The sequence below is a fragment of the Cryptomeria japonica genome, chromosome 10 (genome assembly GCF_030272615.1).
Source record: "Cryptomeria japonica chromosome 10, Sugi_1.0, whole genome shotgun sequence".
NCBI lineage: Eukaryota > Viridiplantae > Streptophyta > Pinopsida > Cupressales > Cupressaceae > Cryptomeria > Cryptomeria japonica.
Window position 1 is genome coordinate 396,673,714 of NC_081414.1, and position 144,179 is coordinate 396,817,892.

Genomic DNA, 144,179 nt, shown 5'->3' on the forward strand with positions numbered 1-144,179 from the left:
AGGGACTCTCAAAGAGGAATGTATAGAGGATCCTTTAGAAGGAGAAGTAATTTTAAGGGCGGGTTTGGAAGCTTAGGGAGAGAAAATATAGTCTTCACCAGTAGGTGTTACCACTACAACCAAGTTGGAGACACCATGAGCAGGTGCCCGGGAAAAGCCTCAAGTTCAACAAGCTCATACATGGGTGAAAGAAGGACTTAGTTAGTGCAAGAGGAGGATACTAAAAGTGTGACCTCTCCAATTAGTAAGGCAGGGCCAATGACAGATGGAGAAAAAATTTTGATGAGAAGAACAATGTTAAAGATACCCCAAGCCCCAAAGCCACCACTGGGGAAAAGTCTATTTAGGACCACTTGTAAGTCACATGGCAAAACTTGTAAGGTGATTGTGGATTTAGGTTCCACAGAGAATATTGTCTCAGTTGAAATGGTGGATAAGCTGAAACTGAAAAAGATTGCCCCATCTCACCCCCTATAAGGTATCATGGCTCAACCAGGGTCAACATGTCTTAGTTGATGAACAAGCATGGGTGGAATTTTAAATTGGTGAATACAAAGACAAACTTCTATGTGACATATTGCCTATGGATGCTTGTCATCTGCTTTTGGGTCATCCATGGAAATATGATGTGAAAGCCTATCATGATGGAGAAAGGAATAGTTACCTCATCACCAAGAATGGTAAGAAGTATCAAATGGATCCATTACCTAATCTAAAGGAGGAAAAAAAATTAGGTTCAAGCATTGTGTTGTTGAGTGGCAAAGAGTTCCTTTAAGTGTTAAAACAAGAAGGTAACCAGGGTCAAGTTATAGTGCTAAAGCCTAAAGATGAAGCCAAGGCAGATCCAATGAGCGAAGTACCTCAAGAAGGGCAAGGTTTATTAAAACAATATGTAGAGGTTATAGGAGATGATATTCCTAATACTTTGCCTCCAATGAGGGATGTAAATCATCAAATAGACTTGATACCAAGGGCAAATCTTCCTAACAAAGTTGCTTATAAAATGACACCTAGCCAAAATGAAGAGATCGCCAAACAAGTGCAAGAACTCTTAGACAAAGGGTTTATTAAAAAGAGTTTGAGTCCTTGTGTTGTTCTCACTGTTCTAGAGCCTAAAAAGGGATGAAAGTGGAGGATGTGCACTGACTCGAGCAATTAATAAGATCACTATAAGATACCAATTTCCCATGCCAAGGATAGAGGACCTATTGAACAATCTAGGTGGAGCAAGCTACTTCACAAAGGTGGACTTGAAGTCTAGTTATCATCACATAAGAATCAGACCTAGTGATGAATGGAAGACAGCATTTAGAACTAATGCAGGCCTATATGAGTGGTTGGTGATGCATTTTGGCCTCACCAATGCACCTGGTACCTTTCAAAGGCTCATGAATGAAGTCTTAGTTGAGTTTATTAGCAAGTGTGTTATTGTGTATCTTGATGACATTTTGGTCTTCAGCAGGTCCAAGGAGGAACACCTTAAGCATGTAGAGATGGTCTTGAATAATTTGAAGGAGGTTCAACTCAAAATCAACCTTGAAAAATATGAGTTATTGAAAACAGAGTTAGTTTACCTTGGTTTTGTCATTTCACAAGGTTGTTTAAAGATGGATCCAAGTAAAGTAGATGCAATACTTGATTGGCCTATACCTAGGAGCATAAGTGATGTTAGAAGTTTTCATGGGATGGAATCTTTTTATAGGAAGTTTGTGAGAAACTTTAGCCATGTTTGTGCTCCTATCCTTAACACCATTAAAGGAGGGATTAAATGTAAATTTAAGTGGACAAAGGAAGCCAACAAGGGATTTGAATTGTTGAAAGCTAAGATAGCAAAGTTGCCAACCTTTATATTGTCTGATTTCAGTCAGTTGTTTATAGTAGAGTATGATGCTAGCCAAAGAGCAATAGGGTTCGTTTTGAGTCAAGAAGGTCATCCTATAGCATTATTTTCAGAGAAATTGAATGAATCCAAGCAAAGATACTCCACATATGATTTGGGGTTGTATGCCATGGTGTAAGCATTGAAGAAGTGGCATCATTACTTACTGCCCAAAGAGTTTGTCAATTATACTGACAACCATGCCCTTAGTTTCCTTAATGGGCAAGAGAAATTGAGTCAAAGGCACCTAAAAAGGGTTGATTACTTATAATCCTACACCTTCACTATCAAGCACAAAAAGGGCACTGCAAACAAGGTAGCTGATGCATTAAGTAGGAGAGTCATGACTATGCAAGAGATACAATTGAAAAGTATGGGATTGACTGATTTAAAAGATCTCTACAAGGATGATAACGACTTTGCCGAGATATATGTTGTTTGTTCTCATTTTTCTAACACCTCACATGTCTCTTATTCAGAGTATATGATAAAAGAGGGTTTGTTGTTCAAAGGACACCTTCTTTTCATTCCCCAATCTTCTATGAGACAAAACATTATTCAAGAAAAGCATCAAGGAGGTCTAGGAGGTCATTTTGGCATAGATAAAACTATGGAGCAGGTTAGTAGGTTTTACCATTGGCCCAAGTTGCAATCAGAAGTGAGAAGGTTTGTAGAATAATGTGCAATTTGCCAAAGAGAAAAAGGTTAATCAAGTAATGTAGGTATGTACCAACCTTTGGTTATACCTTAGAGGCCTTGGGAATGTTTAAGCATGGATTTTGTGTTAGGCATACCAAGAACTCCAAGGGGATTTGATAGTGTGTATGTAGTGGTTGATAGGTTCAGCAAAATGGCACATTTTATACCTTGCAAAAGCACCAATGATGCCACCTATATTATAGGACTCTTCTTCAAAGAGATAGTTAGAATTCATGGCCTTCCAATCAGCATAGTCAGTGATAGGGATGTAAAGTTCTTAAGCCACTTTTGGAGAACACTTTGGAGAAAGTTGGCCACAAAATTATCTTTTTCATCTACCTATCATCCTGAATCAAATGGTCAGACAGAAGTAGTAAACAAATCCTTGGGTAATCTATTAAGATGCCTCACTAAGAAGCATGGGCAGACTTGGGATTTGGTAATCGGCTAGGAAGAATATGCATACAATGACTTAGTTAACTGAAGTACAGGTAAAAGTCCCTTTGAAATAGTGTATGGTTTTCATCCAAAAGGCATACTAGAGCTCAAGGATCTCAGTTCTATGACACCTAACAGTGCACAAGGTGAGAATTTTGTAGAAGGAATCAAACAATTGCATGATAAGGTAAGACAGACCTTACAACAAAAGTCTGAATAGTATAAGATGAATGTTGATAAAACAAGAAGGAATGTGCAATTTAAGAATGAAGATTTGGTCCTAGCATGCCTAAGGAAAGAGAGACTTCCAAAAGGGCAACCTACAAAGCTCTTAATGAAGAAGATTGGGGCTCTCAAGGTGGTGCATAAATATGGTCAGAATGCATATGATGCTAAACTCCCTTCCACCTTAGGTATTTCTCCTATCTTTAATGTATGTGATCTCTATCCATACAAGGGAGAATCATAAACACATCAGTTGGACACATCATCATAGGATACTGAAGATTGGGTGAGAGATCTGCCACCAAGCCAACCAGTCAAGTTGGAAAGTATCTTGGACACCAAGGTATTAAAGAAGACAAGGAAAGGGTTATACAAACATTATCTTGTAAAGTGGGCAGGGTTACCTAAATAAAATGCTATGTGGATGTCAGAATCAGATATACTTCAGCATGGTGTGGAAATTGTAGACCTCTTAACTCAAGGGACTTGAGTTCTTTGTCCCAGGGGAGTATGGTGCAGAGCACCTATCACCCCATGCAATGTTTTTGGTTTTTTCTTAAGTCTTTAATGTTGTATTTTATGTTGTAATAAGTGGACCAACCATTTTGGACTCCATGAAGTCATGGTTGAGTTGTCCAAGCTTTTGTTGTGTTCAGGATGTTGATATCCTAGAAAGTTGTAATGGTGATATTGTTCATAGGTGCACTATTCTAGAATAGGGTCATTATGTAATAGGGTGAAATGTATTGTTTTTAGGTCTCCTAGAGTGCATAGAGGGCCTTTGGAGCCTACTACACTTGAGTGCAAAGTTGCATCCTCGGGATGAAAAAGATGAGAAGTTGCTAAGCAACATTTGCAATTTTGCAAAAAGTTGCATTTTTGTTGATTGGCGATGAAGAAGTTGGTTCTAACCAACTAAATCATGTTGTTTAAATCCAAAAAACATCATCATTGTACAAGTTGGAAGATCATGGAATGCAAAGCAAGTTTTGGTTGTAAGCAAAAATCTTGTTTGACACCGTTTTTTACTATTTTCTTTACTTTTGTTGTGTTGTACAGTCTAGTACAGACTTGTCAAAAAAATCTAATTATAGGGCATGAGAGATTCATGAGTCAACTTTCCAACAAGGTAGACTAGCAAGTTTTATTGTGTCTGGTTGCAAAGATCTAATCCATTCTCTGTGACGAGGTGCAAAACCCTTGTAAGCTAGGGTTTAAGTAAGAAATGGCTCTAACCTGAGCATCCATTGATGGCACTGGTTGAAATCATGTGAAATTATAGGTTAGGGTCTTTAAATATATTTAGTGTAGGTTTTTTGGTTTTGCAGACCTTTGTGGCGATTTTATAATGATACCCTAGGCTCATAGCTAGGAGTTGGTGAGACTAGGATAGCAGAAGATGTGCATTTTTTAGAGCACTCATGGATTGGTAGATCCAAAGTTGACACATGGTTGGAGACCCTTTTTAATTCCCTTAAATAATCCTTGATGTTTTTTTTCATAGGTTTTGACTAGTGAAGCTTTCCAAATCAATGTTTGCAAGTCACCCGGTTAGGCTTAAAACCCTTGAAAATAGGACAATTTTAGAAACCCCATAAGTATGGAAAACCCAAATGTCATTTTCTAGTATTGTCTATAACTAGATAAAGGGTACTCAAATATGTAATTTATTTGTGGCCTTGTGTGGAAATATTGGAAACTAAGCCCTAAAAACCGTAATAGGAGGGCTAATTTAATTAGGCATGTTTGGAGCCAGTATAGCCAAGGTGAGCTTGGGAAGGCTTGATGAAGGGTTTAAAGGTGACCAAACCACTAAAAGACACCTAAGACACTATGTTAAATCATTTTACCCTCATAGAACAAGTCAGAGAATGAAGATCCTTGCAGAGGTTGTTGGAGCATTAGGAAGTTGTATTAGAGATTGAGGTGGAATCCTCAAAAGGAAGTGTTGATTGTTAAAGATTAGTGGCTATACCTTGGAGGAAAGTGAAAGAGGATTAGGCCTTAGAGGTCTATCTAGAAGAACCCTTACCAAAACCATTAGATGGGCTTGAGGAGTTAGAGGGTTGGTGAGAGTAACAAAGACAACTAGGTGATTTAGATCTACTCCCAAAATCTTTGCATCACCTTAGTTCTCGAATATTCCGACCTGGGAGGAATAGTGTGGGAAGAATAAGAGAGCTTTCCAAAAAAATCTACCCACAATCCTCCCTGAGCAACACCTGAGGAAGTAGCTTTTGCTTCCATTTTCTGTAAGAGAACTTTTCTCTATCGACCTTTCAAAAGTTTTGGGCACTTAGGTTTCAAAAAGAGAAATAAGATGAATATTTGGCGACCTCGATACCTTTAATGCACTACATGTCTATATTTTCACGAAAGGAGATGCTTAATGATGAGTGTCTATTTGCACGTATGTCAATTCATTTTGCAGTCACAATTAACCTTGAATAGGACGAGCGTCACCATCTACAATTTCCAGGAGAGAACTTATTCAGCCCACATTTAATCGAAGCCACTTGAGATGATTTACTTGTCTGGATGGATCCTCTCCTTAATGAAGAATATCAGCAGCCAGCAGGGTTCGCACAAGTTAAGACAATCTTGTGTGAATTATGGTTTATAATGTGATGTACTTACACATACGCATGGTGTTTGTTTGCATCACCTCTTTCTTCGAGGTATCGAGTAGGACATTTGCCAACTCTAAATCAGACCTCGCCTACTTATGTGAATTGATGAGAAGTGACAGGAGCATTGGAATTTGGGAGCACTGGTGTCTTTACCACTTGTCACCTTGAGCTAAGAATTCATTATAAATATATATTTTCAGACCTTTCTTTACATAGTATCAGCTTCAACAACAGAGCTTCTTTAGGAAATGGATACTCATGTTAGACTCATCAGCAGTAAGGCTTAGGTCGCTTTCCTCAGAAATATTTATGACTGGAGGCTGCATTTGATGACAAGGCAGAAGAATCCCTTGATTATTGCTTCTATCAAATGGGTTCTTGGTGAGGATTTTATAAATAATGTGGACCAATACTATGTAAACACGAACATTTGTTCATGTTTTGTGGCTTCACTATTGGATTCTGGAATGGATGGGCTATTGACCTCAGAGCTCACCATATCTAGAAGGGTTGGAAGATGTTGTGGTGTACCATGTCCCTTTCAGAGGCCTTCCTTGTGCATCGGATTTGAGGCACTTCATTAATTCTGGTGAGGAGGTGACCTGGCACTCACTTATCAGCAATCTAAGAATAATAACGTTGTCATCCCATCATTTTTGAGTGGAGCGTGCTATGGAGTTTCTCCTCTGATTTCATCTAATAGTTCATGTTTTGGATGCTACCAAATGGTACACCGACTTTAGGGATTACATATTTCCACGGGTTTTGATGTTGCACATTCAACCGAATCTGGTTGTTATTTCCATAGCCGAGGCACCTGGTGGCATTTCTGACCATGAGTGATCAGAGGGAGAGGATACTGCAAATGACAGTGGAAACCCTGATTTCCAAATGGAGGACGATGAAGATGGAGAAGATCCTTGAGGAAATGGCAGCCGGTCTTCGAGGGCTTCATCTTGCTTCTTTTTGTAAAATTAGGCTGGAGGCCTGCCCATGAATTGTAAAAACTACCCATAATATAATTATTTTCTTTTTGCTTAATTATGGCATATCTTGTGATTTCACTTTTTCTGATTGAGAACGTGACTGGAAATAATTAAATAAATAAGGGACACAAAATCACTATTTACATTATATACATTTAGAGAAAACCTGCTAATGAAAAGGCTTAAGGTGGAACCCATTGACCGGGATCCTGAGAGAGTCCCCTTGCATATATTTGAGGTCAAACAAATTGAAACCTTTGCAACCTACGATGCGGAAGGGTCCCTCCCATAGCCCATCTAACTTGGCATGCTAACTAGTCTTGGCTGATCTTTCATTGTACTTCAAAACAAGGTCACCTTGTATGAATTTTGGGTCGGAACTCTTTTTAATATCGAACCACCTCTTGATGGTTTGTTGACAGTTCTAGAGAGATGTGAATGATGCTTCCCTCACCTCTTCTAATTCCATAATCTCTGCCAACCTTACGTCCATCGGACCATTCTCTGCTACTTCGATAGACTTAAGTAACTGCAAGGTTGGGATCTCCAAAGAAATGGGAAACAGTGTGTCTTTACCATAGACCAGCTTATATGGGGAGTTCTTTAGGACCTGCTTGGGTGTTATCCATTTAGCCCATAATGTGCTCCTCGAGTGGCAATGCCACTCCCTCTTGTACTCTGAGCCTATCCTTTTAATGAGTTTGATGAGATTCTTATTAGTGGACTCGGCGAGCCCATTTCCTTGCGAATAGTAGTTTGAGGAGGTTTTTAGGTAAATACCTTTGCTAAGGGAAAATTGGGTGATTCACGAACCTACGAATGCGCGTGCATTATCTGATATTATGGTCTTTGGTGGACCATATCGGTACACTAGGTCCTCCAAGAACGTCAACACCTTGGTCTCTGACGAATTCTTTAGGGGAACAGCTTCGGACCATCTGGTGAAGTAGTCGGTAGTGGTTAAGATCCACTTATGTCCAGCCGAGCTAGGGGGATTGATCATCCCTATGAAATCGAGCCCCCATTGAGCAAAGGGCTCCTCCACCATTATAGGCCTGAGCGGCATCGCCGCTTTTCTACACCTACCACTATAATACTGGTATTCTTTGCACTCCTCACCAAGGTGTGCACGTCTTTGAACATAGAGGGCCAGAAGTATCTGACACAAGTGATTTTGATGATGGTTGTTTGTGTCGAAAAGTGACCTCCTGATGAACCATAGTGAAATTCATGTAAAATCCTGCCAGCCTAGCATTAGCTCACACAGCGGAGTAGGATTCTATCAAAATTTCTTTTGAAAAGTACGCCATCTACCAAGAGGAAACCGTTGTTCTAGAGTCTATAGAATCTCTTCTTTTTAGGGGGGAGACCTTCAGAAAAACTTCTCATCTTCATGAAATGCTTCTGGGCCTCCATCCAGCATGTCTCTAATGATTTGAAGGTAACCATCATGACTTCTTCTATGGCCATCTCAGTTTCTCAGGGTTCAAACTCTTGGGCTATGTATTTGCACAAGCCTTTGCCGTGGATTATTTTGGTGGGCCTAACATCAATGTCATACTCTAGATTTTGGTAATCCGATTTTCCCTCTTCTCTGTGATGTCGCCTTCCATGATGTATTCTCTGACTGAAGGATGACCAACATACACGATAGTCTTATTGCAGGCGATGAAGTGCCTAAATTTTTTCAAGCCCTTGACTACGGCCAAAGCTTTCTTTTCAACAAAATTATACTTAGCCTCGTATTCCTTTAGATTTTTTGAATGGAAAGCTATAGGGTGTTCACTCCCTTTTTCTATGTCTTTCTGGGTCAGAATCACAGTAATGCTATAGTGGCTAGAGAAAACATACATTATGAATTCCTTAGACATATCCTGGTTGGATAACACAAGGGCTGAGCAAATAGCATCTTTGATTTTCTTGAAAGCTTCTTTAGCTTTGAGAGTCCATTTAAAATGTGTTTCCTTCTTGAGCATCAGAGTGATAGGCATTACCATTCCTGCAAAATCAGAAATAAAGCAGCTAACGAAGTTAACCTTACCTAGGAAAGACTGGACCCCCTTTTTATTGACAGGATGGGGAAGCTCTTTTATTGCCTTAACTTGATCAGGGTCGATAGAGACTCCTTCCTTTGACACTACATTCCCTAGTAATTTTCCTTGAGGTACTCCAAAGATATATTTTTTGGGGTTCAAAGAGATCCCAAATTCTAGACACTTTTGGAACACAAGCTTGAGATGATCGAAATGATCTTCTCTATGATTTGAAAACACCATTAAGTCATCCAAATATATAAGGATGATTTTCTTCATAAGCTCCTTGAAGGACAGGTCCATAGCCCTTTGAAAAGTCACGCCGACAATTGACAACCCAAAAGGCATTTTTTGATAGGCGAATGTTCTACATTTAGTTGTGAAAATTGTCTTATGTTGATCCTCTAGCTTCACCAAGACTTTATTATAACTCGAGAAACCGTCTAGCATTGAGAATATTTCTGACCCTACCACTGTGCTTACCAACTGTTCCATTGGTGGCAAAGGGTAGTGGTCTTTTAGAGATGCTTGGTTTAAGTCTCTGAAGTCCACGCAAAGTTGGATGTCTCCGATCTTTTTCCTAACTGGCACCAAGTTGGATACCCATGTATTATGCTTGATGGGGTAGATGATTCTGGATTCTATCAGCTTTTTCAACTCCTAGGCCATAAGGGACTCAATCTTTGGATTGACTGGTCTCTGCTTCTGTCAGACCAACTCGGCTCCGTCAGTAAGCTCGATGGTGTGCTAAATGATGTTGGGATTGTAACCTTTCAAATCTTCATAGGACCATGCCAGTACACCCACATATTCATCACAATATCGGGCCAATCTCTTTCAGTCCTCTGAAGGAACCTCCTTTCCGACTTTGAGTACTCTCCCAACTCCTATCGATATTTTGGTATAATCTCATTTATCGGTTGTAAGCTTTTGCTTATCATTTTTGGCGTCATCATGGTCGAACAAATTTTCCAAGGTGATCAACCCGTTAGGAAGCTTGTTGGATTTCAACTAGATGATTTGGTCCCCATAAGCCTCTTTCATTATAGGTTTCAATTCATCTACAAACTCCCCTGAGTTTTGAATGAACAGAGTGATGTGCTCATCACTTTCAAAGACTTGCCAGAGGGTGTCATTTTTGGGAATAGTTGGCTGAACAACCACATAGACCGTCTGGGAGTTGGCGAGCAGGTCCACAGTAGGGTCAAATTGCGATCCAATTGTAGCCATTTGATCAGCAGTAGCATTTGTTTTTTGTGCAACTCTCTGGATATTGAAATCATCGAAGCTTTCGATGAGATCCCATGTTCTGTGATGATAGGATCTCATACAAACATGTTTGGCACTAGAGACTCCTCGAACCTAGTGCACCACCAGCTCAGAATCACCCAGAACTTTAAATTGCTTAATACCCATCCTCTCTGCCAAGCTCAAACCCTGGATCAGTCCTTCATACTCTTCTTTATTGTTCGAGCATGCAAATTGTAGATGAAAAGACTTTAGGATCCGTTCACCCGAAGGTGAAGTGAGGCAAATCCCGGCCCCTAAACCTACTTTGCATCTTGCACCATCAAAGTGTAGGGTCCAAAGTGCAGAAGACAACTCTTCTTCATAAAATGGTTCCTTGGTAAGTTTTCGAATGACCTGGTTTTCCTCAAAAATGCAGTAAGTACCTAGACCAGTGGCATAGTAGTTGGAGTATGGATCAGAGTCTATGAATTCATTTAGGAAAATCTCTTGATCGGGTGGAATATCCCCGATCACTTCTTCATCCTCCAGGATCTCTACGGTTTTCCTTTCTTCATTTGAGATGGAAGTATGAGTGGGTTCAAAATTGAGCATGGCCTGATCTTCTACGTGTTCAGTGTGAAGAGGCTCTAAAAGGATTTTGAGTTTCGCACCGCACTAAGTGCAGAGGATAAGGTGGGACCAGTCTAAGGACAAGTAACCTCCTATTTTGGTAGTAAAATCTTGGGAAAGGTAGAGCCCAAAAACAAGCGGGATGTCAATGACTACCACTTCTTGGGGCACAGTAACACTAGGATATGCGAACAATGTCAGCAGAAGGTTCTTGATATTCAAAACCTTAGTGATTTGCTTAGGCATGACGATAGTCTTAGCACCGAAATCTATCATAGAATTATGCAAAAGTTTATCCCCGATTATGAAGGTTAGATAGAATGGATTTGGTTTATGCTTACCTTTTGTTTGAGACTTAGGAGGCGTGGCTTCATTAGTTAACACGGTTGGAGAGTATGATCTGTCCGTAGAGGGCTAAAACCTTTCTTCACCGATCTGTGGAGCTTTGGTGGCATTTCCGCTTGCATTTTTCCCAATCTCAGACAGGGCCTCTTTCAGTCGATTATTTTGCTTTGGGATACTAAGGAGATCCCACAAAGAGACATTGTTTGGAGTTTTCTTTAGTTGTTCCACCATGTCTAGTGTTGTCAGCACCAACACCTTTGGCTCTCTTGGTTCATAGGGGATAAACTCCTTTCTTGGGTATGTGGAAGCAACTCTGGTTTGTTCAGGATCTTTATCTGCGGCCATTCTCCCTGTTGTGTTTATATTCTCCCCAGTGAAGCGCCTTTTTGAGTGGAGGTTGTAATATGATTACACGAGGGGGGGACCCTCCTTTGAGGTAGTTGCACCAGTGGTGAGCACAGCATCTTCGTCCTCCATCCAAGAGAATAGTGTGTGGTTTGGAGCTATCTCAACTTCTTGGTGTATCGACATAACCTGCATTTGGGAAATGATAGATGCATTATCCATGCCAGGAGATGCATAAACCGACTCGTCTAGTATCACACCTAGGCTTCGTTGCTCTACAATTTTTTGCTGCAAATTACCTCTCGAACAATTTCTTGGAGTATGAGCATTATTGCATGGAAAACACCAAGAATTAGCATCATATGCTAGATTATTTTGCCACACTATCAACTCCTTATCGATGCTGGGGTAAACGGTCTGCAAAGGATTGGGACTGGGACTATTTGACCATTTGGCCTGGTCGATTTATCAGCTCGGTTGTTTGCATAGTGGTTTTGCTAGTATGTGGGTCTATTCCCTCGGAAATTTTGTTGAAAAGGGGCTCTAGCTGGTGGGATTTAGGCCCTTTTTAGATTGGTGATCTCATTTGAGAAGGTTCTCAACAAATTCTTCATGTCGTTGACCTTTGCAGCCAAAGACAATTGTGGAGGGGCATATGCTTGCTAGGGACCAGGGTACATATACATGGATTGAGGAGCAGATGTGTTGGGCACGGCCTCTTCAGAGGCTTTGTTAGATAGCTCAGGAAAGACTGGCATGAGGGGGCGTGGCACAAGCTTTCCTACATCGATCAGATTATTTTTTGCTTGGACCATTATTTTGAATGCTTGCAAGAGGGTATTGCCTCCTAGAGATTGGATCATTACTAATATGTCAAAATTGAAAGCTTTCAAATAAAAGAAGAATGCCATATCCACAGGAGGGCGAGCAGAAAGAGGTAATCTTTGCCAAGTCCTCTGGAATCTTAAGTTGAATTTCGTCAGTGCTTCCTAAGGGGCCCTCTTTATCATAATCAACTGGTGCATCAAAGATGATATGTCCGCCTTGTTAGAGAATCTCTGAAAGAAGTGGCCACCCAACTGATCCCAATCCGCTATAGTATTCAGACCTAGGGATCTGTACAAATTTAGAGCTCTTCCTTTGAAAGAGACCACGAGCAATCTCAAGGCTACATGTTGCTCAGTGATACCATGGATGGTGCAGACGTTGGCTATATCTTGTAGATGTTCCCCGAGGGTCTTGTGACATTCTCTGGTAAATTTAGGGATGGCTTTTAGCATGGCAGAGAGAATTGGCACCCATACTATAGGTGGAGTGGAGGGAATGAGAGGGCTTCTGTTATTCCATGTCACAAAATTTCTAGGAGTAACCTGCACCATTGTTGTAAGGGTGACTGCAGAAAAGATAGGTAAGCTCTGGGAAGAAGAGGTTGCATTTGAATAGACATTTACCAGGGTTGGAAGGAGTAAACTGGGAATCAAGGCTAATTGACTCCTAGTAATGGGCCTGTGACTCATAAACTAGCTTAGGCTTATTCAAAATTATGGTCCCACCAAGCGTGCTAGAAAAAGAACTATTGACTCTAAATTCTACCTTGAAAGCGAACAGCCTTATGGGAAATTCAATGATGGGGGATCTATTGCGCAAAAACTCACTAAATGACCTCCGGATTTAAGAAGTCGACTCTTCCTTGTGATTGGGGGAAAAGGGGAAGAATAAACTTAAAGGAAAATGATCTAAACTATTTAGGCAATGAGCCAGAAAATTTTGGAAAATCATTAACAGCATATAAACCTAGAAACATCTGGTTTTAAATCCCATTAAACAATCTATATATCTGAAGTGAACCACCATCAAGATACAACCAAGATTCCTTTTAACATAAAGAAACATACATCATGCATCCACCTGATAACAAGTGCAAAACATAGTTTAATCGATAGAGTATTAGGCATATATCTCCAAAGTTATATAAGAATTACAAAAATGCACTAAAAACTATAATAGCATATTGAAAAACAGACATCACAGAGGCCATAGGCACAATTTGATTATCCTTTCTTCAAAAAACAAATAACAACTAAAAGGCTTAATTCCTATCTAGAATACTTGGTTGTCTCTTTTTCATAAAAGTTCTAAACCCCTAAAACAGGGAAAACCAAAGCATAAATAGAGACCTCGGCTCAACTAACAGTTCACAGCATCAGTAACCTTCCAGCAACCGCTTCTGACCAGAAAACCTATCGTGGCATCCTGGAGGAACATACCCAGCAAAACCACCTCCGAGATTGTTACTTTCACCTTATCGTGGCGATCTCCATACCTTCCCAAACAAAAAAAATTGATGTGAATAGCAGCCTGAATCACAAACCACCATGGAAGACACGCGGCAGCTCCGCGAACATCCAAAAAAGAACGCAGAAATAGAAATTGAGACTTTTGGAGATATCTTTAAAAGTAAAGATCAAATTAAGACTGATTTAAAACATGTTCAAGAGAAAATCCAAGACGAAGGGCTTTTTGAGGATTTGAGAAATGTTGAAAATGGGTTGTTGTCTAAATACCATGAAATTGTCTCTAATGAAGAAACCTTTTGGAGACAAAGATCAAGAGTGTTGTATCTAAAGGAAGGTGACAAAAACACCAGGTTTTCCACTTCACTGCTCTTAAGCATAGGGCGGCTAATAGAATTTCCAGATTGTATTGCAATAGAGGGATTTTATTGGATGAAAATGAAATAAGAAAGGAAGCTATGGATTTTTTTAGCAATTTGTTGGGAGGGGTGGATGCATTGGATATCAGTAATCAAGACCTTCTTGTTCAAGCTATCCCTCCTATTTTAAAGGAGGATGATAACAAAAATCTATCTCGGATCCCTTCAAATCAGGAAATCAAAAAGGCAATGTTTTCTTTTAATGGAGATAAGTCTCCTGGTTTGGATGGATTCCCAATGTTTTTTTTCCAGAACTTTTGGCATATTGTGGAGACTGATATCTGTAATGGAGTTAAAGAATTCTTTGGTTCAAGGAGGATTTTAAAAGAACTCAATTTTACCTTTATTGTTCTTATTCCTAAGATCTTTGGAGCTTATTCTCTTAATAAGTTTAGACCTATCAGCCTTTGTAATTTTGTTTACAAGATTATATCTAAGGTTCTTACTTCTAGAATGTTGGATATCCTTCCCCGCATTATTTCGGCTCAACAGAATGGTTTTGTCCCTGGAAGACAGATTCTGGATTCTATTATTTTTGTTCATGAGAATATTCATTCTTTAACTGCTGCTAAAAAATAGGGCTTCTTTATTAAGCTGGATATTTCTAAGGCTTATGATAGAGTAAATTGGCAATTCCTTTTTAGAATTATGAAACCTTTTAGGTTTGGGGATAAGGTGATTAAGTTTTGTTCTTAGTTGACCAGTACTTCTACCTCTGCAGTTATTATTAATGGATCCCCTTCCAGTTTCTTTAAAATTTCTAGAGGCCTAAGACAGGGGGACCCCATCTCTCCAATGTTGTTTACTATTTTAGCTGAAAGTTTGGGTAGATTTATTATGAGAAATGTGGAAGAAGGTAAACTCAAAGGCCTTAAACCTTCATCTTCCACTATAACTCGTACTCATGAACAGTTTGTTGATGATTCAATCACAATGGGAGAAGCTACCATTAGGGAAGCAAGAAACATAAAGAGTTTTATGGATTTCTATGAAACTGCATCAGGTCAAAAAATAAATTGGGATAAGAGTTCTTTGTTCTTTATCAATACCCCTGAGGATAGACAAAGAAGGATTGAAAGAATCCTTGGTTGCAAAATTGTTGAGTTCCCTTCAACCTATTTGGCTCTCCCTCTATGTTTGAAGCCTTACAGAGAATTTCTGGATGAAGTTGGTTGATAGATTCAATACCAAGTTGGTTGGGTGGAAAGGAGCCCTCCTTAGCCAAGCGAGTAAGGTGATGTTGCTTAAAGATACCCTTCAAAATTTGCCTATCTATGCCCTCAGTTTGTTTAAAATCCCCAAAAATTTTGCGGAGACAATTGAAAGAATTCAAAAAAAATTCTTATGGTCGGGAGTGGAAGATAAAAATAGAATCCCCCTTATTGCATGGGATAATATTTGTACTCCTGAGAAGTATGGAGGCTTGAGATTAAGAAATGTTACTTTTATGAATAATGCTTTGTTAGCTAAACAAATCTGGAGAGTGAAAGGGGAAGAAAGAGAATGGAATTTAATCTGGAAAAAGAAATATCTTTACATGCAACCTTCTGAGGAAGAATTTATGGAAAATACTTTTTTGGTTGAAGGTTCTGCTATTTGGAATGCAGTTCAAACGGCTAAAGATTGGGCAGCAACTAGAAGAATGTGGAAATTGGGGAATGGGAGAATTATTAGATTTTGGGAGGACAGATGGCTTATGGATAAACCGCTGGAGGAAATTCCTATCTTTGAGTAGAAATATTGGTTCAAAAGTAGGTATGGAGGCTTTGTTAGAAACTACTGGATAAATGGGAAATGGATTGAGTTCAGCCAGCATTGTCCGGGATTAAAATGTCTAGAGATTTTGCTTTCTTCTAAAAAAATTAGGGACAACGTTGAGGATTATATGATTTGGAAAGAAACTTCGGATGGGAAATATTTTGTGTCTTCAGCAATGTCTATCCACAACAAAGTGTCAGACGTGATCCCTTTGTGTGCTAAAGTATGGATAAAGAAGTTGATGCCCAAAATTAATATCTTCTTTTGGATTTTTATCCAAAATAAGGTGTTAACTCTTGATAATCTCCACAAATGTGGATTTGTTTTTCCTAATAGGTGTTCTCTTTGTTGCATGGAGAAGGAGTATGCCTGTCATATCCTCTACCAGTGTAATTTCAGTCAGGAAAACTGGAATATGATTTTCAGTAGGTGAAAGTTGTGTTGGGTTTTCCCGAATTCCTTGGAAGAGTTTTGGCAGTAATGGTTTTGTCCTACTTCCAATTTTAAGAATGTTGAGCTTTGGAAACTTACTCTCCCTAATGTTATATGGAACATTTGGAAGGATCATAACAATGGGATTTTTAGGGACAAAAGTGCTAACCCTCAAGTGGTGGTGGATAAAATCTATAGAGGGATTTTTGAATGTTTAAATGGAACTGATCATGGTTTAGCTGCTAAAGAAAACTTTAATGAAAGATGGAATTTATCCACTAACAGAATCAGCGTGGATAAGGGTCGGGATGGTCTTGCATGGTGCTTTCCTTCTCAAGGATGGATTAAGGCCAACTTTGGTGGGGCGTCTAAGGGGAATCTCGGGAAATCTGGTTATGGGGGAATTGTCAGGAATTTTGCTGGAAGTTGCATTGTGGCAGTTGATAGCCCCTTGGGTAATCAGACTAGTCATTATGCTGAAGTTGTTGCGGCGTTGAACACTTTGATTATTGCAAAAGATCTTAATCATGATAATCTATGGTTGGAAGGAGATTCTCAACATAATTAAATGTCTTAAGGGAGAAATTGAGCCTTCATGGACTATAGAAAATATTATTTTTAGAGCTAGAGAAATAATTGCTAGCTTTAAATATATTATTATAGAGCATGCCTCTAGAGAAAAAAATGGGGTTGCGGATGGGTTAGCAAACCTAGGCATTATGTCTGAAGCCCAATGTATATGGAATGGGGAAGTTAATATGGATTTTAATATTAAAGATCTTATCAGAAAGGACAAATTTATGGGGAAAGAGGGATCGCATGATTAATCATGAATGTTGTAATGAGTAATATTCAAATGTTTAGAAAGGCAATGATGACATGTCAGAACGGCAGAGTCCTAATCAAAAATATTAATTTACCGCACACTTTGTGGGTATGCATTTTCAAAATTTCGAGTGTCATTGGGAAGAAAGCTTTGAAGTTGCAGAAGAGAAGAAACTGTAAATCGAATTCTATAATGGAAGGGGATCTAAGAAGAGAGGAACTTGATAATATTTCGACATGGAAGGAGATGCCTAAGGTTTAAGCTAAGCTGGAGAAAGGATTCATGACGAATTTCATGGAAAGGTTGGTCGCCTATGATAAAGGAAGAGTTAACCTAGCGGTCACCAAAGTCACTGAAAATTGGATTAACGGATCCTTCAAAATGCATGGTGTTAGGTTCAAGTTGGATGTGGATCTCATAGCGATGGTTATAGGTATGCCTCACTCTGGTCTCAACTTCTTTAGAGACCTGAAAGTGTCTAATAACGTTGTTAAACTTTTTCCGTGAAAAGAGAAGGAGAGAGCAAAAATAGGAAAAGCTACGGGGGGGTTTTATGATGCTTCCAATATTAAGAAAATCTGGGGTTGTGTGCTCAATGCCATCATGGAATATATTACTGTGGAGGGTCATTTTACCAGGAACCACACATACCATTTTGTGCTTTTAAATCATTTCAGACATGAGAAGAGGATATCTCTGCCTTATTACCTCTTTAGCTCTTTGTCGCGGTCTCTGAATAAACATAGCAAGAACCCTGCCTCGCCTGTGATTCATAGTGGCCTTATTTTGCTCATTTATGAGAATTGCAAGATCCTGGCTATCCAGGAAAATAAGAGATTGTTGGCATCTCTGGAGAAAGGTAAGAGGAAGATGGACGAAGGCGGGCCTAGCAAGGAAGAGGGTACACAGATCATAAAAGGTAAAAAAGCTACTTTGGAGAAAATTCAAGAGGATAAGGGTAATCAGAAGAACACGGAGATTGAATCTGAGGACATTGGTAAAGATGGAAGTGAGATGCAGACCAATGAGTCTGATGGAGAGGAGAGATGGAAGGAAGAGGAAGTGGGAGAAGAGGAAGGAGGGGGTGAGGAAGTTTCTGATCAAAATAGTCTGACCCACAGTATGAGCATAAGAATTGTTAACAGTCAGCCACTGGAAGAGCAGGACAAGGTTAATGAGGAAAAGGAAATGGAAATTGAGCAGGAAAAGGACAAGGAAATTGAGCAAAAGAAGGACAAGGAGAATTTGAGTGGGTGTCGGGATACAGATGGAGAGGGGATTATTCTGGACAAACTCAAAAACCGGTTTGAGGCTCGCATGGGTTTTGACAGGTGGGTTTATGAAGGAATCAAGAAGATGGAAAGAACTAAGAAACAGAAGGAAGAAAAAGGGAAGAAAGCCGAAATAAACTAGAAACAATGGAAAAAAGGAATGGACGAAAAATTGGAGAAGCTGGAAGCTCAGATTGGTAATCTTGAGGAAGGAAAAATAGCTATGAAAAACTTTTTGATGATGATTCTGGATATCCTTACCTCTGTTACTAAGAATTTAGAGGATATTTCCAAGTTCCTTGATGGTTCTAGCACCCCCAAACCTGTAGTAGATCTTGATATTGATGAGGATGCTATTGAGGCAAGAACAGTGGAAAGTGCTCTTGGTGGTGCAACGAAAAGAACAAGGGCAAGCATGAAAAAAGTTGTTGCGGCCTCTTCCAAGGATATCCCTAATCTTAGGGATAATATCAAATATTTGTAAGGGATTAGCAGAAATTTGGCTAATGCTCTAAAAAACATGAAGTAATTTGTTTTCTATCTCATTTATGTTTTATTGGACTTGGCTGGTTTTGTTAGGCTTTTTTGTTGATTTATGCCCATGACTGTGCTGGTTTTTTGGTAGTTTATCTTTTCTTGTTGCGTAATGCTTTGATCTCTTAAGGATATTTTGTAAAGGGTTTCGGGATCCCTTCAAAACCTGCTTTTCCCGTAATCAAAACTATAGTGAAATGGTGATTTTTAAATGGTGTATTTCGAACCTTAGAAGAATTAGAAAACCTTGGTCAATTTGCATTTTAAACGAAATGGAAAAATAATGTCATTCTAGATTAGCAAAGATGATTCATTTAATTGACTGTATTCGCATTTATTTTTGAAACTGCAAGTCCTTGGTTAAATGTATTAGTTGTTGTCATGTGGTTGTTTTTGTGGTTGTTCATGTTGCTTGTCAAAGATTTGTCAATTAGTTAACATTGTGCAAGGGCTTGTTTGGCCAAGTGGTTTTCCATTGTTTTGAACTTTGTGAGCAAGTTCATGTTTATACCTTGGTTTTGGAGTTCGTTGGTATATTTTTGGTTTAGTGTCATAAGGGAGAGTGGCTTTCAAGTGGGGGTAGCGCCCAAAGTGGTTAGCAGGGTAACCCATCGAAAGTTTGTTTAAGTAAGTGATAATTTAATAATATATTAGGGGGTTTGGTAGATGAAATATTAAGTAAGATAATTATACCTCGCTCATGGTTGAGGGCTAGTACAGACTCAAGTTGTAGTGAGAAGGCTTTGAATGGAAAACCAACAACCTTGTCCTCACGAAAGGATTGTTTGGGTCCACATGAGACTTGGATGGGGCTGGGGGTTCGGGAGAGGTTACCAGGATGACCCAGGATGGGGGTTGCGACCTATGGAGGCCTGCCAGGGTAACCATACCAAGCTATGTGATGACACTCTTCCCTTATGGTCACTAGTGTGTAGTCTTGTTGGTATCACCTTAGTTTTATTGTGGAGTCATGTTCTGCGATTTTATGCTTCATGTGAGTATTTCCAATGTTGTGTTTTCGACCATGTGTGTGCATACCTTATAGGTTGCTAGTGGGTCTTATTTCTATCTCCTAGCACGATGGGGTGGTTCTTCTTGAGCCACATGGTCGGGTGGTAGTGCCACTTTCCATTGGGTGTGTTTGTTCCTTCTTGCAAAAGTTGGCTTCACAGGTGTTCCAATTCCGCTTGTATTTTAGCGTCTTATTATCCAATTGGATTCCATTTGTTATTATGGATCATTCTTTGTATATCATGGACCTTATATAGTCAGTTGTAATTATTTGATATGTATGCCTTCATGGCAAGATGTAAATTGTAATGTAAACATTATCTGATTTTTAAAACTTAGTGATTTAATGGAATGCAGTGTAATTTTTATCTTATGATGCAAACGATGTATGAATGGACATTAAATGCTAATGCATGTGTTTCATTTGAATATTAGATGGAATGTAATGGATAGATTCCTAATGAATTAACGTAAACATGTTATTGATATTTTATTACTATTAGATGAATTAACTATTGGATAAATGTATTTATGTTTTTTAAGTTTAATCAACGTAATTGGATTAATTAATGTTAAGCAATGTTAGTTGTAAATCATGTTAACCAAGTTGGGTAACCCTTTAGGTGTTAAGTTAAGTCTTCCGTTGTGTAATCTTAACATAATGTTAACTCATTGTATCATTTAACTTATTTAAGTTTTTTTTTTTAATTATTTGCATACTTTTCTAGTATTTTATTTTAATCCCTTCGAGGTTTCCTAGCGGGGCGTTACATATTGTTTGACAAACCAATTTGTTTTTCCTTGGGAATTAGTCATGATAGTTTTCTTGAGTTATAGGAAAATAGCTTGGAGTACCAAAAGCCTTCGTTAGGTTAGATTATTTGTGAAGTATAACCTTGTTTCCATAAATGATAACTACATTGACAACATGGTATCGACATAATCATAATGTTGCTAGGGAAGAATATTATTTGGTTATAAATCCTCTTTCATTTATGATATCTTGACTGTTGAATGCACCAACATAATTTATGACCAATAAATTTGATAACCTTTCTTGAAGAACTCATAAATCAAGTTGCAAACTTGCATTTAGTTTTATCTTATCATAGTGGCTATTTGGGTACAATGGTAACCAAGTTAAAAACTTAAGAATGTGGTTTTTGTTTACAACATGTCATGCTTATTTTATCAACATAGTAGCCTTTATTTTATTTTTGGTTGTTTTTATTAAGTGTAGTTATAGTGATTCCATAGTTGGCATGGCCATAAAATGTGTTTCCTTTGTCTTGTGATAAGTTGTATTTACTTCCACATATATTAGAAAACAAAGATAAAATATAATTTGGTTCTTATTTGGCATTTTACTCATGTTTTGGTGTTGCTAGCAATTACTACCTGAGAGAGAATATAGTTCATCTCAATGCATTCCTTGTTCGAATGCTAGTGCATTATGAAGATCATATGTTCTCATTTGCTTTCTCTAGGATCTTTTTCCAATATCTTCCCATGATTAAGTTGTGATTTTCACATCTACAAGTATGTGCATGTCCACTATGTTGTTTGCATCACTACCTATTAAGCTTTGAGATATCATCAAGTTGTTTCCTAGTTTCCCTCAATGTTATTTATGTAATTTTCTTGGCTCTATTAAGATTTGGGTAGTGTTTGCCATAGCTATAAGTTTGAGTCCAAATTTATTTGACTCTTTTGAACATCTATCAGTATGGTTGCTTTGAGACATTAGACCTGATGTTTAAGGGAATTTAACTCATAATACTATCCTTCTTAAAGAGTAGTCTTTGTTGAGGTTACATCCAAGTATTTTGATTTTTTATGATTTTATTTTGTACTTTAAAAGTGGTGAATCTATGGTTTGAATCTAGGTTTAAGACCTACTTATAGGAGGTTACGTATTTTATTTGACAAGACTTAATTTCTTTTGTACATTGGGACCTATTGTTAAGGTTGTCACATAGAATATAGAAGTTCGGTTGTGTATATTATCCTATGTACTATCTTGTAAAAAAAATCATATTTGGATGAGAAACTAGTGGCATTTGTGGTGCTTGCATTTTTGTTAGTTTTTAATCTATGATTTGTATTGATCCATTGGTATAATTTTAAGTTTTAGTATATCTATTTAATTATTATAATAGATATGCATTTGGATATTGGGTGGGCATGTGATGTTGGGATTCCTATAGAAAGTAATTCTAGTATCATTCAATATTTTGTGAGCCAAATTATCTAGAAGATATTCACTTTGTGTAGCTACTCTTTAGTGGTTACAAAGCTATTAAAATATACTTCTTGGAACATGTGTTTCCCTTGAATAATATGGATGGCGACTAGATGAAATTGTCAATGCATGAGAAACATTTGAAGTGTCATTTCTTGTTTTTTTATTAGCTCCTGCCAAGGTAAGATACTATTGCATTCATTCAATCTTATTATTTAATTAGTCTAACCAATCAAAACAAAGAATTAAAAATTTTGGATAAAAAAATCTATAATTCATATTTAATTTTTATTTTATATAATTAATTTTTATCAATTTTCTTTATTTCTATTGGTTTGAACAAGTGAAAAATTCAATTTGTCTAAAAAATATTATCAAATTCAGGCCTATTCATGGGCCTAAACAAGATGATTTGTCTTTGTTGTCAGCAAGTGTACAGATTAAAGATCAATGGGAACCACCAAAGGAAGGGTAGATTAAGGAAAATTTTGACGGTGCATCAAAAGGTAATCTGGGTGATTCAGGTGCAAGAGTGATGTTTAGGGATTGGCATAGAAACGTTTTAGCACTAGGAGCTCAAAGACTGGAGAAGGGCACAAACAATGAAACAAAGGTTCAAGCAGCTCTTTTGGCGATTGAATGGGGTTTGAAATTGGGATTTAAAAAATTTTATTTGGAAGGGGATTCACTGATAATTATAAATGCAATTATAAAAGGAGAAACGCAGGCATGGTTCTTAAATATATGTTAAAAGAAAATAAAAAATGATTTAAATTCTTTTACAGACTTCAAAGTATCTCATGTGCGAAGGTCTGGGAATGAGGTTGCTAATGTGTTGTGTAAATGGGCCACATCATTCAATGTGTTGCAAGAATATCACCTTGAAGATTTATGTAATCTACAAACAGATGATGTGGTGGCAAAGTATGATTTTATGGTAAATCCTAAATTTGAGCATGTCCAAAGAGGTGGAAGTTGGCCAATCTATTTGGCTCAGTATGGTGGTGGAGTTATTGCCGCATTGATCAACAAGGAATGTTTGTACAATTAGGACAATGCATTTATGATAATGCATTGATGAAAATGGAAATTGTCGGCGGTGAAGGACGTTGGAGTTGGGTATGGTAGTGCTGATTTGATGATTAAATTGTAGGCTATTAACAGTCCATGTGTAAAGTCTTTGTTCAGTTTCCTTATGTCTTCTCCAGAGGCTGGATTGAAGAGCGAACAAGGTAAGGTTGTGAAGGCGGTGTTACTGTAGTGCTCAGAGCAATGGAGGTGAGCTTTACACTGAAAACAAAGAATAAGTTAGTCCCCTTTGTGGGTAGGGTCATAGACAGACGGTTGCAGGGACTTTTTTGTTCAAGGATGAAAGATTGGTGGAGACGATGAAGTTAATCATGGGGGAGGCGATTGAACATATAGGCCATAGATACAGGACAAACATGGAGATATATTCCCTAATTGAAACATGGGGTCTAGAGTTTGAGGATTCGGTGGACAAGGTGAAAAAGATTTTGAGAGCTCTCATTTCAAAAGAGTATCTATTGGGCATGGACTCTATCTTCGAATGGGCAATTCTTGGAGTGGGTATTGATGTCTCTGAAGGAGTGGAGGCACTAGTGAATTACATACCCTTTGTTCTATGGCAAGAGGATAAAATGAAGGCGAGATTCAGGGCTCTTACAAAACGGGGCTAGGAGGCTTTGAAGACTTTTGTTGAATTGATGAGAGTGGAAGTTGTGTTAAGGGCGGCAAACGAGGTGACCAAGGTGGAGGTGGGTCGTGAGCTAAGACCGAGGAAGAGAACAATGGACGCGGTGCTTGAATTGTCCAGGTTCCAGGATGGCTCTAAGCCAAATCTTTAATTGCAATGTTTCTTTTAGTGTTTCTTTAGCCTACTGGTAGTCTATATTTAGGGTTGTGAATCTATCAATCATTTAATGTTTGAACTTCGACTATTCTCGAAAAGTTAATATGCTCATTTTGATGGTTCTTGGGATGAATTTTTGGGGGATGTATTTTGTGATATTTCGAGACATTGTTCGAATGTATGGTCTATTTTTTGAATGGCCAAAGTGGATGCATATTACTTATTGTAATCTTTTTCTCATAATATTAATAAAATCTATATATGACCGACAAAAAATTGATTACCGAATTCTATGATCAAAAATATTTATTGGTTGCTTTAATTAGTGTAAATGCTCTGACAATCTAGTACATATACCATGGACAGTTTTTGCAAGACTGTACCGACTGATTACGTCACACCCCACCGGAAAGCAAATGCGGCAGCACAACACGGAAATAACAGGGCATAAAGCAAGCCATGCGTATCAGTATCTTTTTTCAATTCATATAGACAAAAGAGGTTATTCACACATATGTATGTGACATTTCTTCGGATAAAGTTAAAAAGAAATATATAAATAATGAGAAGAAAAAAAGCTTAATCGTATTGTATATTTTTTAGCAAATGGTTCTAATCACTTATTTAAAATTACTTTTGTTTTTTATTTTAAAATTATAAATATTTTAGTAAATTTTAAAAATAATATTGTTTTGAGGATACAATTAGAGGAAAAAGTAGTTAATTAATAAAATTTTATTAAGTGGTAATAAGATTGTATTTAAATAATTTTATTATACAATATAATTAAAATATTAAATTTTTTTCAATTTTTTATAAAATTAAGTATATAAATAATTAACTATTAAATGAAAAATTTATTTCTTGGTTCTGTAATTACTTAGAGAAAATTTATCTATATTTAATTTTTTTTTTTTTAAAGAATCTTTATAGATTAATTTATTTTATATTCATTTTGCTCATTTAAAATTGGGTGGTAGGTAAGTGGGTGAGAGTAACATAACGACCAAAGCAATCTACCTTTTAAACTTACATTTATTATACTCACATAATGGATGCTTGAGTATAATGGACATTTATTATACTCGCATAATGGATGCAAAAGCATCGCATAAAAAACTTTATTTTTAATTTATTTTCTCCTTTCAACTACTACTTACTTTGTTTAACTCATCCATCAGGTCTATCTATTCCATAATACAATTAGTTACCTTCATAATTATCTCAATCTAATATAATGATATGATATTATAATAATAATATTAAATAATAATAATGTATTCTTAATATCCTAGATCTTCAATTTGATTGTGTAACTTTTTTGGCATCAATATTTCTAATCACACTCTTATCCTTTAGCATGTCTCTCTCTTTCTATATATATATATATATATATATATATATATATATATATATATATATATATCTTTCATTCTCTATCACCATCTCCATCTACATATCTCTACCTTTCTCTCTAACTATTGAGAGGAACATCATGCATTGCATCTCTTGTTAGGTTGTGGGATCCGTGTATACTAGATCTTATTTCTCTTTTGTGTCTCTATGTTTCTGCTTGGTACAATTTATTTTGGGTTCGCCTTGGTGTATCATAAATTATAATAAATTTTATTCCCTACTTGTTTCCCCTTGTTTGTCCCTTTTCATTTATGTACTATTGAATTCCTAATTCATTGGGAATGTAGCGGTTAGATTTGGTGATTCAGCCGAGATGCACCTACAACAAAGATTAAGTAGATTTAGTTATTTTGCTGTTTTATTACACCCATTATGTATTATTATGGAATTATTCTGAAACCAATTATGGATGAGTAGTTCAGCTTATAATGTGATGAATTAATTTGTGGCATAAAATCTAAAACGACAATATCCTATGTTCAGTTAAACTTATGTAACTTAAAAAAGTATTAGTATATTCTCTGCTAAAATCCCCGTACCCCAAGAGTGGGTTCTTACAATCTCATAATATTATGTTGTTTTGCTGTTTTATTACACCCATTATGTATTATTATGGAATTATTCTGAAACCAATTATGGATGAGTAGTTCAGCTTATAATGTGATGAATTAATTTGTGGCATAAAATCTAAAACGACAATATCCTATGTTCAGTTAAACTTATGTAACTTAAAAAAGTATTAGTATATTCTCTGCTAAAATCCCCGTACCCCAAGAGTGGGTTCTTACAATCTCATAATATTATGTTGTAATAGCCATATAAATATACAAGAAATGCAATTTCCATGTATAAGAGAGATTTGTAGAAAATAAAACTGGTCCTTTTGGTACTAAGACACATACACACACTTCATTGCATGCAACTCTACCATTATCGGATACAAGTCACATCATGTCCCAAATACAATTTGCGGAGGAGCAAATTCATCAAAACCTCCTCGAGGAGAAATAGGATTGCAGTGATTGTTCGAACTTGATTCCCAAATTTTCTAGCACTGTTAAACCATTTTTCTTCCATGAAATTTATAATTCAAACAAAAACATAAGATCGGGCTCTGCCACATGGAAATATCACTGACAAGATCTCGAAGTTGGTCTATAAGAACTTTCAAATGATGATTCTTTTTCGTAACCTCCTGCAAAGAACAAGAATAGCATCATTAAAATATTGCCAATGAAAAAAGCACCTTGACTAATGTAGTCCACAAAAGATAAAATAAGGACTCAATTCTTGTCAAGTCACAAATCCTTGATTTATTAGAAGCAGCATTTCACCATATAGCCACTTCAATGTCAGCCATAAAACTAAAAGACCGCCAATATTTCATGTGCAGGTGGCTCTGTTACAGTATTCCAAAGTCTTACAGTAGCCACAAATAATTTCAGTAGACTTTATGCCAAATAGAAAGGGGAGAAAGTTCCACTTGAGGAGGACATGGAAGAGAGAACAATTTAGAAAATTATTTATTACTCTCAAAGGGCAGTAATGGAGAGTGGTGACTCAAGTCTTACTAAAGGTGGTGACCCTTTCACCAATGAAGTATAAAAGAGAAATCATTTTAATTATCCAAGGATCACTTATCAATCATCACCCATGAATCCACAAAAGAAATCATCAATTATCAAATCAAGCAAACAATCAATCAGCAAACCACTCTATCAAATCAGCATTCATTCAGTCACCATTCACCAATACATCAAACCAGCATTCATTACATCATCACTCATCAATCATCACTCACCAATACCTCAAATCATACAATCAAAGGAATTCATTCAATAGATCAATCATTCATACAAATATCAATCATTCAACAACAATCAATCATCAAGTGAAATCTGAAAACAAAAAGGAAATCAAATGATCAAGTCTGATTTGAATAGAACTCATATAAAGTACAGCAATCTAAAATAGTAAGGAAAGTGATTGGTATGCAATATTATTGTATTTGCTAATTATTATTTATAAATCTGTTAGGAAGATGCAGCAATGCTGGTCTTCCCTCTTCAAGCATGCCACCCCGAATTGGATGGACTGAAGGTCCTGCCATCCTTGTTGGCCAAGGAACCAAATGACTTGGAGGTCCAATCCATTCCCTTGGGCTTAGTTGAGGAATATAGACTCCTAGCATCCTAACAAGAAATAAAAGATTAGTAATTAGTAATCTGATTCCCAACAAGCAATCATATCTGGAATCAATGTGAAACATGTGATAGGGAGATGCAGCAGCACTGGTTCCCTCATCAAGTATGCCAACCCCAAGATGGATGTGACATGCTTGTGGGCCAAGGGACCGAATGACTAGGAGGCTCATTCCATGCCCTTGGCCTTGATTGAGGACAGGCTCCCGGCATCCTATCATGCTTTCCCATCAAATTTCTAATATAATTGGCTGTTGGAAATAAGCTATGAAATGATCCAAATGCATTTAGGGATATTGTGTTTTCAATAGGGATTATCTATGATCATAATACTTGATGTTAATTAATTACAATTTCCTCTAAGTTTGATTGCAATTGTGTAATTAATTTATAGAATACTCTTTGTAAATAAATTGTATTGTTGGAATTGCTATTTCTGAGCAAAAATCAATATATGAATTAACCATACCTATACCCAAATCAAATTCTATAGGGTGAGATGATGAAAGAGTTGAAGCTAGAAAAGCTTTAACAGACTTAAAATTAAACAAATCTAGAATTTAATCCTCGGTATTGTCTTCAGACTCTGAAATAGATCTCCCCATCCATTGTTGGGATAACATAACTGAAATTATAAAAAACTCCCTGTGCTTAGATACCTTCAGATGCACGTGGATATTAGTGTCTGAAATTACATGCAAAAGTTTGCCTACAGACAAATATCAGCTTGTTCTGGACTTTCCAAATTCAACCAGCATTTTTGGGACAGAACTAAGCCCACCAGGCATACACTTCAGTTGTGCTGCAAAACTTATGATGCTCTGTTTTGGGAAAAATTATTGTATACCTAATTCATATATGAATTTCATGAAAATATGTATTTGGATGCAACCATAATTAGGATGTTAACCATACCCTACATCAAGATTGGATCCTATTTGAGATCTAGAAAAACTTGAAGCCAGAAATGAAAACAAAACCAGAAATACTGAGAGTGGGGGCTGAATCAGTATTTCAAGAACTTTTAGCTGATTTATCCAGATAAATAAAAACAGAACAAACAACCACAAAAATGACAGAGTGTATCTCGTGGAAAACCCTCTCAGGTAAAAAACCATGGCACAAAATAGCTATCATAAACAAAATGGGCACCAACCTAGTTACAATCAAGAGCTACAACTCTTCTGTTGATTTTAGGTAATCAGATGTTAATCTAGTTACTTAAGTTGTAAACAGATTGAGAATAAACAGAAATAATAATAAAAACACACAACACAAGACACAAGTACCCTGGGAAAACCTCCCTCTTGGAGGAAAAACCCAGCATGAAAGATTCAGATCCGATTCTTAATTATAAGCAGATTACATGAATCTGATTACTTATCTGATTTGGTTGCCAATCTAGGGCAGACTGAACCTAGCATATGCAATTGTAGTGAGTCTTCAAAGAGAGCGAAATATCGACATCAATTGAAGAGGGAGATCACTGAAGTATAGCGCACCACCTTGCCCAGCAAATTGTCCAATGGATTCGCTCTCTAACATGCCAGATTCGCTGACTGTTCTTGCATAAGGCTGATCGCACTTGATAAGGATGTTTGTTGTGTAGAATGAATCTTGTTTATATACAAGATTCATGTTCAAGTCTTCTAAGTCGGCCTTAACCAATTTTCTTTATTTTACATATTCACTTTGCACTTTGGCGCCCAATTTGGGGCCTACATAACTTGCAACTTGTGACACGTTTCCTATTTGGGGCCCAACCCTATGAAATGCTTAACCACACGTTACATTTGGGCCCAGCCCTATAAACATAAATTGCTTAACCCATACGTTACATTTGGGCCCAGCCCTATAAACATAAATCGCTTAACCTTATTACAATAAGATAATATTTTAATTGCCACAAGGCAACATTAAAATATGATCCGAACTAGCTAACCATTTCAACATCTTCTAGAGCACCAACCTCAGCTATGATCTCCAACCCAATTTAGCAATTACAAAATATTAAAAGTCATTGAGACATTTAATTCCTCTGTATTTTCATCAGCACTATGTGTTACAGTCTACAAACTGTACAATACATCAACTCGACTACCTCCTTGCACCAAAGATTGACCTTAAAAGTTCTTTCATCCGTAACCCTTCATCACATAACATACATATGTTCAACAAATCTCAATTTGTTTCAGGTAATTTCTGAAGAAATATAGCTTCACTGAAAGTTTATATAGAGACAAAATACTTGATTTCTTTTTAGAAAACCTTGACCATATTCAAAAAGAATTCCTACATGTTGTTCATCACACTTCATCAAACAGTCTTTTCATAAACACAGCTCATTTTATGAAAAACGAGTGAAGTCGCTTCATACACTCAGCTCAATTTTAAAAAAAAAAAAAACAGTGCAGTCACTTCATACGCACAGCAAATTCAAAGAAAACATCAAATACGAAGCTCAGAATCACAAATTCTTCCACAACCACAAGACACCTACGAACCATTTTTTAGCTTGAAAAGATCATCAAATACAGAAAAAATTATCTGCACGCATAATCTGAAAGAAAACGCACAGCCTAATTTAAAACGCATAATCAAAATGGAGACAACCAGAAAATAAATGCTACATTCCAGCCCTTCACATATTACAACTCATTGCATGCCATTTAAAAAATAAGGTCTTCTTACATAAATGCCTCGACTCCTTAACTCCACACAACCAACCTCTTTGAATTCCTTTTTCAAAGAAAAACAATTTGCATCACATGATCAGAATAATTATCACAACAACCGACCTCTCCTAATTCTGACAAAAACAAGTCTAAAGTCGTTCTGAAACAAAGAAGAACGATATACTGAAACCTTTGTTTTTAATTCTACCACGCATTGCACTGATAGAAGTCGCAGACACACTTGCAAACATAAACATCATCATTATAAATTCCTAGCTGAGAAACAAGAAACGCAAAGTCCAAAAAAACTAGAATACACGCTAAGTGTAAGCAAGGAAACAACTTCTGGTTTTGAAGAACACCTGAACTCAATTCGTACAGTTTAGATGAAAATGTGGCACACATGCAAACACCACCAAGAAACTCAAACGTAGGCACTTAAACAACAAAAAACACTCCCCGAGTCCAATCTGTAAATCAATGAGGAAGTGAAATCACTCCCAGCTTTTGACTCAAAAACTCAAAAGTCTCCTTTGGTAGAGGCTTCGTAAACACATCTGCAATCCGCTCTTTGTAGGACACATATTCCAACTTAACTTGTTGATTAGTAACTTCTTCTCTCAAAAAATGATACTTAATGGGAATATGTTTGGTCCTAAAGTGCATAACAAGATTTTTAGAAATATTTATGGCACTCATATTATCACAAAAAATAGAGATAGGATGATCATACTCTACCTTAATATCCAACAGTGTTTGCTTCATCCAAAGAACTTGCGTACAACATGACACTACTGCAATGTATTTCGCTTCAACTGTAGACGAGGAAATGGAAGGCTTGTTTTTACTCAACCAAGAAACAAGATAGCTTCCAAAAAAGAAAGCACCACCACTTGTGATTTTTTTGTCATCAACTGAACCTCCCCAATCTGCATCAATGAAAGTTGTGAGTGTAAATTCTTTACCTCTAGGATACCATAAATCAAAATCCATTGTACCCTTCAGATATTTGAAGATTCTCTTTATAGCCTAAACATGAGTGTCTTTTGGTGTAGCCCGGAACCTAGCCACATAACCAATTGCCTGCATAATGTTGGACCTAGTAGCTATAACATATAACAAGTTGCCTACCATAGACCTGTAATAAGTCTGATTAACATTAGGAGACTCATCATCTTTATTGAGTTCACATCATGTTACCATACGTGTACTCATAGGATTGCAGTCTTCCATTCTGAATCTCTTTAACATCTCTCTGATATACTTGGTTTGAGAAAGAAAGATACTTTTTTTAGATTGTAGAATTTGTAGGCTCAGAAAGAAAGATAATTCACCCAACACAGACATTTAGAATTCTTTTTTCATGTTAGCAGCAAAATCTTTGCACATATCTACACAATCACTTCCAAAAATCAAATCATCTACATAAACCGCTACAACCAAAATCTGTTTACCTTCTTCTTTCACATAAAGATTGTTGTCTGCCATTCCTCTTTTAAAGCCTTGTTGTTGTAGATACTTATCTAGCCTGTCATACCAAGCACATGGGGCTTGTTTAAGCCCATAAAGTGCCTTTTTGAGCTTACATACATAGTCATGATTCTGTGACAAAACAAATCCATCAGGTTGCACTTCTTCATTTAGAGTTCCATTAATAAAAACAGATTTTACATCTATTTGAAAAATTTGAAACCTTCGAAAAAAGCAAAAACTAAAAAAATTCTAATTGCCTCTAGACGTACAATAGGAGCAAAGGTCTCATCAAAATCAATACCTTCCACTTGTGCATACCCTTTACAAACAAGCCTTGCTTTTTTTCTTACTACTTGACCTTCTTCATTTAATTTGTTTCTAAAAACCCATTTTGTGCCTATTACGTTCTTATCCTTGGGTCTAGGCACAAGCTCCCATGTTTCACTTTTATGTATTTGGTCAAGCTCTTCTTCCATTGCTGCTACCCAAAATTTATCTTTAGCTGCTTCTTCAAAACATTTGGGTTCAAACATGGAAAGCAAAGAAATATCATCATAATAATAATTTGCATTTCTTCTAGTTGCTCTAGTTCTATTCTTAGGTAAGATTTGATCAACGGGAATGATTCCTTTGCACAAATTTACGAGTCTTAAAAATAGTCTTACCATGATCAACTTTAGATTCATTTTCAGAAAAAGTATCTAATGTCCCAATCTGAATACTTGAAGAAGAAGTGTTTATTACCTCCGGTTGAACATTTTCTAAAGTATTATTTGCATTACCACTTGTTGTTCCAGTATGAGAAGAAGATGGTTGAACAACACCTTCTATTTCATCTTTTTGAGCACTATTATCACCATTTTCATGTTTGACACAAGTGTTAGTAATCTCATGAATTTTTACATTAACACTTTCCACAATCTTGTGTAACCTTTTATTGAAGCATTTATAAGTCTTACTTTTAGAAGAATAACCCAAGAAGATACCATCATCTGCCCTAGCATCAAATTTACCTATGTTGTCCTCTTCTCTTTTGATGTAGCAAGGACTACCAAAAACTCTACAGTACTTTACAATAGCAAGCTTACCTTTCCATAGCTTATATGGTGTTTTATTGTGTTTTGCTCTCATCATTCCTCTATTTTGAATGTAGACAGCAATATGAACTGCTTCTCTCCAAAAAGTGTCTCTAACCTTTAACTCATTATGTTGGCAACAACAATGAAGGAAAACTGAGAGATGGGGGGGGGCGGTGAATCAGTTTTCACCAGATATCCAAGCTTAACCACAAAAACAAATCTGATAAACTGCAGCAACAACAAAGATAAGCAAACAAATAGCACAACACACAACACCAAGATTTTTACGTGGAAAACCCGGTTAAGGGAAAAACCACAGTGAGAACCTACCCACAATAAAATGATACTCTACAGTAATATGTGAAAATATTACAATGGGGAATGCACATGCATTCAAGCACACTACCTAGAGCTCACTACTCAAAAGATAATGACCCGGAAGGCTACAACCCTTAGGGAAGTCTCACTGACTTACAACAAAATTCAAACTACAATCCAGAAGGAATGAACTAAAAGAATAGCATCTCCAAATGCCTAATCAGAGTTTCGGTTAAGCACAATGTCTTCTCTACAACACCAATCTCTGCTCAATCACAAATGCCGAAAGATGAATCCTTGTTTGCACATACACCACTCTCTGATAATGCAAACACAACCTTTTATACCTAAATTAAATGACAATATCACCTATTTATACAATTCATCAACCTTGACAACAAGGTCGGCCAAACCCTCAACTCACAATTACAAAATTACATCACACGATACAAAGATCGACCACCAAACCAATATAATGATGTACATGACATAACATGGTCCTAAATCAAATTCCCAAACGCTCATCACCACCGATAATCATGCCAAGATCAACCGCAACATGCTACACCACCTGGAAAACCGCATAACACGAAGAACATCACCAGTTCAGCAAAATCACCAAGAACTCACACAACGATCAATGCCGATCATCAAAACAAATAGGACATAATTAGGAAACACCAGCAAGCATGTTAGAATCATTAGCAACAGCTACACCAACACCACTTATCAAATCTTCATCAATCAACATCTGAACCTCAAGAACACACAAACAATAGCAACTGTTACGAAGAAAAGATAACTTGCAGAGCACCAAAACACAAACCATCTGAAATGAAAATACATAAGACCATCCCAAACAATCTCCCAAAATTTCCAATCACACCGGAATATACCGGAGGAAATACTTAACTATGCAAAGCACTAATCAAATAAACAAACTGCATAACCGGATCATCTAATATGATCAATTAAGCTTCTCGGATCACTAAGACCAATACAGAAAAATATAATGATACTAGAAATACTCCATACACCAAACCATGATCCCAATGAACCAATCTGCAATCACCGAAGCAGGAATATGTTGACATCAATGACAACAACATATCCCAGCAACAACAATGTTCAACAATCTCCCCCTTTGGCATTGATGGCAACATATGAATGTAAAAAACAATCAATGCAAAGAAAGAAAACATCTCCAACAAACTCCTCCTAAGATCAAGCAGATAAAACAGTTTTTCACATGCTTCTCTCCTCCTTTGACGGCAATGCCAAAGATCTCAAAACAAAAAAGCAAACTCTCTCCCCCTTTTAGAATATAAAACATGAATCTCTCCCCCTAAAACACATAACCAGACTACTCCACCAAAGGAGCAGCACCAACTCATCAATCCGGATAAAGAGATAAGACTGTGAAGTCCACCGGATTGATGTAACTCAATGCATCTAGTTCTCATCAAGAGGGGTGGATAGCCCTAACTTGTCTCTCAAATAGACAAATGTATTTGCAAGCAAAGGCTTAGTGAAAATATCAGCAATTTGTTCCTTTGTAGATACATACTCCAACATAACTTCCTCTTCACTGAATTTTTCTCTTAAGTAATGTATTTGATTGACACATGTTTATTCTTTAAATGTTGCACCGGATTCTTTGACATATTAATAGCACTGGAATTATCACAGTATATGACAGTAGGCTCATCATAGATAACTCTGATATCCTTCAACATTTGCTTCATCCAAACTACCTGAGTGCAGTTACTAGCAGCAGCAATGTACTCAGCCTCAGCAGTAGATAAGGACACTGAGTCTTATTTCTTACTAGCCCATGAAACCACTTTATTACCTAAAAAGAATGCTCCACCAGTGGTGCTCTTCCGGTCATCAACATCACTAGTCCAATCAGCATCAATGTAAGCACATAACATGAAATCATCATTCTTTGGATACCACAAACCATAATCCACAGTTCCCTTCAAGTATCTGAATATCCTCTTAACAGCAGTGACATGACTCTCTTTTGGATCAGCTTGATATCTAGTAGCCATGCACGCAGCATGCATAATGTCAGGCCTAGTCTGAGTAAGATATAACAGTCCACCAACCATAGATCTGTACAAACTCTGATTAGCTTTAGAAGATTCATCATTCTTAGATAATTTGCACACAGTCACCATAGGAGTTCCAACCGGTTTGGAGTCATCCAACCCAAACTTCTTCAACAATTCCTTCACATATTTAGTTTAAGATATAAAGATACATTTTTCAGTCTGTGAAATCTGCAAACCTAAGAAAAATTTCATCTCTCCTATCGTAGATATCTCAAATTCTTTTTGCATATCACCGACAAACTTCATGCTCAAGTTATCATCTCCTCCAAAGATAATATCATCAACAAAGACTTTAACAATCAAGATGTTATCATTCTCAATCTTAAATTACAGATTACTATCAGCAATACCTTTATTAAATCCTAACTTCAGCAAGTACTTATCCAATCTAGCATACCAAGCTCTAGGGGCTTGTTTCAATCCATAACAAGCTTTCTTTAGTTTGCACACCATGTCTCCATCTGCTAATAAAAATCCATTAGGTTGCTCAATGTAGACTTCTTCTTCAAGATCATCATTCAAAAAGGCAGATTTGACATCCATCTGATATACCTTGAAATCTTTATAGGCAACATATGCAAGCAACAATCTAAAAACTTCAAGTCTGGCCACCGGAGCAAAAGTCTCCTCGTAATCAATCCCTTCTTTCTATGAATATCCTTTACATACCAGTCTTGCTTTATTTCTAACAACTTCACCAGCTTCATTCAATTTATTCCTAAATACCCATTTAGTACCAATAACATTCTTATCTTTAGGTCTAGGCACAAGCTCCCATGTGTTATTCTTTTCAATTTAATCTAATTTTTCTTCCATAGCTCTCATCCAATTTTCATCTTTACAAGCCTCAACAACATCTTTAGGTTCAATTTTAAAAATCAAACATACCTCTTCAGCAGCTAGCCTTCTTCTTGTCATCACACCTTTATTTTTATCACCAATAATCTAATTTTCTAAATGATTCAATCTTACATACTTCGGAGTTTTCAGATTGTTCTGATTTTCAAGTTCCTGCACCTCTCCACTGGCAGCAGCAACATTTGGATTAACTGTCTCTACCGGATCAGTCTGCTTCAATTTTTCAATCTGAATAGGCATTATAACATGTTGACCATCATTATATCCACATGCTCTAATCTCTTTTCCAAGGTTCTTATCAACCTTCACATTTGCACTTTCCACTATCTTTCTCAGTCTCTTATTGTAAAACCGGTAAGCTTTTGTCTTTGTAGAATATCCCAAGAAAATTCCTTCATCACTTCTTGCATCAAACTTTCATGTCCTCATCTCTCTTGATATAACACTTGCTACCAAATATTCTGAAATATCTCACTATAGGAACATGACCAAACCATAACTCATAAGGAGTCTTACCGGTTTCACCTTTAATATTAACTCGGTTGAATGGGTAAACAGCAGTGCTAATAGCTTCTCTCCAATAAATCTTCGGAACATTCCTTTCAATCAGCATAGTCCTTACAGCATCCAAGACACTTATGTTCTTCCTTTCAACAACTCCATTCTGTTGTGGGCTTCTAGGAGCAAATAATTGTCTTCTAATACGATGCTTCTCATAGAATGAATCAAACTCACCAGAACAGAATTCTTCTCCTCTATCAAATCTCAGAAATTTCACCTTCAATCCTAACTCAGTCTCAAATTTTGCTTTGAATATCTTGAACTTGTCTAATGCTTCATATTTTTCTTTGAAAAAGACAACCCACATCATCCTAGAATAATCATCAAATAGCAACATAAACTATCTATCGCCTTGCACACTTCTAACATCTGTAGGTCGACATAGGTCAGTATGCACAAGATCTAGCAATCCATTAGATGTATATTGTTTGCTCTTGAAAGAAATCCTTGTTTGCTTACCCAATTGACATTCCTTACATACCGGATTAGCAAGCTTAACAATTAGGCAGATCTCTAACAGTTTGCATAGAACTAATCTTGATCATTGAATCAAGATTAACATGACACATTCTCCTATGCCACAACCAACTTTCATCAATCTGAGCAATCACACAACTTTTCTCACCAACATTCAAATGAAAAATATTACCTTCAGTCTTAGTTCCAAATGCAATCTCTATACCAGAGGCATTAAGGATCTTGCATTTACCATTCTTGAATTGCAAATCATAAGCTTTGTCAACCATCTGTCCAACACTTAAAGATTATGCTTCAAACCTTCAACATACAAGACATCATCAGTATTATTCTTACCATCAAAAAAAATAGAACCTCTACCACGGATTACACAGGCTTTGTCATCTCCAAATCTCACTATTCCACCATCATACCTTTCCATACTCACAAATTTTCTTTTATCACCGGTCATATGATGTGAACAACCGTTGTCAATTACCCATTCATCTTTCTCTTCAACTTTAGCAACTAAAGCTTTCTCCTCAATTATACAGCTAGTGGAATCAACAGACACCGATCCATCTTCTTTGATAGCAATAAATACAACTTCATCTCCTTCTGATTCTTCATCTGTAACACATTCATCAGGAGCATAGTAGCAGTTCTTCTGATGCTTATACTTCTGGTTAGACTTGTAAGGCTTATCATACTTCTCATGCTTCTCATATCTATCATTCCTATCATGCTTATCAAATTCATCATGCCTATCATACTTAGCCATTCTCTCTGGGCACCTAGAAGCAAAATGGCCTACCTTATTGCAAGAGAAACATTTCAAAGACAATTTTCCATCATACTTACTAGCTCCCTTAGGCAATCTCTGGGCAATCAATGCTTCAAGCTCATCTAGTTCTCTTTCTTGCTCTTCCATCTCTCTCCTTTCTCTTTCATATCTGGATATTCTACATTCTTCAGAATCATATTTCTGCTTTCCGGATACGGAATCTCTAAAGGTTGTCTCAGACTTTCCATGTGATTCACCAAATTCGCACTGCTTAAATGCAACAATCTTTCCAACCAACATATCTCTTGTTACAGTAGTCACACTCCGGATCTCATCAATAGCAGCTACTTTATGTTTGTAAGCAAGAGGCAAAGATCTCAGCACCTTAGCAACAATTCCACCTTCTTCAAGGGTTCCACCGACACATTTGATACCTAAGAAAAGATCATTCACCTTAGCCATAAAAGTATTTATGTTCTCATCTTCTCACATCTTCAGCATCTCATATTTTCCTTTCAAGCTTTGCAACTTAGCAACTTTCACTTGTTTATCTCCTTCATACAAGGTTTCAAGCTTCTCCCAGATCTCATGTGCGGTCTGAAGTCCCATTACATTTGTCATCTCTGAATCAGTCAAGGCACTCAGTAATGCTTCCTTCGCTCTAATGTTATTTTCAACTTCCTTGATCTCATCAGCAGTAACCGGTCCATTCTAGGGAACAGCATAGACACTCTTTGTAATCTTCTAGTAATCTCCTCCAAGACACCTTAAGTGCACCTCCATCCGCTTCTTCCATATAGCATAATTACTACCATCAAATATCAGACTCTCCTTCTTAAAGATAACACTTCCGCTTCTAGATGCCATCCCGGATCTCCTCAAGCAGTTAAGCTTCTTCCAAAGGATCTAGCTCTGATACCAATTGTTGGCAACAACAATGAAGGAAAACTGAGGGTGGGGGGGGGGGGGGGTGAATCAGTTTTCATCGAATTTCCAAACTTAACAAAAACAAATCCGATAAACTGCAGCAACAACAAAGATAAGCAAACAAATAGCACAACACACAACACCAAGATTTTGACGTGAAAAACTCAGTTAAGGGAAAAACCATAGTGGGAACCTACCCACAATAAGATGATACTCTACAGTAGTATGTGAAAATATTACAATGGGGAATGCTCATGCATTCAGACACACTGCCTAGAGCTCACTACTCAAAAGATAGTGACCCGGAAGACTACAAACCTTAGGGAAGTCTCACTGACTTACAACAAGATTCAGATTACAATCCGGAAGGACTGAACTGAAAGAATAGCATCTCCAAATGCCTAATCACAGTTCCGGTTAAGCATAATGTCTGCTCTGCAACACCAATCTCTGCTCAATCACAAATGTCAAAAGATGAATCCTTGTTCGCACATACACCACTCTCTGATAATGCAGACACAACCTTTTATACCTAAATTACATGACAATATCACCTATTTATACAATTCATCAACCTTGACAACAAGGTCGGCTAAACCCTCAACTCACAATTACAAAAATACATCACACGATACAAAGATCGACCACTGGACCAATATAATGATGTACATGACATAACATGGTCCTAAATCAAATTCCCAAATGCTCATCACCATTGGTAATCACGCCAAGATCAACCGCAACACACTACACCACCGGGAAAACGCATAACACGAAGAACATCACCAATTCAGCAAAATCACCAAGAACTCGCACAATGATCAATGCAGGTCATCAAAACAAATAGGACAAAATTAGGAAACACCAACAACCACGTTAGAATCATCAGCAACAGCTGCACCAACACCACTTATCAAATCTTCATCGATCAACATCTGAACCTCAAGAACACACAAACAGCAGCAACTGTTACGAAGAAAAGATAACTTGCAGAGAACCAAAACACGAACCATCTAAAATGAAGATACACAAGACCATCTCAAACAATCTCCCAAAATCTTAGATCAAGATTTGATTACACCAGAATATACCGGAGGAAATACTGAACTCTGCAAAGCACTGATCAGATAAACAAACTGCATAACCGGATCATCTAATATGATCAATTAAGCTTCCCGGATCACCAAGACCAATACAGAAAAATATAATGATACTAGAAATACTCCATAGACCAAACCTTGATCCCAATGAACCAATCTGCAATCACCGGAGCAAGAATATGTTGACATCAATGACAACAACATATCCTAGCAGCAGCAATGTCCAACACATTCATCATACTTCGAGCCATTTTTTGGACTGGTCCATTTTTTCTCTTAACACCATTTTGTTGAGGTGTTGTAGCTGCTGAAAAAAATATTTTAATACCATTTTTCTCACAAAAATTGATAAACTTGTTGAAAGTAATTCACCTCCATTGTCAGAACGTAAACATTTTATTTTCAGATCCATTTCATTTTCAACCAAAGCTTTAAAAGCTTTAAACTCCTCTAATGCTTCTGATTTCTCTTTTAAAATTGTTACCCATGCATGCGTGAATAGTCATCCATTAAAAGCATGAAGTATTTTTCACCTCGCAGACTTGCAGTCCTTGTAGGACCACACAAATCTGTGTACAAGCTCTAGAGGTCTTAAACTGGATAACTCTTTTGATTTGAAACTAGTTCTAGTTTGTTTGCCCATCCGACAGTCTTTGCAAACAATATCTGAAGGTTTGACAAGCTGAGGCATGTCTCTTATAGCTTCCTTCTTGCTGATTTGAATCAGATTGTCGAAGTTCATATGCCCAAATCTTCTATGCCACAACCAAGCTTCGTCAAGTTGACTTAAACAACACTTTTCACCATTAGTATCATCAAGAATATACAGATTATTAGCAGCTCTACTTGCATCAGCAACATGCTTTCCATTTTCACTAATAACACAACAATCTAAATTAAAACCAAGTTATATCCTTGATCACAAACTAGCTAACACTCAAAAGATTATGTTTTAGCCCTTTAACATACAAAACATTTTTAACCTTGGTTTCACCATCATTTAAAATAAGTGTACCTTTACCCGCAACTCTTGCAAAAGAATTACTACCAAATCTAATTTTACCTCCATTCATCATTTTAAGAGTAAAAAAATTGCTCTTATCTCCAATTATATCTCTGGAACAACCACTATCAACATATCAGATGTCTTTTTCATTCTGAGCAAGAAAAACATTTTGCACAACTAAGGACATTTTTGTACCTTGCTTTTCCTTTTTCCTCCACACTTTGGTACACTCCTTTACTTTTTCTTTTGCATCATCCTTCTTAGAGAGATCTGCCATGCCACTTTTACACACTTTTGCAGTATGACCAAAGTTATGGCATTTATAACAAATAACATTATAGTTCTTCAAAGGAGTAAATGAGTTTTTGTTTACAAAACTAAAATCTCTCCTAGCAAACACTTTACAATTTATGGCTTTGTGAACAAAATAATTACATGAAAAGCAATAACTATAGAAGTAAGAGTGATTAAACCTACTCATATAAGTGTGTCCAGCAGTAGGAAACCTTTTAAAGGTACTATTTCTGATTTTAAAGTTTGGATATCTCATGTTATCAGCATCAAGCTTTTGTTGTTTTGCTTTAGTAGATTTTGAGCATTTACCTTCTTCATGGCCAACTCCACTTTTATCAAGAGATTGTTTCTGAGAATTTAGCAAGCCATCCAAAGACATAGTACACTCTTGATAAATGTTTTCTTGATTCAACAACTTTGTAGATTTATCCAACTTTCTTAAAGAAACAACTTCAACTCCAAGCTTTACAAAGTTTTGTTCTTTATCTCTAAGTTGTCGGTTCAAATTCAGGCACCGGTTCAGATTCGAAGAACTGGTACGCTAGTACGGCAAAATTTTGAAAATGGGTTTGGCTTCATTTGGGTTCTTTAGTACAAAAACATGTAAATTTCATTATATATATATATATATATATATATATGCAGCCTATGAGCATGAATTAAGATTAGCATGTCACATAGCATCATATAAACAACAAAACCAACATAAACTTGTAATCATAGCATCATGATCATACCATAATAGCATCATATACATCAAGTTTAATATCAAAATGACAATATTCAAGTATCATTGTTTCAACTTTCAACAATTTAAAGTTTAATCATCAAATGGATTCTCTAATTCATCATCCTTATTCTCCTCCGCCTCCTCATCCTCCTCATCATTGACTTGACATTAGATGAATCAATGCCAATGCCACTTTGCACTATAAATTTGCTCGCTATCCAAGTCATCAAATGCAACAAGCTGAGAAGCGAAAGCATCCAAATCAGTATGCTCTTGCTCTATATCCCACATCTTTGTTTCCCCTTGCTTGTAGTCATGTTGCTTGTGTGAAATGAGCCAAGTTAATGTTTTAAAACTCACTTTTAGAGTTATATTTTATTTTTTTATGTGGTGGATTTCAAAAAAAAAAACCATTTTTTAGCCGTCAAACCCTCGAATTCAACCTGGTCTGAACTAGGCCTATGAATCACGGACCTTGTCCGAACGATAGGTGGACCGGAGCGGACGAGTACCAAGGGTCTAGGGGGCCGAACGCTGCAACTTAGCTTTATCTTTAAGTTGTCTTCTAAGATCTTCTTCAATTTTCTTTGCTTCAACAATTTGAACATTCAAATCAGCAATCATCTTTTCAGCAGCCTCTAATGCAATAGATTTTTCAGTAGTTTTGTTACTCTCTTCTTGTAGTAGTAACTTTAAATTCTGATTTTTCTTTCTCACTTTTTTATCTCATTAAGAGCACTGATAAGTTCTTGCTCAAGATCAACTTCAACCTCTTCTTCATCAAAACAGTCTTCTTCTTCTTGATTTTCAATTAAAGTCTCTTCCAAAGCCATAAATAGGATTTTGTCATTCAGGGACTCTTCTCCACTTTCAACCGATGAACTGTTTTCCTCCTTAGAATAGAAGCTTCTTTTGAAATTGTGAGACTTCTTTCCTTTCCTTACAAACTTCTTATTTTTATTATATTTAGACTCCTCACTACTGCTGTCCTCTTCATTCTCATACGGATATTTTGATGCAAGGTTTCCATCTTCCCACAGTTAAAACATTTTAAGGGTAACTTACCCTTATATTTACCAGAGCCTCTTTTTAATTTTCTTACAAAATGGGCTACTTCACAATCTGATTGTTCTTCTGAGCTTTAACTAGATACATGTACCTTATCTTTGCTTTTCTTTGAAGCTTTGAATGCAATTTCTTTCCTTGAAGAAGATTCTACATTTGTTCTCATTTCATAAGTTGTCAAGATACCATGCAGCTCGTCCACTGTCATCTTATCCAGGTCAGCCATTTCTTCAATAGCTGAAACTTTAGCATCAAATCTTAAAGGAAGTGATCTTAAAATCTTTGGAACAACGGTCTTATCGTCAATCTTCTCTCCGAAGCCCTTTAGAGACTTTACGATTTCATCAACTCTCAAGAAATAAGCCGCAATACTTTCTTCTTCACGCATTTTGCGACTTTCAAACAACATTTTGTGAGTTTGAAGTTTTGCATTCTTAACTTTCTCATCTCCTTCATATGCATTCTGAAGTTTCTCCCGCGTAGCTTGTGCTAATTCACACTGTATGACTTTTACAAACTCGGATTCAAATAAGCCACATAATATTGCATTCATAGCTTTAGCATTATTTTTGAAAGCCTTCTTTCCATTAGCATCTGTAGGAGGATTAGAAGGACATGTGTAACCATTAATAATACTCATCCAAATATCAAACCCAAGAGACATTATGTAAATTTCCATACGGACACTCCAAAAAGCATAGTTAGACCCATCGAATAGAGGAGCTCTGTTGGTTGCTAGACCTTTAAATGCATTCATCTTAGACTACCAGGAACTGACCTTCAAGCTTTTAAACTTAAAAAGAAGGTATCTTGCTCTGATACCAATTGAAAACGAAACCAGAAACACTGAGAGGGGGGGTGAATCAGTATTTCAAGAACTTTTAGTTGATTTATCCAAATGAATAAAAACAAAACAAACAACCACAAAAATGACAGAGTATATCTCATGGAAAACCCTCTCAAGTAAAAAACCACGGCACAAAATAGCTATCATAAACCCAATGGGCACCAACCCAGTTACAATCAAGAACTACAACTCTTCTAGAGCACCAACTCCAAACTGCAGAGGCACCAACCTTAGCTATGATCTCCAACCCAATTTAGCAATTACAAAATATTAAAAGTCATTGAGACAAATTTAATTCCTCTGTATTTTCATTAGCACTATGTATTACAGTCTGCAAATTGTACAATACATCAACTCGACTACATCCTTGCACCAAAGATTGACCATAAAAGTTCTTTCATTCTTAATCCTTCATCACATAGCATACATATGTTCAACAAATCTCAGTTTGTTTCAAGTAATTTCTGAAGAAATATAGCTTCACTAAAAGTTTATATAGATTCACTAAAAGTTTATATAGAAACATAATACTCGATTTCTTTTTAGATAACCTTGACCATATTCAAAAAGAATTCTTACATGTCGTTCATCGCACTTCATCACATAGTCTTTTCATATGCATAGCTCATTTTATGAAAAACCAGTGAAGTCGCTTCATATACTTAGCTCTTTTATGAAAACCAATGAAGTCACCTCATACCATAGAAACGGGACTCGCCCAAACTCGGCGAGTCCGAGTACGAGTCATGCCCGGCGAGTCCCAGGGACTCGAACTCGGACTCGTCTGAGTCTGGCAAGTAAAATCGCCAGACTCGCCGAGTTGGCGAGTTTGGCTCAAACTCGCCAAACTCGGCGAGTCCCAAGCCCCAAACTTGACCGACGTCAAGCCAACTAAAAAACGAAAAATAAAATTAGTTTGCAAGGTTTTTTCAACTCCGTTTTTTTTTTGTTAATTATCTCTTATCCCTAAAAGTGACCTTCATTTCATTCACTTGCAAAAAAAGGAGTAAAGTGAGTTGGGAAGAAAAACAAGGGTGCATAGAAGAAAAATCAGCAAGTAGGAAGCTCAAGTTTTCTTCAATTTGTCACATTGGAGCTGCATTGTGTTTGGATTTGGTGCATCAAGAGTTGGATAGGAAGACTTTGCAGCTCATTTCAAGCTTATTGTAAGAGGTAAGATTGTTTTTTTGAAGATTAGTTTGTTTCTTGTATGCAAAAATTCCATTTTCTATTCATTTATTTTGAAAGTTTTACATTTTCTTTCAAAATCTTTTGTATGTTTGTATGTAGCATGTAGTATGTAGTTGTAGTGTTGTACTATGTAGGGTTTGTAAATTTCTTTTTTTTAAAAGTAGGGTTTGTCAAACCCTACTTTAGTTTTTTTGAATGTATGTAATATGTATTAATTTTAATTTGTATTTGTAATGTTTTATTGCAGCAAACTTCACTTTATTATTTGCCTCAACTTCAAGTTTCACAAAACTATCCTAAAATGTCTACTTCAGCTTCTAGACCCCCCATTAGAAAGGACTCTGCTTGGAAATATCATGAGGATTTTCCAGGGCAAGGAAAGGGGCAAACAAAATGTATGTTTTGCAAAACAATATTCCATGGAGGTATATATAGGCTGAAATACCATATTGTTGGTGTGCGTGGACATGATGCCGAACCATGCCTAAAAGCAGTCCCTGAGGCCGTACGTGAATGTTATATAATGGTTGAGGAAATTGAAAGGAAAAAGAAACAAAAGGAGGATCGAGCAGCCATTGGGAGAGAGACATTTTTAGGAAGAGGGACATAGTTAGGTTGTGTTGGAGGCTCTTCTTCCTTACCTCCATATCGTCCCACTTAGTTTGTTACTGCTGGTGCTTCCGCTTCTGCTTCTGCTACTATAAGTGGCAGTGCCACCGCCACTTCTCATGCTCCTAGCACTAGTAGTTGTAGTGGGAGTGTTAGCATTGGACCTAGGATTCGTAAATCTAGGTTGGATTCCTTCTTTGTGCCTCGCACTACTCCTGGGTCCCAACCGTCGCTTGAGGGCATGGGTTGGAACAAGGAGGTCCATGTTGCTGCTAAAATGGCAGTTGGCAGGTTTTGGAGCTACAGCTGTATTCCATTCTTTGTAGCCAGGTGAATGTTTTACTACCTTTTATGTTTGATAACTTTGATTGTTTTAATTTTTATACTTATCTCATTGAATTTTTATACTTAACTTATCTCATTGAGTTTCTTTGCGACAGGTCTCCTTATTGGCAAGAAATGGTTGATGCCATTACCATATGCGGGGCGGGGTTCAAAGCCCCTAGTGAGAGTGATTTGAGGGGACCCATTTTGTCTCAAATGGTGGATGATGTGAAGAAGGATTTAGATGAACAACGCCAAATATGGAGCACTAAAGGTTGCACCATCATGACTGATGGTTGGACGGATAGGAGAAATAGATATCCTTAATTTTCTTGTTTCTTCCGCAGGTGATTGATTAGTTTTAGTTTCATATAGTCTTTAATTTTTTATTTAATGGTTTATTGAATGATCATTGACCTAGCTTTATTTTTTTATTTCAGGGGGCACCGTTTTCATCAAGTCCATTGATGCCTCCGCCCATTGCAAGAATGCCACCTACCTATGTGAGCTGATAGAGGAGGTGATTGAAGATGTGGGTGAGGAGAACGCGGTACAGGTGGTGACCGACAATGCAGCAAATTATGTTGCTCCAAGTAGACTATTGATGGAGAGGCACCCATCTATAGTTTGGACTCCATGTGCAGCTCATTGCATTGACCTCATGTTGGAGGATATTGGAAAAATACCATGGGTCAAGAGATGTGTAGAAAGGGCAAGAAATGTCCGCGAATTTGTATATAATCATTCATGGGTGTTGGCTCTTATGAGACAATACACAGAGCAGAAGGAGTTAACTCGTCCAAGAATCACAAGATTTGCCACAAACTTCCTCACATTGCAGTCCATGCTTAGGTCTAAGTCTGCCTTGAGACGTATGATTGTTGGTGAGGAGTGGTCTTCCTCATCTTATGCTACCACCCCTGCAGGGAAAGATATGGCAGACTGCATTTTTGATGAGCAAGGCTTTTGGGTCCCTTGTGATGAGATAGTGAAAGTAATTTTTTTATAAATTCTACAATTTAACTTCATGTTTTATAATTTATTATATGTAATATGTATTCTCTTATTTGCTCATTTTTCTAAATTACACAATATTTCCAATTTTGCAGTTTGTTAAGCCCTTGGTGGTTTTGTTGCGAGTTGCGGATGGAGATAAGCCCGCAATGGGCTATATATATGAGGGTATGGATAGGGCGAAGGAGGCCATCAAATTCGTCTATGGAGGAGATGAGATCAAGTATGATCCCATTTGGGAGATCATTGATAGGAGATGGCATCATCAGCTTCATAGGCCCATCCATGCGGCAGCCTAGTATCTGAATCCGGCATTCCGTTTTATCCCTTCTTTCAAGGCTGATGTGGAGGTCCTTAATGGGCTATACGCAATCATGGAGAAGATGGGACCTGCTGGTACTTCTCAGATAGACCCTTTTTGAGAGCTACAGTTGTTCTCAGGTGCACAAGGGGAGACCACCTCTCGTCCTGTCACCAAAGACAGCAGGACAACTATGATGTTAGGTAAAAATAAATTGTAAGGCTTAATTTTAGTTTTATTCAATACTATATTGTAACTTGTTAAATGAGTTCGTGAGTGAGACTGATTTTATTTATTTTTCTCATTTCAAACTCAGATCATTGGTGGAGCTTTTTTGGCCCAGAGACACCAAATATTCAGAAGTTGGCCATTTGCATCTTGAGCCAACCATGCAGCGCATTAGGTTGTGAGCGCAATTGGAGTATGTTTGAGCACATACACTCCAAGAGGCGCAATAGATTATCTGTGGAGAAGATGAATGATCTCGTCTTTGTTCACTACAACCTCCGCCTGAGAATGAGAAAGAATGCATTAGTTGACATCTCTCCTATCATTCTAGATGAGGTTGATCTTGAAGCAGAGTGGGCCAATGAGAATCAGACAGCTCTTGGGACTCCTGCAACTATCTTTAGTGATGATGACATTGATTGGATCGACCAGGTAGATATAGAGGCTGAGGTTGTAGCCATGGCAAAGGAGGAGCAGAGATAGGAAATACTGAGACTCAGAGTGACACATCTGTTCCTGATGTTGGTAAGCATGACACAGTTGTTCCTGATGTTGGTGAGCATGGCATGGTGTCATGGGGAGCGACTATGGCTGCTGAATCATTCAGGACCTACTTTAAACGCCTTCGCAGGGGGCCAGGGCGAGAGGGTGCACGGCCCTCTGAGCCATAGGCTTGTACACTTGTAGTTGTATTTAGTATTTGGTATTTGTAAGAAAAATTTGATGATGATCATATGATGACATGGATTTTTTATTCCATGAGTTTTGTAATATTGTATACATTTGACAATATTTATATATGTTTGTTATTTTCTTCAGCTACAATTTGCGTTTATGCTTATGTGATTGATGTATACTTGTGTATGTAATCAAATGAGCCGAGTTTGATAATGTTTTTGTGTCTTTAAGGCGTATTCAATAAAGTGTCTGAAACAAGTTTTAAATCTTTAAAAATCTCTAAATTTCTTGTGTTTTTCACTTTCTTGAGTCCAGCCGAGTCTGGAGCCGAGTCTGACACCGAGTCCCGACTTCGAGTCCGAGCCGAGTCCGAGTCCCGTTTCTTTGCTTCATACACTCGGCTCTTTTATGAAAATCAATGAAGTCGCTTCATACACTCAGCTCAAATTTTTTTTTAAACCAGTGCAGTCACTTCATACGCACAGCAACTTCAAAAAAAACATTAAATGCAAAACTCAGAATCACAAATTCTTCCACAACCACAAGATGCCTACCAGCCATCTTTTTAGCTCAAAAAAGATCATCAAATACAGGAAAAATTCTCTGCATGCATATTCTGAAAGAAAACGCATAGCCTGATTTGAAACACATTATCAAAATGGAGACACCAGAAAATAAATGCCATGTTCCAGCCCTTCACATATTACAACTCATCGCATGCCATTTAAAAAGAAATGGCTTCTTACATAAACGCTTCGACTCCTTAACTCCACACAACCAACCTCTTCGAATTCCTTTTTCAGAGAAAAACAATCTGCATCGCATGATCAGATTAATCATCACAAACAACCGACCTCTCCTAATTCTGACAAAAACAGCTCTAAAGTCATTGAACAGGTCAAAAACAAAGAAGAACGATATACTGAAACCATAGTTTTTAATTCTGCCATGCATTGCTCTGACAGAAGTCGCAGACACACTTGTAGACATACACATCATCATTATAAATTCCCAACTGAGAAACAAGAAACATCAAGTCCAGAAAAACTAGAATACAAGCCAAAGTGTAAGCAAGGAAACAGCTGGTTTTGAAGAACACCTGAACTCAATTCGTACAAGCCAAATGAAAATGTGGCACACAGGCAGACACCACCAAGAAACTCAAACGTAGGCACTTAAACAACAAAGACATCAATGACAAAAATACTCTACAAGAAAAGCTTTAATAGATGCAGATCTAAAGTTTAATCCTCAGTGTTCTGTACTTTAAGTCTGCAGTAGATCTCCCCATCCATTATAGAGAGAATGTAACTGTAACTATAGAAACTCCTTGTGCTTCCATACCTCAGATGCAAATGGATATTGTCTAATAAAGTCTATTTTGCGAGATCAATTGCATGCAACAGTTTGGCTATAGACATGTGTCCGGTTGTTCTGAAGTTTTCCAACTCAATCAGTATTTCTGGGGAAGAATAAGTTTGTCAAGTACACCTTTTGGTTGTGCTGCAAAGATCTAAATGACCTGCTTTGGGCAAGATACCTATATAGCCATCTTGACATATGCCAGAAGAATCCTATATAATTATTTGTGAAAGAAATGTTTTGCAGTAGTTTTTTGCAGCCTTCAATATTGTATAGATTTTATTCTGCTGATAAGATTTCACAACTTACCAATTCACCTATGTAAATACCATGTCAAATGATAAACTTAGTACTGGATCTGACCAACCTTCTGCTGCTTACAGAAGTACACTGGGTTGTCATAGTAATTAGTATATCTAGGTGAAAACAACAAACCATCATGTAAACTGCACAAGCATGAGAACCGCTGGGCACACCAGCCCATGAGAACAGCAAGAGAAACGGATTAGGGGTGGCATTGTTTAGCTTTTTATTTTAATACTATTTAAATTTCAATTTAAGAAATGAAGTCCACTTATATTCATTTGAGAATCTGCCCACTATGAACCTGTTTTCAGCAACAAAATAGAATGAAAGTGTGTTTTCCAACAGTACCCATTATTTCCAATGCTTGGTAAGCAAATCCCCCAAGGACCAGGATCCATTTCAGCATCAGAAATCATTGTTACCATATTTGAATTTTCTTACCAAGTGCAACAATGAGATTGTTACAAATGTTCGGCTCAGTTTGAAAATATAAATGTTTATATTAAAATTATATTTTTATATTCTAAAAATAGTAATGATTTATTTGGAGCTGAGATGGTGATGGGTGGTAGGAAGCCTAATTCAAGCAGGCACCTTTTGACTTTATGCGACTTGATTTTCAAAGAGGTCCTACTAGTCAAACATATACACTAAGAATATCTAATGGTTCACATTTTCAAGAGGATGCCAGATTTGATGCATTTTCAAATCAGTCTGGGTGAGAAGTGGTTCATCCCAGCCTTGAATCTTCTTTTGACCTTGGTGATAGGTGGTAGGAAGCCTAGTTCAAACAGGCACCACTTTGTCTTCACACAACGTGATTTTCAAAGAGGTCCTACTAATCAGTCAGCTACACTAAGAATATCTAATTGTTCACATTTTCAAGATGATGCCAGATTTGATGGATTTTCAAATCAGCCTGCACGTGAAGTGGTTCATCCCAGCCTTGAATCTTCTTTTGACCCTGGGGGAACCCATCTCTCTTCCCCATCCTAGTTTGGGTGGATGTAACCAGCAGCATGGGAAATGGGGGTATTGGAAGCCTAAAAATGTTGGCTTTCTGGTTTTCCCAAACATGGTTTCCATTTAGTTAGTTTCAAATGCATATGTTCTTCTTTCTAGGGCAGTCACTGGATCTTGCAATAACGGATGGCTATCCCAAGACAGTTTTGCTTTGGACCAAGATGAAATGGGAAAGAAGGTTTTGGTCTTCTCCCTTCCTAAGGGATTCTTCATCATTTTGTTCAGTTCTTCAAACACCCAAGAGGAAGCAATTCAGGGATCTTGCTAGACCTTCAATAATTTGGAAATCAAGGTGCAACCCAAGAGAGTAAGTGTTTCTAGTCCCAATTGCTTGACATCTTCTTAGATTTGTGTCTATTTCTATGGTCTTTCACTTGATTTTTTGAGCTGCTCATGTCTAGAGAATATCAGAAATTGAATGTTTTGAAATCTCATATTATGTATGATACTGTTAGGGTGAAAATGGTGATATGGACTTTCCCCTTCCAAAGCAAACCTGTCTTTCAAGTGTCAGGGAGATCCATGCCTTATGAGAAGGTTTGGTATAATTGCTACTCTATTCGTAGGATTGGGCACATAGAGGACTGTAGATCCTGAGTGCTGCATCTGGGATTCTGTTTTATGATCAAGACAAAATAGTCTCTTGGGTGCTGAAAAATGTTTAGATCTAAGGAAAGCCTTTTTTTAAAGCTAGACATCATGACTCATTCTACTCTAAAAGTAAAATCCCTACCTCCTGAATTGGCCCTCTTTTAGATGGGTATGTTGTAGGGAGGTGCAGAAGCCAAGGAATGGCAGTGGGCATCGTGGTCAACCTTGAAGGCATTCATTAGACCCCAATGGCCCATAAGCACAAGATGTCTGTTCTGTCTCTTGTCTAAAGGTGGCCTCAAATAAAAGTTCTCATTCTTCTCCAGCAGAGCAAGATCATAAAGTTCAATTGACAAGGGGCAAAGTGGATTTGTTGCTAGATGCTTTGGCTGGAATGAAGAGTGCCAATCTAGATGTTGAAAAATTAGGGCTTGTTACCAATCCAAAATTGGCGCCTTTATCTCTCCAGAGGAGGGCCTCTTACCCTTTGATGGAGAGATGAAGATCTTCCCTTTGAACGTTTGGGGCTCAAACGCCCCTAACAAGAATATTTATCAGATATTAATTTGATTCAAGAATGAAATGCCCTGAAGCAGCCCTGCTGGAGCTGGCATCCAAAAGGTGTAAACACTGAAATTATTTGGCCTTCAAGAGTCTTTGTATTTCTTCTATGCTCCCCAAGTAGGAAATGTCTCCACACAATTGCCTTTTTAACAAAATTTTGGAAGAATCCTAGGGATGTCAAAAAATTTGCAGGTTGAACCTGGGGACGTTAGGGGACAACTGAGGGACTTCCAAATGTCCTCCATCTCTCCCCAGAACAGGTAAACATTCCCAAGACCTAAGTCACAAGGTTCAAATTCAAGTTTGTGTTCAGCAATAGTAAAATTTGGATGAAGTCCAGTGAAGAGGAGAAATTTGAAAAAAATTTAACATTGAATTTGCCTCAAATTGATATAAATATTATTTTTTTTAAATATAGATAGCATATCTACAAAATTATAAAAAATAGTTTAACAAAAATAGGAAATTAAATTATATTTAAAAAACATATTAAGTAAAATTAAACTAAATTTAATTTTTTTTATTAAAGAATTAATATAAATAAAATAATATTTTTTATTAACATTAATATTAAAATATAAAATGCATGTTCAAATTTTTATTAAATATAGAAAAACCTAAAAAAGAACCTGTTGTGACATTTTCACACATCGTCCCATTGCAAATGGGGACCCCCACTTTTTCGCTTTTTAGGGTAGATGCTTTGCTTAGGTTGTCTTAGTTTAGCAATAATTTCCTAGTGTTTGCCTTTGCTTATGAGAGGGTGTCATGTCAAAATGCAAAAATATGTCAAAATGTTGAAATGATCCTAAACGCCAATTTATTTTTCATAAGTGCTGAAGTTGCAACTTGCCTTAAAATGTGAGCAAAAAAGGATAAAATGTTGCAAACTGATGTGAATTTTGTGCTAAAGTGTTAAAAGTCCTTATAGGAGTCGCTTTTCCACTCCTAGGAGGTGAAATAAGTCAAAAATGCTAAAAGTCCCAATGGAATTCAATTTTCCACCTTTGAAAACTTGGGAAAATTCATAAAGTCCCAATGGAAATAGAAAATGATGAAATTGGGTTAGTCTAGGCTTTTAAAGTGTGAAAATCAACTTAGTCCTGATGGAAAACGTTTTCCCATTGAGCAATTAAGTCATAAAATGCAAAATCCCGATGGTAGGCATTTTTCCACTCGGTTGTGGAGATGAAAATGATGAAAGTCCCAATGGAGCATGATTTTCCACTCCATTTTGAGCACAAAGGTATCAATTTAATGTTAAGAATGTCAAAAGTCCTGATTGTAATTTAACGTGTCATCACTGTCAATTTAAGAATGTTAAAGGTATCAATTTAACATGTATGACTGTCATACATATTGCAGTCGATATTAATATTACTACTAAATTCTGCATAACATCATTATCAGGCTTCATATATTAAGCAAACATATTCAGCACATCCCCATGCATACCACCAATAACAAAGATGCTACTGCCTGTAACTTAATAACAGTTCTGATCTGATCCAATCCGTAATGATGTTGCTGGATGCTTTGATTCCTTTCCTTTATATCTCTCAACGTGAGGGAGAGGTCACACCTCTTCATCATGCATGCCCTTTGCCAAGAGAGACACCCTTTCACCATTAGCACCTTTTGAAAGAGTGCAACTCTTCATTATTTCTGCCCTTTGACAGGGACATAACCTTTCATAATCAGGTCTGCACTTCTTATTTAAATCAGATGTGCACTTCCCATTTCCAAATCGTCCCCCTCTCAAATGAGGTTCTCTTCTCCCTTTTATATCTCATTGTTGAGGGAGTCACAACTTTTCCTTCCATGTCTTTTGACCATTCATTAACTTAATTAAATTTTAATTAATTATATTTAATTATATTCTTTTATATTTTAATTTAATTTTTAATATTTAAATTTTATTATTATTATTTAATATTAAATTCTATTTTAGAGTGGGGACATTACACAAATGGAGGTCGAATTTCCACTCCAGGACTGAGTTTACAAATGATTTTGTGGAAAGTCTCGATGACTCAGGAATTTCCACTCAAGACAAAGGAAGTGTCCCAATGGAGGTTGTTTTTCCACTAGGCCTACAAGAGCAAAAATGCATAAGGAAAAGTGAGTCCCGATGACCCACGTTTTTCCACTTAGGGGTAAAATGACCAAGTTGAAGTGCAATTTGTGTGTCCTAATGAGGTTCGAATCTCCACTTGAGGAGAAAATGATAAAAATGAGCGAAGTGAAGATAAATTCGAGTGTCCTGATGGAGGTCGATTCTCCACTTGGGACAAAATTGCAAGGATTTGATTAAGTTTAAGAGTCCTGATGGACATCGATTTTACACCAGAGGGATATTTGACTAAGTTTTGTGAAGATTTTTCAGTCTTGATGCAAGGTGAATTTCCACTTGGAAAGCATGTGTAAAGGGAAAACAAATTAATGATGAAAATGATGTCCAGATGACCATTCATTAACTTAATTACATTTTAATTATATTATAATATATTTTATTGTTTTATGATTTAATTTATTATTAAATCCTAATTCAAAATGAGAACATTGCATTCACATAGAGCTTTGGTTATCCCTGGTTTTAGCTTTATTGTGTTTGCTTGTGTTTTGGGTCGTGCTCCGATAAATTTATCGAAAAAAATAATATTTAATTTAATTCAATATTGATTACAATCATAGTTCCACAAATTTTATTGACGGGAAAATGGGGGGACGGGTCTTGGGGATGGGGAGACCAAAGGTCTAAGTTTGGGGACAATGAGGGGACCATGTAGCAAGAGCAATGAGGAGGTGGCGCAAATACATACACTCTCAAAAAAAATAGTTATAAAAAGATGTGTAAGGAATAAGTTAAGAATTACAAATGAAACTTTGACATATTATGTAAAGTTTAAACCAATAAGCATTAAAAAAATGGCAATGATTGCATTAAACATCATTCAAGACGAAGTATAAGAAGTGTAAATGCAACTTTGGCACACTAAGTGAATTTTAAAATAATAAACATTAAAAACATGCTAATGATTGCACTGAACAATAACAATGGTGGGTGGAGGTTTGGGGTCAAGAGGCACTACCCCTTGTAGGGGTTTGGGGGCAAAACCCCCAAAGGGGTCAAAGGGCAGCACCCCTTGCAAAGTCTAGGAGAAAAGCCCCCAACAAGGTCAAAGGGTAACGCCTCTCTTGGGGTTTGGAGGAAATGGGGTCGAGGGGCAGTGCCCCCCACCAACAAGCACTAATAAGTCCTCCAAAACCTCACAAACCTTCATGACGAATGTCATTTTCACAATTTATCACCTTTTTTTGTTTTCACTTGGATGTTTTGACTAGAGGTCGTGGGATATGCCTAGGCGCATCCCCCAAAACAGTCAAAGGACTCTTAGGAGTTCATTTTCGATGGAGGTGTTGATGCGGTGAGGGAGCATTTCCCCCAAGTCCCCACGTCCTAAAAACATGTGATGTACTTGATTAAGGATAGTTGAGTTGACCTTCTTTGCTAATATTTTAATTAAATAAATAAATATTGAATAAATAATAAATTAATATTATATATAAATAATAAATATTGTTAATTGTAATAAAATTGCCTTAGGGCCGACTTGTGGCAATATTACTAATTTCTATAATTTTTCAATGGGCCTACCTTGTCTCTTTCAAGCGGTTACATCTTGGGCCGATCTTGTGGTGGTTGGGTGAATTTGTATATATATATGTGTTGCTTGTTGAGGGAAAAGGGCATGCTGATTCTTGTTTTGTTGCACTGAGCAAACGAGGTTGTCTAGGACGAAAACCCTAGAGAGTGACTGTAGGTAGGACAACCATCCACTTGTAATTTCTTCTTTTCTACTGCTTTTCCATTAATTAAAATCCACTTAGGGCTATGCACAACTACAAAGGCACAAAAGATTTAAGGGTGAATTGATATCAGTAAGGAGGTCAAACACATAGCAGAACTAAGGGGAAATTCCAAGGTGATAGTCATTACCTTCTTTGTTGTTGTCTATTGACATAGCAATAGTAGGAGGTTTCAAGTGATCAAAGTGCGAAGGAATCTAGTGTAAAGCGACAACATTTAGAAAGAGGTGTGAGTTGTGTAGCATCTAAGCAACTTGCTGGAATTGCGGACTAAAGGTGGTTCGCTGATTATAATGGTTACTATTGTAAGAGCATGTCCCTAGTTATTGTATTGAAACTATTGCTAATAATAACTTTTGTTTTGTGCTTTGGAGTGTGAGGTTTTTCTCCCAAAAGGGTTTTCCCCACATACATCACTATGTTGTGGTTGTATTGTTTTTTTGGTATTTTTCCTCATAACTGTAAAATTGAATATATTCTACACATTATTCCTCTCATAGATTAGTATAGTAAGTGTTTTTGCACCTTTGCTTCCTTTCATTAGGTATTAGACACTAATCAGCTCAAGCCCTAGGTGTTAGGGACGAGGTTTTCTAATCTAATGTTGGTCTAAATAGGAGCTTTCAGAAAAAAGAGATCTTGCAAGAAAATGGCTCTCTTGGAAATCCATACAAGACAAAAGATTATGTGTTGAGGGCTAATAATGATGGTGAATTTTGTTCTCCAAAGTTTGTCGAGTTCTATAAGGAGAATGGCATCGAGAGACAAACTCCATAAACCCTTCAACAATAGAAAACTGCAAAGTATATGAATATAATGTCGATGGAGAAGGCTAAAAATGCGCCTAATAAGGCCGACTCGGAGCAAAAGTTCTAGGCAAAAGCAATTGTTATAGCATGTGGTCTCCTACACCAATGCTTGTGGATAAGACTCACGTAGAGGTCTAGACAAGCAAAAAGCCTTCAGTTCCTATTCTTCATGCTTTTGGTTGCAAAGCATATGCTCATGTTCCTAGGAAGAAGTAATCTAGGTTGGTTAACAAGTCAATTGTTCAACTACCACCCAAGGTTGGGAAAGCTAAACCAAAAGTTCATGGACATGAAGAAGAGAGCTCAAAAACTTTGGAAGAGGAAGCAGAACCTCCACCTCAACTTTAAGGAGGTCTACTTGGCAAAGAAGCAAACCAAAAAGGTACAACTAGCTTGATTTTAGACGCATTATTTGTTTGATTACTAATATTTATGAACCTAGAATTGTCGAGAAGGTAATTGAAATGAATGGATGGGAGGTGACCATACTTAGGAACAAGGACACATGGAACTTGGTATCATTGCTAATGGATGAAAGCATATTGGATACAAATGGGTCTCTCAAAAGATCTATTCATATGACGGTGTTGAGAAGGCAAAAAGGTTATAAAAGGATATTCCCAAGTTAAGGGGATAGATATTGGTCAATTTTTTCCTCAATTGGTAGGTTAACATATCAAGTTTTAGTTATTAGCTGTAGCAACTTTTGATTTAGAGATAAAACAAATAGATGTGAAGACAACATTCCTACATAGTGACTTGGAGAAGATCTAGATGACACAACATTAATACTATGTTGAAAAGGTAAGGAGCCATCAATTTGCGAATAGAAAACATTTTTGTATGGTCTCAAACAATCTCCCAAAATGTACCAAAAGTTTTATTCTTTTATATTAGGACTAAGATTTCTAAAATCCAAATCAGATCATTGTGTTTATTACAAATAGGTTGGTGATCATTTCCTTGTTATCACTCTGTACATAGCTGTTTTTGTAACAATGACTTGGAGGCAACCAAGTATATCTTAGGAATGGAGATCAGATGAAATAGAGCAAATAGAAAACTGTAATTTCCCCTTCCTAATTGCCCTAGAGTTTGCCTAGAATCACCATTGCAACAAGTTAGGGTTAGGGTTAGCTTCCTTATCAAGTAAAATACCTTCTTTAAACAATAAGGGCCTAGAATTAGATCCTACAACCATGACCAAGGATTCACATACACATATATCCCTCCCATTATTAGGCTTAGATAATAACATATAATAATCTTTAAATCAACACATACAATATCTATTTTACTTCTAAAGATGGCGTTGCGGAGTTGTTTGAAATCTTCACGAGCTAGGGCTAGGGTTTCGCTTCCCCTGCCTGGTAACAAGGTCAAGTTTGTCATTCTCCCTTCTCGCCATGATCGTTTTGGCCCATCATGGAACCAAGGTTTCAAATGTACCTCAAAAAACAGCGCTGGCCTTGCCTTTCTGAGTGGTGATCATCTGGAATCACAGATGCAGCAAAGGCATTTTCATGGTTTTGAGGAACGTGAGTCCTCCCATTGTACTAATGGTCCACAACATGAAGGACAGTCGAGGAGGACTGAGGATGCTATAGCATATCAGGGATGTGGCTCAAATCTCCCCCCGCATAATGCCAAGCAGACACAAGGTTCTCCTCACCAACATAATGGTGTGTTAGGGGTTTCTTTACCACTTTCGTCTAAGTCGATTTTTGTGGCTTTGGATGCGGAGGCTAAGGAGGAAGTTGCTCATATTGTTTCATCTTTTTCTAAGCTGGGGTTGATTGGATGTTTTAGGGGCCTATGGCCGAGCTTGCACGACTTGCATATTAGGATATCTGAAAACTGGGAGCCTATTCTAGACGGGTGCGTCCAGATTTACCTCACAACGGGGTTTTTTATTGTTTTTTTTTAAAAGACTCAAGATAGAAACAAGGTTTTGTGTGAACATCTTTGGAGTTGGGAGAACATGTTTTCCCTAATGTTGAAGCCCCGGCATCCAACTTTTTGTCCAAGAACCGAAGTTTTTGACAAGATCCCGCTCTGGGTGAAGCTTCCTAATCTCCTCTTACAGTTTTGGTTTGATTCTTGTTTTGAGGCGGTAGGAAACTTGTTAGGGAGTTTCTTGATGGTCAATGAAGGTTCTTCTAATCTCTATCACTCTACCTTTGCTCGTATTTTGGTGGAATGGATGTATCTGAGCACCCTCCTGTAAAAATGTCGATTAAAACCTCAAAAGGTTGTTGGATGCAGCCCTTGGACTATGAAGGGGTACACTTCAGTGTGGAAGATGATTTCAAACAGGGCATATGGCTACGCAGTGTGCCAAAGATAGGATGCATAAGACGGCTTCTTGTTGGAAAGATGTTACTCAATAGCTTTATACGGTGGATAGGAAGCAAAAGAGTTTTTCTCAAGTTGTTTCTAGGGAAATGATTCATAAGCATACAGACCCTTTGCCTCAAGATGTGCAAGCAATAAAGAACAGTGCTGAAACTAGTTTGGTTGGGTGTGATAGGGAGTTGTAACCCCGAAGGGAAGGGAGAAATGCAGGCCATTGGGGTCCCAAGATAAGGAGGAGGCTTCATTGTTAGTGGATGGTCAGCTCCAGTGTTAAGGGTAAAATAACGTATGAATTATATTTATAAGTGTGTTATGTTATGTTTATGTTTGTCGCCGAGAGGTTCCCGCCAGGTAGTTGGGAGTTGGTGGCAGGTGGCAACTTGACCAACAGTCAGGTCTTTATATTGTTTGGTTGGAACATCGGCAGGGGGATTATGTATGGACAATTCTGGACATTAGAATAAAGATATAACTTTCCGGTCTAATTATTACCATTCGTCAGTTATGTTATGATGTACAATTGTTCTGTTTCATGAATACTTGGTACGTGCAGGAATTACTGTGTTATCTGGTTATTCACCAACTATACATTTAGGACTAAACATTTTGGCGCCGTCGCCTGAACAAACCTGGAGATAACTATGGCGGCAGGCGGAAGCAATTAATGGGCCAATCATTTAACCAGTAATTAATTTTCGTAGACAGCGACACGCACGAAAAGAGTACCGCGGAAGAGGAACGAGAGGATCAGTTGACGGCGGATTTGGTGGAGTTGTGGGACGTGTCGGTCACGCAGTACGTGCGGCGAGAGGCTCAGGAGAGAGTTGTCTCGGAAGGCACGGTACGTGGTGAACTCACCGTCAGCACCCCTGTCTTTGACCTACTCAGGAGCATTCCAAGGTTACTCGCCAGAAATTTGATTGCATTCCAAGACCAAAGGAAGGAAATGGCAAAGGAACTTCGGCAGCAACAAGTTCTCCGACGGTACGAGGAACGGAGTCGTAGGGAGGAAGAGGAGAGGGAGGCTAGTCGGCGTTGTACCTCTAACACTTAATGCCCCTACGGCCGAACAAAGACAGACGTACCACTACTACCGAAGGAATAAACGAGAGAACTGTATGGAGATCTCTCCGCATAAAAGAACAAGCCAACAGGAGACAGCGACTAAGGGAGGTTGCCCACTCGAGGAGTCCAGAGAAACACAGCAGAAGTTGGAGTGTGAGTCGGAGTCGTAGTCGGGAGAGGCAAAAAACGTGTACGTGGAAGGAGTTGGCTAAGGTTGCCAGGAACCTGCCACTTCCAGACGTACTGGAGGAAGATCTCACCGACCAGGCCCCACACTCGACATCAAGTGAAGAAGACTCCAGAGCCGAATCACAAAGCACCCAATTGGAATTTTCCGAACAAGGAGAGGAGGCGGTACGAGACCTGCACGAGGAAATCGCCACAATTTTTGAAGCAACGTTGTCTGGCATTAAAAATTTGTCCCTGTCAGAGGGCATCAAAATAGGAAGGTCAGATCCGGAAACCCCGAGAAGGAGGGACTATAGAAGCGAAGGTGACCAAAGCCCAGTTGGCAGGGGCCTGACCAGACCAAGAGTGTACGATACCTCCCAAACACATAGTACCTTCCCGGCATATAGCCATTTCCAAGCACTGCATAAAACTGTACAGAAGAGAACGATGGCACACACTTCGGAGAAGCAGAAACTCCCAAAATTCATGGGCGACAGGTCAGAGGACCCCGTACGGCATTGCAAGACATGCGTCACCATCTGGGAAGCAAATGGCCAGGACGACCGGGACTTCTGGGTGAAGGCATTTCCAGCCACTCTGCGAGGAATAGCTATTGATTGGTACACAAACCTCGATGCTCAGCACAAAACGCCTTGGAGTAATTTGAAGAAGGCCTTCGAGGAAGAATTCAAACTCCTACGGGATGACAGCGAAATTGTGGCAGAAATTTACAACACCAAACAAGGAAAAAACGAAAGTGTGCGTGCATATAACAGAAGGTTGAGGGAACTACTTAACAAAATGGAGAACTAGTCGACAGATGGCCTCAAGAAGCGATGGTTCGTGGAAGGATTGGTACCATCCCTGAGAAGGACGATGAAAGTGGTCCCTCCGCCATCGTACGATGAAGCATACAACCGCACCATGGATATTGAAAGTGAAAACAAAACATCCCGGGGGAAGCGACGGGCCAGCGATGGTGACAGCACGGACGAAGACAGCGATGGGGGATCCAAAACCATGCAAGCACTTCAGAAGGATATGATGAGGATGATGGAGTTAAAAGGTGACAAGGAAAGTGGTAGGGAAGGAAAAGAACTATGGTGTACTGACTACAAGACTGAAGGACACGCTAAAGGAAGTTGTCCCCGCAAAGTTTTCTGTGACATCTACCAAGTAATGGGACATTCCACTAAGGAATGCCCATACAACTTGAAAGCATGGAGCACACAAGTGTTCTACGCCCAACCCGACCAAGCCACACTACCGGCGACACCGCCGAAGCCAACAGCAAACTCCAACGCCTCGCCTGGAGGGTACAGAAACAATCGGCGGGGTAACAATAGATCCAATAATAACACACCAAGGAGCAGAATTCAATATGACGGGAAGGGGCGACCCATGATTCAATGCAGAAAGTGCAACGAATGGGGTCACTTTGCCCGAGAATGCCAAAATGGTGTTGATGCAGGAAGTTTGTTGTGTAGATGGTGCGATCCAGGAAATCACGAGGACATAGATTGTCCAAAGCAAAAAGGGGTGAACATGCTCGACGTGGAGGGATCAGGAGAAGACGTACTGGCAATCACAAGGTTGCAAAACAAGAAAGCCATGTACCCTGACCCTCGCACAGAAAAAGAAAGGCTCTAGGAGGCAAGGGCGGATATCGAGCAGGCGATGGCTGGAGAGCGGAGGGCCTTGTACCTAGCTGCCGATGCACCAGTCCGGTCGGAACCAGAGAAAACTATCATCAAGCAAATGTTACAAACCACAATACCCGTACAGGTGTCTGACCTTCTGCAGACCATGCCACAGTTGAGGATGGCTCTGACAAATGTAACCGGGGACACTACCCTTGGTCAGGAACACCAAACAATGGAAAAATCTGGCACGGACCCGGTGAAGGAATCTGGTATGGATGCCATGAACCCTATGCTACTCACGGTAGGCGTCGGAGGGAAACCCGCAATAGTAGAGATGGATATAATGGGACAAAACTTACAAACACCATTGTTGATGGTGGGTCCAAAGTCAACGTACTATCGGAGGGAACTTGGCGAAGCCTCGGCAAGCCGACACTCTGGCAAGCAACCTTCCACCTGGTCGGTGCGGATCAACATGGTATCAAACCCTCGGTACCCTCATGGCACAAAAGGTGATAATTGGGATGCAGCAATTCCTTTTGGATTTTGTAGTCATTCCACTGGAAAGGAAAGCGTATGATGCCCTCCTAGGAAGGGGGTGGCGATCATGGCCAAAGCTAATCACAACTGGAAAAGGAGTACGCTCTCAATCGAGAGTGACGATCATAAGTATGTAGTTGATCTAAGGAACCAGTCCGTTAGCGAAGAGCTTGCGTCATCGAACTTCGACTGAGAAGATTCAAATCGATGGGAGTGGGGTTCTAAAGGAGACAGAGGAGGGAAAGAGCTCGACGAGGAAGGAGTGTTGGAACTGGATGGGTGTTCCGAGGATGGAACCAATTCACTGGCAGGACTTTTTCATTGGCAAATGGAGGACTATGAGGTCTTCCACCCGAAGTATCACATGCTACAAATATGTGAGATAGGAGAATCAAGCAGCGGGATGGAAGAACAATCCTTTCCCCCGGAGTACGGTAGATATCAAGAGGGAATGGCAAGAATGGACGACACGCCAGCTTACCAGTTTGAACGGGATAAAACCATCAAGTACGAGGAACGGGGTGTGGAGAAGGTTAATCTGGGCAATGAGGCAGAACCACAGGTGATACTAGTAGGAGATGACTGGAACGCCGTGCTGAAGGCAGCAGCCTTCAAGATATTTCTGGAATATAAAAATGTCTTTGCCTAGACCTACAAGGACTTGAAGGGAGTACCACCGGAGCTATGCGTGCATCGCATAACCCTCGTCCCAAGAGCCCAACCAGTACGAAGGAGGCCGTACAGGATGAACAAAAATTACGCAGCCAAAGTTAATGAGGAGATCAATAAATTGTTAGAAGCAGGGATTATATTCAAAGTGGAAACTAGTGACTAGGTTTCTCCAATAGTCATCTCCTAAAAAAGAGGCTAATCAGATAAGGATATGCGTGGATTCCACGTATCTAAATGCAGTAACCATCAAGGACCCATTCCCCATTCCATTCACAGACAGCATTCTCGAAGAAGTCGTCGGGCACGAAATATACACATTTCTGGATGGATTCTCCAAGTACAATCAAATAAGTATTGCGGAAGAAGATAAGTTGAAGACCACATTTGTGGTGGAGGAAGGAGTGTATGCCTATTAATCACATGCCCTTCGGGCTATGCAATGCGCCCGCGACCTTCCAAAGAATAATTCTGCACATTTTTGACAAGATGTCAGTAGGGAATTTTAGAGCATTTCTGGATGACTGGTCAATGTTTAGTGATCTGGACACCCATTTGAAGGCTTTGGGGGAATGCGTGGAAAGATGTCGAAAGGCTAGGTCAGCCCTGAATCCAAAGAAGTGCAGGTTTATGGTACCACAAGGGAAACTTCTGGGCCACATCGTCTGTAAGGAAGGATTGAAGACAGACCCAGACAAGATAGGAGTAATCGTCAACAAGACTACTACCGGAGCCCAACGAACGTAACAGGGGTGAAATCATTCCTCGGCCATGTCGGCTACTACCAGAGATTCATCAAAGGCTTTGCGCAGGTGTCCTGGCCCTTAGATAAGTTGACAAGGAAGGGAGAGTCATTCGTGTGGGGTACAGAGCAAGAAGAAGCCTTCAAAGAATTGAAAGACCGGCTGGTGAGTGCACCGATATTGGTATACCCAAACGGGAGCAAAGAATTTCATGTACATGTCGATGCCTCCAACTTTGCAATTGGTGCTACCCTCACCCAGGTAGGGGCGCAAGGACTACACCATTCCGTCTTCTTTGCAAGCCGACTTCTGTCAAAGGCCGAACAAAAGTATAGCACAATAGAGCGAGAGGCACTAGGGATGGTGTACGCAGTACAGAAGTTCCGGCACCACTTGTTGGCTACACCATTCACATTTTATGTGGACCATCAAGCACTAATGTACCTAGTGAATAAACCAATCATCCAAGGGAGGGTAAGTCGGTGCCTACTACTCTTACAGGAATTCACCTTCACCATTGTCATATGACCAGGGAAGTCCCATGTAATAGCCGACCAACTATCAAGGATCAGATCAGGGGAACTAGCCGAGGGAGTAAACGAAGACTTTCCAGATGCAGACTTGTTCCAAATAGCAATACTACCAACCTGGTATGAAAAGATAGGCCAATACCTATATACCTCCACATTTCCAAGCGAGATGTCTTCAGGGGAACAGAGGAAGTTGGCATTGAAGAGCAAAACCTTCCAACTAATTAATGGGCTTTTATATAAGATGGGTCTCAACCAAATCTTGAGGAGGTGTGTCATGGAGGAGGAAATTCGTGGTGTACTAAAGGAGGCACAAGACAGATTAGCAGGCGAACATATGGGACCAGATGCAACCGCCAGGAAAGTGCTTCTGGCACCTCTATGGTGGCCAACTCTACACACCGACGCCCGAGAGTGGGTGATCGTATGCGACACTTGCCAAAGAGCGGGAAAACCCCTGAAGAGGGACTTCATGCCTCTCTTTCCTTCGCAGCCGCAGGAACTATTCGAACGATGGGGGTTGGACTTTGTGGGACCTTTGAAGCCAAGTAACCTACACCGGTGAAAATATATTGTAGTTGCCATGGAATATCTCACCAAGTGGGGAGAAGCTAGGGCCTTGCCGGATAACACGGCTCTAAGTAAGGCACGGTTCTTGTACGAACAGATTGTCACCAGGTTCGGGATACCGCTCCAAATCACCAGTGACAGGGGAGTGCACTTGTCAATCAAGTAATCCGTACCATGACCGTGGAATTTAAAATATTCCATAACCTATCCAGTTCGTACTATCCATGCGCTAATGGATAGGCAGAAGCAACCAACATGGTGTTGGTATCAATAATCTACAAATCGTGTGGGGTAGAACAAGAAAATTGGGAGGAAAGACTACCAGCCGTGCTATGGGCCTACCGTACAACATACAAAGTCACTATCGGGCATACCCCATTTCAGCTCATGTACGGGCAGGAGGCAGTGGTACCAGCCGAGTACACCATGTCGAGCCTTCGGGTGGCAGTGGAAAATAGACTCGGGGACCCAGAAAGCTTGAATGCAAGGCTTGATGGTTTGATAAAGATGGATGAACGAAGACTGATGGCACAATGGGCAACAGAGGTGGCACAACACCGGCGAAAGCATTGGCACGACCAGCATCTGCGGAAGGCCAACTTTCGGTCGGGGCAGTTAGTTTTGAAGTATAACGGTCGGAACAAACTTCGACCAAGGAAGTTCAAGGTCCGTTGGCTCGGACCCTATAAAATCAGAGAGGTCGGTAGGAACGGAGCAGTAAAGCTCGCGACTCTGGATAACAATCCAATCAGAGACCCGGTGAACGGTTCCAAGTTGAAGATCTACAGGGAAAGAAATAAACCTGTGATTGGGATTAACATGCTAGGATACGCCACGAGAGGGCATTGGACCATTGGTCGAAGCAAGGAGGTCAAAGAGGACCCGGTGGTAAAAGGAGAACCCTATCGGAGGGATGACGACTGGGCGAAGCTTTTGGCGGCCATGGAAGAACAACTTGTACCAAAAAGGGTGGAAGGTGTGGCGATTCCCAGGATCCACAAACACCTCACGAATGCGTATTTCGGGGACCCAGCTATGTGGGTGCGAGTTTCAGGGTATTGGAAAAAGCGGGCTCCATACGAAGGAGCTCGGGAGGGATACGTAGCATATGACATTGATGAAGCAGCAAAAGCCCGGAGGAGAGCCGAGAACATAAGTAGAGAAGAGGAGCCGGTGGACCTGGAGGAAGAGCTCGACCTGGAAGAATATGGGGCAACCCTACGCCCATGTTTAAAAATGGTACTGAAAACAAAGGACCTATTTGTCATCGCTTCCGAAGCGGGCGAGGTAGAAGTTGGACCTAACTCATTGTACTGGGTGATCCCTAACCTGGCTGGGCCACCAGAGATTGACGAAGAGAGAGTAAAATGGTACCACCAGTACGGGGATCGGTACATTGACGGCCGCTACAAGGGTGTGGGACCCGCCACATTGGTGGACAAGATATGGGACCTGGAATACGTAGGGACGTGTTGTGCACAAGAATGCTACAAAAGACTACCACATGTATGTACGTGGTTACACGACTCAGAAATAAGAATGAAGACACCCAACAATGCCTCAAGGGTGAAAAGGAAGAACAACGGGGATGAAGACTCCGAACAGAAACCAAACAAGAAATGGAAGGAAGACAAGGCAAGGAACAAAGAAACGAAGAAGAAATTGAGAAAAAAGCAAGGTAGGGGGCCAACAAGAAGAAAATAAAAGAGACAGGGAAACTCTTCAGCCGCAAGAACGAACACAATAAACTGGCCAGGGGCTCACAGAAGACCAACTAGAAGGCACAATCAGGCCAGGGGGTACCGAGGTAAATTAAAGGCAAGGAAGCTAATATTGAAAAAGCCGTGTCAGATAAAGGAAGTAAGACGACTGCAAAACAAGGGGTCTTAAAGGGTGAGGTGGAGAAATACAGGAAAAAAGCAAATAAGTCCAAGTCGGCAGGTATTAAAAAATTAGAATATCAGGCAAGTACAAGCAAAAGCAGTAGGGAAAAGTTAAGACTGCTGAAAAGACAATTATTTTATGTTAAGCTAATAAAATATTTTTACCTAACCCTAACCCTGGCAAAGGAAAGTGCTAATAAAAACCCCCATGAGACCCCATTAAGCATAGCGCAGGGAAGACAGAACGATGAACCCAGCGGCCAGGCGAAACTGAGCGAACGGAAGCAAGTAACATACCGTACGGATCAGCTACACGTGCCAATTGTACAGAAGAAATACACCGTACGGAACGATTGTACAGACGCAAAGGTAAACCAGGAGGTGATAAATCCGTACGGTGCACGGATTGCACAGACAGGAAAACACGAGGGCCATGAAGTCTCCCCATACGACGTACGGATTGCAGAGAGACACCAACAGGAGATATCGTACGACCTGCCAAGAAGCCTCGTCGTACAACGTACGGATTACCAAAAGGATTCACCGTACGGCATACAGATTGTAGCAAACGAGTCGCATATGGATTGCAGAGAAAGACGTACGGAGCAAGAAGGTTGTGCATAAAATTTTGTCGTACGTGTACGGCGTACAGATTGTGGAGGAGAGTCGACGGAAGTCACCGTACGGCATAGAGTCTTACCATACGAGCACATTCAGGTGAAGGACCAAAGGAGGTATTGCCATACGGACACGTTCGGGCACGTGCAAGAAAATCCTAAGGAAGAATCCGTACGGCGTACGGTATCAAGAGGTCAGGCAGAGAGGGGTACGACGTACGGCGGCAACATCCTATCCGTATGGTGGGTACTTGACAGACCAAGTAAGGAGGCAACATGCAGGTATAAGAGGCAAGGGAATTGTCTGGCAAAACACGAGAAAGAATCTGTACAACAAGGAAACTGTGCGTGATACAATGGGCTGTACAAACTGGCGAGACAATCTTTCCGACAGTTATAATAACGATTCAAGAAGGGGCATGGGAAGAAGAACGGAAAAAGGCAATTGCAATGCAGCCATGACTACCACAGAGCCCACCAGCAGCAAGAAAACCAAGAGCAGACCAAAGACACCAAAGGACTCAGAAGGACTCACAGCGGCCAATGAAGCATTTGAGAGTGTGACCGGCAGTGAATGTCATACCTGGTGGTAAGAAAACCCTCCAGACCATGTGACGAAGGAATCTCTTAGGAGGGCACAGATCGATCACGTCATCCAAATGCCCACATTCAACATTAAAGAGTTCGGGCCAGTCCTGGGAACCATGGTATCAGGCTATAATCCATAGGAACGAGCTTCAGTCATTCAGTTCCAAGGGTGCACAGTGCGAGTTTCGTTCAAACCTAAGGATTTCAGGCGGGCATTTGGCATACCGGAGAAAGGAGCATCTGCGGCCAAACCAACCAAAAAACTCACCAGAGAAAAGAAGTGGTTGATGGATTTGGTGTGCAGAGACGACCTCACGGAGGAGCAGTGGAAAAGTGCCTAGGCCGACAGCAAAGGAATGAAGCGTGCGTTTATCGCACCTGGCAAATGGAGGATGCTAATGGACCTGGTCAAAAGCCACCTTACGGGAGCCAGCCGCGCATCTGACATAGCTATATGGATGATAGGATTAATGAATGATATCAGATGCGGGAAGGTGTACAGTTGGGGGCAACTCCTGGCAGAACGAATACACGACTTCCTGAGACTGGAACACAAAACGTTCTACATGTGCCATCATGCTATCAGCTTGTTCCTGGATGTCGTACGCTTGCAGGTACCACCTGAAGTATGGGGGACATTTGAACCACGCGGAAGGGTAGAACCAAATAAACCCACCATGTACTACTATATCCACCTGGACACCCTAGGCGACACAATGCAGCCGATAAGGAAAAGGAGGAAACTGGACACATCCGTGGAGATTGAAGAGGTTAGCAGCGCAGAGGATTTGGAGGAGGTGGAAGAAACGGAAGAGCAGGAAAGTGGTGATGAGGGGTTCCATCTGTCAGGACACCCAGCTGTAGAGGAGGAAGAGGAAACAGAGTCATGGCAGCAGGAAGAAGAGGAAGAGGATGAACAACAGTGAGGATTGCGGGCTCAATGGAAAAGTACTAGGGTAAAATTCACACCCTCGAAACTATCCTTGGCACACCTGGTACCTCAGGAGGCGCTTGCAGTAGCCAGCCCAGTGGGAGATGCACAACCAGTTGGGGTACTGTTCCAGAAAATTGGAGAAGGGGAACCGTCGGCACAGTGACGGGTATCCCTGTCGCAGATCAGCTTGGTCGTTCTTGCAGCAGAAACTGGTACGGTGCTAGCAGGAACCGGTACGATACCAGCAGAAACTGGTATGGGTGACTTGGAGGTAGCGGCAGCTTTGGATACTCTGACAGATGAAGATATAGACGCCTCGCTGGATGGATGGCTAGGGCAATTCGCACTCGCGCCACGCCTTCCCCCCTCCCCTGCATCGCATAACATGGCCATTGGGTCAGGCATGATCATAGATAGAGATATCACTATTCCAGACCTGGAAAGAGGAAGATCCGCTGATCAAGAACAATAGGGAGGGGACAAGCAAAGCAATGGACCGGAGGGAGCTCTCGCAGGGCTCCACATCACACCACCCGATCCGAATGACCCAGCAGGCTCACTCAGACAATTCCTAGAGGAGCTACAGGGGCTCTTGGATGTTGCACGCAGCATGGCTCAGCTTACGGGACAGATGGAGGCAAGCAATTCAGCCGACGCTACACAGTTGTGTCACTTCATGACCGAGGGGTGCAAGGAGGAGTTCACGCACCACTTTGAACAGCAGGGATGGTCGGACCACAGTACGCCTGAGATGCTTCAGACCTGGACCAACAGGCACCTGGTAGGGGGCACAGGCACCTTGGGATCCACCTTCTGCAGCATGGAGAGGGCTTTCTGTCATGATCCCACATTTTTGTAATAAAACATTCCCACTTTCCATTATTATTGTAACCTAATTGGTGATGACTCCTTATTTTTTTTAATATATATTGATCATATTTTTAATTAATTAATGTTAACTGTTAAATGAGCTTTATCATAATATATTAACACCTAATATAATATAATAATCATACAACGCAATACAAAATAAATTATCATATTAATACATAATATAACATTATATTTATCATATAATAGATTATTAAACAAACATAAAACTATGATATTAAATATAAATCATCCAAGAAATACTTTATAAGTATTATGGAATAATACCCTAAAGCACCATACGATGTAAATAGAATTCTACCGCACATAATATAAAGTATTTACAAGTTTATGTTTAAAAACTTATACCTAAAAAGGGGCATTTTACCTTAAAGAAAACGCATCTTGTGAAACGGCGGTGTCTATTAACAAAGGCGCCAAGAGGGTCGCGGCTGGAACAGGGAGCAGTCACCACCACTCACCGCAGCGGTCACGTCCCTTGGAGGTATCCACTCCAAGCGCTTCCCCACGGGTATAAGGGTGCAAGCCGAAAGGAAGGAAGGGCACGGAGAGAATACGACGGGTTAGCGTGAGGCAACAGCAAAGGACTAGGTAAGAACTCTTACCCGCTAATATTCATTCTGTAGTAGAATTTAAATAAATAAAAGGAAACTTATGCATAGAAAGATAGATAATTAGATACTAAAGGAATGCATGAATACATATAGATATTAAATCAAACATTTGCATATATATAGATGTAGTTAGATTACAATCATATATAAATTGAGGACAATACAATGAAAATTACTATGATTACATAATATTAATATATATATATATATATATATATATATAAACCATAAGGGTATTCAAGTGTATGAATGAACCTCTATATACAATTAACTAATAAATAGACTACAACTACTATTTAAGGAATAAACAGCATTATGCAATTAAGGACTAGTACGTATGATATAAGTTGCTACCAAGATTATGAATAAAGCAATTGCATATCCAAACCCAGTGAGGTAGATGAGGAATTAGGCAACAGGGATAGCAGGAACTAGGCCTCTGCCAAGTAGGCCACCCACTGCAGTTGACAAAGGGCTACTGGCAGTTGGGCCAAGGGGGAGTGTACCGCCTTTGGCCTGATAAGCGCTACGGGCATCCTATGATAGCTAGTCCTCTCAATCTCATTAGGAACTAAATATGGGAATTGACTTATTGATAACAAGTGACTTTAAGTGAATTTGGCTAATTACACTATAAATAAATTATTCATACTCAAAAAAATAAATTGTTGAAATCCATTGTTTATATGTTTCTTTAGATTGCGGAGTTGGGGACATTACAATTGGTATCAGAGCCTGATTCTGCCATCCTGTTAAGGGTTGTTAATGCAAACTTATCAAAGGAGAACCAGAGGAAGTAGTAACCACATGGGTGAACCATTGGAAAATGAACTTAGAACATTCATGGAAAACAATGATAGAAAAACTCAAGCTCTAATAGAGCAAAATGAAAAAACAAGTCAGGCTTTGCTTCAAGCCTTACAAGATATGAATACCACCATGAATACTCTTAGGAATCATTCCAATGGCAGAGAAGAAAACTCTAATCATTCTGAAAACACTCATAATACATCTTCTAGCTCCAGGATCCAAAAACCCAATTTCCTACCTAGAGAGGGAAATAATGGGGAAGAAACAAATAACTCCTCCATGAATAACACAGAAGAAATGGCCATGGCCTATGCTAGATTAGGGCCAGAAGTAAGAGAGGTTGTATCTTTTAGGGAATTTTGTGAAGCAAAGAAAAATGAGACCCCTAGGAGAAAACCGTTCAGCAGGGATCTAAAACACAAAGTTAATAAACTATCAATACCTAACTTTGATGGCTTCGGGAAAATATCAGCCCAAGCATGGATCCAAAAACTCAATACATATTTAAATCTCAGCCCCATGACAGAAGACGATGCAGTCCAATTTGCCATTTTACACCTAGAAGGTTTAGCCCATGAGTGGTGGTATCATGGCACCCTCACACAAGGTCATGATGGTATAACAACATATGACGAGTTCACTCAGAAACTCATTAAGAGATTTGAGAGGAAACACCCACAAAAAGATTTCAAAGAATTAACCCTCTTAAGACAAAGGGGAACAGTGGATGAATACATCACTGAATTTCAAAAAATTTCCGTAAGGGTCTCAGGAGTGGATGAGGACAGGCTCACCTATCTTTTTGTGGAGGGACTCAAAGACTCCATTAAAGGATTGATGAGAGCATTGAAACCCCCTACCCTAGACGATGCCATAGATAAAGCTTTGGGCCTAGAAGACACTTCAACTTGGGAGAGACCCTCCAAAGCATTCACTAAACATACACATACTAAAGAATGGCCTAGGAAGGGAAACACCTTTAAAGAAAGGGAAGAGCTTAAGAGAAAGAACGTATGTTACCATTGTCATGAGAAATGGGAGCGTGGTCACAGTTGCAAAGAGGGAAATGAAAGAGATATGCTTAAAAAAAAAAAATCTGTGTTTTAAGTGCAAAGAAAAGTGGCAACCGGGTCACATATGTGGGAGGAAGAGCCAAGCCCACAACTTGGAAGCCTTATCTAGTGATGAAGAAGAAGAATTCAATGAACCCCAAGCAAAAGGGAAAAACTTACCGAAGATGTGCAAGTATCATTAGCAGCAATCTCTGTAGCCTCAAAACACCATCCCTTTAGAATCAAAAGTGCGATCAAAGGGCAGAGAGTAATTGCACTACTGGATAGCAGGGCTACCCACAACTTTATTGATAAAAGCTTGGTTAAGAGGTTGAAGCTGACAACACAAGAGTTTAAGGGTTTCCAAGTAGCCCTTGCAGATGGATCCACTTCCTCATGTGACAAAAAAATCCTTCAATTAAACATAACATTAGGGAAATACCCTACCAAAGAAGATTTTTATGTGGTAGAGTTAGGGGATTCAGATGTAACCCTAGGAATTCCTTGGATACATTCCTTGGGAAGATTCTATCTCGATCACCCCAAATTGGAATTATGTTTCACTCAAAATGGGCAGGAAGTACTAATCAAAGGGTTGCATGATTGCACAACCAGAATGGTAACCTCCAAAAGAATGGAAAGGATTTTTAGACGTAGTCAAGGAGAGTGGGCTGCCCAATGCATGGTACTAGACCAAAATTCAAACCAAGGGGAAGCCATTCATGTTGATATTAAACCCATTATTAGAAAACATAAAAGGGTGTTTGAAGACATCCCAAAAGGACTGCCACCCAAGAGAGGGTTTGAACACACTATTGAACTTGAAGAAGGTGCAAAACCAGTAATCTCCACCCCTTATTGCCATCCAAGGGGCTATAAGGAAGAAATTGAGAAAGCTATCAAAGAGCTTCTAGAAATGGGGCACATTCAACCTAGCTCTAGTCCCTTCGCCTCCTCCGTTGAACTGGTAAAAAAGAAGGATGGGACCATGCGGATGTGCATCGATTATAGAGCACTCAATAAGAAGACTATAAAAAACCGATACCCCATCCCTAGGGTGGACGAACTTATAGATGAATTACATGGAGCAGTATACTTCTCAAAAATAGATTTGAGATCAGGATACCATCAAATAAGATTGAGGAAGGAAGATGTTCCCAAAACAGCTTTCCGATGCCATTATGGCCACTTTGAGTTTTTGGTCCTTCCATTTGGCCTTACAAATGCCCCTGCCACCTTCCAGTCATGCATGAACCACATCTTCAGGGGACAATTAAGGAAGTTCCTGTTAGTATTTTTTGATGATATATTGATTTACAGGAAAACTTGGGAAGCACACTTGAGTCATATAGATAAAATATTGGGTCTACTTGAACAACATTCTCTTTTTGCCAAAATGTCAAAATGTGAGTTTGGGATGGAAGAAATTTTGTATCTTGGTCATAAGATCAGCACCCATGGAGTTAAGGCGGATGAAGAAAAAATTGAAGCCATCAAAAACTGGCCAAAGCCATGAAGAAGAATTGACTTATTAATAACAAGTGACTTTAAGTGAATTTGGCTAATTACACTATAAATAAATTATTCATACTCAAAAAAATAAATTGTTGAAATCCATTGTTTATATGTTTCTTTAGATTGCGGAGTTGGGGACATTACACTTTCTGAGAGGTGTACTTACAGATGCGGCAGCACCAGGTGGAAAAAGAGGCCCAACGGATGTACATAACAACACTGGAAAAGGAAGGTGAGAAGCAGGCACAATTGGCCACAATAGAGAGGAGCTTGAGGAAGGAGATGGAAATGAAGATGACTACCTATGAGGCCCGTTGCAGCTTGCAGGAGAAGGAGGCACAGGCATTAGCAGCCCACGTGGCAGAGCTCACTTTACAGCTGGAACAGAAAGATAAAAACTAAAAGCTACTAGAAGTTGCTCGCATGGTAAAGAAAGCACAGGAACGACAGTTGATGGCAGAAAAGAACCTGAAACTTCAAGCCGGACAGCAACCTCCTACTACGGCCACTACAGGGACGCCTCCTCCCTCTTATCGATCTTAGCTATGTTTTTATAATTCAGTTTTTCTTGTCTAAGTCGTTTGGAAGACGACTACGTTTTTGGGGGGCTAATGTTAGGGGTAAAATAACATATGAATTATATTTATAAGTGTGTTATGTTTATGTTTGTCACCGAGAGGTTCCCGTTAGGTAGTTGGGAGTTGGTGGCGGTTGGCAACTTGACCAACCGTCGGGTCTTTATATTGTTTGGTTGGAACCTCGACAGGGGAATTATGTATGGACAATTCTGGACATTGGAATAAAGATATAACTTTCTAGTCTAATTATTATCATTCGTCAATTATGTTATGATGTACAATTGTTCTGTTTCATGAATACTTGGTACATGCAGGAATTACTGTGTTATCTGGTTATTCAACAACTATACATTTAGGACTAAACATCCAGCATGAGGTTTCCTGCACGGTGGTGGATCAAGCGAAAATCTCCAAGGTTAATTCTTTGGATTGGCAGATTGAGGTTGCCAGGCTTGAAGAAGGTTGGCACATTGTGAAAGGGAAAAAAGAGAGAAAAGCGAAGAAAGACCCCTTTGGTATGGTTCTCCCTTCCCATTCTAAGGGAGGAGCTAATATCAAAACTTAATATCTGTACTGCATGTAGGATTTGGGACGATTTCAGTAGTTTGTGATCTGTTAATGGTTCCCTATGTTTTATTATCTCTTTGAGATGGTGGTATCCCTGGTTGTTACCACCCTTGGTTAGGGCCAAGTTTCTTCCTGGTTTTTACTTTTAATAAAATTAAAAACTTTTACCAACCAAAAAAAAAATCTATATTACTTCTTACTATTCAAACATATTAGAGTATGGGGAAGAAGCATGATAGGTCTGCCCGAAGCCATCCCACACTAAGCCCAAAAGTGGAACTTTGGCCCTCTTGGCCCCGATGGTAGGCAACATGGACATCCACTCGGGGTATCCTACCCAGTGGGGTGCTTGTACTTGTGTTCCCTATCCATGCTTCATCTCCTAAGATTAATAGCCATCATTATAGAGTCAAAGAGATCATAATGGAGGTTCCTTGATTATCCTATCTAAGCCCGAGAGCAAAGCTTTGGCCCTCTTGGCCCCAATGCCAAGCAACATGGACATCCACATGGGGTATTCTACCTAGATGGCAATCCTCATGATTTCCCCCTTCCTTACACCTCCTTCCTTATATACATGATGGGGGTTTACAAACAGATTTATTAATCAGACATGCAATTTATATCCAATCGTGCATATATATGTATATAAGAAATAAATATTGACAATTAGTGCATAAGCTAGATATATATCACAAGAACTATTATTCAGATTATTAGATGCTGATTATAACAGGTGTGAATCAGATTAGTGAGAGTCTGATCCTAAGTATGTGTCTTCTGTTTACACGTTTCTGATTCTGATTATTGTTACTTGTTCGCTGATTGCTGTGATTGGTTCTTAGTCAATGATCCACAAGATATATTATTGAATGATGACTGATGATTATAGTTTATGTGATATTCCATGATAATTATTCCTTGGAGGTCGATCTTCATTTATATCCCCTCATCGAGTGAAGAGGCATGACTCTTATTATTAGCAACGATTTGCAAGAGGGATGTCCTTTGCCTTCGTGTCCTTTGATCCTTCATTCATCACACCTCTTAGAATTACCATGCCTTAACTAATCTATTTGGCTGACTATTGCATCTGATTATGGATTAACAACCTGTATTAAAGTCAGCATCTATTATTGTTTGGATTATTATCTCCATATATGAATTGCTGCTTTAGTAAGATTATGATTGCCACTTCAAATAATAACAAGACCATTGCTTAGTAAATAATGAGATTAAGACTGCTCCTTAATGAATAATGAGATGGGTCTGATCGGATATGCAGAAAATTGTGAAGTCTTACGGAGTAAGACAATTTTCTGAATTTATTCAATTAGGATAGTGACTGAATATGTAATGGCCGGGGGCATGTCAGTGAAGAGTGTAATCCTAACGGGGCATGACAAAAACTTAGGTTGGTCATAGAATGTGAACATTGCATTGAAGTGACTTAGCATAACAAATAGCAGATTAGTGAGTGTTCCCATTTTTATAGGAGATAAGCTTTCAAGTGAGCAATGTCCTACTGCTACAAGACCTGTAGAGATGGAGGATATGACTCATGTTCCTTATGCTTGTGTAGTTAGTGGTTTGATGTATGCTATGATCTACACCAAACCAAACAATGCCCAAGTAGTGCAAGTCTTTAATCATCTATGGCTAATCATAAACATGAGCATCCAGATGCAATGAAGAGGATCTTCGAGTACTTGCAAGGTACTTCAAAGTACTCAATATGTTATCATGGGGAGATTTTAGAGGACCAAAACTCAAGGGATATTCATGTATTTATGGATTCCAATTAGACAAGTGATGTTAAAAATAGAAGACAGCCCAGTGGGTATGTTTTTAGTGGTGCAAACAATTGGTTGAGCAAGCAGCAAGTTGTGGTAGCTTTGTCCACTACTAAGGCTAAGTATATGGCAGTGTTGACGTGTATTTTGTACACAATCATACACAGAATAAAATACCAATAGGCATCTTATCCTCTCTTGAGAAAATAGTCTCTAACTGCTGAAGATTCGCGTAAAGGATCAGTTAGGTAGACTCCAAGGTTCTTTTAGTAGGGTCTCTACGTGTGGACAAGCTTTTAGTGGTATGATGTGATTTGCTGTTTCCTCCAAGGGGCCTTACGTATTCCAAAAGTTCAAAGATTTTTTAAACTAAAGAAACTTTCAAAAATAGCAAAAGGAGTAGGGTTTAAAAGAGGTCTAATCTAGCCTAACCCTATGAATGACTTAGTATGGACGAGACTTGGCAAGATTCAACCAACTTCAATTTTGCCATAAGATAACAACTCAATTGAAATTAGTGCGATCTTCTAAGGTAATAAAATGATACTCAATACATCAAAGATCAAGGACACTACTATGAAGGTACATATCCAAGATACAATAATGATTGAAGATTAAGGGACTCAAAGTATTCTCCAGTCGACCACGCAAGGCGTTCCTACAATCAGCAAGAAGCTAGTGGTTTGGATTATGAATCCTACCAAATATCAAATCTCACACTTTGTCCTTCAAATTTAACAAACTACTTTGATTGAGCACGATTCAAGTAGATCAAACAACCATGAAGATAACTCAAGAAATTTGCAACAAAACACCATAACTTCAATATTTTATTGATTTCCAAGTCATCATGTACAACAATTGCTCGAATTTCTCTCTTCAAAACTCAATCTTGCTACAAAATAAAATTGCTTCTAACTCTAATCTCTCTTACATCAACTATTGACTATTACTCTATTCCTCTATTACACTATTACTCAATGAAATGAAAAATGGGGGTATAAATAGCATCCCCAGTTACAATGAAAGGTCCAGATTGAAAGTAAATCAACAGACAAGATCATGACACCTAAACCCTAATTAGGGTTTGTTACAAATGACCTCCTTTTTACTGAACAATATTAAATACATAGCCAAATATTAAATTCGGCACAAAAACCTAGGAGGTATCAACCAATGAGAAATAAGATGTCATGTCATCTGTAACAACCTTTCATCTAGAATCTTATTCCCTTTCCAATTCTCTTTCTTAGCATATGCAATGAATTTTGTCACGATTCCTTCGATTTCTGTGATCGGAATCTCGGGAAGATTCTTCATACTCTCCTCTAAGTGGATGACCTGATCGAATGCATCTAGAAGAGCTGCGTCCCAAGTAGATTCAAGTTCCTTCGTCCTCTCAATCAGGAGCATGGTGGCAAACATCTGATCATACTGTTCATCTGTAATATCTGCGTCCTTGCGAAAGATGATCTTGATTCTATCCTCAAGTTCCTGCATATCCACATCTGTCTCGACCTCGATCCCTCTGCCAAGAATGGTACGAAGTACCTCAAATACTCTGTCCTGGATCGGATTGATCACTTCCTCAAGTTGGCCACATCTAACACTGATGTCCTCAAAGAAAACATTCTTCATATGGAGTAAGGTTGACCACTGGAACAAACTGTGAGAATCACCCTCCAAGATCCTCTCCTGCGCTAAAATTCTTCTTGATGTGTGTCTTATAACTCTCAAGACAGGAATGACAACGTCCTTGGTATGGGCAAATGCAGCTACTGTTGTCATCAATTTGTGGATTATCTCAAGAACTTGGATAGCCTGATGAATGATCTTCATCATCCTTGTAACAAACTCTATGGCCGCTGTATGAGATCTATCCATCCAACTACATGTACGTTGAACCAGGTTCTTGAATCTTTCTGCCTCATTGATTGATTGAAGTGGCAATGCCTGCACTGGTGATCTAACTGGATCCTGACGTCCCAAAGGTTCATTGATGTGACTGAAATATGTCCTCCATGCACCGACCTCTCTCTCAAGCTTTCTGTTCTTCTCCATTTCTTCTCTAAGCTTGTCTTTCAATGCCTCAAATGAATCGGTAGCATCATCTAAAGTCTGCTCTGCTGTAGGTGGTCCTAACTCAAAAGTCTGTATATCATATTCTTCTGCTAGGATCTCACCTTCATATTTGTCTGTTGCCGGTGTAGCTATCTGCAATTTCCTAGATCCAGTCTCATCTCGAATCATCTTGGACATCTTGGTAGCCTTTCTCTTCTCTGTTACTTCATGTGAACGTCCAACAAGGCTCTCTAAATCGATTGCATTATCTTCGTCCTCTACTACGATCACCTTAGTCAATCTTTCCTTCAACCAATCTGGGATATTCGATCTTGTCTCTTGAACTTGAATCTCTTTATGCACTATTTCTTCTTGTCTGGGAGGAGATGTTATTTCATTGTCTTCTTTGTCTTCATCTAACTCATAGTCTTGGAGAGATCCATCTGACGAAACATGCTGTGCCTGTCCTTCCTCCTGCCTGTCATTCTGTACCATAGACTCCATGGATTCTTCCACTTGAATTGTTCTATTCTCTAGTCTAGAAGAAGTACCTGGTGTTTGATCTTTGTTGGCACCTTGCTTTTCTTGGAAGACTCTTTCTTTTCTGACCTTTCCTTCCTCTTCGAACCTCTTGGATGGAGATTGCCCTCACTGGCACATCGAAGGTTACCTTCACCTGAATTCCTAGGATTAGGATTGCCTTCACTCACACTGGCTCCACCTTCGGCTGATTTCTCTTCCAAAGTGAAAGACATAGCTATACCTTGTTCTCTCAACTTCTGATGCTGAACGTCTACCCATCTGCGAGTACAAGACAAGACTGGTGCCATCAAAGCATCTAAATCCACGACCTCGGGCTCATTCCAATCCAACCTTATTGTTTTGCTTTCTCTATCATAGGAAGACTGGATATGTCTGCCATTGTCCTGAGCTTGGTCGGCCACTCTGTAAATCCTGCATTTCCTGATGAAATCCAAAGGTAATCTAGAATGCATTTTCCGTTTCACCTCAAGATCATCTAGGAGGTTCATCATAAAATCTTCAATCTGGTACTCATGTCTAAATCTTCTGTCGACTGTCTCCTCTAAATGTCCATGTGGATCAAAGCTATTTCTCCAAGCAAAAGATGAAAGAGAATACAAGGCTAACTCCTTCTCTACGTCATCCATGGCTAAAACATTAGGACATACCTCAACTGAATTACCCAAAATAATAGGTACTTGGACTCCATTCTGATGTCTGTGCCTGAATGCCTTTGCATATGCTGCCAACTGTCTTGTTACTTCAAGTAACACAATTCTGTCTGTCGGATACCTCGGCAACATGTATGGAGGTAAAGGACATCCATGCACTCTAATGTAAGTGAATTTGGGAAACTGAATGAACCAAGCACCGTACCTCTTGATGAATTCCTGGGCATCCTGGGATAATCTGTTGTGAATCCCACCTTGCAACGTCCTCGTGATGTTCATCGTGAAGGTGTCATTAACTAACTTGTAGTTTTTCCCTGGCGGATGATGCAAGTAGGCATAGGAATCACAAGCTCTGACCTCGCCGGGTCCTCTTCCAATCATTCCTCTGTGAGGTAGACCTGCGTACTCAACACTCCTGATCAAAGCATAGATGACGTATGAACTCATGTGGAAGGACTTAGTAGCCCTGAGTCTCCTCAACTGTACGTCTAAGCAATGGCTAATCATCCTAGCCCAATGTATCGTACCTTTACCCTGAACAATCACCTGGATGAAGTAAAACATCCACTTCTCAAAATAGAAGGCATGAGGTGCTCCTGTAACTCGGTTGAGCATGGTAATCAAATCTCTGTACTCCTCCTGGAAATCAATCCTGTGCGGTGTGTTCGGGATCTTGCTTAGACGGGGACGACTCTTGAGTAGCCAGTTCTTGTTAATTATGCTTAAGCAAGCATCTGGATCATCATCGTACATTGACCTGGCTCCTTCTATGCTCTTGTATATCATGTCCCTGTGCTCTGGAAGATGGAAAGCTTCACTTATAGCTTCCTGTGAAAGGTACGCCAAAGTGTTTCCCTCATTGGACACGATCGTCCTGGATTGTGGATTATAGTGTCGGGCACATTCGATCATCAACTCGTGGCACTGAATAGCTGGAGGAAAACCGGCCGCCTTAATGATGCCACTCTCTATTATTCTCCGGGCGACAGGTGATGGCTTGCCAATGTAGGGGACCTCTCGAAACTTCTTCGTGCTAAAGTTCCCCAAGTTTGTATCTCCAATGTTGCTCCACTTCGACACGATCTTGGTCTCCACTTCTTCGGTCTTCTGATCTTCTTTCATGAGAGCTGAGCGACTGGTGGATGCTCCCGCCTTCGGGGTCGCCATACCTACACAACATTTCATTATGAGAACTATATTTTGCAATGAATAACGTTGATTAGAGAGATAAAGTTTTTAGGAAACCTCATGATAAGTCTTTAGAGTTATCATTTCCTAAAAAAAGATTGAGCTAAGAAATTCAAAATTCAAAATTTCAAAACTTAAAATATGATGATGAATAAATAAAGCAATAAAAATCAAATCGCCATACCTCAATAGAGAGCTAACTCTAGAATGCAAAAAGACAAAATTCGCTTAGGCCAAATTGAGGTATGAATGATCTTTAACGTTATCTCCTCAAGAAATCAATTTCGCCACCTTTGTCTTCAATGTGATCTTCAAGTTCACCTTTAACGTGGTCTTCAAATCTTAGCAAATTCGCTCAAATGAAGAGCTATCGCACCACCTTTGATTACTAACGCCACCTTGGATGAATGGAAATTCGCACCACCTCAAGCACACTTCGCACTTTCCTTCGTCTTCCTCAATTCGCATGTAGAAAGGTAAAATAATGATGTAGAAATGATAGTTTTTACCCCCCTTATATAGCGCTCACATCACAATTCACCCTCAAGGCCGACTTGGTGATATAAAACAATTTTTTAAATGTTTTTAAATTAAATAACAAGGCCGACTTACATGCATGAGCGCTCTTATTCGATTTATTTTTTTTTTTAAATGATTAATTAATTAATTATTAATTAAATGCCTTTCATTTTTAATTAATAAATTTCGATTTTTAGATCAAGGCAAAATAATTAATAAATGCTAAGCGCAAGAATTAAATGCTAATTAAATAAGATTTTCAATTTTATCGATCTTAGCATTTAAAATAAATTCAAAGAGGTTAATTTGGCGCCAAAATTTTGAAAATGAAGTGGACGTACCTCATCGCCCTGGTCCCTTGGAGAGGGACAGGAGCAATTCACCATTTTTGTCATGATTCTTGCGTTTTCAACGTTAACTCCTTCATTTCCACGTTCCAAATCGATCATCTTGTTGGGTTCTTCGAATTAGATTGCCTTGCATGTGCGCATGAGTGTCTTTAGATGTATCATCGCCCTTGTCCCTTGGAGAGGAACAGGAGCGATCCTAAGGTTTTCGCTTGAAATTCTCCATTTTGATACGAACCTTTCCTTGTATCATCCTCCAAATGCCATTTAAAACCTTGTGCGTCTTTGTCTTAACGTGATTTTCAAAGGATATCATGTGTTTTGGCTAACATCGCCCTAGTCCCTTGGAGAGGGACAGGAGCGATCTCCATGTTTTCACGTTCATCTTGCATCTTTGATCTTCGAACTTCCACTGCAAGGCGAATAACATCATTGCTTGTCCATTCCACGCACGTCCCACTTGCTTTTGCAAGGTACCTTTGATGTTACAAGGATCATCGCCCTTGTCCCTTGGAGAGGGACAGGAGCGATCCATGTTTTTTCTCCATTTTGAGCTCAAGTTGGTAACGTTTAACCTTGGTTCATTGTTTATTGCCTTCGAAATTACGTTCTTTACCTCGTCCATCCTCGCCTTGCCTTGACTTTGAAGGAGTATGAGTGTTTTTGATGAAATCGCTTTGGTCCTTGTCCAAAGGACAGGAGCGATATGGACTCCTTAGCTTGATTGATAACGTTTGGACGTTCAAAACTTTTGCATATCATCCTCAAAAGACATCTTGAACCCTTTACGACCTTGTGAAGTCATGTTTTAACGTCATTCTTGCATGAATTGATCAATATACTCAACATCGCTCTGGTCCCTTCCTGAGGGACAGGAGCGAAATTCATCATTGCGAGCTTGTTCTTGTTTATTTCAACTTACAATTATCTTCAACGCGTGTAATGACGTCCTTTCGATCCTTGTGGTAGCTTGATATTTGCTTGTCTCTTGAAATCTATGCCTTAATGGAAATATCGCTCTGGTCCCTTCCCATGGGACAGGAGCGATCTGGGGTCTTAGAGCGCAAATCCTTCCAACGTGACGACCTTGATGCTTGAGTTTTTTTTAAAATGTCTTAAGACGTTCCTGCCACCTTGTTCCTTGTCTTGGATCGGTCTTAAACTTGAGGGAAAGGCAACATACTCACTGTATCGCCCTGGTCCCTTGGAGAGGGACAGGAGCGAACTTGCTCTTGTGGTCTTCATTTCACTTTGCTAGCTTCCAAATTTATATTCAACGGGTTCGTAATGCGTCCTTTCATTCATTCATGCCTTGAAATCGTTTGCAATTTGGCAAGAAAATCATTTATAACAAAAATCGCTCTGGTCCCTCCCTGAGGGACAGGAGCGAACTAGGCATTTTGGGACCCTTGTTGACATTTTAAAATATTCAATTTATATTCACTGGGTTCATTTCACCGTCTTCCTTGCCACCAAACATGAACTTGACTTGATCTTGGCCTGGATTTTGCCCAATGAAGAATATCGCTCTGGTCCCTGGGAGAGGGACAGGAGCTATAATGTACTTCGCCCTGGTCCCTTCCCGAGGGACAGGAGCGATTTTAGCATTCTGGACCATTCTTCTTCATATTTGCACTTCAAATTATATTCATCTGATAAAACATCTTCCTTTGGACCTCTTCAAATCGTCAAGTCGTCGAAATCCCGCAAGGACAAAGCAAAGTTGGATTTGTAGCTCCGGTCCTTCACTGAAGGACAGGAGCGATTTTTCTCCTGGAGGCATTTCTGTGCTCATGAAAATCTTCAATTTATATTCAATGGAAAGATCTCGCCTTTCCCCATTACTTCCAATTCGTAATTCATCTTGACTCTGCAGGAATAGTGAGATATTTGAAAATGAGCTCCCGTCCTTCACTGAGGGACAGGAGCGATTTTGCTCCTACAGGTCAAAATAACATGATTTTTCACATTTTAACACTTCACAAGGCGAAAACAAGTCATTTCCAACGCCTAGGATCAAAATCAAAAAAGTCAAAATTTGGTCAAAAATATTCAATCGGACAAAAATTCACATTTCATCTCCAACACTTAGACAAATTTAAGCTTTGCATCAACATTCCAATTGAAAATTAGACCATTCTGGCGAATTCATTGCATTCAAAATTAGCATCCTTCGAAAAGGAAGCTCAAAAGCCCTCAAAACGACTGGATTCCGGCCTGAAAAGACAGAAATGAAAACCCTAAGGGTTGACCCTAAATCCAGACAACTAACTGACTAACAAAATCCTAAAAACGAAGGTGAAAAACGAGGGAAAAACGAGCAAAAAGAGGGGGTCCCCATTTTCAATGGGGCGATGTGTGAAATGGTCACAACAGGTAGCTACTCAAGTCTATAAGCAGAGGCTATTTGGCTTCAATAGTTATGCTAAAATGTTGAGTCACAGGCCATTTGGCTTCAAAGGTGTCATCAATCTAGCAATGAACATTAACCTTGCACAAACAAAGCATATTGATGTCCAGTACAATTTTGTGCACATCATGGTAGAGGATGGAATAGTAATGCTAGAAAATGTTGATATTTCGATAAATGTTGTTGATGCATAGAAAAAGCCAATAACCACAAAGAAGTTTAGGTAGTGCAACGAGGCTTGTCTATGTAATGTCCCTTTTCTAGATTACCTAGTAATTTTCCCTAAATTCACAAATCCAAATGAAACAAGGAACATAATATAGTTAGAGATATAATCCTTACTCATGAATAAGATGAGATAAGTCTTCCTTGAAAACCTGCAACCAAGTTAGATAATGATGCAGATATAATTCATAAAATACTTCCATTTCTAGGGCTAAGGAATATATATACTTATAACAAATAACAAATCTGAATGATTACATGCGGGTTCAACCATAATGAGGGTAGAGTTGGGAGACATGATAAGGTGCCCCGAATATCCCCTACCCTAGGCCTAAGGGCAGAAACTCCGTCACCCTTGGCATCATGTAGTTCTTAACCATTCTCATGAGGTGGTATACCTAGTGGGGTTTGTACACCATTTCCCTCTATCGTGCCATCCTACTCAATATTCGAAGTACTTGCAAGGTACTTCGAAGTACTCAATATGTTATCATGGTGAGATTTTAGAGGACCAAAACTCAGGGGATATTCTTGTATTTGTGGATTCCAATTAGACAAGTGATGTAAACAATAGAAGACAGCTCAATGGGTATCTTTTTAGTGGTGCAATCAATTGGTTGAGCAAGCAGCAAGTTGTGGTAGCTGTAAGCCAGTTAATTAGTAAATAAGGCTTTTTAATGCTTTAATAGAAAATAATAGTATATAGTTATATCTGCGGGTAGTTAGTTGCCGGACGGTTGGTGGCCTAACCAACCGCGAACTCTTTATATTGTAAACTTGTAGCACATTGTGAGGACATGGGATTTGGAGAGGAATATGATATACACCTGTGTTACACGAATCTATTCTGGTATACTGTGTTGTGCGTTATTGGTTCCATGCTAATGAATTGCTATGCTTTGGTATTGTACATTGTATATTGATGTTCCCTATGCTACCACCTGAACCACTTAGGCTACTAACATTTTGGCGCCGTTGCCTAAGTCGAACTTGAAGGTCTGAGGAGGGAAAGCTGGCGGGATGGAAGTATAATGGGTCGTCCATTCGACCAAAATATCCTAGTGACAGACAGTGACATAGAAGATAACACGGAAGTAACCAGGGAGGATCAGTTGACACAGGACCTGATTCACGCGTGGGACGTTTCCATGGACCGGTACGTACAGCAAGAAGCGGAACTGAGCGCTGTCTCGGCTGATACGGTACGGGCGGAACTCAACGTGAACCAGGCAGTACATGATCTCTTGGGTAGCCTTCCAAGGTTGTTGGCACGTGTCCTCGCGGAATGTGAAGAGGAACGAGAGAACACACAAAGGGAGCAACGCAGGCAGCAAGTGCTCCAACAGCATAAAGAAAGGAATCAAAGGGAAGAAGAACAAAGGGACTATACACAACGACGAAACCGCCGCAATTCCAATAATTAATGCCAAATACACTAAACAAAGATCGAAACCGAGAAGCCTCAAAGGAACAAGAAGGGAACCAAGAAGACATAGTAAGAAGATCCCTGCGGATCCAAGAGCAACTCGAGAGGCGCCTGAAACTCTACAAGATTGTGGAAGAAAGAGGGAGCCTGGCGGAAGGTTCTCGACAACATACACAAGCGTGGGACAGGAGTCACAACAGCCCAGAGGCATTAGGTAGCAGTGATAATTGGGAACAAACAACCGCGCCAACCGAGTCATTCAACAATTCCCAGGACAACTCAGGGAGTATGAGGAAGATGGCACATAACTCCGAAAAACAGAAACTCCCCAGATTCAATGGACTAGGATCGGAGGATCCCGCCCGCCACTGTAAAACTTGTGTCACCATATGGCAGGCCAATGGCGAGGATGATGAGGATAACTGGCTGAAAGTATTTCCAGCCACCCTTTGTGGTATTGCCATTGATTGGTACACGGACCTACCCATCACTTCAAAGGATACCTGGAAAAGACTTGCTAAGGCATTTGAGGAGGAGTTTCAGCTACTGCGGGACGATGACGAGATCGTCGCCGAAATATACAACACCAAACAGGGCAAGAGTGAGACGGTACGGTCCTACTACCGCAAACTAAAAGAATTAATTGGTAAAATGGATAAAACCCCAGCCGACGGGTTAAAGAAGCGATGGGGTTTATTGAGGGTCTGCAACCATCACTGCGGAAAAAGATGAAGGTAGTACCCCCATCTACTTTCATGGAGGCATACAATAGAGCCATGGATATTGAAAGTGAGAACAAGACATCAAAGGGCAAGAAGCGTACAAGCGATGAAGATAGTAGTGATCAGGAGAGCGAGGAGGAGTCACGTACGATACAAGCACTCCGGAAGGATATGAGACGGATGATGTGGGAAATGCGGACGCAAAAGGAAGAAAGTAGGGAGGGCAGAGACCTCTAGTGCACAGAGTGCAAACTGGAGGGACACACAAAAACCAATTGTCCAAAGAAAGCTTTTTGTGACATCTGCCAAGTGTTGGGGCATGCTATTAAGGAATGCCCCTACAACTTGAAGGCTAGGAGTGCCCAAGTACTTTATACTCAAGAACAGGGAACACCACCCACTACACCCACCAAGAACACAAACTCAGATGCGTCACTAGGTGGCTATAGGACCAGCCGGAGGGGCAGTAACAACAACAGCAATAATAATACACCACGGGGTCGCATCCAATACGACGCAAAAGGAAGACCAATGATACAATGTCGACGATGTAACGAATGGGGCCATTTTGCACGTGACTGCCAGAGTGGTGCTGGGCAAGGAGGGCTACTCTGCAAATGGTGTGGGCCAGGCAATCACGAAGATACGGAATGTCCAAGACAGAAAGGCGTGAACATGTTGGAGGTAGTACGGCCAGAACTAGACGCACGGTGCCTAGAAGTACTAGCCATTACCCGATCTCATAAAAGGAAACTAATATACCCTGACCCAGGCACAGAGAAGGGAAGACTAAAAGAGGCACAGAGAGAAGTAGAAAGGGAAATGAGTGAGGAATGGAGAAAGCCAGCACCCCACAAAACCACCAACACCATACGAACCGACTCCGAAACAACCATAATGAAACAGCTACTGCAAACCACGGTGCCGGTCTGCGTAGTGGATCTGTTGCAAACACTACCACAACTACGGATAGCTATAAACCAAGTGGAGGAGACCAGGAAGGAGGGGAAGACGCCGAACCACAGGGAGGAAATGGAAGAAAGGAACCACTCAAAGGAGACTAATGATCCTATGTTGATGACAGTAGAGGTAGGCAGGACACCAGCCGTAGTAGAAATGGAGATTCTCGGGTTCAGGCTTACTAACACCATCGTAGACGAAGGGTTTGCGATAAACGTGCTACCTGAGGAGACATGGAAAACCTTGGGGAGGCCGACACTCTGGCCGCCAGCCTTCCACCTCGTAGGAGCCGATCAACATGGCATCAAACCATTGGGCACGCTTATGGGCCAAAAGGTAACTATCGGGGCACAACACTTCTTTTTAGATTTCATGGTCATATCGTTGGAACGGAAGGGATATGATGCACTTTTGGGAAGAGGATGGCTTGTCACGGCCAAAGCAGACCACAACTAGAAGAAAAATACCCTTTGCATTGAAAGTGAGGGAAACAAATATGTCATTGACCTGCGAAACCAGCAGGTGAGTCAAGAAATGGCCTCAGATTTTGACTCGGAGGAGGATACCGTGAGGGAAAAAGGCGAGAGAGCCCAATGGAGAAGGGGTGCTCCGCCTCGGTAATTGCTCAGAAGATGAAACGAGTTCTCTAAGTGGACTATTCCACTGGCAGATGGAAGATTATGAGATCTTCCAACCAGAGTGCAATGTATTGGAAATCCTCGAGTTAGGAAACGATGGCACCTACCCGCCACAATTTGCGGAATATGAGGAAGGAGGGGCAGAAGTAGACAGCACACCGACACACCAATTTGAGAAAGAAGTGGTACAATACGAGGAACCAAAGGTTCAGAGCACCAACTTGGGAGATGAAAAGGACCCAAGAGTAATAATGGTTGGAGATGATTGGAACCCTGTACTAAAGGCGGCGGCGTTTAAGATATTCTTGGAGTATAAAGATGTGTTCGCCTGGACTTATAAAGATCTGAAGGGAGTACCCCCGAAACTATGCGTACATCGAATACCTTTGATGGAAGGGGCAAGGCCTGTGCGGAAACGCCCCTATCGCATGAATAAGAACTATGCGGCCAAGGTACAAGAAGAAATAGAAAAAATGCTAGACGCTAGGATCATTTTCCGAGTGCAAACTAGTGAATGGGTTTCCCCCATTGTTATTTCCCTGAAAAAGGAAGGAAACAAGATCCGAATTTGCATGGACTTCAGAAGCTTAAATGCTATAACCATTAAGGACCCATTTCCGATACCGTTTACTGATAGCATCCTCGAAGAGGTAGCAGGGCATGAGATTTACTCCTTCATGGACGACTTTTCCGGCTATAACTAGATCAGCATTGCGAAGGAGGACAAACTCAAAACCACATTTATTGTGGAAGATGGAGTTTTTGCGTACAACCGTATGCCATTTGGGCTATGCAACGCCCCAGCCACTTTCCAGAGGATCATACTCCACATCTTTGACAAAATGGCCACTGGGAACTTCAAGGCCTTCCTGGACGACTGGTCAGTATATAGTGATAAGGAAAACCATTTGAGGATACTGGGGGAATGCATGGACCGGTGTCGACGAGCAAGACTGGCACTCAATCCCAAGAAATGTAGGTTCCTAGTGCCACAAGGGAGATTACTCGGCCACATAGTCTGTAAGGCAGGGTTAAAAACAGACCCAGATAAGATCAGAGTTATTCTCGACATGGATAGCACAACAGATGTTACGGGGATCAAATCCTTCCTTGGCCATGTTGGGTACTACCGACGGTTCATTAAAGGATTTGCAGAAGTGTCCCTTCCACTTGAACACCTAACAAGGAAAGGGGAACCATTTGTGTGGGACAAGGAGTAGAACGAAGCCTTCCAAGAACTCAAAACCAGATTGGTAAGTGCACCTATTTTGGCATACCCAAATTGGGAGAATAAATTTCATGTACATGTGGACGCTTCTAACTTTGCAATTGGAGCCATCTTAACGCAACCCGGATCCTCAGGCTTAGACCACCCAATATATTTTGCTAGTAGGTTACTGTCAAAAGCAGAAAGAAATTATAGCACCACGGAAAGGGAAGCCTTGGGAATGGTATATGCAGTACAAAAGTTCCGCCATTATCTTTTAGCCACACCATTCACATTTTTCGTGGATCACCAAGCACTCATGTACCTGGTGAACAAACCGGTTATTCAAGGACGGGTAAGCCGATGGTTGATCTTGCTTCAAGAATTTACTTTCAATGTCATGGTGCAACCAGGGAAAAGTCACGTAATGGCTGACCACCTGTCTAGAATAAAATCCGGGGAGCCAGGGGAAGGAGGAGTGAGCGAAGATTTCCCCAATGGCCAATTATTCAAGATAGCCGTGTTACCTTCCTGGTACGAGAAACTCGGGCAGTATCTTTCTACAGCAACATTTCCAGGTGACATGAGCCCAAGCGAGAGAAGGAAGCTCGCACTAAAAAGTACCACATTCCAATTGATCCAAGGGCTCCTATATAAACTAGGGCCGGACGGTATCCTGCGAAGATGTGTCCTAGAGGAAGAAATTCCTGGAGTCCTAAGAGAATCTCACGAAGGACTAGCCGGAGGACATATGGGGCCAGATACCACAGCACAGAAAATTTTGCTAGCAGGGCTCTAGTGGCCTACACTTTATGCGGATGCGAGGGAATGGGTGACCAGCTGCGACACGTGCCAAAGGGCAGGTAAGCCACTCAAACAAGACTTCATGCCCCTGTTCCCGTCCCAACCACAGGAATTGTTCGAAAGATGGGGACTGGATTTCGTAGGACCTATGAGGACGAGCAAAGTGCATAGATGCCACTACATTGTGGTGGCTACAGAATACCTCACTAAGTGGGCCGAAGCCAAAGCTTTACCCGACAACACAGCCTTGAGCACCGCCAAGTTCCTCTATGAACACATTGTGACCCGGTTCGGGATACCCCTGCAACTCATGAGTGATAGGGGGGTACACTTTGTCAATCAAGTGATACGCAATATGACAACAAAATTCAAGATTTTCCACACATTGTCTAGTCCATACTATCCCAGGGCGAATGGCCAAGCGGAGTCCACCAACAAAGTACTAGTATCTATTCTCTACAAGACGTGTGGAGTAGAGCAAGGAGATTGGGAAGAGCGATTACGAGCAGTATTGTGGGCCTACCGGACAACGTACAAAGCGACAACTACACACAACCCCTTTCAACGTATGTATGGACAGGAGGCAGTAATGCCAGTAGAATACACTATACCAACCTTGTGGATAGCAATGCAGAACAGATGGGGGGATGAGGAAAGCCTAAAGGAACGACTTATGACCTTACAAAAATTAGATGAGCACCGCCTAATAGCACAATGGGCCATAGAAGTGGCTGAGAACAGAAGGAAAGCTTGGCATGATACACATCTAAGGCGGATGAAGTTCTCGCCAGGACAGCTAGTACTCAAGTACAATGGCCGGAATGAACTCCGACCAGGTAAATTTAGACTTCGATGGCTAGGGCCATACAAGGTAAGGGAGATGGGAAAAAATGGAGCTATTAAATTGTCCAACCTGGATGACAGCCCCATCAAAGATCCAGTAAATGGATCAAAACTAAAGATCTACAAAGAAAGGGAGTCCATAGCCATTAATATGGTGGCCATTAAAATGGTGGTGATTGAAAAAAATAAAATAGCCAATTTTCAAACAGAAATAAAGTGGCACAAAGAAAAAATGAAGAGAGAGGAGGACGGAGAGAGAAAAAGAATAAGAAAAAAATCAAGGCAGAAATATTTAAAAATAAAAGACCAAGGCAAAATATCCAAAAACAAAACCAAAACATTAAAAATAATAACAAAAGAAAAACATAAGAAGGAAAAGGTACGCACAACATGGGCAGAAAACAGAGCGACAAAGGCCACGCACAAGAGACACATTGTACGCGGGTTGGGCGTACGCAGGGTGGAAGAAAGAGCACGCAGCAAGGAGACGAAAGCGCGCAGCGAAGTGAAGGGGAGCGGACGTGGCAGGAGGAAGAGCGTATGCAGCAGGGAGGTACGCGGAGTGGAGGCCAGCAAGGAGGAAGGCGTACGCGTGGAGGAGGGCATACGCGGGGAGGAGGCCAAGGTACGCAGCAGTGAGGAAGGCATACGCGGGGAGGAGGGCGTATGCAGGGAGGAGGCCAAGGTACGCAGCAGGGAGGAAGGCATACACGGGGAGGAAGGCGTACGCGGGGAGGAGGCCAAGGTACGCAGCAGGGAGGAGGGCGTACGCAGGGCGAAGGTAGGCGTACGCAGCACAGAAGGGAGCTGGGGCGTGGGACATAGCACCAGCGGCACAGCACGGAGCAGCAGCGCAAAGGGGGCGGCACGTAGGAAAAAAAGCACGCAACCACCAGCATACACAACACCTCAGCCTCAGTCACAACGTATAGGCCCACAGCCCTCAGCTACAGCACCATACACGCACAAGATGGTGAAAGGGAATCATGGCAACCCTAGAAGGGGAAGTTATGACATAAATTACAAAGCTAGCACTTCTAACAAGCAAGCAATGGCCATGCCAGGAACCAGCAAGAAAAGCCAAGAGAAGGCATCGGAACAGGTGAATGTAGAGAATGTCACGTTTGAAGGAGTGCTTGGAAGCGAGTGCAGGAAGTGGTGGGAAAACAATGAGGAGGACCACCCCCTAAAGAGTTCATTGAAGCAAGCAGAAGTTGACAAAATCATTTTCATGCCCATCTTCAACCTAAAAGAATTCGAGCCTATATTGCGTGCCATGGTCCATGGGTATGAGTAGGACAGACATAGATTAGTAATTGACTATTTGGGACAGACAGTGGTCATTTCTTATGCACCCAAAGAATTCAGCAAGGTTTTCGGCATTCCCAGTAGCGGCGATTCAGCTATGAAACCATCAGCAAGAATGCCTACAGAAGAAAAGAAGTGGCTCCTGGAACATATCTGCGGCGACGCCCTCACAGAAGAGCAATGGAACAGTTTATGGCAGAATAGCAATAGAAGGGGCCTGAAGAAATCTTATCTCACCTCACCAGAATGGAGATGTGTCCTGGATATCATAAAGAGTAAGCTAACAGCAGCAAGCCGAGCATCCGATGTTGCAATATGGATGCTACGCCTCATGCACAGATTGAGTAATGGCAAAATTTATAACTGGGGCTGCGTCCTTTCCAGCCGTGTGAAGGAAGCCATGCTCCTCAAACACAAGACCCTATACATGCCCCATCACCTCATTGCCCTCTTCTTGGAAGCATTGAGAACTCAAGTGGCATTGGAAAATAGAGGAGGATTTGTGGCCTCAAGCCGAGTGGAGCCCTACAAGCCAGCCATGCATTATTGGCTACACCTGGACACTTTTACAGTAACCACAAAGACAACACCGAGGAAAAAAGCAAGGCAAGAACTGGCAGGGAGCTTAGAAGATGGAGGAGAAGAAGACAACAATTCTAAGGAAGAGATAGAGACAGGGGAAGAAGAAACATACATATCATCTTCAAAAGAAGATGAAGGAGAATTCAGGATGGAGCCAATGGGCATGGAACAGGAAGGAGGACACGTAGGAGGGTCGTGGCAGGTAGGGACAGAAAGCCATATGGAGGGCATACCAGCCGTACCAGGATGGGGAGTAAGGAAAAAGGTACTCTTCGAACCAGCACAGATTCCCATCACGGCACAATTGGTAACTGGAGTCACAGGGACCCCATCTCAGTTAGTAGACTTGAGGGGACACGCTGGGGCCCACATCCTCCATATAAGCACAACCAGGGGCGTAGAAGCGGCTAGAGCTGTTGCATTGGTAGTAGCACCCATAACTGATCCACTTGCAACCATGGAGGTAGGAAATACTGAAGGAGGAATACACGGTGAAGAGCCAGAGGGAGCCAAAGGAAAGGGGACTGAGGAAACAAAAATGGAGAGAGAAGTAGACAACCTGCTAGCAAGATTCCAGATGGACATAGAGGTTCCACCTCCTTCACCATCATTGGGGACTGATTAGCAGGAGGAGAGCCAGAGGATTGAAGGAATGGGAAAAGGGCACAGTACGTCCTCACCAGCACCAGCAGAGGGGATCCAAGAGTGGGAACTAGTTGCGCAGAATTTTCTTTCTGAGTTGGAAGTAATGAGGGCAGCCACGAAGAGGATAATAGACCAGTCTCGAGGGTCTGATATGCCTGCTATAGTAAGAGCAACGGAAGCACTACTGGCGTTTATGACAGAAGGCTGCGAGAGGGAGTTCTCGGAGAAAATTAGGAACCAAGGTTGGCCCAACACGGAAATTCCAGAGATAGTAGTAGAATGGGGAGTACCACGGATCCTTAGTGGGCATACAGGAGGTAATCAGAAAGTAATGAGAGCTCTCAATTCCATAGAACAGACCTTTCGCGCTACATTCTTACAGCTCCAAAGGATGACCTGGAAAGCAAACAGAATGGAAGGAGTCCATACCTTAGCCCTTCAACGAGAGAGTGAGCTGAAAGAAACGATCCAGGCTATGGAGCAAGAAATGGTTCAAGAGAGAACCACGCGACGTGAAACAGAACGGAAGTTGGCTGCCTCTGAGAAGGACCAAATGGATGCACTCAGGCTTCTGAAAGCCACTCGAGAGAAGCAACTTCTTGCTGAGAGGGACCTGAAGATACTCCGAGAACGGACCACTACGGGAACAGGGACGTCCTCTTGTCCCTCTAAGTAGATATTTCTTGTTAAATTGTTGTAGTGTTCGTCTGGAAGACGAACAAGTTTTGGGGGGGGATGATGTAAGCCAGTTAATTAGTAAATAAGGCTTTTTAATGCTTTAATAGAAAATAATAGTATTAAGTTATATCTGCGGGTAGTTAGTTGCCGGACGGTTGGTGGCCTAACCAACCGCGAACTCTTTATATTGTAAACTTGTAGCACATTGTGAGGACATGGGATTTGGAGAGGAATATGATATACACCTGTGTTACACAAATCTATTCTGGTATACTGTGTTGTGCGTTATTGGTTCCATGCTAATGAATTGCTATGCTTTGGTATTGTACATTGTATATTGATGTTCCCTATGCTACCACCTAAACCACTTAGGCTACTAACAGTAGCTTTGTCCACTACTAAGGCTAAGTATATGGCAGCTACTAAAGTCTATAAGCGGGCTATTTGGCTTCAATAGTTATGCTAAAATGAGTCAAAGGCCATTTGGCTTCAAATGTGTCATCAATCTAGCAATGAACATAACCTTACATGCACAAAGAAAGCATATTGATGTCCAGTATAATTTTGCGCACATCATGGTAGAGGATGGGATAGTAATGCTAGAAAAGGTTGATGCTTCGATAAATTTTGTTGATGCATAGAAAAAGCCAATAACCACAAAGAAGTTTAGGTAGTGCAATGAGGCTTGTCTATGTAATGTCCCTTTCTAGATTACCTAGTAATTTGCCCTAAATTCACAAATCCAAATGAAACAAGGAACATAATATAGTTAGAAATATAATCCTTACTCATGAATAAGATGAGATAAGTCTTCCTTGAAAACCTGCAACGAAGTTAGATAATGATGCAGATATAATTCATAAATACTTCCATTTCTAGGGCTAAGGAATATATATACTTATAACACATAACAAATCTGAACGATTACATGGGGGTTCAACCATAACGAGCGTAGAGTTGGGAGACATGATAAGGTGCCCCGAATATCCCCTACCCTAGGCCCAAGGGCAGAAACTCCATCACCCTTGGCCTCATGTAGTGCTTAACCATTCTCATGAGGTGGTGTACCTAGTGGGGTTTGTACAACATTTCCCTCTATCGTTCCATCCTTCTCTCCTCTTATGATTGAGGATCCCTTCTAACTAATGTCAACAATTGATCAATATGGGGTTCATAGGGGAGACATGCAATACGGTGCCCCTAAACTAACCCTCAACCTAGGCCCAAGGGCGGCAACTCTGTCCCCCTTGGCCTCGTGGTCCTTAACAGTTCTTATGAGGTGGCGTGCCTAGTGAGGTATCCCTCACCGTTCCCCCTCCTTGAATTCCCTTTCTTTCCCACAACATGATCGATTCTTGCAAAAAGAAATTCACATTATTAAATACATAGATATTTATGTTAAATTCAGACATTCAGATCTGCATATATATATATAAAGGATAGGTAATATAAATGTCATACCACAATAATTCAATATTATTATTCTGATTGGCCTGCTGTGAAAATGAGGGATTCTGGTCTTGTTTGATGCATTCCTTGGATGCTGGGCAATGTCTTCTTATATCCCTCCATTGGCTTTGGAAGGTTGTGGCTTTCCTTTGAGGTTGTGACCCTTGGAATGGGGTATGTCTTCTCGCTGCCAGATTGAGACCTTTGTTGCCAACCGCACCCCTTCATAGCTTAATCGCTCTTCATAACTTATTATTGTTAAGTCTAACTAATCTCCTGTTCATGTTGGAGGGAATCACTGCTAGAGCAAGGAGAGAGAATCGATTCGTAAGGCAATTGTTATCTTTTATTTTCCTGCAATCTTTTATGGTGATCACGAGCTACTGTTATATTCTTGAGGTTAGGAGCCGAAATTGTGAAGTCTTACTATCATAAAACAATTTCTCTTTCAGGTTTGCTGTCAGATCAGGGGCATGACAGTCTATGGGCCTCATGTCCCCTAGCAATTAGATTTCAATGTTGGAGTTCCCCTTTTGCCAAGGTATTCAACAAGTGGGAGAATGTTGGGATATGTGTCTCAATCTTGCATCCTAACATTTGTATTTATAATTACATTGGCCACATATGGAAAATGGTGCATCCCACACTCTTGGCCACATGTCCACTTCTTTGTAAAGTGTGTAAGAAGTTGTCACTATATCTGATGTCATTGGGAAGTGTAAGAGCACCTTATGACATTATAGGATGGATGTTACTTGTGAGGGATTCTATGAAGGGTAAGAAGTTAAGAACATGATTATAAGGAGTTCCACATAAGAACATGATTACTAAGAGTTACAATGGAATCCTGACCAACATTATAAAAATTTATACACATGAAGCATCTTTGAAAGGATAATGGAGTCAAATTGGGGCACCTAAGTTGTGCGGTCAAATATGACAAGTTACAACAACTATGACGAAATGTAAAGAATAATCTAAAAAAGCCTAGAAGCCTAAGACGGAGGGGGTGTTGGAGTTTGTGCCATAGAAGTTTGGGTGCCATACTTCTATTGGGATGGTACATAGTTTTCCAAAAACATTGGATGGTTTTTTGTTTATGCTTCATCCATTTACAGAATGTTCATCCCTAGTTATTGTATTGTAAATATTGTTGTTTATGATACAATTGTTTTGTGGTTTGAAGTGTGGAGTTTTTCTCCCAAAAGGGTTTTCCCCACATACACCACTATGTTATGGTTGTACTGTTTGTGTTACTTTTTCTCATAGCTAGTAGATCAAATTTTTCAAAAGGGGACATTACAGTACCTCAATGCACATGTCAAGTATTAGACAAAAATCGATAGTTAAGGCTACATAACAGAAATAGCTACCAAAAAGCCTTTTTGTTTTTATCTAACCTGAGTGTTCAACAAGAGTAACGAATAACCATCATGCATTCAATTTCAATATATTCTGTCATTTCTTCAATACCTTATTTTAGCTCAGTCCCTAGATGATAAATCATAAAACCATTATAAGTCTAAACAGATGCGACATCTACACCCACAATTTTACTCTTAAGGAATCCACGGAATCTAATTTGCCTGTTAGTCATCTATAGGTCCCCTATAGTTTATAGCAAGATGAGATAAGAAATTTTCAGAAGTTAACTAAAAGATGAGCGGATTATAGGTAGACTTGATGGCAAAGAACAAACCAGCCTACAATAACTACATACTTGCCCATCCAAATAGAAGCATAAATTTCAGTTGGGATTTTGTGCATGGGCGCACACACACTCTAAGAAAAATATATTTTAGCATGGTAGGAAATTTGTTCAAAGGAACCTTTAAATGAGCCGTATAGAGAAAAAAGGCCTCACTTAAAACCCAAGGCAAGTTAAGTCACTCAGATACACCATTGAAAGACTTACCAAATATTCAATTCAGGCAATAATACTCAAGTTTTTTGCACTTACCTCTCACACGGTATTAGAGGCTATGACTATAAATCCACAAGTTTTGATCCTATAATATCACTCAATGTGAAGAGGTGTAGCAATAACGCAAATGGGTGACAAGAAGGTGCATTTGGTTGCATTTTGCCACTCCATATAAGTTACTTTTCTTAATTGGAAAAAGAATTTGGCTAATTAGTGGCACCAATGACACTTTTTCTTGCAAATCTTTCGAGGTCCAAGTGGGGAGTGCTTCTTTGGAGAGTAGCAAGTTTATATTGGTTATCTCACAAGGGTCCACAGGGATGTGTCCCCAGTCCCGTGCATGACATCCTAGGCATCCCCCTATTGGTAGGGTATATATGTATGCCCTTTTATCTCCAAGAAAGCCTAAGGGAAGTCAAAGTATCTCTTAACCATCGTAGGGACGTTAAGGCATCCCAGGCAGGAGAAAAAAAATCAGACATTAAAAATGAAGAGAAAATCTTTCCTTGAATCTAAGCCTAAAAGGTGGAAGACCAAAATGCCCCAACCAAAGGAAAAACCTAAGTTACTGGTTCAGGTTCGGGCACGCAAACCCAGTTCATGGGTTTGGGCAAAAAAAAATTTGCCCTTTGGGTTGGTGTTTTGGGTTCGTCCGTACATACATACATACATACATACATATATATATATACAAAAATTTAAAGAAATATACGATATTATAAAACTAAATACATTGGATACTATGATACTTCATCATTGAAAAATGCCAAATGCCAATTGATAGTTCAGAATTGAATTGGAAGATGGAACAACACAAAATGGCAGAAGAAAAACAGCAAAGAGCAGTTGGAATGCCTGGGGCAATCCCGATTCAGGTGCGGGGACCAAAACTGGCGAACCCGGTAACTAAGGGAAAAACTTTAAAAAAAATATTGGCCCATGCTCTTTTGCAATTACCTAAAGAAAAAAGGAACAAAGAAACAAAGAAAAAGTGAAAAGGAGGAAGATGAAAGGGCAAGAAGAGGAAGAACGCAAGCTCCCTGATATCTGTTCCTAATGCCCATTGGCCATTGGTCGTTTGTCTTCCTATTTTCAATTTTTTACTTCAATAGTTCTAACTAAGTCTACCACAAAGCTGCTCTTTTTTCACAAATACTGATATTAAATAATACTAATTGGAGATGCAACTTCTGTAAATTATCTGCTTTTGCACCTTGTGCACCTGAAGTAGGAAAAACACCAAGAAAATCTATGTTTGTAGCAACTAAATAAATTAAGCATTTTTTAGTTGCAATGGGCCAATCCACCAATGTCTTCGGAGTCTTTGATAAATAAAAGGAGGACTGCAACATCTGTGCATCCTTATTTATGCTCATGCAACTTAAAATAAGAAAAAGATGTAAAAAATCCTTGTGTTTTTAGCAACTAGTAAATATTTTTAGTTTTTTCTTGCAATGGACTAATCGAATAATGTCTTAGAAGTCTTAGATTGGTTTTAACTCTAAGAAGGATTGCAAATCTTGTGTATCCTCTACTTTATGCTTTGTGCAACCTGAAGTTAAAAAATTGAAGGAAAATTCTTGTGTAGAACTAGGAATTGTGACTTAAGTCCCTATTTTATGTGGTAAATGGTAAGCTTAATTTTGTTTTTGCAGTGTCAGTACGAGTTCCTTTAGCATAAGTGACAAAAGGGAGGAATTTAACATGTTGGGTAATCCAGCAAAGGGTTGAGATAATTAGATTGTATATGATATCTTTTGTTACCTTGACACCGGTGCCCTCTTCAGTAGAGCCTAAGGAGTAATCTTACCACATATTCATTAAATAGGATGATGCATCTGACCACTAAATTTGTACCTCAATGTACCTTAACGTGGATGTTTGTTCTCCATAACCACTACATGTTTAACTTGCAACACTTTTGAATGCAAGCATTTGATGAGTCTATTTAATGACACCGAATCTAGAAGAAGAGAAACCTTTCCATCATTAGCCAATTCGTGCAGCAATCTTTGGTTAAAAACATACACACAAAGATCACCAAATAAAGCAACATGCAGCAAAAATGAAATGGATGATTTTCAATGCGATTTCTGCACTTCTCCAACTTTTAAGAAATAGCAACCCTGTTGTGCACAACATTGCTGCTGCAACCTTGTCTCATGTGTTCTCTGCTCACTAATATTGGTTTTGAAAAAGAAACGGGCCACTTATAATCAAGCTTTAGACTTTGGCAATGATCTCTACAAAAAATAGTTCTAATCTTGCAAAACACACTTTCTTTCACATGACCAGACTACTTCCAAACTTTAATCCTTTTCCAACACACAATAAAGGATTCTTATTCAGCAGCAGTGACAGCAAACATAATAGAAAAAATTACATATCTTTGAATTTCGTTTAACTCCATAATAACAGAACCAGGGGAAGATTCCTTCCATGGTAAACAAATAGTATATTGCTACAGGGTAGCTTTTACATGGATATGCATTGGCTTATAAAGCCTGTAGGTTCTCATACAGACTTCCCTACCCAACTACCACAAAAAAAAAAACATTTGTTTTATTTATTCATTATTAGAAAAGGTAAGCCTTGTATGCGAACAAATACAAAAATCTTTATCAAAAATTAAATTATACTTTGATTTCTAACAGTTTGCTAGCATCATAGTTTTATGATAATAATATACGATATATATCAAATATGTGTAGGAAAATAAGATATATGATGTAATGATCCCAAAATAATTGGTCCAATCGTATGGCAGTTTCTTTAACACCCCACATTTGAGTTCTTTTCAAATTAAGAATTTTTAATAAATAGAAGTCTCCTTATCGGGTCAGCAGACTTGAGCAAGAAGAATTTTTAATAAATACAAGATTCCTTATCAGGTCAGCAGACTTGAGCGGGAATTTTATTTAGTATTTCTGTTTTTTGTGTTGTTTACATTTTGGAGTCAACCTTGCCTAAATCCGCCTCAACTCTTATAAATAAAGGATGTGTTATCAAAGGTGGGGCAGTTTTGAAAGTTGAATGTGAAGCCTTAGTGCACAAGCAGAGACCTGGGATGCTACCCTCAAGGATCAAGCAAGGTGGGACGATCCCCCCTACCCTTGCCGTTCTTTTGACAAGCATACACAGTCTAAATCTGATTTGCAGGAGAATTTGCAATGCTGTGAGAGAAGCCGTGTTTGCATGTTATTATTTTCATCTATCTCAGTAAGATATGGATATAATTGAGACAGACAAACCCAAGGTTTTGTAATGATGTTTTCAGATCTACTTAATTCAATAAAATGCTAGTTATCCTTGGTGCGCTGCATATTTTGTGATTGGTTTTAAAACAGATTGATGTGTCTAGAGTGTTAGTTAACTGCAAGGATTCGGTTAAATGATAACATTAAACATACTGGGAAATCATTTTCTGATTTTTTTTGTTTTATATATGTAAGTGGCATATTTTAGTGGTATCAGAGCATTAATTCTACCAGCCTGTGGGATTGTTGATGAGTGAGAGAGAGCAAAGGTACCAACTAAGGGAGAAAAAGAAGGGTTTCAATATGGGTGATAAAGAAGACGACCCTCCCCAAGCCTTCTTCAAGAGATCCGAGGAATTTCATCTTAATATGTCGGAGACTATGAGGGAAATGATCAAGCTATTAAAGGGCTTAATCAGCATCAGAATGGGGACAAACCTGCAAATGAAAGGAGTGAAGGAAGCAACACAAATGGAGGGAAGTTTGTGACTAATAGAGAAAGAAATTCAGTCAGCACCATATCATTTAGAGCGAAGTTTTTGACACATGAGGAGGTTAATGAAGAGCAATCCGATCAAGCCAGTAAAATGGGATGGCTCCATGCTAAGTATTACTCTTTAAGTGAGGTAGTTAACTTAGAAATGATATGACCTTCGCAAAGTATTGTAAGCTGAAATCAAGGGGAGGACATAGGAGGAAAGGTCTTGACGAAAAAAAGGTCATCCAGCACCGGTTAGGCAAGATCACAATCCCAAACTTTGACTAAACAGATAGTATATCAGCACGATCATGGTTGCAAAAGCTAGACACTTACTTCTCACTAAACCCCATACTCAAAGAGGAAGCCCTCAAGTTTGCCACCTTGCACTTGGAAGGAGCAACAAATGAATGGTGGTACCACGGGATTGTAACTCAAGGTCACAATGCAATAACATCCATAGAAGGATTCAATCAAAGGCTAATTGAAAGGTTTGACAGGATTGACCCAGAGGTTTATTTTCGAGGAGGATTCTGTTGCAGCATTCCAAAAATTTGCTATCATGGTGCATGATGTGACAGATAGGAGACTCATAGTACTCTTTGCGGAAGGATTGACTGAACCTCTCAAGGGATTACTCAAAGCATTAAATCCAACAACTTTCCAAGAAGCCATCACAATCGCTCTAAACCTAGAAGACTCAGTCGCAAGAGATAGTTTCAGTCACAAGAGAATCCCACCTATACTGCTCAAGAAGCCTTTCCAAAGAAACACAGTACTCCCGAGTATGCCTATAGCAAAGATTGGGCATAATGATGTCACTAGGAATGAATTAAGGAGGAGGAAGTTGTGTTTTACATGTAAGGAACCATGGCAGCCCGAGCATCACTGTTTAGGGAAGGGATAAATCCATTACATTGAAGTAATCTCTGACGAGGAATCTGAAGGTGAAGGAAGTGAATCTGAAAAGGAAATCGAAAGTGCAAGAGGACCTTTTGGAGGACCTTTGGCAGCTCTCACTGGAGAACCACATTACAATGGTTTCCACCTAAAAGGGGACTTGAAAGGACACAAGGTAATCATACTCATTAATAGTGGGTCTACTTATAATCATATCAATGGGGAGGTAGTTAAGAGACTTGGATTGAACACAGTCCCAATTGAAGGATTTGATGTGAAGGTAGCTAGTGGAACAATCCTCTCATGTACTCATAAGGTTCCCCAAATGGAGTTAGCAATGGGAGATTACAAATTGAAGGATGATTTCTATGTAATTGACATGGAAATGGAAGTAGTCTTGGGATGCCAATGGTTGTATGCAATTGACAAGTATGAGACCAGCCATCGTACCATGGAGATCTCTTTCCAACATAATGGGAAAAAGGTAGTTTTACAAGGAATATCTAGCAAAGGGCCAATGGGAAATATCCGCCAAGAGGCTGGAGCAAGTCTTCCATAAGGGACAAGTAGCATGGGCAACAGAATGCCTCATCACCAATACAAGTGCTGCAAGGAAAGGAGATGCTACCAATATGCAGATTCGATCTATTTTATATAAACATAACAAGGTGTTCAAAGGCATTCCCCCAGAACTACCCCCTAACAGAGGGTTTTGTTGTGATGTATTCACACATCGCCCCATTGCAAATGGGGATCCCCACTTTTTCGCTTTCTAGGTTAGTTGTCTTAGCTTAGTTGGTTGTTGTCGAGTCTTTGCTATTAACCTTTTGTTTGTCGATGCTCAGGGGCTGATCAAGTATCTCTCTTGGAGATGAAGTAAGGTTCGACACTCCCTTTGCCCAGCCAAGACATAATCACTTCCAATTCTCCCAGCACTACCTGTGGGTGCCCAAACTTGACCACACCCATTTCCATTCCTCACCATTGCCATCACCATTCCACCTCTCCATCATTCATCCCTCCCATTTTCCTTTACCTTAACCTCCACTACCACTTCCATCTCCTTCCACATCCCTTACCCCTCCATCTTCTTTCATCACCTACCCTTCTACCTCACTCTCACACTCACCTTCACTTACCTTCACCTATACCCTCACCTACCTAACCCTCTTCCCATCCTAGCATACTCATCCACTATCCTTCTATCCTACATTCTAACCTACTCCTACCACTATCTATATCCCAGCCTAACTATACCTTACATTCCCCTACATCCTTCATTATTAACCATCCTATACCACTACCCTTCCTAAACTTCATTATTCCCTTTATACCCCATCCTAACCTCCCACCACAGCACTCCTTATAACCCCCATATTTCCTACCATCATCACCCATACCCCTTATGTCTCCCTTTCCCCAAACATTCCTTACATCCTACTCCCGTGACTATTCCTTACCACCTCTTTCCATCCCCCTCATTACCTTTAATCCCTTTCTACCCTGCCACATATTATTGGGTCCCACAAATTCTAAAATGGAGATCTAAACGGTTTTCTTAAGACATAGAGTATTTCATTCTTCTCCCTCACTACCGTAAAACTGTTGGGCCTACAGACTTTAAAGAAGGAAATTTTAAAAGTCTCCACATGCTTTGCCACATCGTTGCTTAGCCCCCACCAAACTCTAAGGTGGAGATTTAAAAGTTTTCAGACATTTTTTTTAAGAGAAAGAAAAGAAGAAAGCATCCACCTCACCATTTCCTTGCAAGGTGTGGAGTTAGTGATAAGGAAGCTGACCCTTGAAATTAAATACGTGTCCTTTAGACCAAAACCATTTGAGATTTAAATTCAAATGAAGTAAATCAAAGCAAATTCAAAATCAGAGTATAAAAGAGCAGAAGCAAATAACAACATAAAGGAGCAAATCCATATTAGAAATAAGGGAAATCAGATTCGAAATTTATTTCCAGATTTGAGAAAACATTGTTCTCTTTCTAGTATCTTGATCAAAATATGTTTGTTTCCCGGTTTAAAGGGAGCAAGGATGCATGATGCATGGAACTAAGGAGATCAATCAAGAATTCAGGTTTCACATTCAATACAGGGAGAGTGAAGAACTCAGAAATGCAAATTTTAACAAGGAAGAGTGGTGGATATCCATACAATTCAATCACAGATTCAGCTCAGTTCAGATCTAAGTGAAGATCATGTGTGAATTTATATCATATAGGCTGCATCTATACAATGGGATCAACTTTCAAAGAAGATAGTGACCTTGATGAGTGCTTGCTCAGTAAGTCCAAGATTGTACGAATGAAGCTTACAAAGCTGCTTCAAAACAGTTTACACAAACCAAGCCTTAAGGACCGATTTCATGAGGAGCAACTAAGTGATCAAAGTTGATCAATTTAATCATCTGCTACAAATGAAGCAGCAGATTGATCTTCCTTAGAAAATGAAGGTTGGCAAATTACTAAGAAAACTGCTCATCAACCTGAGATCATGAGGAGTATTTGAACGATGTAAGAGGAAGAACTATAACTACACTTGGAAGGGAAGATGAGGTAAAAGGAAGTGGTGAGATTCATGTCTTTGTGAAAGTCATAAGGTGAATTGCCAAATCTTGTTATATAGGCCCTGTCCTTAAGGAGGTTGTAGAGCGAGTTTCATCTATCATACCTTGTCCTTACCAAGGACGGTGAGCGAGCTTCTTCACTTAACTTGCATCAGCTTGGACCGAATGCATCTTTTAAGTCTTGTCCTCATTAAAGACTTAGAGCGATCTGTTTTGAAGCCTGTCCTTCCAAGGGACATAGAGCGAATTCACTTCTTGAAGCTTGTCCTTGGAAGGGTTTTAGAGCGAAATTTCCCATATAGGTCCTGTCCTTACTAAGAACATTGAGCGAAATTGCTTACAGTCTTCTCCTTGCTGATGGTTGAGCGAACTAAAATGTGCCTTGATCCGAACTTTGTTTAAGAATCATACCTTCTCCTTGCTGATGGTCATTGAGCGAATTTGAATATGTCTTTGCCATGTCCTTAGGCTGGTCAGAGAGCGAATTTGGAGCTGTCCTTAGGCTGGTCAGAGAGCGAACTTTATTTGGAGCCTGTCCTTACCTTGGTCCAAGAGCAAATTTCATTTTTAGGACTTGTCCTTAGAGAGGACACAGAGCGAACTATACTTTAAGTCCTGTCCTCATCAAGGACACACAGCGAAAATTTTATAGGGCCTGTCCTAAGAAAGAACATGGAGCGAAGCACTTGTTTTGACCTTGGCCACCCAAAAGACATTAAACGAAGTGATGAAAAAGTGTACCTTGCAAAGGTTGAGGAGCGAAAAATGTTGATATAGGTCCTATCCTCATCAAGGACAGAAAGCGAACTGCCTTAGGAGGCTTGTTCTTAGAAAGGTCAGCCAGCGAACTTTGGTATAGGTCCTGTGCTTGGGAAGGACAGGGCGCGAGTTTGACCATATAGGTCCGGTCCCTAGCAAGGACATAGAGCGAAGTGCATGCACCTTACATGAGGTCCAAAGCGAAATTTTATAAAACTAACATTTTGGCGCCCAAGAGTAATTCAAAAATTCGAGTTGATGGAAGGGAGAGTGTGGTTTACCAAGTCGGCCTGCATCAAAAAGGATAATTCACATTTTTATTTTCATTTAATCAAGTCGGCCTTGTATCCTAAAAGATATGTCTCTACCCTAGGCCGCATATATATATAAGGAAGCTCATTAGGTCATTTCAACATCAAAACAAAACATTATCTTTTCCATCAGCGAATTTTGTAAGCAGCTCCAACAGTCAGCGAATTTCAAGTTCAAGACAGCGAAGTATACTGGAGAAGAATTCAATCATTAGCAAGACGAATTTACCAAAGAAGCAACAATATCATTCTTACAAAGGCAAAATCAGACTTTGAGGGTGCAGACCTGATGATCAAGGAAGACAGATTTCATCATTAGACAGCCCAGATTCACCTTTAGACATTAAGTTTACCTCTTTCGACAGTGAATTCAGTTATCAAAAGGAGCAATCTCCCCTATAGAAATACATATCAGACCTGCACATGTAGAATAAGAAATCAAGTCAAAGTGGGAGTGTATAAAGGTTATATATATCATGTGAGATCGATGCCCATTTGTTTGTTTTGCAGGAAGCAAGGAAAGAAATCAAAACGATCAGGTTGGAGAAAGATTGGAGTAAAGACCTCAAGGAGAAAGTTTCAACACCAAGGACAAGATACAAGGAAGATGCCTTCAAAAAGCTTCATCATGCAAATACAAGAACATCAAGGGGAGAAGATCTCAAGATAGTCAAAGATTCTCAGCACACCTAGGAGGCATGAAGAAGATTGGAGTAAGGATCTAAAGGAAGAGATCATGCAATCACTCCAAGGCAAGCAAGCAAGGATGGAAGAAGGACCCAACTACATCAATAATTCTTAGCATCATCATCATATTAAGCAACTGAATAATGTTGAGTATTGAAAGATATCTCTCAACATCCCTTCATGATGATGAATCAACTCAAGTCTACAAAGTGCAAGATTGAAGTGGCATCCCAGATGGCGTCCCAATCACCATTCCTCTAGTCAATGAAGTCCACATCAACACGTCTAAGTTCAATGAATCAAGCTCATACACGAAGGCACAAACTCTGATGTAACTACCCTCGATATCTATTGGTCCACAGTCATTGAATGTAATTTTCTCATTGGCTAAAGAGAGTTTGTTATAGCAAACATTAATTAGGGTTTCATTGTAAAATCTTGGCCGTTGATAGAGATTCAATCCTCGCCATTCATTGTAAATGAGCTCTTTATATAAATATAAACTCTTCATTTGTAAAGGTTAACAGTTATTAGTGAATAGTTGGAAAATAGTTAGCTAATAGTGAGTAGAATAGTGAATAGCAATTAGAATAGAAGTAGATTAGGAGAAGGAAGAATTGTTGGTAAGACTTGTAAATGAGATACACTTTCATTGAATTTATGGTGAAATTTGTTATTTCAACAAGCCTCATGGTTCTACTTCTCAATTTATTTTCATGTTGATTAGATTGAATGGAAGAAGTTGTTGAATGTATTTATGTGGAATCCATTCAATCCATACCACTAGCCTCTTGTTGATTGTAAGTGTGCCTTGCGTGGTCAACTGGAATGACATGAGCTAAACCTTGAATCGTCCTACACTCATTGCCTATGCATTATCTTGAATGGTGATCAATGTTTGGCGATATTGGTTCGAGCATCTTTGAAACATCCTTAGAAAGTTGCACTGAACTTGTGTCAGATTGTTCAAGTTGATGGTGAGACCTAGCTCGGTAGCGTTCCACCTAGTCATTTATCTATCTTCTTGCATTCTAAGGCCTAGGATAGACTCTCTTAAACCCTACCTCTCTTGCTCTTTTTTTTTATCTTCCAATCGAGTAGATAGGACCTAAGTTCCAACAAATCAAGCATTCAAGCATTCAAATGTAAGTCCCCTTGTGATTCCAGCATAATCACATCAAACCAATGAGCTTATCCACACGTAGTGACCCTACATTCATGAACCTTGGAGTCTTCTCAAGTGATCCTTAAGCCAATCTTCAACATTTGAGAAACTTTGTTCAAGAGAGGATAAGATACTTTTGGGTATTTTATTATGTGTTTGCATGTGCCTAAAAAACACATCAACAGGTTCCAACACATTATTGAGCTCGAAAAAGGAGCCAAACCTGTGATGATCACTTCTTACCATCACCCCAGGGTATACAAGGAAGAAATTGAGAAAGCCATCAAAGAACTACTAGATATGAGACATATAAGGCCTAGTTCTAGTCCTTTTGCATCTTCTGTAGTGTTGGTCAAGAAGAAAGATGGAACTATGAAGATGTGTATTGATTATCGAACCCTCAACAAAAGAACCATTAAAAACCGCTACCCAATTCCACGGATCGATGAATTGATTGATGAGTTACATGGGGCTAAGTATTTCTCCAAGATTGACTTGCATTCAGGTTACCTTCAAATCAAGGTCAGGGATGAAGATGTACACTAGACAACATTTTGGTGTCACTATGGGCACTATGAATTTGTGGTGATGCCCATTGGACTAACAAACGCTCCAACAACCTTCCAATCATGTATGAATCAGATATTTAATCTGCAATTAAGGAAATTCGTTTTGGTCTTCTTCAATGACATCTTAGTTTATAGTAAAACTTGGGAAGACCATTTGCGACATTTGGATTAAGTATTGGATATCTTAGAGAATCGGTCCTTTATGCCAAGGCATCTAAATGTGAGTTTAGGTTGCGAGAAATCCTGTATTTAGGATTTAAAATCAGTGAACATGGAGCAAGCGTAGATGAGGAGAAAATCAAGGCTATCCAAGATTGGCCAAGGCCCAACAACTTAACACAGTTGAGGGGATTTGTTGGATTATGCAGCTACTATAGAAGGTTTGTAAAGGGATTTTCACAACTTGCTGCCCCCTTAACAAATTTAACAAAGAAGTGAGCATTTACATGGACACTGCCGGTTCAACAAGCTTTTGACAAACTCAAAGAGGTAATGAGTTCATGCCCCATCTTGGCAATCCCAGATTTTTCACTTCCTTTTGTTTTGGAATGTGATGCCTCCGGTGAAGGAATTGGGGCTGTTTTGATGCAAAATAAACATCTCATAGCATATGAGAATAGGAAGCTCAAGGAGGTTGAGCATAAGCTCTCAATTTATGACAAAGAGATGTTGGCTATAATGCATGCTTTGGCCAAATTTAGGCAATATTTGGTATGTAACAAGTTCTGGGTCAAAAGTGATCACAACAGTTTAAAATACTTTCTTAATCAAAGAGATTTAAATGACAGGCAACAAAAATGGGTAAGCAAAATTCAAGCTTATGACTTTGACATTGATTATGTAAAGGGGAATAATAATGTGGTGGCTGATGCTTTGTCTAGAAAACCTCACTTGCAATCTATTTCTGATATATCCGCTGATTGGAGGTCATTAATACAGTTGAGTATGTCAAGAATTCATTTGCTAAGGATATCCTAGAAGGTAAAGTGCAAGATGATAAGTTCAAAGTAGCGGATGAGTTAATTCTTCACAAAGGACAAGTATACATCACCCCTGAATCTAAAATGAAGGAAAAGATTTTAAAAGATTGCCATAACACCCCACTTGCTGATCATGCAGGCTTCTACGAAACATATAAGCAAGGGAACATTTTTCTTGGAAGGGATTGAAAAAGGATGTTATGCAACATATAAGAGAATGCAAGGAATGCTAGCAAAATAAGGAGGAGCATGTGTTTCCAGCAGGATTATTGCAGCCTTTACCCATTCCAGATCAGAAATGGGAAAGCATATCGATGGATTTCATTACCGGATTGCCAAGGGTAAAAGGTAAAGATTGCTTATATGTGGTGGTGGATAGACTTACAAAGTTTGCTCATTTTTATGCCATTTCATCAGATTTCAAAGCACCTCAAGTGGCAGATTTGTTCTTCAAAGAGATTTTCAGACTTCATGGATTACCAAAAGCAATTGTAAGTGATCAGGACAGCAAGTTCTTAAGTATTTTTTGGCAAGAGCTATTTCGTTTGACAAGGACAGAATTGACACCTAGCACTTGTTATCATCCTCAAACAGATGGGCAAACAAAAATAGTGAACAAATGGATTGAGGGTTATTTGAGAAACTATGTTGTAAGTCAACAAACAGCATGGATTAAGTGGCTGCACTTGGGGCAGTCTTGCTATAATACCACTCATCACATGTCAATTGGTATGTTGCCCTTCAAAGCACTTTATGGTTATGATGCTACTTCTTTTGTGGATCAGATTTTTGCTGATAGTAGAGATCCCAGTGCTAAAGACATGGTCCAACAAAGCAAGGACATCATGGCAGCCCTCAAGGAGAATTTGCAGAATGCTCCGAATAGACAAAAATTGTATGCTGATCGACACTGATCTGAAAGAACGTTTGAGGTAGGTGACATGGTATTTCTAAGGTTGCAGCCCTATAGACACTCATCCATCAAGAAAAAGGGAGCAGAAAAATTGAAACCACTTTTCTATGGTCCTTATCAGGTGATAAGGAGGTTGGGGCAAGTCGCTTACGAGCTAGAACTGCCACTTAATAGCAAAATTCACAATACATTTCATGTCTCATGCCTCAAGAAGGCCCTTGGGCAGCAAATCACTCCTTCAATAGAATTACCACCACTTGATTACGAGGGGAAGCTAATTCTTGAACCAGAGACACTTCTGAATGTGAGGGAGAGGAGGCGAAGGAACAAGATGATTCCATAATACTTGGTGAAATGGAAGGGACTGCCACAAGAAGATGCAACTTGGGAAGGAATAGAGATTTTTGAGCATCCAAATTTGCAATTGCTTGAGGTCAAGCAATTAGACGATGGGAGGACTGTAATAATCACAAAATAATTGGTCTAGTCGGATGGCAATTTCCTTAACACCCCGCATTTGAGTTCTTTTCAAATTAAGAATTTTTAATAAATAGAAGTTTCCTTATCGGGTCAGCAAACTTGAGCGGGAAAAAAATTTAATAAATAGAAGATTCCTTATCGGGTTAGCAAACTTGCGGGAAATTTATTTAGTATTTTCTGTTTTTTGTGTTGTTTCCATTTTGGAGTCAACCTTGCCTAAATCCGCCTCAACTCCTATAAATAAAGGATGTGTTATCGAAGGTGGGGCATTTTTGAAAGTTGAATGCAAAGAAATGAAAATCGCCAGACTCGGCGAGTCCAAGACATGCTCGCCGAGTCTCTGCGACTCGGACTCGCCGAGTTGGCGAGTTTGGCAAAAACTCGCCAAACTCGGCGAGTCCAGTGCCTAAAACTCGGCTACTGGCTAGGTTACGTAAAATGACCCAAAAAAAAACATTTTAAAAAGTTTTTTTTAAATGAATGGTCTCGTCTTTGTTCACTACAACCTCCACCTGAGATTGAGAAAAATTAGAGTTACAACATGTCAGCCAATAGAAAATAACACCCAACGACTTTATTAAATAATAAGTTTTTTTGGCCTCACGGGGCGCTGCCCCTCAACCCCGCCTTTAATGTAGTTACTTGGATGTGTTTTAATATTTTTGTGATTTATCTTTTTATATTCCATATCAGTGCCCTTTAGAATCTAAACTATAGAGATATTGTGAATATAAATTATAATTCTTAGCTCTTTTCCTGACTTTTTAAATTAGCAAAGGAATCTTCTCCCTATCTTAGCTTCTCTAAGACCAAATATATTCTCTATGATTAGCCTAATATAGTTCTACTTGGTTCCTTATCAGATTTTAGTGTTTACAGTTTTTCCTTTGCTGTCAAAATACTGCAGATTTTTCTAGAAATTATAGATTTTAATCTTGGAAATTGAAAAGAAATCCAAGATTTCAATTTATTTCCTATTTCTAAACGTGATCAGATTTTTCATCACTTCAGTTATGCAACAATTATGGTCCAGATTTTAAAACATGGTAGTAGTACCAGAGTAGACGGATCCTTAAAAGTAATATCCAAGTATCATGTAATGTCCCAATTTTAGCCTAACATTAGATGTTGTGTCGTTAGCCCGTTTTGCCTTGGTCTCAAGGGGTAACCAAGACTTCACAAGGATCAGAGAGGGATTTGGCCTAGGCAATTTCAGTTTCAGGCCAATCGGAGGGGTTCTAACAGGGTTTCTAGATACTTAATATTTATAGTAAGTCAATTGTGGTTCAATGGTTGGTAAATTTTGATGCATTTTTGGATGTCAATATTTTGGTGCATTTAATTCTTCGCCTGGTTTGCCAATTTAATGAGCCATTTATTAATTGGGCAATTAAATTAAAAGTTTCTAAAGTTAAATTTAAATATTTAACTTAAGTGATTATTAAATGTTGGGACTAATGTTTTAAGGGAAAAATTAAAAGTTCCCTTTAATGAGGAGACATAAGGAGGATAATATTATTTTATTATAACTTGTTTAGTCCCACATTTGTGGTGCATTGGTAATTGTGCCCAATCTAAGTTATAAATGTGAGCTCAATAAGCTATTGAAGACATCTTGGAAATTGGATATCTTAGAATTGCTGATTTCTAGAGAAATTTCAAGAGTCTTTGGGGCATTTGGAGACGAAATCCCTCAAGTGTAACATTTCTTATGCCTATGAAAGACCAGGTCTGAGAAATTCTTAAAAACAAATTATCAATGGATGGGACGATGGGCAAAGATACTTCTGGTTGTTTGTGAAGCACAGCAAGATAGTAATCGCAGCTCTAGGCAAGTAGTCTTTCTAAGTACCCAGCACTAGAGTCATTGTTGTAGGTCGATTTGTGCATGAAGAAAATTGTGTTGATTGTTTTCTGAGTTAAGCGTAGCTACTTCAAGTTCGAATTGGCAGTCACAAAGGAGAATCGCAGACTTCCAATACTCCCAGCACTGCAAGATAATATTTCTGTCATGTTCGCAATGATTGGTGAGGTTTCCAAACAGAAACCCACATGAGTGCTGGCACGATAATCCCTTGGGCGATGCTATTGAGTGCTGGCGTAGTCATGACTGGTTGCAGACCTTGAATACTGGGTGAGTATAATATGCTGGGCATGATTTCTGATTGTTGAATGTGTTCACAGTCACACTAGCTGGGCATGGGTGCTGAGTGCTGGGCGTTGGTCTTAGCACTGAACTGGCTATAACTCCAGCAGCAGCATGAAGAATATCATAGCAGGGAAGAGCTGGAAACACAGTTGTTTGCTGTCTCCTCCATTTGGTTTGTTTGAACTTGATTGGAAGCTGCTGTTTGGCGGTTTGGGAATGGTCATTTCAGTACATTGTGACAGTCCTCTATGGTGTGAGAGTAAGCAATGGAACCTTGTTAATTACCAGCGCCTTTATTGTATTTCATATTGGCTCTATGATTAGTGTGTCATCACATCATTCCAATTGTATAAGTTTGTGGCAATCTGCTTAACACTGAAACTAATGTACAGCGAATATAGAAGGTTGAAAGAGACAATGCCTGAAAACTAAACGCTAATAAGTCATTGAATTTATGTCTCACCAGCAGTTAAGTGTATGACTTCTGTTTGACAAAATTCCTTGGTGAGTTGGAGGGAAACCTGAGCACATATAGGGCTGTCCATTGCAGTTATTCGAAACTATTTAATTTCATTTGGTTGTGAAGCTATGTTTGTTGTTTTAATGTTGATCAATATTGGGAAACAATGCACAACTTTATAATTTCTTGGAACAAATAAACTCAGACAAATCAGTCCCAAATGAACGCATGCAAACTGTTTGACAATATTCCATTGAAAGTAAAGTCAAAGAATTAGACCAGAGCAAGGGGTGTTATGACATATCCAGGATTAAAATATGGTTTAACAACATTTTCTTGCCTCATGGTGGGACATTTCCAATGGCTTCATTCTCATCTCCTGAAAGCAAAATTGGGAGATAAACTCTGGACCAAATTCAAGAAACTCTTGGGATTTCAGTTGAGGTTTTCTAAATCCTTTGATCCACAAAATAACGATCGCATTGAGGTACTTAACCATTCCTTGATTCACACTCTCTGTCCATCAAAACCAGAATAAGTGGAGGAATACATATCTTTATGTGTTGCAGCCTAGTTATGATTAACTATCCATGTCCACCACAAAAAGCCCTGTTTTGAGGATCGCTGTGGATATTAAGCCCTAGCTCTTCAAGAGACTGATGTAGCTCTCCCCACAGCTTTGTCTCATCGAGGAAAGGAGCAATCTAAGGCTTCTTCTTTTGTCCAACATGTGGCTAAAGTCCATGCAATTATTCATAATGCATTATTCAATACTCAAGAAAAATAGAAAAAACTTAATGATTGGCATCAAATACCTCCACCTTTTCTAATAGGTGAAATTTTCTGCCGTACTTAGACAAACAAAGATTTTAATATCTCAACATTCTAATCCTAAACCTCTTTCATATGTGCCTCGTACCATTTTGCATCATATTGATGAAAAAATCTTTTAAATTGCATCTTCCTTCTCATCTTGTTATATCAATGTTGAGAATGTAAATCAACTTAATCTTTCTGAGTGACAATGTTTGAAAGAATACTTTTCAATTCCTATAGCAATTGCAGGCTCCATGAATTCCCAATATACCTCTATCAACATACTGAAAAGCTGTGTCATCATGGACAATCCATATAATTCTTGTCTAGCTGAGTTCCGAATGAAAAAAGTTATCAGCACTTGTAGCAACAGTACTCAATAAAGTAAAAGGGTGGACATCTGAAGCTTCTAGAATTAGGATATACTAATTTGTTAATCATACTCTGATCAAAAATGACGATTGAAAAACCAAAAAAATATGAAGCTTTGTGCTAGCCAAAAACACAGTCAAAGCCTTAAACTTTGTTTCCTAAATTATTTTTTTCAACTATGAAAAGAACAAATTAGCATAAAACTGTATTCTTTAATAAGACAATACCTCTCTGAGCTCTGAAGCCCGTTGTTCTAGTATTTGTATCTCAACTTGATCTCCATTATTATCTGTCCCCGTTATGGTATCTCCCTCCTGTGGTTTGGTCTGAATTATAGAATCAACAACATTACCTGATAAACATGCAGAAAATGCAATCTACAAGAAGAGTTATTCAAAGCAAAAGCTCAACATAAACTTCCCAATTGTTAATTTCTCAAAAAATATGCCATATTATTGCATACATAGGCCATGCTTTTGTTTATACGTATTGCAATAAATGAATAAGACGAGTGAATGAAGCAGCGGAAAGCTGTGAAACACCTGAGATGAGGAGATGAGCGAAATGACATCCCTGAGAGAATCGACAGACTTTTTGTAGCGGAGCCTTGCGTCATCCAATGCACCGCCTCCGCCTCCGCTCCCACCGGCAGCAAGGGAGGGGTCGTGGTCTCTGGTGGTGGGGGGTACCCAGAGAGAGGGGTTGCACAGCTCTTGGTTCATGGAAGCAAGAATTTGATGCGCTGCTTCAACGGTGCCTTCTAAATGCCTCTGCCCGTCCACGGCCAATTCTTCGCTCTTCTGCTTCTTATTACTCCCTATCTCTTCTCTCATCCTCTCTTCTCTTCCCTTCTCTCCTCTTCTCTACTGATATTTGAAACCACTGCTGAAAAATTCTGGTTCAAAACAGAGTATACGGATTGTTCCAAATGTACTTTATACAAGAAACTTAACGTGAGTAGGTGTTTTGCCATGTGTCCCATAACGAGTCGTCTGTGTTGTCAAAATTATGCCACTTTGGTGTGTCAACCAAATCATGGTCGGGCCCACACCTGAAACCTACTACGATTTTCGTTCGTATGGAACGGGGTTGCCGCATGGCAATTAACCGCGTACACACCCAAACGACCACCGTTGCCACCTTCAAACTAGCAGTGCAATGGCGTTAACTACGTGTCACCTCACATTACATGCACCTAAAGGCTCACATTTCTCGAGCCTTACAACATTCAATTCGACTGACTCCTCACTGAATGAGCCAATTGTTGCTCATTTCTTTCGCATGCATTAACAGGTGTTGGTTTTCTTTCCTTCCACGAGCTACTTGCCATGCGACACTACCACTTTGACTTCGTGGACCAGAACGTGCGCACCTTGCTATCGGTAATGTGTGCTTCCTTCTGCGCATTCATTAGTTTTTTGTTGGGGTTGCATAGTTTTTTGGGGTTTCTTTTTTCCCATCAACGTGCATTACTTCCTCGCGTGCTCCATTTTTGCAAGTTCCAAGCCGAATGGCAACGAGGACATAACAAAGTCGACGACTGACTGAGGACTGGGTCTTTTCCCCTTCGACCCACGTGAGGAATTTTCCTCACCAAGGCTCACCAAATTCCTGCAACTGTTTTTTTTGTGTTGTATTCCTTGTTTGTGTCACTAATCATCTTTGTTTTTTTGTTGCATTGGGTTTTTCTCTAACTCTCACGTCCTCCTCAGACTATTGTTTGAATGTCCCGCAAGGTATTTGCATGTCTTTGTGTTTTTGAACACTAAATACTATGTTCATGAACACAAATACATATGTAAAGGGAATCATGATCCACTATTCAAGCTTTATTGTCATTTTAATGGTGACTCATGAATACAAAATGTTTTCATTTCCTACATCACTGTTAATATTAGGATGATTGGTTTCGATTTCGTGTTTTCATTTCCTACATCACTGTTAATATTAGGATGATTGGTTTCGATTTCGAGCATCAATGTGGTTTAATGGTTTACAGGTTTTCAATTTCACAATTAGTTTTTAAGGGTTTAAAGGGTTGAAAGGTTTCAAAGCAGTTCGATGAAATTGGTTGAGGGTTTTATTTTCACTATGTGTATACTTCATTGCACTCGTGATGTTTAAGGGTTTACACATCATTCATTAATCTGCATAAGGGTTAAAATCGAACTGTTCATGTTGGGTTTACTTATTTCGATCCTTGCATTGTCAATATTACCCTTCATGTTCGAGGGTTTCAGGGTTTCAAATTGAATGTTTTACTATTAATGTATATGGGTTCACATTTTCACTTTTATTGATGAGAGTTTGAGGGCTTCAAAGCTCACTGTTTCAAATGGCAACAACAGTTTCAATTTAAATTGCATCAAGGGTTTACATTTACAATGTTTTATGGTTCTCGGTGAGCAAATCGAAACTAGTCCTCGGGTTTAAGGGTTACCATTTCAATCGTTTGAGGAATTCACTTTCACTTTTAATGTTTATGGGTTCACAATTTCGCATTTATTGTTTATTTGTTTGAGAAATTCCAAAACATTGTATCAATTGGCATCAAGGGTTTACATTTCCACTCTTTAATGGGTCATGGTGAGCTATTCGAAACATGTCCTTGGGTTGAAGGGTTTCAATTTCATTTTTTGTAGTGATTCACTTTCACTGTCATTGTTTAAGGGTTTAGAAATTCACTTTTATTGTTTAAGGGTTTGAGGGCTTCCAAATCACTGTTTTAATTGGCATCAACGATTTCATTTTCATTGTCCAAGGGTTTACATTTCCACTCTTTTATGGGTCAAGGTGAGCTATTCGAATCTACTCCTCGGGTTGAAGGATTTCAATTTAAATTGATTGAGGAATTCACTTTCACGATTATTGTTTAAGGGTTCACAATTTCACTTTTCTTCTTTAAGGGTTTGAGGGATTCCAAATCATTGTTTCAATTGGCATCAACGGTTTCACTTTCATTGTCCAAGGGTTTAGATATACATTGCTTTATGTTTGTAGGTGAACATTTGGAATCTACTCCTCAGGGTGAAGAGTTCCAATTTCAATTGATTGAGGGATTCACTTTTCACTATTGTTGTTTAAGGGTCCACAAATTCGCTTTTATTGTTTAATTATTTGAGGGCTTGCAACTCACTATTTCAATTGGCATCAAGGGGTTCGCAGTCATTGTCCAAGGGTTTACATTTCACTGCAAGTGTGTTATATAAATAGTTGTCATGTTTCTTTAATAGTTGTGAAGTGAATGAATGGCCAATTACCTTTATTGTAATGAAAAGGATTTAATTCATACTTGGTTTCATTGTTGAACCTCTTTGTTTATTACTTTTATAAGTAGTTACCATGTTTCTTCAATAGTTGTCAACTGAATGAACGACCAATTTCCTTCAATAGTTGTGAAGTGAATGAACGGCCAATTACCTTTAATGTCATGAAAAGGGTTTAATTCATACTTGGTTTCATTGTTGAAGTTCTTTGTTTATTACTTTTATAAGTAGTTGCCATGTTTCTTATATGGTTGTGAACTGAATGAATGACCAATTTCCTTCAATAGTTGTGAAGTGAATGAACGACCAATTACCTTTAATGTAATGAAAAGGGTTTAATTCATACTCGGTTTCATTGTTGAAGTTCTTTGTTTATTGCTTTTATAAGTAGTTGCCATGTTTCTTCTATAGTTGTGAACTGAATGAACATCCAATTCCTTCAATAGTTGTGAAGTGAATGAATGACCAATTACCTTTAATGTAACGAAAAGGGTTTAATTCACACATGTGAAAATGAAAACCTTCACTCTAACCTTAACTATCAAATTGAAAACATTACCTGTCAAATTGAAATCCTTAAACCCTTAAACATTAACAGTGAAATTGAAACCCTTAAACACATATGAGTATACCATTCCTTGCATTGGTTTAAGGGTATACAGTACACGCTTGCAGTGGCATTAACTACGCATCCCTTCTCCTTAAGTATCACTCTTCCATATAAATGAGGATGCCACAATATATGTGATGCCTTGCAAAATGGCACAAGGTTAGTCAATGATAAACAACACCAAAGACACAAAAATCGTTAGTGTTAGTCAATCAAAAACTAATCTAAAAAGGTATACCAAAAGAGATACTAAAAGCATGCTAATATATCTAATAAACAAAACAAAAATTATGAGGCATCTCCAACTGCCTCTTAGCATGGCCTTAGCTTCTTCTCCCTTGTTCCTCTCCTCTCCAAGTTCCAAAATAGTGTAGCTCTCAGCAGCTTTTTGCACTATGGATGCTTATGGAGGATTGAGATTGTAGTATAGCTCTAAATGTGAAATGAAAAGCTAATACTAATCTATTGATGCTAAAATGATATATTTTAACTAAAATGATAAGATGTTAGATTGCTTATGCTAAATGCTCTCTAAAAATGTCTATAGCCTAAATGCATACAAGTTTTCAGGATCTGGATTATGAAGGAATGGGCTCTATTTATAGGAAAAATGGAGCAATGGATGGCCAGGATTGAAAGGTTTAATCAAGGGTCAAGCTTGAAAGTTGGGGATCCATGTGCACAATTTGCACCAATAAAATGGTGACAAGTGTCAACATAGGGTTGGGTTGAGAGAAGGGGTTGGAGGCATTGAATGCCTGAGAAGACTTCATGGTTATCTAGAAGGTAAGGGTCAAGTCTAAATTAAGATTACCCATTGGATTAAGAGTAAATCCAAGGATAAACCTTTGTGCAAATGATTAAGAGATAATCATGGTCAAAGTATTAAAGGCTTGATGAGACCCTTGGGTTGGGTAGAGGTTGAGTCAAAACAAATGTTTTAACCATGTAAGAGGGTTTGGGTTAACCATTAATGGTTTTTGAAGACTTTGTGGATTAAGTGGTTGAAGGTTGAAAGCCTTTAATGGTTATCAAAGACTTTTAGGCTTTGAGAAGTGACTTCCCTTTGCTTAGGAATGTGACAATAATTAGGGGATGGATTAGGCTAATTAGGAAGGGGTTAGAAGAATCTAGAAGGGGATTAGATTTTGCAAGTGGATTTGGTGGGTGAGGGAAAATAGGATGTTATTAAAATAAAAATTCATTTATTTCAATAAATGTGTGCAAGTTGCATTTGTAGGAAAATGCAAGTGGGGTGGGTATAATGATTTAAATAAATGTTTTATTTAATTTATTTAAAAGAGAAAAAGGGGATTTAATTAAATAAATAGATTTTATTTATTTAATTGAATGGAATTTGATTTAATGAATTAATTAAAATAAATTGAATAATTTATTTAATTAATAGAAGAATGTTTGGGGATGAATTAATTAAATATTAATTTAATTAACTGATGGCTAGTAGATTTTTAATCAAATAAATAGCGAATATTTATTTAATTAAGCTGGACAGATTTGTGTGACTACATTTGCCCCTCTTTGAGACGGTGCGGTTTATCGCGTCGTTTCAAAGAAAGAAAAATTGGTGTGAAGAAATGTCCCATAAAATGTAAATTTAATGGGTGGTATGCCCCCTCGAGAGATGGGCCGAAAAATTTCGAAAAATCAGGCGATCTCTCGAAAAAGAATGAAAAGTGGAGGGGAGGTAGAATAGAAGAAATTAGAACTAGTGATGAAAGAATGGGAGAAAATGGAGTGAATATGAAGAAACAACAAGCCAGCAAATACCCTTAGGTCATGCAGGAGATACAGTGAAAATGTGGTGGTTATTCTTTTGAGTGATGCTATACAATTAATCAAAATTGGTTGAACAATATGGTGCAATCGATTGAATTGCCCCGATCAAGTCAAAGCATGACAGTTGATGCCAGTTGTTTGCTTGGACAAGATAAAGTCTGAATAAGTGAATCAAAGTGACCTGATGAGACTTAGGCAATTGATGCAATTGCCCGATGAAGTCAAGGTATATGAAGCAAAAATACTCGTTGAGACGTAGACAATTGATGTAATTGTCCGTTGGATTGTGTTTGATTGGTTGATCAATTGATAGTGTGTGCATGTGATGGATGGTTGTGGGGAATCATGGCAGCCCCGTTGAGACTAGGCCATTATGATAAATGCCTGATGTAGTCTAGGATTACCATGATCGATTACCTGTTGAGACCCGAAGATACTTGATCAGAGTATCTGTTGATAGTCTAGGTGTGTGTGAGTCGATGTATCTGTGTAGATAGAGTAACTGGCTTAATTTTGTGGATGAATGAGGATGGGAAACACAATCCCTCCTATTAGAGATGGATGGTGATGAACGTGGCTTGATTGGGTTGATGGGAAACAATGAAGGGTATGTGATGTTGATTATCGAGATGGGGAGGGTTGGGGGGGTTCGATGTTAGAAGAAATGGAGGACCTATGACTCATTCCTATGGAAGAAGAGGAAAATAGAGTATGCATTATTATGACTATGTATGCATGATATGCAGCTATTATGAATGTATGGATGGTTGGAATGCAACGGAATGCAGTATATACAGATGAGATGGAATGATGATCCATAGTGCTCAATTTTCATCATTGAGCTTTAAAATGTTGGAAGAAAATACAAGCAACTTGACATAATGATTCAAGATGACCTGAGTATTTCTTACATAGATTTGATATAGCAAGTTAATACAAGCAACTTGATATAATGGATCAAGTTGACCTACGTATTGCTTGCGGAACAGACAAGGATTATCTCCTTTCATGCATGACTTGGATCATCCTCCTTGATCTTAGGCTGATCAGATCCTGAGACAAGTGCATACCATACTAAGAAATAAAACCTTTATCCAGTTTGGATGAGGTAGGAGGAACCAAAGAAAGAGCATTGTACCTGCAAACAAACAGTATATACGTAAAGAATAAAGAATATGGATCCTTGGTAATGGTTCATGCTCATATGGTCGAGGTATACACTGTAGTCAGCAAGCCGTAATGATCTATGACTGCATTTTGCATAAGATCATGTAGCTTGGTGAACTTCCCACGTAGACACCATTAGTACATGCCCCAGTACTTCATCGGAAATAATGCGCAAATGATACAAAACAATGCTGAAAGATTCTGATACAGATAAACAAATGAATTACTCACGAATCAACCAAGCATTTGATAGCTTAACATAATTTTCTTTGTCAAAGAAAACGTCACTTTTGTCTTTGTTTTGGTAAGGATGGATGCATCCTTGTTTAAAGACAGTTTCTGATTTGTTGGATGTGGATTGTGTGGTCGATTGATAAATGGTCATTGTGTGAGTACTGTGTTAATGTTGGTTTTGCATCTACTCGAATGAATATGTACAAGGTGTTGCCATGTTTTTGTGTGATTTTTCGATGGTTTTTCGATGTTTTTGGATTTTGTGAGACATTTTTGAATGTTTTTTGGATTTTGTGTTGAGACATTTTTGAATGTTTTTGGATTTTGTGAGTCATTTTTGAATGTTTTTTGGATTTTGTGTTGAGACATTTTTTGAATGTTTTTGGATTTTGTGAGTCATTTTTGAATGTTTTTGGATTTTGTGAGTCATTTGTGAATGTTTTTTTGCCAATGAATCACCAATAATGTAGAATCCACTTCCATCAATAGGTTAAAGGCATTGCCCCCAGTTCAGACATGACTATAAAAAAGCGGGATGCAGGATGCATGTAGTACTTTCTTGGATTTGTAGATTTATAACAAGCCATGGTTAGATGGATGGATGTGTGTATGTATGAATGTGATCGCAACGAGCCTAAAAGATACTGGAGCCATTGCCTTTACGAGTGGCACCTGTTTGCCAGGTTTTCGCCATCGCACTTACCCAAGGTGCCACCGGAGTGGTTGTTCATCGTTTGGATGTATGATTTTTCTTGAATTTTTGAATATTTTTGTATTTTCTTCAGGACATTTTCTGAATGTTTTTGGTATTTTCTGGTATGCAGGGTTCACCTTAGGTATAAAACCGTTTGAGGTGCATGTTGTTGATTGGATCTGCAAGCGGTTCTCCTTCTGATGTAGCCAACTGATATGCCTCGGACCCAAATACAGCAGTGACAACATATGGGCCCAGCCAGTTTGATTCAAACTTGTCCTGATGTTCTCAGTTTGGTTGGTTGCGAGGATTCTCTCATAGAACAAGATCACCTACCTCAAATGTACGAGATCTAACTCGGTGATTGTAGCTTCTACTCATGCGTTGCTGATAGGCTTTGAGATGGTTGTATGCAGCTTGTCGCTTCTCATCAAGTAGCTCCAAGTCCTGAAGACGGTATACTCTGTATGCTTCATCATCGATGAGATTGTGCAAGGAAACCCGTAAGGATGGGATCTCGACTTCAATAGGTAAGATAGCTTCTGCACCATAGACCAATGAATAAGGAGTTGCACCTGTAGGGGTTCGAATGCTAGTTCGATATGCCCATAGCGCTGGATTTAGTTAAACATGCCAGTCACGGCTGGCATCATTGACTGTCTTCTTTAGTATCCTCAATATGTTTTTATTGGATGCTTCGGCTTGACCATTGTCTTGTGGGTAGTATGGAGTGGAAAAGCGGTGTTGGATATGAAATTTCTCACAAAGTTCACGAACATCCTGATTTTTGAAAGGAAGACCATTATCTGTGATGATGGACATGGGCACACCATACCGGCAGATGATGTAGTTGAGAATGAATGAGGCGATCTGCTTGCCGGTGACTTGAGTAAGTGGAACAGCTTCGATCCACTTTGTGAAATATTCGGTGGCGGTAATAATGAATTTATGGTCGTTAGATGAAGATGGGTGAATCTTACCCACAAGGTCAAGGCCCCATTGACAAAAAGGCCATGGTGTTGTGATTGGTTGCAGTTCCTGTGCTGGTGCATGTATTAGGTCGCCGTGAACTTGACATTTCTTGCATTTTCTGACAAAGTAGTAGGAATCCTTTTCCATAGATGGCCAATAGTATCCATTGCGTAGGAGTTTCTTGGCTAGTGACGGACCACTTGAGTGAGTCCCGCAAATTCCTTCATGGACTTCTTCTAAGGCCTTTGTTATCTCATCTTGTTCCAGACATCGAAGGAGAGTACCATCAAGACTGCGTCGGTATAGGGTTTCGGCAATAATGGTATATCGAGCAGTTTGGCGAATGAAGGTTTTACGTTGGTTATTCGATTGGTTGGGAAGAAGGGTGTGATCGTGAAGATAGGTGTAGAACTCACCGTACCATGGGGATTCAGAACCGACAAGGCGACATATCATCTCAGATTCGGGGATATCATAAGCGGGGATCCAAAGCTGTTCTACCAAGAACTAGTAGCGTGTTGAATTCTGTGGAAGATCTAGGAGAGATGCGATGGTAGCCATAGCGTCAGCAACTCGATTCTGATCTCTTGGTATCTGCTCAAAAGTGATAGTAGTAAATGATGTCTTTAGAGTGTCCACCATTTGCTTATATGGCATGAGTTTATCATCCTTGGTCTGATATTCATCGGTTGCTTGTCGAATGACCAATTGTGAGTCGCCATATACTTGTAGTTCTTGTAATTTCCATTGTACGGTTAGCCTGAGTCCTATGATCAAGGCTTCATATTCTGTTATGTTGTTTGTGCATGGGAATGTGAGCCTATAAGACTTTGGGATGCTATCACCTTGAGGTGTGATAAACAGAATGCCTGCCTCCGAGCCATGCCTAGTGTATGAACCATCAAAGTATAGTTTCCATGGTTGTACTTCTGTGATCATGAATATCTCTTCATCTGGAAAATTGGAAATGAGGGGATGATCGCCTATGAGTGGTGCATCAGCCAACTGATTTGCAATAACTTGCCCTTTGATAGCTTTACGGTCCACATACTTGATGTCAAATTCACTTAGAATCATCGCCCATTTGGCCAAGCGACCTGTCAATGCTGCTTTGCTGAGTAAATACTTGAGTGGATCAATCTTTGAAATGAATTGTACCTTATGTGTTAACAGATAGTGCCTCAATTTAGTGGTTGCTAAGATTACTGCTAGGCAAGCTCGCTCAATAGGTGTGTAATTGAGTTCATAGCCCACTAGTGTGCGAGAGATGTAGTAAACAACACACTCTTTCCCTTCTGCATTATGTTGTGCCAGTAGTACACCCAATGCTGTACTTGTTGCTGAGATATAGAGTAACAATGGTCTACTTGGATCTGGTGGCATCAGCAATGGTGGATTCATGAGATAGTCTTTAAGCGTCTGAAATCCTTGTTGGCATCGGACATCCCACTGAAAGCGGATGTTTTTGTGTAGCAGGTGTGTAAATGGGTGACACTTATCAGCCAATTGTGCAATGAATCTTTGGATGGATTGAAGACGTCCTTGTAATGTCCTTAGCTGACTGATATTCTTTGGTGGTGGCATGTCCATGATTGCTTTGACCTTTGCTGGATCAACCTCAATACCTTTGCTTGAGATAATGTATCCTAGAAGCTTCCCTGAGGTTACTCCAAGGGCACATTTCTTTGGGTTGAGTCGAACATGATATTGTTCCAGTCTATCAAAGATTTTATTTAATATGTCTAGATGACCTTCTCTGGTGAGTGATTTTGCTAGTAAGTCATCGACATAATCTTCCATTATGGTATGCATCATGTCATTGAAGATGGTGGTCACTGCTCGTTGATAGGTTGCTCCTGCATTCTTGAGACCGAAAGGCATTACATTCCAGCAATATGTGCCCCATGGACATGTGAAGGCTGTCTTATGTTGATCCTCTGGTGCGATCTTTATCTGATTGTATCCTAAAAAAACATCCATGAGTGAAAGCATGGCATGTCCTATTGTTAGGTCTACTATGATGTCGATGTTTGGTAGGGGGAAGTCATCCTTAGGACATGCCTTATTCAGATCTTTTAAGTCAGTGCAAATACAGATGCCCCCATTTGGGTTGCCGATAGGCACAATATTGGATATCCAATCTGCATAATCAATTGGTCTAATGAAACCAACATCTAGGAGTTTCTTGAGTTCCGCTTTGACTAATACTGCAATCTGAGGATGCATCTTACGAAGCTTCTACTTGACAGGCTTGGCTCCTTCTGCTACTGTGAGGTGATGCATGACTAGATCAGGATCAAGCCCAGGCATGTCTGCATATGACCATGCAAAGTTGATCTGACGCTTTTAAAAGAACTCTACAAATTTAGGTTGTTCCTCTGGAGTTAGAAGAGATGCCAGATGTATGTGGTGAGGAGTTTCAGGAGTCCCCACGTTGTATTCTTTTGTTTCCTCGATGAGAATTGTTGATCATTCCCTTTGTGTGCTACATGGAAGGATGTCAAACCTTTCATCCTCAGGCACCTCAGAGAGGTTTTCACCGTTGGATACACTCTTTCTTTTTACTTTTGTTGAATCAAACAGTGCCACAGTGTGGTTTTCACTAGAAGATCCATGTTTTATTGTTATATTTTTGTAGCTGAAAGGTTTGGCATCCACCCTAATATGTCTAGATGACCTTCTCTGGTGAGTGATTTTGCTAGTAAGTCATCAACATAATCTTCCATCATGGTATGCATCATGTCATGGAAGATGGTGGTCATTGCCCTTTGATAGGTTGCTCCTGCATTCTTGAGACCAAAAGGCATCACATTCCAACAATATGTGCCCCATGGACATGTGAAGGCTGTCTTATGTTGATCTTCTGGTGCGATCTTTATCTGATTGTATCCTGAAAAGCCATCCAGGATTGAAAGCATGGCATGTCCTGTTGTCAGATCCACTATGATGTCGATATTTGGTAAGGGGAAGTCATCCTTAGGACATGCCTTATTCAGATCTCTGAAGTCAGTACAAATGCGGATGCCCCCTTTTCGTTTGCCGACAGGCACAATATTGGAGATCCATTCTGCATAATCAATTGGTCTAATGAAACCAACATCTAGGAGTTTCTTGAGTTCTGTTTTGACTAGCACTGCAATTTGAGGATGCATCTTACGAAGCTTCTGCTTGACAGGTTTGGTTCCTTCTGCTACTGTGAGGTGATGCATGACTAAATCAGGATCAAGCCCAGGCATGTCTGCATATGACCATGCAAAGTTGATCTGACGTTTTTGGAAGAACTCTATAAATTTAGGTTGTTCATTTGGAGTGAGAAGAGATGCTAGATGTATGATATGAGCGTTTTCAGGAGTACCCACATTGTATTCTTTAATTTCCTCGATGAGAATCGTTGATCGTTCCTGTTGTGCATTAGCAGGGAGAATGTCAAACCCTTCATCCTCAGGCGCCTCAGAGAGGTTTTCACCATTGGATACGCTCTTTCTTTTTACTTTTGTTGGATCAAACAGTGCCATAGTGTGGTTTTCACTGGAAGATCCATGTTTTATTGTGATATTTTTGGAACTGAAGGGTTTGGCATACGCCCCGAAGTATGCTGCACTATTAAGTTCAATGGAGAATCTAGCTTTGTGATCCCCGCTTGGTAGGTTCCTTAATTCTAAAAAGTCAATGATGGCCTCATCGTTTTGGAAGAAGTCAAGACATGGAGGATTTGGTTGGTTCCATTCGATGAGTTCAGGGTGGATAATGGGCATTACTTCATTGATTAGGTTAAGTGCGTTAGATGTATTAGTGAGGGTTAAGACGTTATGGTGAAGGTCGTTGATGGTACTCTCCCTGTCAGAATCAGGCGTAGGATGAGACATAGGGTCTGTGGAAGATGTTTCCAGTTCAGGAACCCAAGTGGTCTTTATCTGTGCATCTTTGTAAATAGGGATGTCTTTGCATGGTGGAGGTGGTGATGTGTCTTCCTCATCTGAAGTATTAAGCTGTACAGAATCAAATTCCCACTCATGTGAGTCGGTCTTTGAGTCACTTTCCAGCATCCGATTACTATACCATATTGGGATGTCTTTGGAGTTAAATACTGCAGGTGTGATTGGTTGATGTACCTTTGTAGTGATCGGTGTTGTAGGAAGGATGAGGGGGATCAAGGAATTTGATACGGGGAGTACCGGTAGTGTTGACTCAGTGGCTTCTGCTGGAACTGCGGGTGCCATAGATATTGTTGCGGGTTCTGATACAGTTGCTGCTACTACTGGTGTTATTGATGGGATTACTAATTCGCTTGGTGGGATGATTGGTATTGTAGATGGTGGTGTTAGGGTTTTGAGCTTCGGTGGGGCAGTTGGGATGGTGCTTGATGCTGCTTTGATAATGAACGGTGTCCTTTTTGCAGTAGGCTGATATAAGGGTTTGTTGGGTTTTCCTTTGAATTTGAGTTTAGGAAAGATCTCTTTTTCAAAGCCTAGGCCTGTATTACCTTTGGGTTTTAATTCTGGCAGCAGAGGTTCATGTCGTCGTTGTTTGCAATATCCCAAAGCACTTTGACCATCATACCCCATTCTTTGCATAATGAGGAGACCTTTGCCATACTGATCCGTAGGAAGTTTAACTGGCGGGATATCAGTGGTGATGGGATCTTTATAGATCCATTCCGCTAGGTCCTCATCTTGGGTTTCTTCCTCTTGACTCTTTCCAAGGATGAAAGGCGTCAAAGCACATGCTGGCGTGATCAGTGGTTGCTGGAGTAACTGTTGTGGTTTACCATGTGTTCTAGAAGAAGTGGGCATCTGTCCCACACAAAAGAGTTGACTCAAGTTGTATTCCCCGGGACCTTCCTCTACTATTTTCATCTTAAGCTTTTCTTGCTTGGGTATAGTGGTGTTTGAACTGGCAAGGGAGGTTGGACTTATATATGATGTGGAGGAAATGGCTTCTCTATTATTAGGAACAGTAATCTCTGGTTGATGGTTGATATTATGGCAATACGCAAAAGGATTTGCATCGTCCAGGATTGTGATCTCTACACCGTTATGTGGGAACTTGATACATTGATGGTAGGTAGATGGAACGGCTTGCATGGCATGTATCCAAGGTCTTCCTAATAATAGATTGTATGGTAGAGGAAGGTCCAGAACCTGGCAGATGATGTGCTTTACCATAGGGCCCACTCGGATTGGTAATACCACAGCTCCTTTGGATGAACGCTCTGCATCGTCATAGGCTTTGATTGTGATCTTCTTACGAGGATCCACTGATTCTACCGCATATCCCAATGCGGTGACCAACTGTAGTGTACAAATGTTCAAGCATGCTCCATTATCTATCAAGACTCGCTTGATTCTATGCTGATTGATAAAGCCTTCAATGTGTAGCGAAGCATTGTGAGGTTGCTGGAAGGAAGAGTTGTCACTTTCGGAAAAAGTGAGACAAGGTGATGACTTTAGACTTCCAACCATAGCTTGAAATTGGTCTGTATTCAGATTTGCAGGGACTGACGCCACTTGGAGTGCTTGATCCAAGATAGTTTTATGAGATGGCGATAGGTGCAAAAGCTCTAAAATGGATATAAGCGCAGGCATTTTGTCTAATTGTTCCACAAGATTGTACTGCTTTGGGATGGAGGTGGTACCTTGTGGAGCTGCTTTTATGGTGACCTTGCCACAACGTGTAACAACATTGCAATTTGAGTTGGGATTTTTGAAGGTTATAGTTGCAACTTGTTCACTGGCATCATATAGATGATTTATAGTGTAATTATACGCAGCCTGTGTATAATTAGTGGTATCAGTGCCTCACTTGGAAGTGGAAGGACCCCTTTGATCTTGTGATGGAATTGGATTTTTGAACATCAGATGATCATTATTTGTTGTTTTTGAGTCATGTCCTTCAATTTCAATTTCTCCTCGGTCAATAAGATCCTGGATAAGATATTTTAATCGGTGACAATTACTTGTCTTGTGTCCTCTCCCTTGATGGAATTCACAGTGTTCAGTATCTCTCCACCATGCCAGTTTGACTTGAGGCTCATAGTTTGATAGCTTAGGTAGAGTGACCAAATTTTGAGAAATGAGTTGTCGCAATACTATTTCAATGGGTTCCCCTAAGGGAGTGTATGTTCATTTTTGTTTTTGCTGACGAGGTCTTGGTTCATCATGAGACGTGATGCGACCTTGATTCAAAGGGACATTTGTGTTGTTTTGAGGTGGAGGATTTTGTCCTGCAAACCGAACCACAGGTTGTGCATTTTGGATAGTCCGGGCATCCACAACCCCATCGTTGACAATATTCTTGTTTTTATTCCAGAAGCTTGGTTTATCACTATTGAAGCGCGGGCGAGGACCATCTTTTGGTTCATTAAAGATTTTGATGAGTCCTTTCTTGATGAGTGCCCGTTCACATTTTAAACCCTTGGTGATCATATCATTAAAAGAGTCTGTGTCTTTGACATCCAGGTGAAATTCCATTTCTTCGTTTAAGTTGGAAATGAATATTTCCACTAGTTCTCATTTAGGTAACTGAAGAGAACGTCTGCTAGACATTTGGTGCCATCGTTGCAGGAATACTGAGAATAGTTCACCTAGTTTTTGTTTGGTGTTACACAGATCAGCCATGGTGATGTCGCGTTCAATGTTACGAGAGTAATGAGTGAGGAATTTTTGGATAAGTTCCTCAAATGTTCTAATGCCACCTGGTAGTCGGGAAAACCATGATGTGGTTGTTCCTCCCAAGCTTTGGGGAAAAAGGCGCATTAGGTATGTGTCTTCATATGCTACTTCGAGACAAGCAGAATGAAATTCTCGGACATGATCGCAGGGATCCCCCTTTCCTCTATATTTTTCGAATTTGGGTGTTTCGAATCCTCGTGGAAAGGGTGGCATATAAAGATTCCTATCAAAAGGATAGGGACAGATGTCATTGAGTGAGAATTGGTTAGTCTTGACACCACTATGAAGATGTTGGGCGAGATTCTCGACTTGTTGCTGCAACATCTCGATTTCATTTGGAGGAGGAGGTGGTGGGTTACCTCGAGGAATGTTATATCTGATGGGATCTCTTCCTCTTTCCTCTTCATGGAGACTTTGTCTTTCTGATGCTTGTCTTAATTGGGCAAGATCAAAGTCAGAGGGGAGTTTTGCTCCTTCTTGAGCGAGTCTTAAGAAGTGAGCATCCGCATTACTCCTAAGTATTTCATCAAAGAGTCTGTTAAAGAGAGGGTTATGCTGGGCCCTTTCTATTGTTGCAGGAGTGGGAGTACTTGGGTTTTCGTCATCTGCATTTCCTCCAAGTGCTTCTTGAAATTCATTGAGATTTTCCTCTTCTTCTTCTTCCCTTTCTATTTCTCGTTGCCTCGACTGTGATCGGGTTTGAGCCATTTTTGCTTTATGAGTCTTTGTTGAAGTTGTGTAAAAAATGATGATGAGTTTGTTTGATGAAATGAGAGATTGATGGTTGGTGATTTGTGTTGCACGTGGATCTCTAGCACCTTTTAAGGTAGATGTAATCGAAATTTCTTCTTTGAATTGCTTGCTTTTTTGATAAGTTTTGATGTGATAAGGTGTAAAGAAATCTGAGATGTGTTATAGATTTAACTACCTAGTAATGAGAGGATTCACTCATGAACTAGTTTTAACCTGCGTAGATGTGTCTCTTAGGATGAGCTTATCCTAGATGTAGAAACAATCTAAAAAGTGATGTGATGTGTTTGATTCAAGCAATATCTAAAAGAGAACTTTGGACAAGAATCTCTTAATGTTTTGAGAGTTGGAACGGATTGATGATGAAGTGATGATGTATGAATAAGATGATGGATGAAATGTTCTTAACTTCAATAAAAACTTTGTGTTACAAATGGGACAAACTCTACCTCTTCTCTTTCAGGTGTTGGTGGTATTTCTCGAGCTGTGTTGTATGTGATACAGACGTTTGGGAAAAAGTTGGGATTAATCTTACCTCCTTGGTTTTTGTGATAACTCAGAGCTCTATATTGCATAAAAGCTCTGTGGTTCAATGATTCTGAATCAAATTCATTTGTTTTGCCTTGAAGGTAGAGACACATGCGATGCAGAGAAACTCTATGTGAGACAAAGATTTGTCTATTTATATAGAAGAACTTCCTCCTTTTGATCAAAGCCTTTGAGCTTAATGGTCTTCTTTTCAAGTTGATATTCTGATGACGCTTCTTCTTTTGCAAGATGTGAAGAATGGTCATAAAATTTTGACTCTTTGTTGTTTGCACTTTGTTTTTGATGTGTTTGGTTGTTTTGAGAAATGTTTGGTTGGATGAATACTTTGTTTTTGGGATTGATTTTCTGATTTTTCTTTGACAAGAAAACAAAGCAAGCACACAAACACAAGAATGTTGCCCTCAAAGGCACAAATGAGTATGGGTCTAGATCAACCCAATCCTTGGACTTGTGTATGACCCTTCCTTTAGATGTATTTTAAGGTGTATTTCCAAAGTCTGAAGTCAACTCAATTTGCACTTGGTCTTTAAAACGAACACACTTCAAACACTTTTTATCCCTAAGGTCAAATGGCCAGTTGTGATAAATTTAGCCCACATCTTGATATTTCTTCAACTTTGGTACTACATACCTTATGAATCCCGTCGTGGCAGGTAAGGATGTGATATACTAAGTCTTGCATGAGCATAACAAATAGATGATCCCTATGATGGGGGAGTCACCACTTTTATCAAGCCACAAGTGACTTTTCAAAAAGCTATGTTTCTACTCAAGGAAATATGTATGGTGAGTATCTTGGGAGCAAAACCATCTATGCTCTTGCACTAAATTATATCGCAAATATCCTCAATCAATAGAACGGGTGGGCTACTACTTAAAGGTGTTTAGTCATATTCGATGTTTTTGGACATAAGTTCATTCTGCAGTGACTCACTTAAGAGCCTTGTAACTGGTGGTGGGGCCCATTTGTCATTTCGACCAATTACACTGTAGGAACAGCTATACCCAAGGCTATAGCTTTCGCTCTCACCTGATTTCTATAGCGGCTCGAAGGATTTACCGCTCGAGGTCATTCCCAAGAGTATCGATCCCTTGGCAGGCCTCTCTTAAAAAGATAAAATTTGAGTGTTACTAACACTTTTCTCTTGCACCTAGGATCACGAAAGCCAAGGGAGAGGATAGTGTGTGTTAGAAGTAGGACCACTCAACCAACTCTTTGCACAAGTGTGCCAAGCATGAAAAACACTTGTTCTTTTTAATCTATCATTGCAATGTGATCTAACTATTTGGAGATGTTTGCTCCAACAGTCATGGTATTCTTTTTAACTTCAAAGGCAAAATATTTTGTAAACTAGGAACTTTGAAATCCTAGTCAACTGACTTGAAAACACGTCTTGCTTGAAGTAAAATTGTTTTTGAACTTGAAGGAAAAATGGCTTGTTCTTTTTAGATTGCCCAAAACAAAGCGTTGATTGTAAATTTCTTTTAAGTTGATGCAAGAAAATAAATTTTGTTTTGTTGATTTTAAGCACCAAAACGAAGTTTGTTTCCTAACTTGCAAGAAATAAAGTTGTTTTGTATAAGTTTGTGGTTCTTTTTACCTTGGAACAATGAAATTATTTTTAAGACCCCCAAACAAATGTGTGATTCTTTTTTAAAAGCCCAAATTTGAAATGTGAAGTTAATTTTAAACCAAAATAAAAAGTGAATTCATTTTTAAAACCAACTTCAAAAAACAAGTTAGTAAAAAATACAAATCTACTTTTTAATCTAATTTAAATCTACACAAAAGAGAAAAAATAGTTAGTAAAATCCACCTATTTGGTGGGCTTCTACAAGCCTAACTTTTTTTTGGTTACAAAGTGATTTGTACAACGTTCTGTTACAATAGCGCTAGTCTGCGTTTGAACAGAGGCGCTATTTAACACAAACGCGCTAAAAGAAAGGGAAAGACAGAGAAGGCAAAAGTGCTGAAACAGGGTGAATAGCGCCAAAATAATGTCAAACGCGCCAAAACAGTGTCAAAATTGCAACCTGTGTGACATTTTCAACATTCAAACATGTTATTGGTTAAAAAAAAAGTTGATCTTTTTGGTGTTTGGATTCACGTCGGGTTCACCAAATAATGCCCTGCAAAATGGCACAAGGTTAGTCAATGATAAACAACACCAAAGACACAAAAACCGTTAGTGTTAGTCAATCAAAAACTAATCTAAAAAGGCATACCAAAAGAGATACTAAAAGCATGCTAATATATCTAATAAACAAAGCAAAGATTATGAGGCATCTCCAACTGCCTCTTAGCATGGCCTTAGCTTCTTCTCCCTTGTTCCTCTCCTCTCCAAGTTCCAAAATAGTGTAGCTCTCAGCAGCTTTTTGCACTATGGATGCTTATGGAGGATTGAGATTGTAGTATAGCTCTAAATGTGAAATGAAAAGCTAATACTAATCTATTGATGCTAAAATGATATATTTTAACCAAAATGATAAGATGTTAGATTGCTTATGCTAAATGCTCTCTAAAAATGTCTATAGCCTAAATGCATACAAGTTTTCAGGATCTGGATTATGAAGGAATGGGCTCTATTTATAGGAAAAATGGAGCAATGGATGGCCAGGATTGAAAGGTTTAATCAAGGGTCAAGCTTGAAAGTTGGGGATCCATGTGCACAATTTGCACCAATAAAATGGTGACAATTGTCAACATAGGGTTGGGTTGAGAGAAGGGGTTGGAGACATTGAATGCCTGCGAAGACTTCATGGTTATCTAGAAGGTAAGGGTCAAGTCTAAATTAAGATTACCCATTGGATTAAGAGTTAATCCAAGGATAAACCTTTGTGCAAATGATTAAGAGATAATCATGGTCAAAGCATTAAAGACTTGATGAGACCCTTGGGTTGGGTAGAGGTTGAGTCAAAACAAATGTTTTAACCATGTAAGAGGGTTTGGGTTAACCATTAATGGTTTTTGAAAACTTTGTGGATTAAGTGGTTGAAGGTTGGAAGCTTTCAAAGGTTATCCAAGACTTTGAGACATTTAGTGGTTGCAGGTTGAAAGCCTTTAATGGTTATCAAAGACTTTTAGGCTTTGAGAAGTGACTTCCCTTTGCTTAGGAATGTGACAATAATTAGGGGATGGATTAGGCTAATTAGGAAGGGGTTAGAAGAATCTAGAAGGGAATTAGATTTTGCAAGTGGATTTGGTGGGTGAAGGAAAATAGGATTTTATTAAAATAAAAATTCATTTATTTCAATAAATGTGTGCAAGTTGCATTTGTAGGAAAATGCAAGTGGGGTGGGGATAATGATTTAAATAAATGTTTTATTTAATTTATTTAAAAGAGGAAAAGGGGATTTAATTAAATAAATAGATTTTATTTATTTAATTGAATGGAATTTGATTTAATGAATTAATTAAAATAAATTGAATAATTTATTTAATTAATAGAAGAATGTTTGGAGATGAATTAATTAAATATTAATTTAATTAACTGATGGCTAGTAGATTTTTAATCAAATAAATAGCGAATATTTATTTAATTAAGCTGGACAGATTTGTGTGACTACAATATGTATATATGTATATATGTAGATGTATATACATACATATATTTCAGTTTCATAGTTTAAGGGATTCAATCTCATATATATATATATGAGATTGAATCCCTTAAACTATGAAACTGAAACCCTTAAAGCCAAGTTTGACATATCATGCATATATTTATGGACATGTCTATGCATAAATGTATGTACATGTATATGCATATATGTATGTACATGTGTGTATGTACAAGTCTGTATGTACATGTATGGCTGTACATAACTTAGTGTTGAAAAATGAAACCCTTAAACCCAAGTTTGACATATCTCCCGTGCATATACATTTCAATGTGTGTACATGTATATATATTATGTATGTAATTGTATATACACATATATGTATGTACATGTATATGTTGGCATTATGTGAACCGGTATGAGGACATAATGCCATCATGTGTTGTCATTGGTGTCAATATGATGAAGAGAAGAGAACCGGTATAACACTGTGAACCGGCATTTGTGCCAAAGTGAAGCGGTGTGTTTGTTCAAGGTGAACCGACATATGGTTATGGGAACTGGCACATGGAAGTGTTGTATGACTACCGGTTGGTTGTCTCAACTTCATGGTTTCCAGTTGAAGTGCTTCAAGCCTGTGTGGCTCAACCGGTGACTTTGTGTGATGAGTTAGCATTGTAACGAAGAACAGATCATGTTGCCACGTCAGCCTTGTGCGTGTGAAGGATCTTGCATGAAGGATATTGTTCCTATCTACCTCAGGAATGTGCGAAGTCTGTAAACGGTGATAATGTGTGATGGGTTATCAGCCGCCATGAAATTGGTGGAAAACAAACGATGGAGAATGTCTTGAGATTGGATCAAGACTGTTGCATTTAATGCAGTATGCTCAACGGTCAGGATTGAACCGTTTGAATTCCTTAACCTAACATGTTTAGGGTTTAGGGTTTATGCTACCGACCTATCTATTCTCCTATAAGGTCGATGTTGTGATTCTTTCTAAGGTTGTTGGCAAAATTTGTGTGTGTGTATCCAAGAGAAGAGATGCGTGATTCTTGTCAGACCAGAGGAGAGAAGTGATACCTGCAAAGTGTAAGTGCAGAAGGTGAAGAGGAGCTTAAGCGGATCTGCATTGGCATTGAGTGTTATTACCAGATCATTGTAATACCTATTGATCTCTAACCACTTCAATAGTTGAGAAATCCCTTAACAGGGTAGCTTTAACCGGCTTGCTGTAAATCCTTTAACAGGGTGACTCAAAACCATTGAGTTCTTGAAATCCTCTAACAAGGCAACCTTTAACAGGGTTTAACCCTTAACCGGGTATTCTAGCCATCCTTTAACCGGGTGATCCCTAACAGGATTGGTTCCTAACAGAACCTATTGTACCAGTCTTTAACTGGACAAGGCTCCTAACAGAGCAGACTTCCAAAGAGTTCAAAAACAAGCTTGTGGGTATTCATCCCAACCATGGTTTTTCCCAGTTGGGTTTCCACGTGAAAAATATGTGTCATGTGTGATGTCTTCTTCATGTCATGCTATGTTGTTTTTTGTCGAGCGGTGAATTATGTTGATCTAGTTGCTTATATGTATATCTTTGATGGTAGATTACCTGTTCATGCATTAGGGTGAAATGGAAATGAAGTGTTAGATTGTATGAGAAGATAAGTGTCAACCGGTTTATGCTTGTCTCAGTTATTCTGGGTTTTGCCAGTTGTACTTTGTTTAAGGATCGGTGTTACTATTTGTCTATCAATGCACAGTGTTTGCTGACAAACCGGTTTAAGAGTATGTTTTTGTCTGTACTGATTCACCACCCCCCCCCAGTACCGGTTTGGTACTATTCATTCATCTTTGAAAAATGAAACCCTTAAACCCAAGTTTGACATATCTCTCATGCATATACATTTCAATGTATGTACATGTATATATATTATGTATGTAATTGTATATACACATATATGTATGTACATGTATACACATTTATGCGTGTACATACATGTATGTACATGTATTTCCACATACGTATGTACATGTTTTTCACTATATGTATGTACATTTAGACATGTACATGTATGTATCTACATGTCTGCATGTACATAGGAGAGAGGAGCCAGTAACTTTAGGGGTCCACAAGGCAAGCCATGTGGACATACATACCAACTTTGACCGCTAGCCAAGCAGACCGCTGAGTTGCCTACACCAAATCAAAATTTTGTATGTGCATATATATTAGGAGGGCAGAACTATTAGAGACCAAAAATACTTTTAGGGGTGGAGGCCAGAACTTGAAAGGCCCACAAACTAATCTCTTATAAGACTCTTGTTTACTATCCAATCCACTCACATGTAATGTGATGATTGGGCCAAGGTGTCAACAGTTGGAACAAGAATCCATAGATCTTTCACAATTTGAACAAGAACCCACAGAGATTGAATAATACATTACAATTTGCACAATTACAAGCTTTACATGGATTGTGTACAGCACAGGTGAATGCCACTTTTCCTCACACTGTTGTAATCAACCAAGTGTTGCATTGGTCACAATAGCTCCTTTATCTTTTGATTGCAATTGTCACAATCCTACACAATGAGGACATTCTATCATTTGAAACCTTTGTACTCATGAATTGTGTTGCACCAAAACATTCAAATCGAATGGTCTGTGCAACACAATTCACAAGTATAAAGGTCTTCAAATGGTTGTGTGTTATTGTTGTAGTTGATCATGGAGATCAATACTCGTAAGATGACAAGCATGTCTTCCAGTCAAGTGTATTAAATGTTGCAAGGCTCAATAAATGTGAGCCTTTAGGTGCATGTATGGTGAGGTGGCGTGTAGTTGATGCCACTACACTGCAAGTTTGAAAGTGGCAGAGGGATTTTTTGGTGGACAAGGTGGTTGTTTGGGTGTGCATGTGGTTAATTGCCTCATGGCCATCCCGTTCCATATGGACGTAAATCGTAGCAGGTTTTGGGTCTGGGCCCGACCACATTCCGGTCAAAGCATCGAAGTGGCATAATTTTGACAAGTGGGAGGACTCCTCATGGGACACATGGCTGAAACATCGACTCAACATCTTCAATTTTGATTTGTGGTAGCCAACTCAATTGTGGAAAACTGATTACTTCAAAGTAATGAAAACTTGAATCCTTCTAATTGATGCAAAAATAAGCATGTAGTTGTTGACATCTTTTCTCAATCATCCCATTACATGTTGTGAATTGCATCAACAGATAAAACATACAAAATGCACAACATTGGAAATAAAAAAGTAGGCATTTGTTGACATGCACATAATTGGAAACAAAAAGTAGTCATTTGTTGACATGCACATAATTGGAAACAAAAAGCATGCATGTGTTCACAACTTTCTCAATCATCCCATTATGTGTCCTATATTGCATCGACATACAAAAAGATACCAAAATCCATGTCGAATCAATGTCTTCATTACATATATATTTGCAGTTCTTATGTGTAACTGTAAATCAAAAAACCAAAAAATAGAATCAGATATGTCTTTTTAGAAGTCAATTGAAAAAATGAGGCAATTAAGTTCTTGGCCCGACAGCTGATGCCCTTGATGCTGCAATGGGTACCATGTTCTCATCACCTTTTGTTGCTTCACTAATACTCAATTCAGTTGGCATTGGGTTGTAATATCTGGGGTTGCCAATACCACCATATGGTGGCACCCCTACAAAATATTTTGAAGGAGAAGAAAACATAGGGGATGGGGAAGTAGGTGGACAATTTAACCCCGTTGGAAAGTTTGACATGATTGTGTTCATTAGATCTTGCATTATGGGATGTTGTTCAGGCAAAGACATGGATGGACTGGATTCACTATTTAACATCCTCTTTCTTGCCAAAATAATTATCTTCCCCTCGATTTCCCTTTCCTCTACCTCGTGTTCCATCCTTGTTTTCTCTCGCTGTTGTCTTTCATCATTTTCCTTCTTCTCTAGTTTTTTCAGCCTCTCCTTTTCCTTTCTCTCTTGTTCCTTCTTTTGTTTTGTTAATAAACATGCTTCCTTGTTTGCTCTAATCTTCTATTTCTTTCTTTCTTTCTTTAATGTCCTTTATTTCTTGCTTCCTCACCTCCTGCACCATCTTGGCATTCATGTACTCATCAGATGTCAACAATTGTGATTCCCAGCTCAAGCGGATGCTATTACTAGCCCCCCAGTCCCATTTCTTGTTCACGATGTGAACTGGCAGCTTTAAAAATCGCAAAAGTGACGTACCATGTTGAGAGGTAGGCATGTCACTTACTTGTGACATCAGACTCTCGTCTTCCACATTACCAGCTTCTGGTGTATCTTGTGTCAAACCTACATCAATTCTGCTATCGGATAAGCCACAATTTGCATAGTAGTGCACCACCTCCGACATGTTACCAGTAGGTGGTGAAGGCAATGTGAATGTTCCCTGTTCTTCTTGCCCTTGCAAGTCAACACCTAGATCTATTGCCCCTTCCACCACCCATGATGGTGGAATTCATACAAATGGAAGACCAAGACTTCCCTTCACATTGTCAACTGCATCTGCACCAATGTTGTTGGTTGCTTGATCACTGTCCACTTGTGCATTTGAATCTGATTGATGGATTTGAGCAATACTTTCTGCAACCACTTCTGGTGACACATCAAAACCCGATAGGTTGAGCATGTTTTGCACCACAGAAGCATCCTCGCCATCTTTAATCTTGAATGTGTTGTTGGGCTTCATGTTGTCCATGAGGGCATCGGGATTGAGGGGCCATAGATCTCGGTCCTTCTGAATCTTGCTACAATGTTGGAAATAGTCAATGCCTTGGTCAAAGATTTGTTGCCTATTTATGCTAGTTTTGCCCTCCTGATTTCTAGATTTGGAAACCTTTCTAACCAAGTCACTCTTTCTAATTTGAAGTATGTATTGAATGGAGAGAACACACTAGCATCTAGTGGTTGCAGCTTGTGAGAGGTGTGAGCTAGAAAAGTGAGCAAGTCTATACCTAGCATCCTTGCCTTATGGATGGTTGTCACTACAACATAGTTGCCATGGTCATCAAATATCAGCAAGTGCCTATTGGTGGCTGATACACCCCCTAGAGCTGAGCGCTTGAAGTGGTGTAGCCAATTAAGGAATAGTTCCTTGGTCATCCATGCATGTTTTTGTGTTGCCATGCAAGCACCAGGTTCACATTTGGCGATGTAATTTTGTTAGTGCTTCTTGCCTTTGAACAAATAGAAGCGTGGAATGCTTTTCCCTGATGCGTTAACGCAACAAAGAATGGTAATCCATTCACAACTCTTCGAAATTATGTAAGACACATTCTAGGTTCCTCTCCTTGCAAGCTACCTCATAGCCCCATTTCTGCCAGCCATAACACCAGTTTCATCGCAGTTCCATATCCGAGCAAGACCATATGGATTTGCGCCATAGGCTTTCAACAATGTTTCGTAGAAAGTAGACACAACTACTAGCCTCAGACACATTGCCCTATCTTTGTAGAGGCCTTCAATTGTATACAACCTAAGTTCTGGATGTCGAGCCTTGAAACCAAACCATCATGAATTCCTAGGCATGCCATCCTTGAAAGGGGTTGGTCTACTCTCACATATCTGAGACACAACTGCCTTCAAGTTGATGATCTCAAGGCCATGACCAATTGTAGCCATGTCTTGGCACCACTGAACAATATGTTATTCTTCTTCAGTGGTGAGGATTATTGGTGGACCTTTCTTGGACGTGGTTGTGAGACCACCTAACCATTTCGACATTGTTGAAGTTGGGATGCTCCATTTCTTGGATGCACACCTTATGGACATGTCATTATCCTCAACATCGTGGAGTGCACCTTCCATGTTAGTTGTCGACCACAACTTTTGTTGCATCGTAACTTTTGTTGTAGTTGAAGGTAGAGTACAATCCTCCACCATGGGCGAGATAGGTTGTTGATCGCGATCCTCTGCTACCGAGTGTATAGGGCCTAGATTGGTCTCAACAAGATGTGGGGTTTTTGGCTCCATAGGAAACCTGACTCCTCTTTTACATGAAGGTGACCTCATTGATGCTCTTTTCTTTGCACCACGAGGATACATCTTGTCTACCTCCTTCATCTGCACACAACAACAAGAACATGTATGGTAGCTATCCAATCATTTACATTATGCAGATTAATAGCTACTATCCACTATTATGAATGATATGCTTAATTTTATGTCACAAGACAACTGGTATATAGTATGAAATCAAGTAATGTGAGATGGAACCAACCATGTGATGTTGTAGACCGATGCCTGCTGATCAATACTAATAGTGATGCTTGTTATGGAAGTCGGGTGCATTTTTAGATTGAATGACAACAAAGAGTAAGATGACAATGATGCTTGAACAGTAGGACTATGGTTCCCTTTTATGAAACGTAATATTTTGTCTAGAGTTAGGCCTACAATTGTTTAGTTGTTTATTGTATTTGACACTTCTACAGTAGGGGTTTAAAACAGTAATTGCATAAAAAGCACAACACTTATTCTTCTAGGGATTCAAGGTTGAAACCTTCGGGGTCAACTAGATGTGGTGGTGTACCTGAAATGGGTTCTCTCCAAAAAATTACTTGATTGTATAGTTAGGAAGGGTATTTAGGCTTACAATTAGGTTGAATATATACTTCAGTAAAAATCCATGATGGGATTTGTTCATTGACTACTGTACGAAGCATCTATTGCCATGATAGATTTTTAGAGCATCGGTTAACTTCGGGATTATAGTTTTCTAAGAAAAATCTATTGATATAGTTGAATTTCCATGATTCAAGCTTGAGCTTGAGTAATTTTGAATAGAAACAAGATCTTGTGGGGAAGACAAGATCATCACAGGGGTATGGACAGACAAAGAGTTGGTGAACAATATGAGCATGCTTCACAATCCACTCTTATTGTGCTTGAATTCTGTGGGTGGAATTGCTGAATGGGACAAGGGGAAAGATTCACTATTTTAGGATTTCATAATTTGCATCATTTGGAGGCAGGGTTGCAATAAGACCTTGACTTGTTAGTGTGTGACGGGCCTTCAAATAGTTTAGCCTATCATTTTCATAATTTTTTACATTCTGATAGTGTTGATCTGTGTTTTGACATTTCCACGCTCTGCTATGTCCATGTGCGTTGTCTAGAATGTATCATTTTGAATTGTCCATAGTCATCTGTGTCATGGTTTAGATTTAAAATATATCATGTGACCTCAAAACATTACTTTATAGTACAATAATGAGTGGTCATTTACAAACAGGGACATGACAGTAAGCACGAGGGTGATGATGAAAGGATAATGAGGATGAAATATTTTGAGTAATTCAAACGGTGAGGGTATACAATAAAAAACAAAAAGAAATATATTATATGAAATTATGTATTTACATACATATATGTATATACATATATGCACATATCTGTATATACATACATATATGTATATACATATATGCACATATCTGTATATACATACATGTACATGATTTTATATACACTTGTATTTCCAAATTGCATACATATTCATGGTCATATTTGTATAGTTCAAAGTAAAATGTGTTTTGGTTTACTGTTTGTTTCATTATCTGAAATAGCCTGAAGGGTCTCATTCTAAACCACTTTAAGGGATTCAATTGAAGATTTTTAGTGTATATACATGTAGGTGTGTTTTGAATCATGGTTTGATGCACAATTTGTATGTCATTGTTAAAAATTAAGGGTTTCAAATTCCCTGGTTGAGGTTTTCATTGTCACTATTTCTTGGATTCAGTTGAAAAGCTTGAGAGTTTTAATTACAAGATTGATTCGGTGTTTGATTAAATATTTCAATTTCCTTGGTGAATGGCTTAAGAATCAGTGTTAGAGGGATCATGAATTTTAGATTTTAAGGCACTATACATTATATGTGATTCTGTATACACATACATTTATGTATATACCGATGTGTATATTGTAGACACTCAAAATTTTCATGTCTAATTAAATAAATATTTTATTTATTTAATTATCTAAGCCTAATTCTTCTATTAATTAAATAAATATTTATTTATTTAATTAATTCATTTATCCTCTTCTAGCCTTATTTCTCATTTAAATAAATACATTTATTTATTTAAATTATCCCTTTCCTAAATTAAATAAACATTTTATTTATTTAATTATCCTACTTCTTCTATTAATTAAATAAATCTTTATTTATTTAATTAATTCATTATCCTTTTCTACACATGACACATGTCATTCATCTCTTAATTCCTACACTACCTACCTCTTTCATTATTTTATTATTTCCTCTACCTACCCTCTAATCCTCGCCGACCTCTCTTTTTACACCTCTCAATCTTAACCCTCCATTTCTTATTGTGTCTTCTATTTAAGGAGATGCTTTCTTCATTGTCAAACCCTAATGCCTAATGACTAATCCTAATGACTGATTTTGGAGTACTTGGCTACACTACAATTCCACTTACAACCACATTCCGTTCTTTGTTGAGCTCTTGTGCATATAAGATTCTGAGAGCAAGTATATCAAGCAAGATCAATGGAGATAGGAAGAATGGAGATCAAAACCCTATTGGACATGTGATGGTATAATCTTTGTGATTTTGAGTTATTTGCATTGTCTTAGGTTATCTTCATATGTTATGGTGGATCTTTGTTCATTGTTAGGCTAGGGTTTAGTGGTTGAATCCATTTTAGTCTTTCAATATTGTTGTTCATTGTTATCCATTTTCACCATAAACATTTTGGCACGCCCGGTGGGACCCTTGTCCCTTTGCATTTAACATTTTTGTTGCAGATTTTGCATTTTTGAAGTTGCAGATCGGACGATTTCGACGACATTTTAGGTTTTTTTCCGCGTCTGCGAGTGTTCGGATC

General features: G+C 39.3%; 1 protein-coding gene across 3 annotated transcripts; it reads right to left on the reverse strand.

Moving 5' to 3' along the window:
* Positions 1 to 26,295: 26,295 nt before the first annotated feature.
* On the reverse strand, positions 26,296 to 116,218 carry LOC131038552 (mediator of RNA polymerase II transcription subunit 30). 3 transcript variants are annotated; one of them, XM_059213309.1, is made up of 5 exons: positions 115,550 to 116,218; positions 115,235 to 115,321; positions 31,847 to 31,994; positions 31,131 to 31,321; positions 26,296 to 26,711 (listed from the first exon to the last, which is right to left on the reverse strand). In XM_059213309.1, the coding sequence occupies exons 1-5, from the start codon at positions 115,838 to 115,840 to the stop codon at positions 26,574 to 26,576; spliced, it is 855 nt and encodes a 284-aa protein (XP_059069292.1). In that variant the 5' UTR covers positions 115,841 to 116,218; the 3' UTR covers positions 26,296 to 26,573. The 3 variants fall into 3 exon arrangements, with proteins under 3 accessions (XP_059069292.1, XP_059069290.1, XP_059069291.1); XM_059213307.1 differs by having other exon boundaries at positions 115,235 to 115,384; positions 115,550 to 116,213; XM_059213308.1 differs by having other exon boundaries at positions 115,235 to 115,333; positions 115,550 to 116,180.
* Between the last annotated feature and the right edge of the window lie 27,961 nt (positions 116,219 to 144,179).

Bases quoted from the DNA above. Each gene is read 5' to 3' on its own strand.
- LOC131038552 (XM_059213307.1), bottom strand. From the start codon at position 115,840: ATGAGAGAAGAGATAGGGAGTAATAAGAAGCAGAAGAGCGAAGAATTG. The intron at 31,995-115,234 runs GTATTGTCTTAT...GTTTTGTCACAG, and splicing joins GGGCTTCAGAGCTCAGAGAG to AATCATGACTATGTATGTAA. The intron at 26,712-31,130 runs GTAGAGTATGAT...TGTTCTTTGCAG, and splicing joins AAACACTGTTGGATATTAAG to GAGGTTACGAAAAAGAATCA.